Source organism: Streptopelia decaocto, assembly GCF_964273445.1.
Source record: "Streptopelia decaocto genome assembly, chromosome: 11".
Classification (NCBI taxonomy): domain Eukaryota; kingdom Metazoa; phylum Chordata; class Aves; order Columbiformes; family Columbidae; genus Streptopelia; species Streptopelia decaocto.
In genome coordinates, this window is record NC_138666.1 from 20,627,159 (window position 1) to 20,749,054 (window position 121,896).

General features: G+C 43.1%; 1 protein-coding gene and 1 long non-coding RNA gene across 3 annotated transcripts; both read right to left on the reverse strand.

The window, feature by feature from the left end:
- Window positions 1-1,720: 1,720 nt before the first annotated feature.
- Window positions 1,721-11,657, reverse strand: LOC309444744. 2 transcript variants are annotated; one of them, XR_014185149.1, is made up of 4 exons: window positions 11,535-11,657; window positions 10,930-11,194; window positions 9,969-10,062; window positions 1,721-1,774 (listed from the first exon to the last, which is right to left on the reverse strand). It is a non-coding gene; the product is annotated as an uncharacterized lncRNA (long non-coding RNA). The 2 variants fall into 2 exon arrangements; XR_014185150.1 differs by lacking the exon at window positions 1,721-1,774 and having other exon boundaries at window positions 9,502-10,062.
- Window positions 11,658-21,252: 9,595 nt separating this feature from the next.
- SMPD3 (sphingomyelin phosphodiesterase 3) lies at window positions 21,253-115,843 on the reverse strand. Its single transcript, XM_082062533.1, has 8 exons — window positions 115,677-115,843; window positions 46,441-48,064; window positions 39,093-39,168; window positions 33,589-33,744; window positions 31,642-31,731; window positions 30,238-30,301; window positions 24,718-24,880; window positions 21,253-23,228 (listed from the first exon to the last, which is right to left on the reverse strand). The coding sequence occupies exons 2-8, from the start codon at window positions 47,776-47,778 to the stop codon at window positions 23,127-23,129; spliced, it is 1,989 nt and encodes a 662-aa protein (XP_081918659.1). The 5' UTR covers window positions 47,779-48,064; window positions 115,677-115,843; the 3' UTR covers window positions 21,253-23,126.
- Between the last annotated feature and the right edge of the window lie 6,053 nt (window positions 115,844-121,896).

The following is a 121,896-nucleotide window of genomic DNA, read 5'->3' on the forward strand; positions in this document are numbered from 1 at the left end:
TGACCACACAACACTTCCTGCAAGACTTCTTTATCTATTAAAAAAAGGTTCTACTCTTACTTAGGTGAGGATAGGTAATGCACCTCCGCTCATTTCTCCTTGCATAAGCCTGTAAATAGTATTGTAGCTGAAGTCATCAATCCTTCCATACGATACGTGCCTTAAGTGTGGCGTTTTAACAGGCAAGAGGCAAAGCCCAGAGGTGAGCGCACGTCCATGTGCTGCAGCTGCACCACCATCTAGAGGATCTGAGCGAGAAATGCGGCACACAACGGGCAGGAAAAGGGAAACTGCGCCCAAATGTTGTGAAAAACAAATCTTTACACACACAAATATTTTGAGAAATTGTTCACTCTAACACTTATATACGGAATAACTGTAAAACTGTTTCACGCATGCCTACATAACAGCTTCTCTTAAATACTGTCTCAGTTTATGACATCTGGATTCGTGGAGGTAACAGAAGAACAAATGAAACGTTATCAGCAGTCAGATCGGGAAACATCTCAATCTCATCCACTCTAGGTCACGAGCTGGCTACAAGACCTTTGTCAGCAGGAGAAAGGCAGGACCTTCCCTACAGTTTTGTTCATAACCTCGCAAGCATGACTTGACTTTACTCTGTTCTCCTTAGTTTTCACATTTTTAAAGAGGTCTCTTAATAAAAGCAAAGTCAAAATTAACTCAGGGAGAGAGAAAAGGGTTTTAATTGAATAACAGCAATTATGTCTTTCTTTTTATACATCCCACATAGAAGGAGGTGCTGACAACTGATTGCTCACTGCAGGACTATGGAAAGCTGAGGAGATGGCCAGGTACAGCCCTGGAACCCAAGTGATTGCTTCTTCCACCCACAGACAGCCCAAACCTCACTTGTCAGTCGACACTCTCCCCCACAACCTCACTCTGCTGCTGCCACACAGAAACGCTTCTGGGCACAGAAAAGTCCAGCCCTTTCGGTACTTTTTTGAAACAAAGCCAGCTCCTCAGAGACCGAAAGACCAAGAATTAACTGAGAATATTCACAATGCAATTGCTCCGCTGAGTTTGCACGCAATAAATGCAAACTGCAGCTCCTGTTCATTGTTTGATATGTGACCGACCAGCAGCATGACTTGGAGCAACACATCTGCGTTAAAAATTCAAACTTCTATACACCTGAACACTACTTGTATTTCTCTTTCTTCAGTATTGCATAAAAATAATCATGTAATACCAATTAATCAGTTATTTATTTTAGATATTTTTAAGGGCTATGCACTAGGAACAGACTCGAATCTTTCAGATACTGTACCCCATTATCTGCTTCTACCAAATTCCCTTGGAGGTGGTTTGGTTAGAAATAAAACCACAGAGAAAAAATGAAAGAACTGACTGTACAGTCATCAACAGCATCACTACTGGTCATGCGTGAGTTCATTGCACTTTATAGGCCAACAAAACCAAAAACTTCTGAACATACCCTAACAACACGGGCAAGGGTGATCACAATAGCTCACAGACATTTACAGTCACTTGTAATCAACATTACTGGCTATAAAAAGCTAAGTTCCTCCAGAATTATGTTATCTCATAATGGCTGGCAGCAAATCAAGACTGTTTAGAGCACTTGGGCGTAGCTCGTGTCCTCAGCGTGTCCCAGCGTGCTGCACCCCCTCCCCGCCTCGGCCGGGGCTCCGGGTTCGAGCATGAAGGAAGGAATGAAATCCCCACGTACTCACCAGCAAAATCCTCTTCCTGGGTTCCCCGTGCACAACTCCATCTTCTGCCATCACTTGGGGAAGAGGAAAAAGAATCATTTTAAGTATTTGCCATCTTTCAGTTCATTTTTTCCCCCTCAATCTTAACTATAAATCCTGAAACTAGTTAAACCACCAGACTACAAGAGCAAGCTTTTCACTTCCTGCTTTCACCAGCAAATATTTTATATTTATATTTTAAACTTACTCACACAGATAAGCATTTGCGAGTTTCCAGTCCTAGATTGTGAGGAGCTTCTGGTTCTCAAGCACTATTATTCTGTTCCTAATACTAGATTCACTACTGTATACCAAGAGACTAATTATACTGTCTGGAATCTACACATTTTCATTTCAGAGCACCTACTAACTGTATTAAAGCAAAACTGCCCAGCAGATGATACAGTCAGATTCAATAATCACACACCAGTGCTTCCAATTATCAAAAAAGAAAAAAAAAAATTCCTTAAAAACAGCTCATTGCTAAAACTACAGGACACTGAACTTCTTACTGTGACAAAACCGCACAGGTGTCTCACTGCAATTCCAGCCCCAGCTAAAGGGCTCCCAGGTGACCCAATTCCCACGGCTGCTGCACTGAGCAGCATCAGCCACCGCTGTGTGCTCCTGAGGGCCTTCCACAGCACGGTGGGGCGACTTTCAGTAGAGCAGCTTTTGAAATGGATATACTGGTATTTCTGATGAGTTCTCCCTTCCTTCCTAAACCAGATTTTCCATTCAGTTATACACTTCTGAACACACAGCTACTTCAATGCTTTTGATTTATGCTGGCCCCTGCCACTCAAACTCAATAAATGCCTAGAACAATACTGTTGCAATAGACAGGACAATCCCACACACTGAAGTTACTCTCTCCAACACAGGGCCATAAAACTGCATTTAAATGGTGTGCTGATATGCTGTTGCAAGTTTCAAATACAACTAGATCCTTAAAGAGCTACAGATTCATAACAAATATAATTTGCTCTTCGAGCTCCTCTGTTTAAAAAAAAAAAAGGAAAGCTGCTGGTGTCCTAAAATACCAAATTCTGCAAACTTGCCAACTCTCCAGAGCAAGGCAGCTAACAGTAACTCTAATGAACGACCTCAGAACACTTCACAAACAAGACAGCAGCCAGTGAGCCCAGCCCCCTCCCCTTAACAGGACGTGTAAGGGTTTCTGAACATAGCAGTACAATTTAGCACATGCTTGGAGAAAAATGGCTCTTCAAAGGTCTTGCACATTAGATTTGTTTCCCTACTATTTTGATAAAGAAGAATAAAAACACATGGGCAAATTATTTACACTACAACATTGTGAAAGTGGTCTACACCAATCTGAAAAGTGAAGTAGGCTATAGCAGCACACAGTATTTCTTATACAGACAATGTTTCTATCTGCACACAGTGACCACAGCACAGCTGGACTGGAAAGGTGAAAAACAAGCCCTCCACACCCACTCAACATGTAACACTTAAGAGAAAACAGAGCAGACAAGGCAACGCTTACACAGAAATACAAACACTTATAACAACAGTAACCAAATTGATATCTCTGGCATGTGGCTGATAACACACTCAGCTTTAAAAGAAGCCAACAAAAAAATCCCTCCAGTACAAGAATTAACACAACTTGAGTTCACTGCACCTCACCTACCAGGCAGAGTCCATAGTCAGAGCCCAGCCCCAAGGGCAGCACTAATAAACCCTCCAACTGCTGACCAGCCCCACCTGGGGCCGCCCCTCACACATCTGGGCTCTATTTCAGCCCCGCCCCGGCACCCATTGCTCTGACGTCGTGCTGCAGGTGCCTCGGCCCCCTGGGGGCGTCTCTCCCAGCTGTCCCTTGGGTGTGAGCTGTGTATCCCACCATGAGGCTGGGACCTGCACTGGGGCTGCCAGCCCAGGTCACGGGTGCACCTGCAGCGACACGACGGCAGCGGCTCCTCGGGCTGCTTTTGGGACCTGCACTGGGGCTGCCAGCCCAGGTCACGGGTGCACCCGCAGGGACACGATGGCAGCAGCTCCTCGGGCTGCTTTTGGGACCTGCACTGGGGCTGCCAGCCCAGGTCACGGGTGCACCCGCAGCGACACGATGGCAGCAGCTCCTCGGGCTGCTTTTGGGACCTGCACTGGGGCTGCCAGCCCAGGTCACAGGTGCACCCGCAGCGACACGATGGCAGCAGCTCCTCAGGCTGCTTTTGGGCACAGTGACGTGTTTGCCTGTGGTACTTCCAAGGCACTGAGGAAAGCTCAGATCTGGCTGAGCAGAGTCAGGACAACAACACACTTTTTAAATGGCTGGTCTGAATTCCTTCTGTCTGAATTTTGATGTGCAAAGGAGGAGGAACATTCCACTTCCCTTTTTCACAGATTATTCATGTTCAGTCTTCCTCATCCTCACAAACCTGTAGATCGTGTGGCCAGACAGAAGCCAACAGACAAGACTAGTGCAGGAATTTTGATTTAGTTTATCATTTAGAAATGTTTTGACACCAGGCGCCAGATATGAATGCAAGAGAGTTCGTACTCTGTGAGGATGTATTCAAGGTTCCACAAACTAAACCTCAAAGCAGGTGTATAGTTGCAAGTTTTTGTAACATCTGCAAATATCCATAATTAGCATTGGTCAATCTAACTACTTCAAATCTTTCTGTAGAAATTAAATTTCTTTTTATCCTGAAACATGTAAAACAGGTGTACAGCTTAAATAATCACAGTAACAGTACTCCAACCAGTGGTGCAGTAGTGAGGCTCCTCAGGATGTTCAGGTTCCCTAAAAAGAGGAAACCCTCTGTCTTCACTAACATAAACAGTCGTCTTTTCCGAAGGTTTTTGTAATAGGTGTAGGTACACTCAGTGTAATAGTATGCAGATGAAACAGGAAATTAAAGATTCCTGATACAAACATTGTCTGTCATTTGTTTTAATGTTCTAAGTAGCTTCGTTCATTGAAATACTCTGCTATGTATACATTGTTTATTTGGAATATCTCATAAACTCTTGCTATCCTTCACAGTTGAGAAGGAACACACCACAGCATTTCTAATGAAGGATTTATTTGCCTTTCTCTAACTTGAGTGCTAGAGGCAAAGAGAATTTGTCCTAAAGTAAGCATAGCTCAGCTTTAATCCAAGTATGTCACCAGTGTCAACTCATTTTCGTGTTATTATTAGACCTTGGAGGACCATCTAACATTTACCATTTTCATTAGAAGGGCTGTATTTGCTGAAGCAATCATTTAGATACAAGGTCATACAAACTTGACGTTAATTCATTGCTGCTTTTAAGTGACTTACTATTTAATGCTGCGATTATATAGATATTCTGTTGCTGGGAATGTGTAATTTCTATCACTGCACATGCCCAACACTACAGTTAAGACGTGGGTTAGATTCTTGCAGCCGAGATATAAACTCAGTGTTTAAGCTGATGAAGCACCGTAACTGGTTAAGCGCTATAGAATGGAATTGGTATTCAAGAGCCTTGAACAGTGATCAGGCTCTTTCAAAAGTTTCATAAGGCAACCTATTGTTTAATTGCCACCGATTAATTTTGAAAGCATGTAGATACCTGACATCAACGTAACTCCTTTCTACTACAAAAAACTATTAAATCCTAATGCATTTTTAAAATCATGGGTTTTGCTCATTGATTTAAACCGATGCACTTGATTCTTATTTTGCATTTGCCCTTCACTTAGTTTTGAGGTGACTTTTTGACTAGTAACCATTAAAGCATGTTGACCTGAAAATAAATGATATAAAACGTGAAGCTCTTTTGCTGACATGGAGATCAGTTGTTCAAAGGTTTGATTGTATTTTTCTATAATGGAAGATGGCAAATGATCCACCGGTGCTTTATATTCGGTTGCTTTTGGATGAAAGTGGCAGTGCAGGAGTGTAGCTGCTTAACTCTCCAAAGTAGATATGACCCTACTAAATTCACTGGTACCTTCAAGAAGTCTTTCATTTAAAGTAGATAATGTTAAATAGCCATCCAACTGAATTGTTTCCAAAATTTTCCCAGGCTTTGAGAATGAGTAGCTGAAGACTGGCACACTTAGAATTTGTGCATAGTAGAATGGGGCTCTCAGTTTTGAAACCAGTTAGGGAACTGAAATAATTTCTCTGCAGATGTCCATAGTTTTTATTAGAACAAGTACTAGCTTCCACGTGCTTAGCTTGTGACTTTTCTTCATTGTGTTTAAACATTTTTACAGCTTCTTGAAAGCAAATCTCCTGCTTACTAAAATACTTCTAATATGGTATAGTTAAGCTTTATGACACAGTTTTTTTTATCTGTAATCTCTTACACTTTCTAAATGTTTTAAATGTAAATGCCATTACTTATGCTTGTATTTTGTAAACAAATAAAAAGTTGGAGAGGAATAGATGAATAAAGAATATGTATCAGGAAATAAGATAAAACATCTTAACTAAACATTTTTATATCTTTCTGCAAATAACAAGAATCTCCTGATCATTATTCAGAATCCATGTGAATAGTCCTACTATGGCAATATTTTTAGAGATGGTGATATAGTTCTACTTGTTAAACTACTATTACTTGTCGATATTTAATATCAAACGCACAGTGGAGTGACTAAACCAAAACTAAAACCAAACTAAACCAAAACATTTGATAACTATTTAAGCCGTCAGATCAACCACACAAGCTGTACACCTTAGTGACGTGGGACAGAGGGCAGGTTGGAGCTCAGAACGCTTCCCAAATCAGATCCATGTTTACACAGCAGTGCCAGAGCCAGGAGAATTCCAAGTTTGTTCCCTATGCCTGGCACCTGAACAAACGAAATCTGTTTGTAGAAAAATTAGGTCACAACAACAAGGCCCATTGTAGGATTTCACAGTAACCATGGGAGAAAGGAAGACGGACGCCTGGAGAGAAAGCCTAGAATATCCTAGGTTAACTAAGCGTAACAGCAGAGGTACATCCTGTATCTGGTCAGAGCATAGCATTGATTGGAAACTCTGAATTTCAGCACATCCACATTGGGGGACACAGTGCAACTAGAAACAGACCCCTGTAAAAAATGCAGTGTCTAGACACTGAACCTTGCACTAACATCATATTAAACTCATCTATTTCTAGGCTTTGCTCTTGTCACTGTAAAATGGGAAATAATCTTCAGAGTGCACAAAAAGAAATCTCAAGTCAAGCAACGTATGTATATAAGTACACTTAATAGGCAGAAGGAAACAGTTCAGCTGCTCGCAGACTTGTGTACGTTGTGGCAAGTGTTACACTGAAATGGCCAGTGAATTAAAGTACGATGGGCTGATGTTCTGCTGGAGTCTGAGGTGCTGCATTTCTGATGAAATGTTTGCCAGCTGGAAAAGTGTAACTGCTAATTAGGAAATGTACATATTCAGGTTATTTGGAAGTGATAAACTGACGGGAGCCTGATCAGAAACAAAACAAAAAGAGCCATAGTCTAAAAAACTTGCAAAGCTTTAGGAGATACGTAATGTGGATGACATGACATGATCAAAAATGTGGCTTATACTCATTTTATTGGAGGTCTAAATAATATCTGCCAGTTTAGCCAAGTTGTATGTCATTCTGGAACAGCACATGTCCACAACTGAGGTTTTCTTAGTTGCGTTCCAGATCATGTCGGCAGAAACTGTAGTGTGTGACCATGTGTGTGAAATTAATTCTGCTTTAGATGAACAATCAATTGTTGTATCTGGTTTGTATGTGTTAGCTATTAAGGGAAATAGAAAATCAATGCACTGCCTGTCCTAAATTATGTCAGCCAGCTGCAGGGGGAACTGCTGCCAAAGCTGCTCTCATCTCCTCAGAGCAGCAAGGGCAGCAAGAGGAAAGCAATGCCAAGAGCAGCCATAAGGGAGCAGAAGCCTACTCTACCTGGCTTTCCTGGTCACCATGATATATAATTCTCACGAGCAGGAATTTTTCCTCTTTGTAAGAGTGTGATCATATTTATAGATCTGGAAGACATCTGAAATATTCCTAAATTTTTCAGAGCTACTTTCCTGACTAAGGTCTTTACACTTAACGGGTGTAAGGAAGCAATGAAATACATGACTGATGTACTGCTCCTCCTGAGATCTGTGGATTTTGTGTTTCAAAACTGTGCTTTTAAAATGTTTAACTTCAAACTCTCGTTTCTTACAAACTTTGCTGTAATATACAGGTTACTGTCTGTCAAACAACTGTTTTTAATTTTAATACACTGTGCCTAGCCCACAGAAAGTACGGTGGCACAAATCTGTTATACATTAGGAATGTAAGCTGTACAACTGTAAAGTGAACAATAACATCACCAAGCCTTTTAAATGGTAAAATCTTGGCCCTTTATTTTTAAAATAGAAACAAACAAAAAACCCCACAAAGACAGTTGTGTAAGTCTGAGTGCATAAGTCTGGCATTGTACAGCTTTTCTTCTCCCGGAGGAGCTGTCACAGCAGAAAAGAACTTGGATGCTGCCTCGTGTGCTTGTGGCCCGACGCAGACCTGACACAGGAGCGTGAGCCGCTGTTCCTGTCCTGCACTAGGAACGGCTTCTCAAGGTGCTTTGCAGCTAACTGCATTTAACTAACAGAGGCCTACAGTGTTCCAAAGGGAACACAGAACAGGCAGCAATATATTAGAATTTATAGGTTTGAAAAATAAAAGATGGAACAAAACCACACTGAATTTACAGTATTTTAATGTATAGTGTTAACTTTGTCAAAGATAACTGTGTATGTATGTGCCTGGACCGTACTGGAATACTGAGCATATTTTAGTATCCATGAGTTCCTTTGAGGAACAAAATCTGTGGTTAAGAAATCTTGTGTATGTTTTAATTCACTGTGTGTGATCAACATTGCTAATGCTTGTTGGTTATGCTTTTGCATTCAGACAAGCACCGAAACTGCTTTGAGGATTTGGTTAACACATGCTGGAAGCTGTAATGTTGAAGCAAACCCTTACCACATGTACGGTTTGAGTGTTTTCACGTGTGCCACACCACTTACTAAACTGTGGTACATACAAAACATAGCTGTGTAGATACAAATCTGGGTGACTTGGGGAAGGATTTGTTCCTGTGTAATCAGGAGTATTTAGTGTATCAGTCTTCCTTGGCCTCTGTGAATTATTCAGGTTGGACTTAAAAACATAATATGATCTGTAAATTGTGTGGAAAACAGCTGCTTACAGGGGCTGCTGGCCATTCCTCATATATACATGCAAAACCAAAGCAAAACAGCACTTCTGCCTCTGTCATTTTCGACAGGGCATGTTATTGCAAGCACACACAAGGCGCTGGAAAGCCACTTCACCAGAAAAACACATCTACCCGGTCGCAGCATTCAGACTCCCATTTGTTCCCAGACCTGACAGAAACTTTACAATGATGTGCTGAGTTGAAAGAGCTTCTGGCTACTGGTGTCTTAATCAGGAGAGCAAGAATCCTATTTTCTCTTGGAAGGAACTTATTCTGTGTGGCCACCACAGGCGATTTTTTAACTAAATGGTAACAGCTTTGATATTGACTAGGCCTGCAGGCATAGATGCATGTTTTAATAGAAACCAGATCCCATGCCGCCACTGAACTAATATGAACTAACAGTTCATATATTGCATGAGAGCCAGTCTACAACTGGCAGATTTTTTTAATGTGGCACAGGGGGTGTTTGCACTAAAGACATAAGCTTTATCCAGGTATTAAAAATGATAATAATAAAACACTACAAACTTCTGCCATTCACATTTAACTTCCCTATTGTAGTTTTGCTGCCAAAATAAGAACTTTCTGTAGCTCTGAATTGTACTGAGTTTCACTGATACTTGGTGGTTATCACACCACAAATCCACAAGAGGGTGCTGAGAATCCACTGTGAAATTTCTAGCCTATTTTCAGATCTTGTTTATTTCTCATAAGGAGAAGTGCACAGACATGCAATGCAAGTGCTTCATGTGCAAATCAAAAGCTTGTGATGCTATGAGAGACACTGTACATACACGCACTGAAATAGAAAACTAGTACCAAAACTGACAACTGCTACCAAGACTACTACAGACTTGCACCTACCAGAAAAAGCTGTCAGGCAACAAACTGTCTCATTCTGAATACACCGAATAAATAATATGCGTAGGCCAGTGAAATTGCCATGGTCCTCATGAAGGACAAGTCTTGCATTTTAAAGGGTGTTTTATAAGTCGTGGCAGCTGCAAGATTTGCAGAACTGGTACCTTTTGTCTGCAGGCTGGGCAATTCAAGGCCTGAGCTCCCGGAGCTTGTGTTTCTCCTTCATTAGTCCCTTTGAAACTGCTCTGTGTAGGCTTCCTGCATTTAACAAGAGAGAGGAAGCAGTTCAGGATTAATTCATTTAGTCACTCATCTTTTGTATTCTATTTGTAGTTACAGCTGGTTGTTAGGCGGGGAAGAGAATATTATAGCTTCCTAGTGTTACATTTTCCAGTGACGACTCTTGAGCTGAATACAAGGAGTGTTTATTTTGTCATTCTAACTTATTGACTCTGATGGCACTGCAAAATCTTAATTTGGTTTGGTACTTAATCATTTTAAAACTTCACATTTCCAAGCATTTAGTGCAGGTTCATTAAGATGCTTCTTAGAGAGAGCTATGTGTTGTTATACCAATTTTTCAGATGAGGAAAAAACGTGTGCTTTGTGTGGGTCTTGAAGTGTTTCATCTGCCCCAGGCTCACTGTAAGATTAGGGCCTCAGAGCTAAAAATGACTTGCTCAAGGCCATGCAGAATAAACTAATCCCCTGACTCCCTTGCTCTGCTTTAATCATTTCTTAGTGCAGTGTGATTTCAAATGCAGCCTTATGAGGTTTGACCGAGGTACAGCAGATAAAGGCTCAGAGGCAGCAAATCCTTGGATACCTCAGTAATTAAAACCACGGGATTTTTATCACATATCTAAATATATATTTTTATATATTATATAAAAATCATATATATATATAAATATATAAAAATATTTTAATAGTCTATAAAAATTATCTTTTAATATATAGATAGTAAGTATCTTTACAAAGCCATGGGGCTTTTTGTTTTGAAAAGCTGTCAGAAGATGACCCACTTTTTTTCTGCTTTTCCCAGCAGGGCTCTGTGTAGGACTCAGCCCTAAAGACACCTCCTTTGTGGACTCGGGCACTACCGAAAACACGAGAGGTGATTACCTTCCCGTATGCAAAGTGAAGGCCCCTCAACTGCAAGTCGGCTGGTGCGTGGGCACAGTCGCAGGGTATCTCAGCTCTGGCGTTACGCGCTGGAGACGGGCCGCGTAACCCCCGCTCTTCCTCAGGGCCTTGCTGAAGTGCAGCTGCATCATGTTCTGCAGCGGCAGCCTGTGTTGCTGTGGGTTTGTCCCTCACTTCTGCCATCTTCCACAGCCTCTGCTCACTTCTGCCCTGCACACGCCTCTCCAGGTGAAGTGTTGCACATCTGCTTTGGAAGAGTGCGCGCTGTGGTTCTCTGTGCTCCTTCTCAAGGCTGACGGATCCTGCTGTATCTGCGCTCCCACAGTGACTGCTGCTTCATGGCAGAGTATCTAAGAAACCAATTATTCACAACCCTGACAGTCAGCAAGTAAAGCAAGCTGCAGTGATGCGGTGGCAGGGAGGGACAAACAGCCTTCACTGCAGCACTTGTACATCTCATGGTTGTTTCTCTCAACTGCAGTATTTCTAGGGGTGGCTGAAGGCACCGCACTGTAAGTCCCCATGTAATCTCACGCCAACCTCACCAGAACTGCAGTCACGGGGAAGGGCTGATGATCACGTACCTCGCTTTAGGTGGAACGGGCCCTGAACGCGTCCAGAATTAATGAGCAATTAACCGACTCCCTCGGAGCCTCCCAACGTGGAAGGTGAAGGAGAGGCACGAGGAGGCCGTTGGGCCAGGGGCGTCCCCGCGTCTGTCCCGTCAGCCGGGCCCGCCGCCCCCCAGCCGGGCCCGCCGCCCCCCAGCCGGGCCCGCCGCCGCCGCTCGAGACCCCCGCTCAGGGCGCCATTTTGGCCGCGTGCCGCCTCAGGGCAGGGGGCGGGCTCAGCCAGCGCGGTGCAGCCGGGGCGCGCCGGGCCGGCTCGGCCGCCTGGGCCGGTGTCGGTTCCCGCGTGTCTGCGCTGCGCCGGCTGCCCCTGAGGCGCGGGGGGCAGCAGCTCCGCCGAGCCCGGTTGCTGTTCCACGGAGGAGCCGCCTCAGCAGCGGCTGCAGCCCGCGGGGCTGCGTGAGGGAGCAAACCCCGGCTGGCCTGTGGCCTGCTGTGTTTAGAACAGTGGGACTGCAGAAACAGAAGTTAATGTGTTGAGGGTGTCTGTGTGACTTTCAGACTGAGGAAGACCACGCACACACTTGGGTAATGAGCTGGTACAAAAAGAATATTCGTACCATATAAACTTGTCTGCCGTTTTGCCCCGTGTGTGTCCCGGCGTGCTGGACGCTGGTCCCAGGAGTGAGCTGAGGACCGAGACAGTGGCTTTGTTACTGAATGTCGCAGAACAGGAGCATTTGGGGTGCGTCACCTTAGCGGACGTTTCAGAGCTCTCCTCACCGCTGTCCGTATCTGTTTCCTGTGAATGAAGCCCCTGTCCTGTGGCCTTTTAGTGGGAAGCTTAGGAAGAGGAAAAAATACTTCGATCATGCCTCTTTTAATGCCTCTTTCTGTAGAGGCATGAAACAAAAAGTTTTATTGGTTTGGTTTAGTATCAGTGAAATTTGGTTCCTTTTTGGTCTAATTTGCTGTAGAACTTTATTTTTTTTCTTTTATAATATGCCTTTACAAATAATAAATAAGTCTAAACAACATGCTGACTAACAAAAAGGTGATTTTTGTAAGGTCTGCTCCCTTTAAGGTAATTTTCTGTGTTATGGCTGGTATTTATTAGCTCCCCTTGCCCCAGGGGGAAGAAAGGAGAGGGCAATGGGAGATAAAAGGAAAATATTAGTTGCAGGGCCAAATTTTGGATTAAATTTAGTGTTATTCTGCTGTAACCTATGCATGCAAGGATGAAAACTTGGAAGGGTCCTTTATGTTAAAGTCCAGTCACCCTGGTTTGCTTTAAAACATTTTTCCCCTCGTTTTAAAAACAAACTGTTGTAGCAGCTTTCTCCTCTTCCTGTGTGAAGTGACATGGATTAGCCTCAGCTGCCTACCTGTACAGCTGTCTCCTATACAGCGCGTCTCTGGTAGTCAGTTCTCATCTGAGTGATTGAAACGGTAAATCTAGCAATTTCATTCTGTTGAGAGGGTTTAAATGATAGTACCTTAGTGTCCCTGTGGGCATTGTTCCTCACTGAGCCCCAGCCTCGTTTGAAATCGACGGCTGGCTGTTGTTTCCCCATCCTCCTTTGTGCGCAGTTGCTCCTGAGAGCAAAGCAGAGGTGGCGGGGCTGACAGCAAACAAGCCAGGAGGACTCCTGGAATGAGGGAAACACTCGCACTCCTCTTCAGCGAAAAGTGGTTCTGCCTACACAAATGCTTAATGTAAAGTTTATGCTTCTGAAACCAAGCTTTACCTGAAGGCACTGATGAAGCATGGGGAGGGTGCGCTCGGATTACAATGAAGTTGTGTTGTACAGCAGTGTGTCCCTGCAGAGTGCTGACCCCGAGTCTAGGCACAGCATGCCTAAGGACCAACATCTTGGTGGAGGCAGCATCTTATATCTTCTGGTCTTGTGCTGGAAACTGTGGAAACTGTTGCATTATTATGTGTTATGTGTTTCATATGAAACTGTTAGGGAAGTTGAATCTCTTCCCGTTCGTGCATTAAATATTTTTTTTTCTTATTTAGATTCCAGGAGTTTAGATTTTAACACCCTCCCCCCCGCCTCCTTTTTGGCTAATACTGACTAGTGCTCAGTGAAAACTAGCAGTTCTCTCTAAGTTGCACACCACAATAAATGAACTGTAATATCAACTTCCATGTTAAATGTTATGTTTTCACTCTCTCTTGCATTATCTTGGCACATCGTCTGCAATATGCATCACAAAAGTCTCCAAAAAGGAAAGGAGGCAGAGAAAAACCTAGAAAAGACTGTGTCTTCATGTCAGTACAAAACAGGCTTCATGTCTGTTGTAGCAGGGACACTCTACTCCACAGGTTTCCTGGGTGTATCCTGACAAAGCATTTAATTTCTGTTAGTTTTCTTTTGTGCTTGTCACAGATGGGAAGCTCTTCACAGGCAGTCCCTTACTGTATTTGTGTGCAATGCCCGCACTGCCAGGTTATGGTTTGTATTTGATTTTTACAGGTAATGTGGATGAAAGAGCAGGGTAGAGTTGCAAGTAGCATTTCCCTTCCAAAAGGGGCACCAGCACCTCGGATCATCCCAGCAGTTCTTCCTACATCAGGTTAGTGTGAGGATTGTGTTGTGGACAGTTGAACTCCTCTTACTGTCCGGTGCAGATATGACAATGTACAGATGTGGTTGGCAGCGTGTTCATTGCTCCGTGGTGGCGATCATCAGGTATCAACAGGCGTTTTGCAATGAGGCAACATGGCCCTTTTAGGTGCTGTTTAGCCTGTTGTGTTTCTTCGAAGCCTCCCTCAATGGCAGAACGTGTCCCCGTTAAGAATGCTGCCATTTTTGTATTTGTCACAGTGCCAGTCAGCTAAGCTGTGTAGTCTGCCTGAATAAATAAAGGTATTTTCTCACAGGAGATCATCTGTTCAGATCAATGCAGCGCCTTGTATCCACTGCCAGCTTCGTGCTGTTTTCTTGGATGCTGCTGCCCGTATTCCTTTGATTACAGGGAGAATATTCCACTTGTTTCTCTGCCTCTAGCTGGGAACTAGATACACTGCTCCATTGTTGACCTCCCTGTCAAAGCTGAGCGCTATGACTCTTTTTGGGGCAGCCTGTATTTGCATTTTCTGGGTTGGCTGGGCAACAGCTAATCAAATAATTACATTTAAAATAAGATTTAATAAAAAAGCATCTCTAAAATTAAAGGCAAGGTGTAGTCATGATTCTTAGCAACAAAACTAGTCAGCAATGTACATATTGTGTAATGTTTCCGAAATAACTAAGGACCATTTAATCTTCCTTAGTGTTCTTAACTTTCTTTTGTTGCTGTTTCTTTTTCCTTTCTAGATGCTCTTGTATCTTCATAGTGTGTCTGCAGATCAAGTATCTCCTCCTTCGATTCCTTTTTTCCCCGTTCTCCTCTGCCCTCCCCATGCTGTAGGTACAGTTGTCTTACCTGGAGCAATGACAAGGAGCTGCTCAGACTTGAAGAGCTTCTGCTAATAAAAGCCAGTCCTGTCCATGTTTTAAAATGTTATTTATTTAAAGAATAAACTGACGGGCCCAGACAGACAATTATGCTTGCACTTGTAAATGATCTTTACTCAGAAACAGAAGAAATTCTGTAGTTTTCCCCTGTCCTCAAACCAAACTTCTGGGTTACTCTTTATAACCCTTTCTGTAGCAGGGCTCATGTATATAATCACTCTTTAAAAATACATCAAACTCTGTTTTAAAAACTGTGGTTTGGAGAGGAATTTTTGTTTGGTTGGGTTTTTTTTGCGTTCCATTGTGGTCATTTGGAAGCTGGTTTTGAACTTGTCTGGTGTTGTGGTCAGAAACCTCCTTCTAATTGTCAGCCCCTGGGAATCCAGGCATGGACAAGGACCTCTTTACTGGGTACGGAGCCACTGGCCAGCATTCAACCGGACTCAGCATTCCTTTCTGCCAGTGTATAGCAAACACTACATTTACAGTCTCTAATTTGCTCTACATTGGAACGCGCAGCGGCAGGATGGGGAGGCTGAGGCTTTAGCAGTGAGGTGCGAGGACACACGAGGTCAGCTGTGGGCAGGAGGGATCTCACCAGGACAAGCACCGTTAGTTCGTGTACACCACAGAGTGCTAAGAACACCAGCCTAATAATTAATGAAGTAGCTACAGTATGAAGTCCTTTTTATGTGCTTATTGTGAGATACAAGACATGTTTTGTTAAAAGTTCGAGTTTGCTGTGGCTATAAATAGCTTTCCTGGCAAATGTGGGAAAGGGAAATGATATGTAACGAAGGAATAACAGCAAATAGAGTTTAAATACTTGTTTCATAACAGTCTTATTTTGGGGCTGAGATAATGGACCAGGCTGTGTACTGAGAATTAGTTTGTCTTGTGTGATACACCTTTCATTAGAAATATATTTAGCATAGTGCTTGGCACCATGCTAGGCCTAGAATTTCTTTTCAGGTGGTGTCTTGCAGGCTTTGCAACTGCCTTCTATTCCTTGATACTCTGCTGTTCCCTACTAAGCAATATACAACATTCGATGTCGGCTTTGCTGAAGCTGGTGACAGCATGGCAGTTGACTTCAGAAGTTTTTAATTGTAGAGAAAGATCTAGCTGGATTTTTCTGGGTATTCAAAAGTCTGAATTGGCATTTGAAAGGTATTTAAGAACCTGTTGCAGCCAAACACAAAGAAGGTAACAATATTACACCTAGTTGGACTAGAAAAGGTAGTGAGGATGTTACTTAAATTGTAGCAGGGCCTGGGTGTTCAAGCTAACAATCTTCAGCTAATTTAGAAGTTCATGAACCTCTTTAATGAGAGCAAAGGTACCTAATTACATTTGATGTGGAAAGACATCATCTTCCCCTCCTCACACTGATGACTTTCCATTCATTCAGAATATGCTGCCACTGTGTGATTGCAGGTTCTGAACTCCCGCATGGCGTCTTTCAAATACCGAAGTGTTCTTTGGAGGCTGCCCGTGCAGCGCTGTAGCATGCAATGCTGTGGCAGCACTGGAAATCACTTCAGTTGCTTTTACTGCGTCATCCAGAATCTTAAAATAACAGAAATACTGTTGTGGAATAGAGCAGCTCCTGCCATAGCTGCATCCTGAACTCTGTGTGAGTCATTCTGCCAGGCATTTGTGGAATTGCAGCTCACGTTAGATGTGTAGGGTGCATCCCCCCAATTTACAAACATATTACTATCCTTTCTACAGGCGGCTGTGCTTCTCTGGTGTAACACTGCAATGTCGTAGCCATCATCTTCCCATTTTGTATCCTTAAGGCAGAAGGATTTATATCAATTACTAGCTAATACAGTGTTTAATGTGTGTATCTGTGAGGCAAATTCCATTTTAGCAGGGTGGAAAGTGGTCAGAGATGTCAATATTCAGTATACTAATGACAGTACGGCATTCAGGATCGCATTAAGGTCTCTATTGAGCTCATCAGGCTGACGCATCTTGTTGCTGGGATTTGGAAGAGTCAAACGTTTACGAACAGGAGTGGGCCTTTTAAGGCCTCTGTCTGCTTTGGACACACACTGCCATGACTTGAGGAGCTTTAGCAGCGCTTTGCAAAAAAACTGTTGTGACAGATGTAGTGTAACGGTGAAAACTACTCGATCTGAGAAGCTTTAGGCTTTGTTGCAGTGTTTATACAGATAAAGGACACACCGGGCTTACCAGCTGTACTGCGGCACTTGAAGCAGTTTGGAGTCGTTCTGCCAGGTTTGGCTTTGCAGGCATCCAAGGTTTCCTTAGAGGGCAGAGAGGGCTGGGCAGTCGTGGAGACCGTGCGAGCGTGTGCTGCGAGTACGAGATGCTCACGTGGGGAGTAAGGGAAGGAAAAGCATCAGCTTCTGGACATTTCGAGGCGGACAGAGCAAGCAGGTGCTGTTTTCTAGGAATTACACAATTTACAGACAGGAAAGCTAGCTGAAAGCTGGTGTGTTAATAGAAACATGGGGAAAAGGTTCCTTTATTTTATGTGATTAGGTTTAATTATCCTTTAAAGCACACAGGAAGGCTGTAGCTTTCTTCTACTACAGTTAATCTCCTCTTTTGATTTCTATTTACTGTTTGGATGGTTCTTGATGCCTAGGCACCATTTCCCTTGGCAACAGAGCGCTGGTTGCTGTATGAAAGACAGGCCAGTGACACGGTCTCCTGCCCCAAGGAGTCTGTGAGCCAGACACGTGTTCTGCGTGTGGAAAAGGACTCGTTATTTGAGACGGGGCTCCCCACCAGCTTTTATAAAGGACTTTGAGGACCATTCAGAAAGACTGAACCAGCAAAATGGGTTCTTTTCCCTTGGCATAGTTTTGTTAAATCACTGGATTGTTTTAAAGGAAATAAGTACATGGAGTTCTTTTGTTTTTAACTGAACTTTGACTGGCTAGCCTATAGATAAAGACCCATTCTCAGTTAGTTCAGGGATTTGGTGACTGTTGAGATGTCAAGATGTACAACTGCATAAGAAGAAATTGTTCTAGTGGTCTTAAACTAAATGCAAGCACAACGCAATGTGGAGTGGATATGCTTGTCCACAAAGGTGGGCGTGAGAGTTGGGTTTGGGTGTGCAGCGTGGCAGGCGCTGGGAGTGCCCGTGGGAAGGCTGCACACCTTGGAGAGGCCAAGGCGGAAGGTGAGGTAAAAACACTCCTTCCTTTCACGCTTTAGTTTCTGCAAATTCACTAGAACAGGCGTAGCACAGTGAGACCACACTTGACCCACCCACAAGACTGCCCTTAGTCAGATCCCTGCTAGTGCCATAAGATTCCACATCACAAAACCAGAAAAAGTGGACTGCACAGAATCATTTGAGCCTTGAAATTTTATTATCTTGTTTGCATCAACCAGTTATTCCTTTCAGCACCAATAAAAGACAAAACCCCCTCCCTATTGTTCAAAATACCTTGTTTTTATCAGGTCTGAGATTGTGATTTTCTTGCAGGCAAGGAAACCAATGAAAATATTTAATTTTTTATTTTTTTAATACATTTATAACAAAATGTCAGCAGGTGTGTGCTTACCATATAAAAACATCAGGTTCCAGAAGGATACAATACCGAAAAATTATTGAAATAAAAAAAGGTTATTCTTATTACAGGATTTCTAAACCTTAGCAAGAATACAAGTCTTTAAAAGCATCAAGATCATATTTAAAACAAGATGGCATGGAAAAATGAGACCGGCAGTAACAATTTGACCCTCATTGTAACGGATGATAAAACTGGGAGTTTTTCAAAGTGCTTGAATTGTGTTTCTGTTCTCACCCTGCAGTGCGGGAGGAGGTACAAATGCTTCGTTTCCGAGCTGATGATATGTGCTGACATGATGTGCTGCTGTGTGATCCCAGGGCAGCTCAGAGACCAAACTGGGGACAGTCAGATCGGCTTAATCTGGACCACCAAACAAAGAGCATTTTAAAAAATATCATTATTGGAATTTTAAGTTCCTTAAATCTTATTGTCTTACCCAACAAGCAGGACTGAGTGTCTGGCCAGACTAGCCAGAGAAATTTCTGGGAGAAAATGTCATAATACTGTCCCTAGATAGGTAAACGCCATGTACCAGACAGCTTTCTCAAGGGTTTCTCTATAGCAGGCCGCAGGCTTCTCTTAGAGCCAGTCTGTGAGACAGTTTCTGTTTGGTTGCTTTGGGAGCTTCTGTTAATCATCCAGTTTGTGATGGAATACAACTAGCTGGCCACCACGTGAGCTGGTTACAGTAAACACTTCTTCCCTCACTATGAGGTGCATCACTGCCCTGGTTCTCAGGGCTGAGCTGCGGTGCAAAGCAGGTGGATGACGCACCCTCGGACAGACAGCGCACACCTTAACTGGATCTGTATGCGCCTGAGAGGCTGCGTTCTATAGGCTGTGGTTTTGAAGTGATCTAAAGGTACCAACTTTGTAAGGATCTGATGTCCTTGAAACTTCTGGAAGTTCCTAGTTTTCTGCTGCCCTCATTTTGTGTCTTTTGTTCACATATTCTAGAAGTGCTGTCGTAAAATGTAAATTGAATGTGAGAAACAGAAGATGTTATCTAGCTTTTACAAAAACAGATGACACTTCATCTACAGTATCCCTGTGGAGTGGCAGTTATTAAACCAAGAATAGCGTTATCGCCCACTTCGTGAAGATACCTGAAATTCCTGTACGAAGTGGGGTAAGCATAGCGAGTGAGCTTAACTCAGATTTCTTAAAGATAACATCCTGCTCATCAGTTGGGTCACGCTGTCCCTAAGCCAAGTGGGACTGACTGCCACCTGAACAGCTGTCCAGGGTTTGATTTCCTGGGCATGTTCTCCCTGGCCCTCCCACCTGCTGTGTTTGGGGGTTTTTGTGTGTGTGTTTGATTGTTTGGTTATGCAAATATTCTGTTACGTAGTATCTGTCTAAGGCTTGTAATGATGAACACCCTGCCAGCACAGGCTGGCCTGAACAGTTCTCTGTGAGACAGTGTATGGAACTGGAGTAGCAGTGGTGTAGCCAGAGCTGATTTTTCTCTTCTGGAAAGGGAAGCCTGCGCGTTACAGTTCACTGGTGCACATGCTCTCTGACTCCGGCAAGCACACCATGGCATCAGAAGGCACAGGATCAATGCAAAACCCGCCAGGAACACGTGTACAGCGGTGCCACAACGCTGTACTTCCCAGCGTCATTCTCCTGCAGTCAGATCCTTAAGACAGTAAATTAGTAAGAACTACCTAGACTGTTTAAATGTATGTGTATCATTTAAAGAGAACATTGTACAACCATCCATTTCCTGATCACTGAGAAACTAAGAACATCAACATCTAAAACAGTTTACTTTGGATTTGAAAAAATATTTCTCAACGTCTCTCAAAAAGTTGACAAGAGTGCCCAGTTTTAGTCAGCACAAAGCCACAGAACTAGTTTAAAAGTAATTTAGACCATGTTAGTTGTACTGTAAATGTAACATTGTTTGGCAGTAGTTTTATGATTATACCCCACACAGTGTCAAACTCAGCTCCTGCAACTGATACTTAGTGAAGCTGATATCAAATTGTGATTTACATTGTTAGGAAAGCTATTAAAAATACTGTACCTTGTATTTAATCTTACCACTGAGAAATAGCTGCTGGGCAGCACACAAATTGCTACTGATAATGTGTTTTTTAAAAAGGTTAATAAAATACAAGCAAGGTAGAAAAAAGGATTAAAAGCATTGTTTCAGGTACAAGTTTTTCTGAATTGGGGGGAGAGATAAGAAACCAGAAAAACACATTGCACATATGTGCACTCTCTGTATAAAGAGAATCATACAAAGGGGGAAACTGGTGATGCAGTGGGGTAGGACACTGAAGTCTCTGATGCTGTAAACTTGAATTCTTAATTTTACCAAAAAGGGGAATTGAGCCTGGTTCCACGTGGAGTCCCCGTGGGCTCCCGTGCAGACTCCCCGGTTGGCACGGCACACGTTTCAGAGGCAGTCTGTCTGTCTCTGCTGAGGGGACGCCGGGGCCCGGCACACGTTTCAGAGGCAGTCTGTCTGTCTCTGCTGCGGGGACGCCGGGGCCCGGCACACGTTTGAGGGGCAGTCTGTCTGTCTCTGCTGAGGGGACACCAGGGCCCGGCACACGTTTGAGGGGCAGTCTGTCTGTCTCTGCTGCGGGGACGCCGGGGCCCGGCACACGTTTGAGGGGCAGTCTGTCTGTCTCTGCTGCGGGGACGCCGGGGCTGGACGGGGCACCCAGCGTGTCCCAGCAGGTGCGGCGGGCGCGCTGCCTCGCTGTCTGCTCGGAATGAGCCAGTACTGTTGGTCCAGTACTTCTGTAACTATTCAGAGTTTCTCTACATGCAAAATCAGGCTGATCTCAGTAAAAGTTCCGTTGTTTACTGCAGCTAATTAAGCCAGTACCAGAGGCTGTGCGGACTGGGATCTCTAATTTAAATCTATTCTGATTTAGCTGAAGCTGATTCCTAGCAGGTGTAAACTAAACCAAAACAAAAGTATCTTCAGGAATTTGTGGCCAGCATAACTAAAACAGTTTACTTAATGCAGTAAATACAACTATTAAATTGACTCTTTATAACACAATTTGTAATGTAAGAGGAAATAATGCTAAAATCAATAAGGAAGTAGGCAGAAGAAACTAAGTACTGGTTAAAACTGAAGGGGTCTCATTGTTCTCCCAGCAAAACCCAACCCTTCTGAATTTAAATCCCTAAAAAAATGCCAAGTCTAGTTACGGACCTGATTCTCAGCTTTTCGTTATTTGTTAAGGTTACGGAGGCTGGGTCGGTCAGGTCCTGGGGATAAGATGGCAGAGAGGAGCCCCATATTTGAAGAGCTGCAGTGGAAAGAACACATGAATTAGATGGCAAGACCCCTACTAAAGTCTGTGAGTGAATGGAGAATTGTGTCTCAGATACAAACCAACCCTGTGCTCCGAGGAGGCAGTTACCTAGGGCTGAGAGTCACCCCTCTGTTCTCCAGTACCCAGCCGCACTACGCTTAGTGTACTGATTCCTTTGGAAAATTGTTATTCTGCCTTATCAGTCATACACTGTTCTACACTTTTTCTCCCAAAATGTCACTTACGTTTATTTTAACTCTATATCTAGCATGCATTTACAAGCTATTTCCCACTTACTCTTTCTAGTTAAGGCAGAATGTTGGCCCTGGTGTTACCAATTGTACTACAGGAATCTATTCACTCTACTGTAACACACATATCATCCCATACCATAATTCAGAACTGTCCCACATATGAGAAAGAAAGAAAGAAAGAAAGAAAATACATTACAGGAGAACTATATTTCTTCATAAGGGAATAAGTTGTGCTTAGAAAGCTAAAGGCCCAGTCTGGAGTCGTTGCTCAGACAAAACACTTCATCATTTCAGGGGGAACACAGCTGGTAGAAGGGTAGAACTTCAAGGTGCTCTTGAAGTCCTAATTCCAAATCTTTTAAGTATCCTTAAATAGGGCAGGAAGATACCGGTCTGCAAATTGACTGGAGTGTGTGTGTGTGTTTGAAGACCCATCTGTAATGACAGAAGGGTTTGCCAATCCCAGAGTGCCTTGCTTGGGCTGGTATCTGGTTTGTAAATTCCGTCCATTCTGCTGTTCCCCTGGTGTCTCACTGACCATTGTGTCTCAGAGTGGCATGCAGTGCTGGCGCATGCTACTGATGCAAGCACGCTACTACAACTTCAACAGGCTAAAAAAGAAAAAGCGTTAGCTTCTTAGTTATACAAAGAAATTATGCAAAAAACCATTGAGCAGCACTAACTCACAGACTAATTACAAACTAAATTGTGCTATATATTAGTATAAAAACATGTTTTAGTAAGAATGGCACTGGTTCAGAAGGAATTAGGACTTCCATCTTGGTTCCGTTCGGTCCACAGTGTAAGCATTGTAGTACAGGCCTGCCCTGCTGCCTGAGCAACTTGTGACAGTGGCTTTTGGCCACAACCCCTTCCGTTTCTTCCCTTTTTATATCCTCCATTGTTGGTACATTCTGGGAGTAGCCCAGGTCAGGTCTGGTCATCTTTCCTAACGTGGCACCAGAATAGTTCATTCTTATCCTCTGATATTTTCTTAATATCGTTAACGTTTCCCTCTTTAATCTCTCAAAGCTGGTCAGTTTTAAGGGTCGTCTTCTCCTGTAGACACCATCAGACGCATTGCTACTGGTAGGTGGTCTGTCAACCCTGCTAACTGGGTAATAAAGCTGAACTCTTCTACTTCCTGCAGAGGGAAAATGAAAGAAATAATTAATTTGAAACCTGATCTGTTACACCACACACCAGGACTCAGCCTCTTCAGTTTACTTCGAACTGCCTTACTGTATTAGTAGATGTATGGGACCGGTTGAGCTTGGCTGGGCTAATGGTAAAGTCTGCCACACAGAGCACGTCAATGTGGTGCAGTTGATGAGGTAAACCATTTATAAAATACACAGTTGAATATAGTCCGGATTAAGTCTATTGTACCTTTTCCTTCCATTTACAGTACCATCTGCACTGTTCCAGACAGGCCTCTCCGTAGTGCCGCAGTGGACAATGCGCACGCGTCAGGAGGCGCTCAGCCGGGAGGGGCTGGCTGTACCCTGCTAGATCTGCTGTGCAGCTAACGAGGAAGCCTGTCTGCATCAGATTGAGGAGTGGAACCCAAAGCGACAGGGACCCTGCTCCTTACACCTCTGAATTCTAGCCTTTTTGCTGGCAACGTTTTATAGGACTGAAAGTTCTGTAGGAAATACGGCTCGCTTCCCAGCTTCTGAAAGCTGGGCAGAGCAACCTCAGTGCTTGACAGTGTGGCTGTCCCTCCTACCAGCCAGGTACTCACTTGGCCGGTACTTTGGGCATGGCTTGCCAGAAGCACAGGTACTTCAGCTCTTCAGGAGCCTTTTGGCTAGCATTAACTGGCATGCCACAAGAAGAAACAGTCTCGTATCTTCCTAGCCACTCATTTATCTTTATTCTCCCAGCATGAGCCTTATAAAAGACTTAATCTGAGTCAAAACTATTCAAATATTGGTTTTGTTGCTGTTCGTGTGAAATATAAGATGGGTTTACCATACAGATGCGCCATGGGCATTCGTGTATCTGAAAGAGGAGGTCTGAAAACAATTTAGCTGCTAAGCTGCTGTGACAACAGCCCGAGGTGTGTGCTCAGTTATGCTGAAGTGCTCAATCACTTGCCCCTCTGCAGCAACCACAATGGGGTGTAGTAAGTGTGAACTGGTTTCTCATTTTCAGCATGGAATTCTGCATAAGCTGAGCTCCTACGCCAGGAAGCAGACAGTGCACTACAAGTTCTCATTTTAGTGAGCCCATGGCAGCTTCTGCCTGTGTAAATTTCTGCTTGTAACTTAGGTTGGTTTTCTTAGGTATAATAAAAGCACATGCAGACACTTTAAAAGGCTAAAATCTATTCAGACTGACGGCATGGAAAGCATCAGCCAAAACACTTAGTCTGGCAAAAGTTTAAGGAATGGAAACAAGGTTTTTTGTTTGTTTTTGAAAAGCAGCATATCTACCAGTATCCCTAAACTAATCTTCAATTTGCTTATATAATAGGTTTACAAACTTGGTACTTGCATGCAAAAGTAGAAAATAGTAAAGCAGTATGTTCTCCGTGAAGTAGGAGTTTGAAGCCAAGCGTAAACGCTGCAGCGCTGTCCTGACTGGTTTGTTTGCAAGTTCTGCTTCTCTGTGTCAGCTCTGGAACTCACCACTTTCCATTCCAGGTAAAGACCTTCTTCTGTATAGAGCATATAGTCAATCCTCCTCCCGTTTCCTTTCAGTGATGCCTTCCTCCCCTTTTGACTGGAACTGTGGTTCTTGCTGGTGGGATAGACTAAGTATCCTTTCCTTCCTTCTTCACTTTCCAGCACCCTATTAAAAAACCAAAATAAGTGCTTTAAATGTTTGCTCATTCGGTCCCTTTGTGCATGACTCTAGGTGCTCTCCAAATCACTTGTCCAAAAGGACTGTTAAACTTGTAAAGCACAATCTTCTGCCAAACATGTTTTCCAATATGAGGCTGTACTAACTCCTGACAATGCTCTTAAACCCTCCTGGTGGCTTTGGCATCCCTGGTGCCATACGGAGGGCCTGTCACTATTACGGCCTTGAGCAACTTGATCTAACTTTGAAGTCAGCCCTGCTCTGAACGTGATTTGGACTAGATAACCCACAAAGGTCTCTGCCACTCTTTTTCTACAGTAACTCCACGTTGCTGCCTGTTTTGTGTTTTTTTTCAGTTGTATTGGATTTAAAAGGAAACTTGGTTTACCTTCTTGTATTTGATTTAAAAGATCTACCAAAGTAGCGCTAAAGGCAACAGACACAACTGTGCATTCAAAGGAGGTGCTGCATGTGGTAACTGCATGTGTAGGGTATTATGCAGCAGATATCAAGTAGAATCACAGCTGCTTTGCTCCATAACTGTGCGTGCAGAGCGGGTCAGATTAGGTCGCGGTTTTGCTATCTGGCTCAAAACACAGAAGCAAAGTACTTTCAAAACCACCTCCTTGAAAATCACTTTCCTTGACTTACCTGCCAAAACCTGAGCTCAAGGTTCTGTGGTTCCCTGGTAAGAGTTGATTACGCCATTAAGCTACATCATCAACTGTCGCAGGAGAAACACTGAGCCATGAACTTGGGTCCTAGCAGGTACAAAGCCTTTAACTTCACCTTGGAAAAAAATAAGATATTTTTGATCACCCTGTTTTTAAGATTTGACTTTGGATGGGTTTTATGGGGTTGGGTTTAGGAGTTGGTTTTTATGCATGCACGTGAGAGTACAGAATGAAGGAGAAACAAAAGACAAACACCAGACTCTCTTGATGTGCTTTAATGTTTGAGATTCAAATGCTTTGTCAATTTTTGTGTCTTTGGAAGGATCTGAATGGTGGCAGAGGGGACACAGCACTTGCTGCCATGGATGAGGTCTCAGTAGTATTGTAATCTATAAGTTTGGGTTAGTTGATACATCCAAGAAGTACTTTATGTGCCTTCAAAAGATAACAATGACAAAATGATGGTCATTCAGAACTCTTCTTAACCCCCTTTGAATTTAGTGAGGTATTGAAGGTTCTTAGAGTTTACTGTAACCAGTTTATAAAAGTAAGCTTCCTTTTCAATATTATTCAGTTTTAGACTGACATCTAATACCTCACATTAAATTCGCTTGCTGCCTGTACGCCATTTGCGAGCCGATTCCACAAAGAGCTAATGCAAATTATTCCCTTCCTGAAATTCTTTCTCTCGGCTCAAGAAAGGAAGCTCTTTGATGGAACTGACCTCTTTCAAAAGCAGTATTTATATTTGGCAAAGCTAATTAAGTAACAAAGTAGAAGAAACTGCTGATTAGCGCTGCAGTGCTCCTGAAAAAAAAAAAATCTTTTTTGCATTAATTTAAAAGATGAATTTGTTTTAGCTTCAATTATGTCCTTTTAAAAGTCTGTGAATGCTGGGTATTCACTTAACCCGCACAACTTCTCCAGACAAATGTTAATTTCCAATTCATGAGGAAAACAAACTGTAAATGTGCCCTGTCTGCTTTGTCCAAACTGGCGCCCCTTGGCGTGCGCCATTGTGCCGCTCGTCTGCGCCAGCGACCCCGGTGCTGACCCCGGTGCTGGCCCTGGTGCTGACCCCGGTGCTGACCCCGGTGCTGACCCCGGTGCTGGCCCCGGTGCTGACCCCGGTGCTGGCCCCGGTGCTGACCCCGGTGCTGGCCCCGGTGCTGGCCCCGGTGCTGACCCCGGTGCCGGCCCCGGTGCTGGCCCCGGTGCTGGCCCCGGTGCTGGCCCCGGTGCTGGCCCCGGTGCTGGTGCGGCCGTGCCCGCGGGTCAGGGCTGACAGCTGAACTGAACACAACGCATGATGACCGAGTTGCACAACTAAACCTCAGTTTTGTCAGAATAATTGTCTAAGTTCATAGGAAAAAAGAAAGGAAGGATAAAAAGTAATCAGAACTTCATTTTTTCCTTGAAAGATTTTCAGTCCCAAATAAGTCCAAAGTTTAAGTATAAAAACTCTGTCAAGCAGCAATCTGGCCAGTCGTTTCTTTGCAGCGCTGACCACAGCTGCAGCGACCAGAGGAGGATGCAGAGCAGGATGTGCAAGGGAGCCATAAAGCAAAACTTACTCCCACATCATAAAGCTCGAGGGACCATCTCTCCCATTCAGATGGGAAGCACACAAGCTCAGGAACACCTTTCTTGCTGCTGTTGCAGCCTGTCACCGGAATCCTGCTCCATCATCCAGCAGTGGAAACTGGGAAAATCTGCATGTAAACCTTGTTGCTTAGCTGTGCTGTAACGTGCTCTCCCGTGCCAGGCTCTGTTCAGGGATTAGAGCAGCAACTGCTCCTACATTTAACAGGCCTAAAATGACATTTGGCCCTTTGAAGGCAACCGCGAGGCTGGTGTGGCCCGGTGACCATGAGTCTGGCGCGCTGGTTGAGAGGCTGATTGCGGTGTTTGGTGGAAGGTCACAACCATCTTTGTGAGATGAGATTATTTGTGTGCATTCCAGGAAGCCTTTCTGAGCAGAAGCTTGTGTGGCAGGGCCCAGATTGTTACATCTAGCTTATTAATTGTTCTATAATTATAAATGACTGGCTCATTATTTGTACCAAGTATGTTCTTCGAGACCGACGTTTTACATATGCTGTACTTAACATGAAAGAGATATTTAAAAACTAGTTGTTCTGCTGCTTTGATGGCCTAATTAGTTTAGTAATGTGAGCTACTTAATTTTATTTATAAACTAGAGAAGAGTGCCGATGAAGGAATGCTGCTCTGCATAGCTTACATTGCCAATTTAAACGGGTGTTTTCAATGTCTGTAAAGCCTGATCAAGGTCTATTGAAAAATTTGCGAATGGATCCATTTTAGGCTGTCCCCTGTTTTGCTGTGTATATGAATGATACGTGTTGGCTCGACAGTGTTCTCTGCTCTTGAACATTTCAATGTCTTTAGAGCCCGGATTCGATTAATGGCTTTCCATTTTACTGAACTTCTCAGCAAGTTTTGTGTTTCCCGTCCCTTCCGAGATGGGAGGAGGCTCCCCCGGCCCCTTGTGCAGTGATGCCTTCTCTCATCTATAAGCACCTCCACATAACATACACATGTAGATCCCCGTTTCCCCACAGATCTCCATAAAGCACCAGTGGAAATTCCTGTCTAATAGAGGGGGGTTTTCATCAGTTTAAGAGAATGATAATGTATTGCAGAAAACTGAAAGCCACATTGAGTAGGCAAAAAGTATTATGTATATTCTGTTACCAACACTCAAGAGTATTTCCCAGTTCTCCCGAGGCGCTGTATATACACATAGGTAGCGCAAGTAATACTCTTAAATCTTCACTGATCATTTGATGGCTCTGTATCTGTCCATCATGTATCTGTCAGTTGAACCTGACTGCTGGATAGAAGGAACTCTTCAGAGAATAAACCAAAACACCCCAAGAAATTTGGTGACAGATTGTCTAAAAAGGCGCCTTGAAAACACAGGTGGTTTTTTTTGGTTTTGGAGTTTTTATTCTATTTCTTTCTTATCAGCTCCAAGGCTGCTCTTGGAACCATGAAATAGAATGTTCCACCCACATACAGATCTGCATTTGCAAACCTGACTGTAGGGCCAAATCACCTTCCCTTTGCTTTCCAGTAAGGCCTTTCGCATTCACCAAGTTCATGTTTCCAACACGTGAGCAGGAATCCCTGGACACTTTGCAGGCTGATGAACGTGCAAAGCGTGACTTGTGGTAACAAGTCCTTATTTTGAACATAAACTAAACCCAGACCTTATGTCTACAATTCTGTTTCTTTTTTCAAAGCTGATACAAAGGAGACTTCAAGGGGTAGCTTCACCTCATACATTCAGCTGTCTCCCATCTATACCATGCAGCGTACCGTACTTTGTAAAAATGCCAATGTGAACCATGCCTATCTAATGTACCCCCTTTCCATTATGTGTGTTGTCTGAAGCATCTGCACAGACTCGTTAGTTCAAATAACTTTAACTCTTTAGTATATTTTCATAATAAACATCATTTACAGTTACTCATGATAATAACATATTTAGTCCATTAAAACAGCCTTCAAGTCAGAGAAGCTGTAAAAAGGATTATCACATTCATTAAATGCTTTAAAATGTACAAAGCTTATAAATTTCTTGAATACCTGTACTGTTAAATAACATGCCAGTGGAGAGAAATTAATCCTAAGACTTCTGCAAGTTAAGGTGTGGGGTTTTTATTTCTCATAAATCCACTAGCTTAAACCAGAGATACCCGTTTCAATAGCAAACACTCCTTAGCAGTAATGCCGCGCTAGGATCACGGATAGATATTAAGCCATATTCCTGGTTATGTCTGACGCTCTGTTTGATTCCTCTCTACACTTCTGAGCTTGCTCTTTAAGGTGTATCACATTCTGCAAGCATAGGTTGTTAACTGTTGGGTTGGGAGTGGTGTTTTCAACTTTCTGGGTGTTTTCTTTGAGGGCAACTCCAGTTGTGTTACTGCTGTCGTTCAGCGCTGCAGCACAGAGCTGCCCGTCCGCAGAAAGGGTCAGCCGCGCTGTGTTACACAGAGCTGCCCGCCCGCAGAAAGGGTCAGCCGCGCTGTGTTACACAGAGCTGCCCGCCCGCAGAAAGGGTCAGCCGCGCTGTGTTACACAGAGCTGCCCGTCCGCAGAAAGGGTCAGCCGCGCTGTGTTACACAGAGCTGCCCGTCCGCAGAAAGGGTCAGCCGCGCTGTGTTACACAGAGCTGCCCGTCCGCAGAAAGGGTCAGCCGCGCTGTGTTACACAGAGCTGCCCGTCCGCAGAAAGGGTCAGCCGCGCTGTGTTACACAGAGCTGCCCACCCGCAGAAAGGGTCAGCCGCGCTGCCCGCCCGGCTCAGCAGCGCCTGGAGCTCCACGGCCTGTGGGCCCCTGCAGGACCAGCTCCAGAGACAAAACAACACTCACTGCAGTTGCTCTCATCTTTACACCCATTTAGGCCAATTCTTTTAGACTTCGAGAAGCAGCCACTTTTCCTTCCCTTTGATTCCTTTTCCCCAAATACTCCTGAGTGAAAAAAAACCATGGCTGGTTGGGGTTTTGTTTGCTTTGGTTTTGTTTCTTTTCCTTTAATGTGCATGAAACAGCCCTCAACTTGTGAAATGTTAAAGAGCAAGCGATGAATTGGCTTTTGAAGGAATTGTCTAAAGCATGTGAGAGGATTAGGAATTGCATACTTCTGTAGGTTATCTGGAGTGCACACTTCTTCATCATACAGTCCTTCGGGATCCAGCAGGGTGCCTGTGAACAGAAAGGGAGAGGTGACTGTCCGGGCGCAGCTCCCGCCGGGCGCCTCGGAAGTTTGTGGGGCGCGGGGTGTGCAGACCCTGCCCGTGCTGGGGAGGGGAGGGGCGGGGGCACCTCCCTGCCGAGCACGCGGTGTCCGGCTCGGAACACGAGCCACCGCCGCGCACGGCAGTTCTGCTTCACAGTGATGACATCTCACGCCTGACCGAAGACATTTTCAGTCTGATTCTGTATTTTCAGAATAAATACAGGAAAATAATTTAACAGAGAGGATGAGGATACTTGGCTTTAGTACCTCAGCTTTGCTTTTGCTGTCTCCCTCCATACATCTTCTATTCCATTTTAACTACAGCATAGTCCCTGCCTAAGCCTCTTATGTTTTCCTGGCAAACATTCCAATCTGAACTTGACCTTCACTGTTTTCTGTTGCTTCTCCTTTCTGTGCTCTGTACACTCAGTCTCTTGTTCCTTAACAATTCTTGCTCTAACTGTTCTTTCTTGCATTCCATTTTCAATCTGTATGCACAGGAGATCAGCAGAAGTTCCAGGTTCCAGTGGCAGGAACTGGCCTGTCTGCTGCCTGCAGTCTAGATGAGCAGCCTTTGCCAAGCCCTCCCAAGCAGCTCCTCTGTCCCGACCTTGCTACTGCCTGCCACCTTTCCAAACGGCGTCTCCACCCTCCCACCTTGTCAGCCCCCATCTCCAACTGTTTTCTTTTTCTGCTACAATAAAGTCACATTATTAAACAGTTCCACATTCCTACCTTCAGCATCTTCAGTTCTATTTGCTTCTCTAGAGAAAGTCTAATTCCTGATCTAAAACTTCACCAACTTCAACAGAGGTTCACCAGGTATTAGTATCTCAGAGTTCTACAAAATCTTTTATTAGATGAACCCTCCAGGTACATAGCGTTGAATTGCTTTGTTACATCCTCACATACAGTATTTATAGAACACCAACTGGAACATTCTGATCAGAAGCTGCAGGCTTGCACTGTACACAGAACATAGAGAAACAATAATTTGGCTTCCCTTCCCAAGCAACCTAGAGATTATTTTAAAAGTAGACTTGGTGTGGGAAGGCATTCAAGTCCTCGATGCATAAGTTCTGGAGTGTGGACTGAAGTTTGAGATCTCTGTTTGGTTCTAAATTATAATTCAACATCACACTGTTAACGTTTATAAAACATATGTTACAGAAATACCCCTTGTAAATATTTGGTCTCCACCTCATTCTTACTGCCCCTTAGCTGAACTACCTGCTGCTTATAGATGTGGTGGGAGCGACAGAGCAGTAAATGTTCATGCACTGATACCATCTAGAGAAGGCCTTACCGATCGCCCACGGTTTATCCTCGCCAGGACCAAGCCGACACGGGTCTTTGTAGTGTGTAAACAGAGAATGCTGTTGCTCCAGCTTGTCCTCTGCAGGGGAAGAGCAAGTCCAAGAAAAGGCACATCAGCTACGTATTGTGGACAACTGTGTTCTGCCACAACAGATGCTAAAAGCTTTAAAAACCAGAATAGATTTTTACACAAGTCAGTCCAAAGCAACCTGACAGTAACTTTCTAATGATGTTCCCACGAAGTGTGAGTTCACCGTATGAATGTTGTTGTAACGTTCTGTAGAGCTGGAGGCGAAAACGGAGCTGCAGAAAATTTGTCATAAGCATAAGGTCGCTCATGGACCTGGAGATGTCTGAGAACTGTACTGTCAATACAGCTAAGAATAGAAGCTTGATATTTACTGAAACATTAATTACTTGCCACATCTATCTGTGGAGTGGGGAAGATTACAGAAAAATCATGTATAAAATTACAGGAAACTGATCATTGTTAAAAAAAATCATGTTCAATTCCCTGCAATGCTAACAAGTGTCCCTAAAACAGTGAGTAATGCAGAAATGGAGGAGAAAACTTCAGAAGATTGCGTTAGTCTTGCTTAGTGCAGAAGGAAAGAAAACAATCCAAAAATAAACAATTAAATAGGCAGCTTAATTTCAGTTCCAGGCTGAATGAACTTTAAAGGGGAGGAAGATGTAAATAATCTGCAGAGAGAGCAAAAATAAAATGGATTTTTATACCCTGCTTTGTAGTCCTCTTTCATAGTCGTTACAACGGTTACAACTGTTATTTGCAAAATCAAATAGTTGTTTTTACTTTTGCTTTAAAAACAGATCAGACAACACTTGCTTTTGTTTCTTGCAATCATTTTTGGCACAGTGTAGCTCTCAGGCCCGGTTCCCCAGGCTTCTGGTGAAGAGGACAGAATTCACATCACACGCTGTTCGCAAATTCACCTGTCAATGCACAGACTCTGGTCTGAGTCGCTGAACCCCAGTGTGAATGGGCAGCCTGCGCTCACCGGTGCACCGCACATCTCCCTGAGACAGCGCAGACGCACCCCTGCCGTGACCCCTCATTGCAACGGTGCTTCAGCTTTGGCCCCGCCACGCAAAAGGCCCTTTAGCCACCGGCCTTGCCGGAGGTTGGGTGCTGGGCACCGCGGATCCGCCTGCAGCCGCGAGGCAGCAGAGCCCATTGCCCGCGGTACCGGCAGCGGGGAGCGGTGCTGCAGCCGAGCAGAGGGGATACAGACAGTGCTCTGCGCTCTCTGTTGGCACTTTAACTGGTAACAGCTCATCATGTTTATGTTTGGAAAGGCTATCATCTCTATGAACTCAACACCGTTCATTATGGTTTTGTGGAGTTCTTTTTCTAGTAACTCCCAGCATCACAAGATTAATTAAAAAAAAAAAAAAAAAAGAAGAAAGAAAAAAGAAACCAGAAGTACACAACATGAGTTAATTGTTTCCAAGACCAATTCAGGAATGGTTAGTTCTCTCTGCAGCATTAATCCCCTATGTCTATGTGTATGCACTACCAAATTATTAACTGCAGGAGTTTACTACTTTGCCTCCACAAAAATCCTGTAACATACATGTCTTTCATTGGTAAGTAAAATTCTAGAACAATAGATGTCTACCTAATTCAAGTAAAGCTAAGCCATTGGCCATTATTGCTGCTGCAAGTCACAACTTATTGCCCTTTGTACCTTAAAAACCATCATGGTTATTAACTCAGCAGAGCTCGTAGGTGTGAGCTACTCTTCTTGGCTCAACTCAAGACTAGTACCTGTTGTAGAAGTATCTGTAGCAATTCAGACTTTCCTTGCAAAAGCCAGTCACAACTTAGTGTACTGTGATAACCCACAGGAATCGAGAACTTTCCTATTCCTTTTTGGAATCAGTGGGCACCAGGAGAAGGAAAAGCTTGTCTTACCGGAGGAGCAGTTATCGAAGTTGAGATCTCCACAGATGACGTCGAAAGCCACCAGCTCCTCGGGATTGGCTGTACTGGAGGAGGAGGTAGATTTTCTGAATTCAGACAGCCAATCTTGAAGCATATCCAGTTGCTCACATCGAACAGTAGTGTCTCCTGTAACAAACAACCAGACGAGAAGTACGTCACTCAGCCACAGCTTAGTTGCTCAGCTCTAGCCAGATGAAAAATAGCATGGCTAATATTGTACCCAGTGCTTATTAGCCCATTATCAGGTTCATTAGGAACCACACTTTTTGATGATTTAAGTATCTCCTCTGGAATCATATTAGGCACATCCGAAGAAATAAGAAGACAAGGCATCTGTGCTGCCGACAACCAGCCAAAATGGTGATGTTTCTGGCCACAGAAGGAGGAGGGTGTGATGCACTACATTATAATCAGGAGTTCAGAGTTAACATCCTGCTTCAGACAAAACTGGACAGTGTGTTCTGGCATAAATCACTTGATCTTGCCAATAGCCAATAATAGCCAATCACACGGCCTGACACAAATCCAGACCAAGGTACTCCTGGGAAAGGCCCTTGCTCCACCAGCACAAGAAAGCCCTGCCCTGAACACGGAGCTAGACAAAAGCACAAGAAATAGGTCACGTGGAATAAATACAGCCTGGAGCAGGTGACCCTAACCACAAAAGGTGTGCGTGACTAACGTATGCATTCTGCCTAACTATAGATACAGATGAAATCAGATTCACAGAAAGCATGGGCTCGAGGAGGACGGCCGGAGATGACCTGGTCCAGCCCTCTGCTCAAGCGGGGTCACCTCCAGCAGGCTGCTCAAGACTCTGTCCAGTCAGGCTTTGCGTATCTTCACGGCTGGAGACTCCATAACCTCTGGGTAGCCTGTTCCAGAGCTTCGTCACCCTTTGCGATAAAATATGTTTTCCTTTGTTTAAATGGAATTGCTTACATTTCGGTTTGTGCTCCCTGCCGCTCATCCTGTCTCGGGGCAGCGCTGAGGAGCATCCGCGTCCGTCCGCCTTACCGCCTCCCATCAGCTTTCACACTGAGCCGCCTCCGATGCTGAACAGCTCCACCTTTCTCCTTCCCGCTGAAACGCTCGAATTCCCTCTGCAGCATCGGAAGTTCTCTACGCTGTGTTGTCTCCCTGGCCAGTACTCCCTTTGGCCTGCCTTTGTTTCCTCATCACTTTTAAGCACAGTGCTTGTTGACAAGAATACCATAACCTGCCTTGCTCCCCACAAAGTCCTGATTATATAAACTGCTCAACTGTCTAAGACGAACTGTTACATTCCTGAACTGCCACAGGTTTTTTTCATTTTCTGTGAATTATCCATCTAGCGTGGCTGCACGAGGATGAGAGAGAAAATCCCGCAGCCGTTGCCATGCAGGCACAGAAGTGGGGCAGCAGCGGGTCAGAGCAGCGCAGGGAGCGCGCCAGCCCGCCCAGCTGAAACGCACACGTGTAGACTTCTCCAGGCCAGAAAGCGCTTGAGAAGAACAAAAGACGGGCAAAAACATTTTAGGAGGATATTGTGAAAGGTGTGTGGTAACATGCGTTGCTGTTATTCAAAACATCCTCAATTACATAGCGACATACATCTCCCTCAGCAATCATGCTGAGCCTCTGTAGCAGCACTGTGCGCCGGGTAATCTCAGGACTCTACAGAATAACAGTAGCCTTGGAACTCTAGAACCAGGTGACTTTCATTGGTTATAAAATAAAGTGTAGGACTTGAGCGAGTCTGGCACCCCTGATTATCCCCACTAGGGGTCAGAGAAGTGACTGCACTTCAGTGCACTCCATGGAGCGTGTGCAATGAAGTGAGCTACGTTTCCGGGACAATAAAAGGGATCCTTTAATGTGGCTTGAACATAACAGTTTTCCGCTATTAGTATTAAACTAACGGTATCCAGCTTACTTCAGCTACACAGCAGCTACCACATGTATCTGTGCAGAAGTTACTAGTGAGAGTCAGGCTGACCAGCTGCCAACGAGCAAGAGCTTTGGAGCTGACGATACCTGCACTGATCAGGCACCTAAGTAGAGGAGAAGCCAAACCTGAATCCAGAACCATCAGTGGAGCAGACATTCCAGAAACTGCTGCTGAAATGAAACAGCATCAGTAAATATTAACAGAAGAGAACTAGGCAGTAACTCCCAACACTGTAACTTCTTCCAGCCTTCAGCTCTAATTAAACGTTCAGATAGAATCCCTGATCCCAATGACTGCCACTAGTGATTAACCAGAGAATACAGGTTTGTGCTAACTGCTCTGCAGTCTTTTCCTCAGTAACTGGCCTGGAAAATGCAAATAATTGTGTTGTGACTGGTTCCTGCAGTCAGCATTTCTGAACTCTTTGCAGGTCCCTTCAGCTTCGAATTTTGCGGAAGGGTGAAAGGGAAGTGTGGGAAACGTGAGCCCCCATAAATACGTACTTCACCTTTGTTCATTTAGTGGAGTAAGTTGCCCTTTCCATTCACTTTGGAAATGTTTAAGTGAAATCCTGGCTTCAGTTACCACTGCAGCAGGTACTGGAGGAAGCGTGTTGGGTCAAGAGGGGCTGTCAGGAGGCGCTGTGGTGGCAGCACAGCACAGCTGACAGGCCTGCTCAGAGGAAACTGAAAGCTCCAGTGGAGGCTTTTAAAACCAGAGTTCTCAGCACTGATAAGCGCTATGGGATATATTGGCCAGGAAGATGAGCAAAAAAAGCCTGGAAAGTGTCAGATGTAAAGCTCAGTCACAAGGAAAAATTGTTTCCAAGTCACGACCTAGGGCTTCAGTTTAGCCAGGAGACAGACTGTGTCACACCTGCCTGTGTGACAGGTTGAGCAGACCCCTACACTTGTGACACACGTCATCCAGGATAGGCTGGGAAAACAAACTAAAACCCCCACACCAACGAAAACTCCTTTTACTTGGCTGGGTTGCTTTGCAGGTAGGCCAGGCCCGGTCAAGCGCAGCACGGCCTACAAGAGCCAAGGCGCAGGGGCCGCTGCGGACAGCTCTGCTGCCTCAGAAAGGTACGCGGAGCCGTGTCCAAGGATGCTCAGCACTGGAGTCACTCCTGATGGCACAGTCAGAACTTCAGACATGGAGGGACCCCTCTCAGCCCTGAGCCGAATTCTGCTTAAGCTGTGTGTAGGCTTGTGGAAACCAAAACTGGTGCTAGAGGGGCAAGAGCCGGCAGGACCTGTACTGCTGACACTAAATGCAGAGCAGGGGCACGAACAAGGTTATGAGGTGGCATTCAGCGCGCTGTGTCATCTGAGCCCGGGCTGGAGGAGCTTGAGGCTTATCCTGTGTGGCTGGCTTGGTGGGGTGTCCCAGAGAGACTCAAAGAGACTCAGGAGGTGTGTGGATTCTAGACCGCAAAACCTGTCCACAACATTAATCACTGACTAATTGAAAGACATAAAAGAACCATGTAAACTTAACAGCCCCTTGGAAAATAATTACGTTCAAATCTCATTAAAGGATCCCTTCATTTGTCACTGAAGTGCAGCTATTTCCACAATGGAAACGAAGAGCTGCTTCATGGCACCATTCAGTAATAGGTAGAGAACTGGGAGGATAAGCCACATCTAATTCTGAAGTTTGATTGAAAAACATGAATGTCAGGTCTGAACAAACAGTAATTGCTCAGCAGAGAGTTGAGCCAGCACACCTCTTGAAAAAAGCATTAGCAGTTTGTCAGTGACCGTAAGCAGTTGGATCCCTTCATTTTATACTCATGTAACTATCGGGACTGTCAAGCGTAAGTTTATGTATCCGAGGAGGGAAGCCAAATTGCACTCAGCCATGCGTGACAAGATGATTTAAATGGCTAACCTTTTAAACAGCGCTTGTTTTTATAGATACCACATCTTTACATCGTCAAACTGGTTTTTGGACAATTTTTTAAATATGTGAAATGTTATGAATCAGATGATACATATCAGAAAGCGCAGCTCTGCCAAACTTATGAACTTTAGTTTTCCATTACATAAACTAATATGATATATCAAAGGACAATTAGACTCTTAAATCATTGTCTCCTCTATTTGACTGTAGTTTGAACCAGATAACCCTAAAAATACCAAGCGAGAACATAAGTAGGAAAAGGAAAGGTTGTGTTTTACCCTTGGAGAAGCTTTAGGCTGACTTTGAAAACAGAACATTACTTTCCCATTTTTCTTCCCTCTTCTTCTTCAATATTTCATGGATTTCACAATGTGGTTATCAAAGACTAACTGAGAATGCATGACTAGGGAGTAAAAAGGAACAGGACTAGAAATGGAGGTTTATAACCTGAACTAGAACAGCAACACATCTGAGCTCCACAGAGCAATCTCACAGTACATTACCATAATGCCAGAGTTAAAAATAGAAAACCAGAGAAGGATGTTACATTGTTAAAATAGAGCTGAAAAATTCATGAATCTTCTTTAGACCTATCCAGCCTCTCTAATGTGCTTCAGGGGCCGGTGGTTTTGTTCCCGAGTCCTTCTCTGTGCAACGGGAGCCCTGGCGGAGCAGAGGAGCGCGGGCTGCCCGGCGGGCTGACCCGACGCGCCGCAGCGCCCGGGTTCCGAGTTCCCCATTGACAAGACGCGCCGGCCTGGCCTCGGGCTGCAGCGCACGAGCTGCCGTCAGCGGCCCCGGCGCTGCGCCCACGCTCCAGCTCTCGGCAGCACGACCATCGCAGTCACACCGACTGAAACTAAGGACATCCACCCCTCTGGCTACACTGAGTTCTGACCTTACACAAAGTAAGCGTTTGTAGCTTTGGCTTTTAGTTTATTACTACACCTACTCTAAGTATAGAACTGACAGTTCTGATGCAAAACATAGGAAGATATTTTAGTTATCTCTAACAACCTTAGAAAATATTGCTTCATGAAACAAAGGACAGCCAGCCAGCGGTGTCGTGCTGTGTCGTGCTGCAGTCAGTGTAATGGTGGAACTGCTTTTAAAAACTGGACCAAGAGAATTTTTCAATGAGTGTATTAACTTGCTAGCTACTTATGTTTGAAATTTGCTGGTCAAAACCCAGAGAATTTGGGCTTATTCCAGCCACTGACTTCTGATGGAAAAACCTTCCCAACTTCTATCTTCTGATCATCCCCTAGTTATGTACAAAGAGATTTTAGTTTATATGCTGATATTCACAGCATGAGTTGACAGGTGCTGTTGACTAATGATGATAGTAATGTGTTGGCTAACATAACAGTATTTGGTTAAGAGTGAGCAAAGAGAACAAAAGCTCTTTAGGGACATTTTTTGTTTCTGTCCTGTAATACTGAATTGCTCTGAGAATGAAAATGTGAGGGTTTGGGGATGTACTTGTGTATCCTTCTTCCTTCGCTATTTCACTGCCATTTGCAACGCACACTGAACTCTGTCAGAAACCCTGGAGGAGCAGCACTCGGTCCTTTTCACAGGAACACCAGCACAGGCCCGGGCACGGTGACAACAAACACGCGAATTGTGACAGTACCTGCAATAGCTTGCAAGTGAGTGCAGGAAATGTATCCCACGATTCTTTGGTCCTGAGGTGTACTTCCCACTTGCACCTGCAACGAAGGAAGAAATATCAAGGTGATTAATGCAGGAGCTCATGTAAGTCCATTTGCAGCCCTCGCTGAGCAGCCCTTGTACACAGCACTGTGTACTTCACCGCTCTGTCCATCCGGCTCGTTTGAAAACAGCACAGCTAAACCAGCCGAGGGACGCGCTGCAGCCTTAACGGAGTGCCTGACTATGTCTCGTACTCATAACCAACGTCTGGGTAGGATCACAGTCTTTTCTATTAATCACAAGTGAATCTTTATCGCAGCGTGCCCTGCGTGCGCAGATCTGCACTGGAATGCCGGCGGCCGCTGTGCCGCAGTGGGGAGCACGCAGATGCCCGGGGTCGCCCCGGGGCGCAGTCGCCGGGCAGGGCCCAGGGGGCAGCACGGGGCTCCGTCAGCACGCCGCTCGTTTACGGAACCGTGAAAGAGCTGCCAAGCAAGGGCTGAAGGCATTAACAGATCCGAATTTCCTTGGAAAGTGCCAGCATGGAAGTGCATGCAGAGCCACTCATCTCCCAGATTCCACATTTCCTCCTGCTCTTTTGACTTCTGAGTTTGGGGCGTTTTTGAGCGGCAGTATTGATGTAGATCGCCAAGCAGAGTCATTTGGAGGATAATCATGATGGAGGCAAATATTTATGACAACTACTAGGAGAGAAAATAAACACCCTTGCAGCCTCCTAGTCAATTCCCAGCTACTTTGGCAGCTCTGCCTTTTGCCTTTGGGGATCTGTAGCAGCTTCTAAAGAAGATGCATTAGTTAAATTACTAATTTATTATTTTAAATACATTATTTAAGCATATTAAATAAATTAAAGAAGTTTAAAATGTTACGGGGTCAGCTCAAAATCCTGTTTGGTGCTCTGCAATTCTTTCTGGCCACAGTTGCACTCGATTATTTCAGAATGCTGTTTTTCCCCACCTACCATTACTGTTCCGTGAACCCAGATAATGAGTTATTTGGCAAAGCTACATTAAGCTTATATGTGGCTGTAAATTGGTGCCACAAATGAAGGGCTCTTCCTCTTCTGAAGAGGATAAAGCCCACAGCTCACATTCTCTCAAACCTGTATTTCATTCTACACAACAGTTTTCATTTGTCCCCATTAATGAAGGAGAAAAAGACCACGATTAATAGCGTTAATTATATCAAAGTGAAGGAACATGGTGCAGTGCCACGGTGGGGTCTTTTTTTCCTTTTTAAAAAAGTCTCCGGCAGTTATTGGACTCTGTCCAACTCCTGCATTAACACTTTCCAGCAGAAACTCAACATGTGGAAGATGTTTAGGTTACCGTCCTGACTCAAATGGCAGAGCTTTAGAGTTCTTTAAACAAATGCATGAACAGCACTAGACATTTCTTTTATACATCTTGGGATAACTGCAGGTACAGGACAACAGGTCAAGGACAAGAAAATGTAACCACTGAGATGTGCAGAGGCCGTCGTGCCGGGTCAGAACACAGCCGCCCCCCTGTCCTGCGCATCCTCAGGTACAACAGCTTCCCCCCGTGTCTCCTGCAGCCGCGCAGCAGAACCTGCCCCTTCACGCTCAGCCGCAACACACGCAAGTCGGGCTGGACAGTGAAGGCAGCTTGAGCTGCCGAGCAAAACGCACCTGCCTCTGTAACTGCAACCGGCAGCACCGCCGAGGTTAGCTCGGGGAACCCTGATTTTATCACACACAGCAAGAGCCTTGGCGTAGCAAATACTAAAAACTGTGCTTGAAAGCGGTTCTGCAGTCAGTGCTGCTCCGTCTGCCATCTGTCAGCGCCATTCCAGCTCCTTGGAAAACAACTTCAGCTCTGCACAGAAAGCAAAGGTTGCTAGGTTTCCTTTAAGCAATGAATAATAACATGTTCTCCACACAATTACTGTACTTCCTGGGAACAGCAGTAATTTTCAGAGAATTTGAAAAGTAAATCTGTTAATAAGCTTAGGAATTAATATTAATTAAACCTAAGTTATTTCAGAAATTTAGCAAAAACTACAAGACGTTTTTCCTTCTGATTTAGTTAGAATACTATTAGCTGTTCAAACTGCTCACGTCAGGCTGCAGTTTTGCTCTGTGTTCACATACTGTGTTTCAAGCAAGAATTCTTATTTTTGCTAAAGTTCTCTCTCGTGGCGGATGCCAAAAAACAGAATAATTTCCACCCAGGATGGTGGAAGAGCAGCGCCCTGCGAGCAGCAGAATGATGTCCTCCCCAGGATGGTGGAAGAGCAGCGCCCTGCGTGCAGCAGAATGATGTCCTCCCCAGGATGGCAGGAGAGCAGCGCCCTGCGTGCAGCAGAATGATGTCCTCCCCAGGATGGCGGAAGAGCAGCGCCCTGCGAGCAGCAGAATGATGTCCTCCCCAGGATGGCAGGAGAGCAGCGCCCTGCGAGCAGCAGAATGATGTCCTCCCCAGGATGGCAGGAGAGCAGCGCCCTGCGAGCAGCAGAATGATGTCCTCCCCAGGATGGCAGGAGAGCAGCGCCCTGCGAGCAGCAGAATGATGTCCTCCCCAGGATGGTGGAAGAGCAGCGCCCTGCGAGCAGCAGAGTGATGTCCTCCCCAGGATGGCGGAAGAGCAGCGCCCTGCGTGCAGCAGAATGATGTCCTCCCCAGGATGGTGGAAGAGCAGCGCCCTGTGAGCAGCAGAATGATGTCCTCCCCAGGATGGCAGGAGAGCAGCGCCCTGCGAGCAGCAGAATGATGTCCTCCCCAGGATGGTGGAAGAGCAGCGCCCTGCGAGCAGCAGAATGATGTCCTCCCCAGGATGGTGGAAGAGCAGCGCCCTGCGAGCAGTGCACCTGCGCGGCGGAGCAGCTCCGCTCAGCCACCAGCCCTGAGGACGCGTCTGCCGCTCCCCCCCAGCCCTGAGGACGAGCTTACACGTCTGGGGTGCCCTGGACCCACCTTACAGGTACAGCTCTTACCATTCACGGTTAAGAGAGAGGCAAAATTTGTCAGCAGAAGGGACAGTTTTTATTAGATTAACACATCTGGAAAACTGTGGACAAGCTCTCCAGTAATTCATCAGGTCAAGTTAAGGATCTTTTCTAGTTTTATTACACTCCTATCCAAAACTTACCCAGCATCCCTGAAAGACAGCGTCAGTAAGGCCATGTACTCATCTCCCTGTCTAAAGATGAATGCTGACATTCGGAAACCTCCTGTCAATTGCGAACAAGTGATGCATTACACAATTTCTGCTCAGCACTCATTGATACCTTTTAAATTCGATTTGACTGCAAAGTCATCATCCAGTTTCTGAAAGGGGTATGTATTTTAAAACTCCCTTTAAATTAATCAAACCCACTGTCAATGAAGAGTACAGAGGTGACAAGCCAACAGGAGCAGAGCACGCGGGAGCCCTGCAGCGCGCATCGCGCTCTGTGCAGACGCGGGAGCTGCGTTTCAGTGGAACGGCCGCGCAGGCAGCAGCCGGCTCAGTCACTTCTCTCCGCAGCACAGCAGCAACAGACAACTGCAGTTAGAACATCTACAAAGCAAACTCAGGGGTTCTTTTCTCAGGCATTTTAAATTAATGTGAAATGCTATGCTAGAACAGAGAGTCACGGCAGAGTCTCCCAAGGGTCCAGACTGTCAAAGTACAACAATGGATTGGCTGATATATATATTTGCTAACTTCTCCTCCGAGTCTTTAGCAGCAACTAGGAAGAGTGGATTAACACTTCAGACACGAAACTGTCACTTAGATGCAAGTGACATTTCCCCCCTACTTACATGACATTTTTCCTGTGACTACGTCCCTCTTACGCCCCAATGAGACCCTCAGATCGGACACAGAACGCTGCTGGAGTTTGAAGAGATCAAAGTGCTGATTGTAAATGAGTCCTCCAGTTACACAGAAAATGGGCTTCACACAATAGCTACTCACAACTGTGTCATCCTCGTGCTTCATCCTGACCTGGAAAGCACCAGCCTGCACAGACAGAAAAGCCGCCCGTGATGTGTCAGGAAAACGCTGGCAGCAGCATCTTCAGCGCAGAGCACGGCCCAAGGCCCGCGGACTCCTGCGCACGGGTCTCCAGGCAGCCCTTGGATGGCACGAAGTCAGTGGCATGAAACGGTGTTAAAAGCTTCTGTAATTTACTTCCAACTCCTTTCCGTGGTTGTGACACCACAGGTGTTAAGCCACAGTGAATCACTTTACCTTCCTGTGCTTTAATTTCTCCTTCTATTAAGCAGATATTGACCTTTCTTTATTATGCACTCCGAGACATGGGAATGCAAAGCGGTACATAAGAGGTGATTGTTATTATAGCTACTAATAATAACCCTTGAGCTATGTAAGTGTCTCAGGTCAAATAATTCTGTATGACTAAGCAATCTCTCAAATCCTTCCAAATCTCCACCTGAACTTTTCAATCTAGATGCTGAAGGCAAGGCAGGGAAGAGGGGCAATGGGAAATCACTTCTTCCTCACTGGAAAAAGAACCTATTCCAAACGGGAAAATGTGTGAAACGCTTGTACCCGGGCAGTCAGGATCTGTTCTGTAACACAACTCCCCTAAAACAGTTTTGCCTTTTTGTTCAAATAATTCAACTTTTATTACATGATTACTTCTGAGACCTTTGGTTTACGTCCTTAGCAGATATATTGGTAATACAGAGACAAACCATACTGATTAAACGAGAACCAGTTTGTTTCTCTGAACATTCTTCTGAATTTGGATGTTGGGTCTTTCTTAAGATTCAGAAAGATTTGAATAAAGGCTTCATCCTCCTGATGAAGTGATTTTATGCATATTTTCAAAATAATGCAAGTCTTCTCCCCTCACTCAGTCCTCACAACTTCAAAAGAAGAGAGCAATCGCTCCTTTGCTCAGAGATGGAGGCCACGCGAGGGGAACGGCCCTCCTGAGTGTAGTTCAAACCAAAACGTGGTGCCTTTCTGCCTCCGAAGTGAGAGCACTGAGCCTTCCACAGGAGCCAGACACCAACCACAGCACGGGCACAGGACCGACGCGTCACTCACACCGCCGCCGAACACAAAGCTGGGAGACTCGTGTTCTGCTGGGCTCTCTTACTGCCTTTTGAGACCACACTGAGATAAACTCTAATGCAGGGTTGGGCTGCATTATATACATGCAAAACATTGTAAGAGCCAGTAACACATGTATGTAAAAGCAGTGCTATAAGCTGCTTACAGTTGGACTCAATGATCTTGAGGGCTTATCACAACCAGAATAATGCTATGATTCTATGATCCTAAGGGTCTTTCCCAACCTAAATGGTTCTGTGTTCCGCGGGCTGCCCATTCTGGATGGCGCGTTCTGGCTGGAGCGGCACCGTCCAGGCGCCGGCTCCGCGCCCTGAGCTCGAGCGGGCGCCCTCGCCCCTCCGGGCTCCTGGAGTCAGCGCACTGGGTCTCACTGCTGAACGAGCCAGACCTACACTTACTGCCCCTTCTGTCTCCAGAGTCCACACACGCTCAGTTGCTCATTAAACACTCTATCGAGAAAAAAATCTTCAAACCTACTTTGCTTCAAAGCTAAAATTAAATAGATCATTCATACTTTTTTTTGGTCAAAGAAAATGACCAGTGAACACTTAACGTACAATTCAGACAGAAAGTCATTTCCTATCAGGACAGACAACTCAGAACGAAAATGATTTCAGGTGCGAAGTCCAGTATGTCAGAACGACACAGACAGGGCTTGATGACCTTCGAAGGCTCCTTCCAACCCACACTGCTCTGTGGGGAAAAAGGGTCTTTTAGCTGGGCCAGAATTCTGTCATATTCAAAGAATGCTGTCGTCTTCGTATCTTCATAATAATTGGTCCCTATTCCCTGCTCAACTGTAACATTACTTAACAACTCAAATTTGTAATTAAGTTCCTCATTCCCATGGAGTTTTCTGCAAGAGCAGCGGGCGCTGCAGCGGGGCCGCAGTGACGCAGCAGCGGCCGCGGAGCCAGACCGGCTTTAGGCTCTCAATCCTAACGCATGCGTATGGTGAAGGGTCGTCTTTGTGGCCCTGGCAGTATTTACACTGTACAACATGGATGTGCATTTTCTGCGTGCAGCACTTCATGATGACAAGAACAACTTCAGCTAGTTATGAACACATGAGAGTACAGGACAGAAATCTCGCACCAAAGGTTTGGAAACCTCTATCCAGATATGGATAGGCTTTTGTTTATGTCCAATGTATATGAAATACTGAATTATTATCAGACTGCAGATTCTAATATTTGCTTCTTCTATGCAAAACACAATAACAAAGGGCTTTGCTTTGTTTACAAATTATGAAAGAGGATACAAAACCCCACACTGATCCTAATTAGCAATCAATAAACTTCATGCTTATTAATGGATTTTGTCGAGGACTCATGAACATTTGCACTAATTTGAGCACCTGATGTATTTTGCTTGCATTAAGAAAAAGTTCAGGTTTTAGTTAGTGAAACCCATTCTGAACCGTGACAAAACCCACCCAATCTGAAACTCAGTACTTTAGGAGATTTGGGTTTCTGTCCAGGTTTGGATCTACAGGTTTGCATCTCTGCACAAAGTTTTGGTATTTGATTAATCACTAATTAGGAGACCCCACTTCCTGGTTTATGAAGAGCACAACCAGATCGCCCAAGAATTAAGCCTTGGCAAAACAAATAATTGCATGCAGACTTCTATTTCTGCTTTGCACGATTTACAGAAGTAAAACCCCGGGCTTTCTGTTCTCACTCCAACCAGTTAATATAAGTAAACTGTGCCAATAAAACCCCTCTGTGCTCCCCAGTGTCGCAGGCATTTTTATGTTGTTGTTCACTCTTCTTCGTATCTCTCCTTAACAATTCTTTTGCAACCGAGAGAGGGATCGCCATATATTTCACTGCAATTCTTTCGGTTTTATGCTACTGCCATTTAGACTTGTGATTGTCTTCTGTTTCCCACATAAACACACAACATGTACAAGCTGGTTTCCAAGAGTAATGCCCACTGTATTATACTTGTGTTATGAAGCTTAGAATTTGTGCATTTTATTGAAGATATTTATGTAAAAAAGAAGCTAAAATTACACAAAACTACTTCAAATTTTGACACTTGAAATTATAGTCAAGTTGTGCCTCTAGAAGTCCCTCATTATTTCATGCACATCCATCACTTTAACACAGTATCTAGGCCACAAAAACCTGTATCTAGGTTACATCAGCTAGTGTGGATCTGAACATTGCCTCTTTGAATAGCTGAGACAAACTAACAATTTCTAATTTGTCACATACATAGAGTCAAGATTTGTGGCTTCAAAAAGGCTCTTACCTTGAGAAACAAGGCTCCCTTGGAAGCCAAGGAGTCCGTTCCTCTTCCATTGGGGTAACAGTGATAGGCAGCATCCATAACAGGATAGCGGCTGGCAAAAAGTAGACCACTGTTCACAAACTTGAAGCTACAGCAGCCATGGCAACTGTAGACCCCAACATCATAGACAATGTATTCAAAATAGTGATGAAGCTGCTCTTTCAATTTCTCCGCAGCTCTTTTGTCAAACACTTCCTGCAAACACAGAAAGTCCAGGTTGGCAGGGAAGAAAGCAGAGATCTCATGATCAAAGGTCTCATCTGTGTGTTTCTTTTTCCGCACTGAAGTCTTCTTCATGATCGAAGCTTTGTAGAGGAGCTTGTTGTTGACAGTGCTTTGGTCCACCGTACCATCTCCCACGCGAACTTTAACTAAGGACTCTCGAGAGGCAGAATAGCTGTCTAAGCTCCCAGAATCTCCGTCCTTCTGTTTGTCATTGGGTGGTTTTGAGATCTCTGTGTCGCCTTCCAGTGAGGCCTCTGCTGGGCCACTGGCGTGCGCCTGGCCATTGATGGTACCTGTTTCTGTGTCTGACATGTGGCCATTATCCTCTCCATTTATGCGAACAATGCAAGAGTTTTCTTCTCCCTCATTTGGCTCTCCAGCTCCACTTTTATCTTCTCTACTATCTTCACCGTTGTTTGAGCCAGAATTGTCTCCTTTATATTCCATGGAAGTTGTCCTCTTGATGCCAGCATTAACAGTACGATTAGTGCTATCTCCACCCTGGGGGGAGACCAAGCTGCTAAAGCTTGCTGCACTGATGGATGTGTTGGTAGGAGAATCTATATATATTTTGATTTGTGGCCTGCTTGCCCCATTTCGGATTCTCCGTCCAATCTCTTTAGCCCTAGCCTGTGTATTGAAAACATTATTAAATCTCGCCAGAGAATCCGGCAGCAGGCAAACATTGGCGCTGCCAAAGCAGAAGCTCTTCCCGTTGCCTGCGGCCTTCCATTCGGTGAGCAGCGCGGCTCCGCTGCCATGGCTCTTGTCTTGGAGCCTGGAGTAGATGTACGGCCTCCTGGCTGACTGCAGGGGGGACCACAGCAAGAAGCCGATCAGAGCGAAAGGAAGAGAGGCCACCAACAGTGCCAGGTAGATGGGAGTGGTGATGATGATGCAGAGCGCATGAAAATAGCATGGATCATCTGCTCGCTGACGTTTTTCATAGGTGGTGGGAACGAAAGAGGCCACAAGCCTATCTGCTAACCAGTAACATGGGAAAATCAGGCCCCAGGAGAAAGAATGCAGAACTGACAGAAAGCTGTTGGGAAATGGGGAGGTGTATAAAACCATTGCAACTTACTTATGACAACACCTCAGGGCTACTACATGATGTCACTGTGTCAAGCAGCCATAGGAACACTGGGAGAGCGCTGAGGAGAAAAGGTCCAGTCAGAGCTTGGTGTTTTTCCAGTGAGAGTCAATAACAAAACGTTAAGAGCACCATTTCACTGTGTTGGAGTACAAACGAAACAAGGCCACTGTTTTCGTCTGGCTTTTTGGCATCTATACTTGTCAAAGGGTGTCATTGTTCACGGGAGGCTGCCATAACGAAACGCTCCAGAGGCAGAAAGGAAATCTGCGAAAACAAAAGACACAAAACATACATGACAGTTATTAAAAGTTGAAAGCAGATTTTCTCACATCAATTTTGCCTCGCAGTCTAAATTATTTCCCTTTTTTCCCATTTAATTTAGGATTTTTGATACTCTGTTACAGACTATGAATCCAGGGCAATTCCAACAACAAGGGACTGGTATTTCCACAAATGAAATCAATACCTTGACCATTTAATTGTCATAAAACTGTATCTGAGAGGTCTTATGTAGATTGTTGAAGACAGCAAACACCGTTTAATGAATATGCATGTGCTGATATCAGGCAAAGATCGCCAAAAGCTGATAAAGTAAAAGAAAAGGGAAGGGAAGGGAAGGGAAGGGAAGGGAAGGGAAGGGAAGGGAAGGGAAGGGAAGGGAAGGGAAGGGAAGGGAAGGGAAGGGAAGGGAAGGGAAGGGAAGGGAAGGGAAGGGAAGGGAAGGGAAGGGAAGGGAAGGGAAGGGAAGGGAGCTGTGTCACCGCAGCTCCGAGCGCGGGGAAGAGCCTGCGTGGCCACAGCCGCCCACACTGACCGGGCGCCCACCCGTGTCCCATGGAACAGCCAGTCCCGTGTTTTGCCCTCGCGGTGCAGTTCAGATGGAAACCGAACGGTTGGGTCACGGGAGGGTTGCGGGGCTTTTTAATTTTTAATTATCAGCTTAGCATAACCTTCACAATCTTATGCAACATGTTTGAGTTTAAATAAATGAGTGACTAGTCAAGTGCCAAATAACAAATGCTTGGCATTTACTCATTGCCAAAGGCATTTTAGGATGTTGATAATGGGGGGAAGCCTAGCAGATTTGTTTTCCTGAATGATTTTTAGGACCTGTAGCAAGAATGCTCAAAAGAAACTGTAGCATTTACCTCTCAGGTAGAAAAAACTAACTTAAAACCTGGCAAATTATATCATTACCATTAGATGAGAAAAAACTGTAAAGAACCTATTCTCTTCTACCGAATGCTTCAACTGCCTTGTAAAAGCCTGGTGAAAGCTGCAGCCATGTTGCCAACTACAAGGTCAATTTGACTTGCACTATTTTAAAATAACACACCAGAAAAAATGCAGAACCACAATGGAGACATAATGATTTATCTAATTAGGTCTTGTACAGATAAGTATTTTCTCAAGTGTATGATGACAGTGTGTTAACAGCTGCCAGGGAAACACGCCATGCAGTGCAGATGTTGTAAGCAGAGCAGGCAGCGCCTGCTCCGCCGTGGCGAAGGAAGAACCCAACCCCGTCACTCGGGCAGCTCTGCCATGGGCTGCAGCTGCCAGGCAACCACACAGCGCTCAGCCAAACCGGCCTCAAAAGCAGTTATCCAGGTTTTGTGGACACGCTAAACCTAAAGAATTCATGCTTGCTGTAGATACAACACAGTTCCATGTGTATTAGTAAAAAGGGAAGAAAAATGAATGCAATCAGAAATCCTTTCATGGGGTAAGATTACCCAGCAAGTGTCATAAAGCAAACTGGTTCAGACTGAGGTCTGTTTTAACAACATTTAGCAAGAACGTAATTCTTTGTAAACACTAGGGACCCAATGATGATGGGTCAAGGCCACCCTGGTGACTTCTACACTTCTTCAACACAGACAGGCCCTGTGAAAATCAAGGGTTCGCTGGACAGTTTTTGCTGCACTCCTCCCTGTTCGCCAGCTGAAACGGGGGCAACAGGGACTGGAGTACGGGGCACATCCTATCCAACTTATTCTATCGATTCTAATAGAATTCTCACAGCCAATGACACAGAAGTACAAAAACCCTTGTAGCACGGTAGTTTTAAAACACAATGGCTGGAGAAAAGGGAGCAAGGAATCATGAGCTGGATGTCCTTTAAATTTCTGCATATGACAGATAAACATTGGCACATCAAGTAAACTATTATTCTAATTTATTGATCTGATAGATGAAGGAAATCACACAATTTGCCAAAGCTCTGCCCTCACCTCTTGGCTCCAAAGCCACATGCATTAGTGCCCAAAGCCACCCAAAGAGAGGGAATGCAGAGCCATGAGACCCGCGGGAGCAGGCCCGGAGGGCGGGGGCGGCACGCGTGGCCTGCGGCACGGCCTGCAGCACAGCCTGCAGCGCGGCCTGCAGCACGGCCTGCAGCGCGGCCTGCAGCACGGCCTGCAGCACGGCCTGCAGCGCGGCCTGCGGCACGGCCTGCCCCGCGGCCTGCAGCACGGCCTGCAGCACGGCCTGCCCCGCGGCCTGCAGCACGGCCTGCAGCACGGCCTGCAGCACGACCTGCAGCACGGCCTGCAGCATGACCTGCAGCATGACCTGCAGCACGGCCTGCAGCGCGGCCTGCCCCGCGGCCTGCAGCACGGCCTGCAGCACGGCCTGCAGCATGACCTGCAGCACGGCCTGCAGCATGACCTGCAGCATGACCTGCAGCACAGCCTGCAGCACGGCCTGCAGCACGGCCTGCAGCACGGCCTGCCACGCGGCCTGCAGCACGGCCTGCAGCGCGGCCTTGCAGCGCGGCCTGCAGCGCGGCCTGCAGAGCGGCCTGCAGAGCGGCCTGCAGAGCGGCCTGCAGCACGGCCTGCAGCACGGCCTGCGGCATGACCTGCAGCGCGGCCTGCAGCGTGGCCTGCCGCGCAGCCTGCAGCACGGCCGGCGCGACGTCAGCCGCATCGCTCCCCACGCAACGGTTTAGATGGGGCCTGAGGCTGAAGTGCCTAATTCCTTGTGATGAAAGGTTTTACTTGGTAATCCAATGCTTTATTCATAGGGCTTTGAGAGATTAAGGGAGAATTTAAGATATTGCAATGAAACAGATATTTTTGTATGCTACAAAGACATAAACTGCAGTCTTATTTAGTTGTTTTTATTATCTTCTAAGCGTTTGAAGGCTAAAAAAAGACTTTATTTAATTTTTTTTATTGTGCCAGTATAGAACATCTAAACTTTAGTGATAAGAACACATCAGGTGGAAAGGCTCCAAAGATTTTTATGATGATAATTATGCCCAGAAGTATGCTAGAGACATCAGAGATCAAAAGAGATGTTCCTGGCTCCAACGGAGCTTGCGAACTAAATAAAGGACAGTACAAGTCAACAAATAATAGAGATACAGAAGAAAAACAACAAATGTGGTAATAATAAAGTTATGTGGATAGTCTGGAAACAGTCAGAAAAGTTTTAACTTGCTTTTTCTTAGAAAACTAAAATACACTTGCAAATTCAGGCAACTCGGATTTCTTCAAATTTGCTATTAACAGCTCAACTGTATTTTTAAAACGTATGTAAATCACTGCGAGAAGAGCTATTTTTAAAAACAGAATAAGACTGCTGAAGGAAGTAGTTTGGAGCGTTATTCTATGAGTAACTTCACATTGTACTTCATCTAAATTCATTAGAACTAGTTTTCCTTGAATCACGACAATTGCTCGATCTTCAGTGAAAGTCACAGCCACACAGATCTCAAATTCCTGCTCAGGCTCTGGCTGCTCCTTATCAGCCAGAGCAGAACTTCATCTCTGCTTTCCCCCATGGTTTCATCTGCTTCTGCTCCCACACACACTTGATAAATTCTCCCTTTCTTAGTTCAGTCTCTTTCCCCTGGTTATTCATATACATGCTTTTAATTAGAGTCTAGTTCAACAACTAACTACCCTTCCGAAAAAACCTACTCCAAAAGGCAGAATCCACGTGAGCTGTTCTCCATGCTTGGTCACAGAACAGTGACTACAGAGCTGTAGCCATCTCGAGGTGTCAGTCGCTCTAACGGAGATGCGTCCTTGCTCCCTTGTGGTCACTTTCAGCCTCATGTTTCAACTGAAATCCCGTCATCCCGTATGCGACTCATTCCATCAAGCAGCTCAAGATGTAGGGTAAGAGAATTTAAGCAGCACCTATTGGCTCGCCTTAAATTCCACTGAAGTCAGTAACAATTTACACCTTATGAAAATCTTAGTAAAAACTTACGAAAAATGTGGATCCATTATGATATGAGAAGTTGAATGAGGTGTATTAGTGATGCTGATGAAAAAGCAGTATCCATTCAAACTAAGGGTTTGTCAGAAGGAGAAGGGAAACAGGAAAGTGTTTGTGCAGACTTGCCAATGTTCATTTACCGGTTTCTCCCTAACCTTTCTTCTTTCCTTCTAAAGAAAGTAATCAGACATTGCCCAGCTACTCTGCAGCTTGTCTCTCATGTCCACAGGCTGCCACCACGCAGGAAGCCATTATAAACAGGATGTCCAGCTTAATGTGTGAGTTCACAGGTCTCGCTGGATACCAGTGATGTCAGCAGTTAAGTACCTGTCTGCACAAAAAAAGCCCAAACAAAACCAACACACACAGCCCCCCTCACAATTTCGCAGAGCCTGCTCAAGGCTTGGCATATTTCAGAAGGAGCAGAGTTATGGTGATGCAACCTCTGTTCAAAATAAAGAGGTACTGAGCACTCGAGCTACGTTTTCAAAGAGAGCCCTTGGAACCTCAGTGCTGTCACTCTCTGATTTCTGCCAGCGCTGCACGTGTAGCAGAGACGGCGCCGTTACCAACCGCGGCCGCGGCAGCTCAGGGGCCTGGACCGAGGTCCATCCGTGCTCGGAGCAGGCAGCCCTTCAGCACCCGCCTGGATGGGGCCACCAGGGACAAAGGCAGCTCTGGTCACCTCAGCCGCCCACAGGAGTGGCAGGTAGTGATCCTGCTCGTGTGACAGCAGATTGGCTGTAGCTGCTCTGCTTACTCACTTGAGCAGAGAAACGGAGCTTCGTGCTGGCATGGTGTCCTGTGTGCCCACTCACCCCACATGGGGGCTTTTGTCACAGAGCTGACGATTTTCTGACGATCAGCCTGTAAACCTTGGTCTGTGCTACACAGTTACGTGTGGCATGGCAACAGACTCTGATTTCCAAAAGCAAATCATCTCAATTTGGTAGTCCCAGATCGTATTCCTAGGCCAAAATCCATACCCACACACCTTCTGCTACCTAAATCAAATTGGATTAAATGTTAAACGTATTATTGAAATATAAATTCAATTATGTTAATGTATGGAAGCACACCTTAAAAATATATCTAAACAAATAGAACCAATTGAAAAACATGATGGTTTTGTCCCTTTTTTCTTTCAAAATGGATGGAAAATTGAAGCTGGATTAATTACTGAAGAACACAAGCAGCTTTTATATTCCTGCAAGCACCCTTGAATCCACCCTGACACAACAGCTATTACTTGCTTAAAACTAACTCCTGGAATCACAAATGCAGAAGGGACACATGATGTCTTTCAAGCCTCGAAGAGGTTTATTGTTTCCTTACACATCTGAACTGCAGTGTCACCAGTGACCGGACAAGTCTGTCGCTACCACTCGGCACCAGCGGCACCGACGGCCCCAGCAGGGGCCCAGGCCAGAGAACATCACCAACGGCTCCCGGTTCTGAAACGCAGCCCCTGCGCGCTGCTCGCGTGGACCGCGCCAGCGAGTGCGGGGAGGCAGTACGAGCCAACCTTTAACAGGGCTTTTAGCTGCTTCACCGAGGGCACAGAGACCCAGCTGAAAATCTGGAGCCCAGAAACTGTCAGCAATTAGTTTTACATCAGTGGAAACAGAAGCAGACTGACAGTTTCTGTTGTATTTTAGAAGGACCAATGCCACAAATGCCTCTAAAAATATAATGGTTATGCAAACTAAGTAATGCAAGAAGCAATGCCACTTATGATCATTACGGACATTACTTTAAAACATAAATTCAAGTGCATCAAGTTCTTTGGGAGTTCATACAAAAAATCGTAATTGGCAAAACTGTCTCTTCTTGTACAGGAGACACAATCACAGATTTCCAAACTATCAATTCATATTTACAGCCCTAGGAACTGGTAAGAAATGGAATCAACAGCATGTCCTCTAATGGCTGAAAATAACAGCAAATCCTTCACGCAGTTTTAAGTTCTGAGAAAAGCTTTGCTATCAGGCAAGACTGAGACCAAAAAAACTCATCTGACCACTTGGTGATCTCACTCGGTAACGGGAAAGCTAAACACTCTCTGTCTGAGCCCTTATTTGGTGCACTCAGCGGGAGACAACTGCAGCACGCAGACGCGTGAAGCGCTGACACTAAGCTCTGTTTATACAATAGAAATGGAACGGGCTCTATTTACAAAACCACCTTTTAGTGTGCCTTAGCCTCGTCTGTTACAGGAGTTGGAGTAATTCAATAATAGATAAATAACTCTGATCTTTGTGGATGGTTTGTTTAACGAATCTCGGTGAGATGGAACAATGTCAGACAGAAGTGGAGATGACGTTTTTCCTGCTGATGGTTCACCCCCTGAGCCCAGGCCGAGCGCGCCCAGGCCGAGCGTGCCCAGGCCGAGCGTGCCCAGGCCGAGTGTGCCCAGGCCCGAGTGTGCCCAGGCCCGAGTGTGCCCAGGCTGAGTGCGCCCAGGCCGAGTGTGCCCAGGCCGAATGTGCCCAGGCCCGAGTGTGCCCAGGCCGAGTGTGCCCAGGCTGAGTGTGCCCAGGCCGAGTGTGCCCAGGCCGAATGTGCCCAGGCCCGAGTGTGCCCAGGCCGAGTGTGCCCAGGCTGAGTGCACCCAGGCCGAGTGTGCCCAGGCCGAGTGTGCCCAGGCTGAGTGCACCCAGGCCGAGTGTGCCCAGGCTGAGTGCACCCAGGCCGAGTGTGCCCAGGCCGCGTGTGCCCAGGCCCAGGCCGAGTGCGCCCAGGCCGAGCGCGCCCAGGCCGGCCCGGCCGCGGGCAGTGGCACCAGCTCCCCGCACAGAGAAAGGCTGAACTTTCTCACACAGTATTTCAGGCTTTGGGTCAGTCCAGGGTGCTCAACAGACAATTCGAAAGTAACCCATGTTCCCCAGAGTGGGTATTTTTATACTGTTGAAGTTGTTCTTAACAGCTGGCAAAGAAAAGTTATCTTAGCCTACAGTAAATCCAGAGCAAATCCCTGCCCATAAAAACCTGTTCTTCCGTAAAAACCTTCACCTACAATTCTCAAAATACTTTACAAAAGAAATTAAAATACAACTCAACTGAATTTAAACACATCTATGCCTATAAAGAAAATTAAAGTCTATTTATTCACGTTCTACATATGGAATATTGGAAAAACAGAGCATTTGTGACTTCAGTAAGTTTTCATGGGAGATCTGACTATCTGCTGGACAATCATATAGGAATCAGCATTATTCAAAACTCGACACATAAATACCCGTTACCATATCAGCCTCTCTGATAAATGTACAAGAATTGAAACTCAAGATTGTTTTTTAAGATTAAATTGTTCTGATATATGCAACAAAACTACTCAGCCTTTTCAAACGTGCAGTCCATTGTTTTCAAAGAGCACCCTTAGACGTGTCCATTGCCTGTGCACACCATCAGTGTCACAGGAGCACCAAGTACAGCATTCGCACAGCAGAACCGTTGTTAACAGGAATGCCTAAAGCTGGAAAGACTCCTGCTACATCTTCCAAACCAACCTCATGGTGTCCTGCCACTAAATAAACTCAGCTGGCACTGTCATTCACTGGAGAATTCCACTTTTAAGGGTCATTTTGGAGAGCAGAAACACATTCCTAAAAACATCAGTTCTCTACTAGAAAAGCAGGCCTTCCTGTGTTGACGCTGTGATCTTGGAACTGAGGCTCTGCAGCACTGAAACCAAATTTGTGTTCCCGTGTAAGTCTGCATTATCTCCTGCATGTAACACGATGGCTGTAAAATTAATAAATAAAGAAAGATGTAAGTCGTGGAAGGCTACATTTCTGGTACTTTTAATCTCCTTGGTATTGGGTTATCTCATCCTCACTCCAAATCTGAAGTCGTCACGTACCAACATCTGCGAGTCTGTGTTATGAATAGTCCAGCCTCAGTGATCAAAGAGCAATGGTGATTTTTTTTTAAAGGGCAAAACACTCTTTATTAGCTATTAGCTGCATTTCTACCTCTGCCACCATCCTCTCGCCTAAGCTACAGTCTGCAGGACAGACATCTGCTCGAGTATTGCAGGTAGAGATGCCATTTGTTTGTTGGCCATGGCTTGTACTCATATATTGCCTTTAGTAGGTAAATGTGCATTAGAAAGCAAATGCATACTGGGAAAGTATCAGAGCGCTGTTAGAATAACATTATTTATAGAATTCTGATTATTATGCATCCCAAATTTTGTAAGATTTGAGGTGATGTGGAGGGAACATACTGTTAGTATCTTACATAATTCATCCTGATCACTTAAATAGTTTCTTAAAACAGCATCCCCTGGATGCCTGCTTTTGAAGTGTTTAATGAGGTATACATAAAGAGGGTAATAATTATAATGGGGGTGTAATGAGCTTCACTATCAACAGGAGTCAAAGTACAGTAGATTTTTATCTCAAATAATTATTGCTATGCGCAGTAAACGCACCAGCAAAACTAAGGCAATGAAGCCTTTGGATTACCTCTAGCCAAGGGAACTCACAAAAGAGAACTTTAACTTCTATTCTGCATTTGTTGTATGAATGTGACAGGTGTTAAGATGGGAAATGAAGAGAGCAGAAGCTCTACAGTACAGCACGGGAAGCAGAAGTTGAAACTGCAGAAACTATGTGTCTATGGCAATAAATATCAAACTTTCCGCACCAAAAGGCAGCTTGCAATATGAAGCCACGTTCCTTCACTGCTGAGCCCTACAGCCAAAGTACCTAAGTACCAAAGCACCTAAGCCTAAGTACCACTGATGCATTTCATAGTCAGTGTTGACAAACTAGTCGGGGCTCGGGCCGAGCTCCCTGAGCTCCCCCGGGACACTGAAGGCAGGTGCCGCCAGCTGTTACACGCTCGTTCCGCTTAGCAGGAGTGTTGGCCTGTTTGGATGGGAAATGCTGAAGAGCCATAAGGCCGGGACATGCACGACTAAGCCACTTCATCCTTGCAAACACAAAAGCCCCTCATACTAAAAGACAAAAGTCTGTCTTGTGGCTTTTCTTCTGAATTCCATTTTTCCTAATGAGTAGTTTTCCATTGTATGTCAGACTGTCTTATGCATTTAAAGTAGTTGTTTTGTAGCTGAGACCAAAATGACCCTCTGAAGTTATTATCCTGAAGCTGATCAGAATGCTGGCCGTCTCCACGGAGGCGAAGCAGCCCACGGGGTAGCAGAGAAGGCGCAGGACGGCTGCTCGCGCCGCCGGTAACGCCGCTGCCTTCCCAGCACTGTGGGAGAGCAGGTGAGCAACGCACAGAGCTCACTGAAAGCTCCGGCCTGACCCAGTAACGCTGGCTTTGGCAAACCACAAACCTGCCGAGGGTTCTTCGGCATGTTACTCATGTCATTGTTACACTATGTTTTTAAATATCCTGTTGATACATATGTCAATGAAATTAGAAGGAACTGACAGAAGAAAGGAAGGTATGAATACAAGCTAAGTAAATTCAAAGCAAATTCACGTAATTTTCAAAAACACTCCTCCAGTTTAAGAGACATTCTTTGAAGTCAACTGTTATTTAAATGCAGGTTTACTGATTATTCTTTTCTACATCCCAGGATTTCTGTGCTGCAACATTATCTGCAAATAAACAAAGCAGAACAACAACAAATAAAAGGCCCAATTCTATGTTTGTGAACAGTTCTCAAAAGCCCAATAGCTGCTTTGTTTTACCACATTCATCTCTCTTTTCAACTGCAGGAACTCTAACAAACGAGTTTGGAGGAAACAACTGCTGTTGCAATCAACATTGATCTCTACAGGCAAATGTATGTTGGCTGTTCACTGTCTTAGGCCTCTAGTAAGCTATTTACATTCAGCAGCTACGTTACAGCTACTGGTTGTAGTTATATAACACGTATTTATACGTTACATTTACATAACAAGTATGCATGGCAAACCGTGATGTATTTCAGTTAGGACCCACACAACTGCTCTGCAACAAGTAATTCAGCCAGGTCAGCATTTTTGGACTATAGCTGTGACCCGCGTCAGGGTCCGTCTCTGAACACTCGTCCGCTCCCTGTCGCAACTGCCATGGAAAAGGAAAAAAGTACTTTAAGGCAAAACTTGACTTGGAAGAGGAAGAAGATGAGGGACCGAAAACGTTGTATTGCTCTAACAGCACAGACGTTAATTCTCTTATAGGACAGAGTTCAACCCAAAACATTCCTCTGCTGTGGTGCATTCAGTAGAATATTTGGAAAGCCAAAATCACAGAATGGTTTACAAGCTGAGAGAAAGCGTCTATATATATTTTTTTCCTGACCTGCTACCCACATATGCAGCTCGTAAGCAAATCTCCCACTGGGGCTGAGAACAAGACCTTTTGTAATCTTGGGATATGCTTGAAACAATATGTTTGAAAACACAGATTCATACTCTTCAGTCCCAGTATTATTGTTTGAACATAAATGTCAGAGTGAAGGATTTGAATAGCACTGCATGCAAAATGCTCACTTTCCTGACTACACGCAAACGGTGCTGCTGCCCGCAGGCGACGCGAGGGCCGCAGCTGGACCGCAGCGCCTGTCACCAGCACCACGCGGGACCTGGACACGGGTGTCAGGTGCCACAAACCGCCCCAAGGGAGAGCTCCTATTACTGACCTTTTCTTCCTTAAATTGATTGCATTTCAAAAGAAAAAAAGGCATGTTAAAAATATTATTAGAAAAGCTAATGGAGTAACACGCAGAGAAGTCAAATAGAATTGAATTACAACAGCTTGTACACATCACCTGCAAGCCCGAACACAACAGAGCACTGAGGTGAACAACTCAGTCCTTACTCCACTGGGGTTTTGAAGTCAAAGTGGATAGGGATGATTCATATGAATCTGAATTAAGAACTCACCTCTAAAATCCCAGGCTTTTGTATGTAGTACGACAAACAGAAATTAAAAGTTGCCCTCAACCAAGCATATGGAAGGCTTTTCAGAAATGAATGTAGGGATTACATTCCACTGCATAGAGTGACCCTTTCTCACATCCCGTCACTGCAGGATCCCCCTCGCGGACCCTTGTGGGCACTATCAGATCTCAGTGTCACATTTTACAGCACACGGATCCAGAGCCTGCACCTTGCGGTGACCATTCCAGCCACAATCCTGACCGGGAACGGGACATCTGAGAACGATCACATTGTCTTACAAGCTAACTCAGAGACTGCTGCACGTTTCCCAGACAGGCACTGAGTAGTCAAACCCTGCCATGTCAAACTCTCTCTGTTGCCAGCGTACGCACCCATTCTGGAAAACAAAACCCATTTGTATTCTGAATACCCTCAGCCTGAGCTCTGCACTCACTATAAAAGAGCCGCTCTGTGTGAAGCAACACTCTTGAGACTTCTCGAGAAGCACAACCCGAGCAGCCGGCAGCTGCTCCTCCAGCAACGGCAAGGGAGCAGCCGGGCAGGATCCGACCCCGTGCCTCATCCGAGCAGGATCCGACCCCGTGCCTCATCCGAGCAGGATCCGACCCCGTGCCTCATCTGAGGAGGATCTGACCCTGTGCCTCATCTGAGGAGGATCTGACCCCGTGCCTCATCCGAGCAGGATCCGACCCCGTGCCTCATCCCAGCAGGATCCGACCCCGTGCCTCATCCCAGCAGGATCCGACCCCGTGCCTCATCCGAGGAGGCTGCAGGCTGACGAGGTTCGACTGCTGCTGTTTCAGGTTTGCATGGTGAGGACAGGACAGACTTTATGGTTTAATTCAGTGAAAAAAAAATCTCTTATTTATAAATGGATAACCTAGGCAATGTTCCCATCACATACTCAAAGTAACTTTCTGGTTTGCTTTATGGTACAAAGCTGTTAGCCTCAGCTTTTAGTGATTTACTAGCTGTTGGACGTATTTATCCCATTTCTTTTTCTCTATGATCTGTGACCACATCTTTCATTACCTAGAAAAATCCTTTGCATCACTTCTATTTCTTCTTATTTGATGGAGTATAACTATATTATTATCATTATTATTATTATTATTACTACTACTACATGGAAATTCCCAAAATAGGAGCAGCTTAAGTACACCTAAACAAACAACAAGACTTTGCCATCCACACAGTGGGAAACCTGAGTCTTACAATGTCCTTTGTTTTTTCCTCTGCCTAATATTTTCTATCTTGGTGTCTTTGATGGACAAATTATTATTCAGAGTATAAGATTTCCCATTATATATAAAAATATACGTATTTCATCTTCATCGCATTAGAAACTGATGCATTTTCATCCACGTAATTAATGTTTGTTGTGTTATCACTCAATTGAGTACAGACCGTTGTCGTTTGAGAACAGCCCTCGGCTCTACGATCACACTCTGCAGATCAGCGCACACGCAGCCGGTCACTCAGCCTGTGCGAGCGGGTCACCGCAGGACCGGCGCGTTCCCTCCCGCCCGGAGCGGCACTCGGAGCCGTTCTGTCCAAGGTTCGGGGCGTGGCCCAACATGTACTTCAGCAGGGATTATTTCCAATAAACTGGTTGAAGGCAAATGGCCCTCACTTGAATTTTAATTCAAATTATAATTTTAATCTGAACAGTTAACATAGGTGTAGCCTGATTGCTATGAATATATGTCTGCTTCTGATTCTGTTGTAACTGGCTTAGATTTGTTCAAATTAATTGCGTTACTGATTAAATTCCCTGGAAAAGGGCACAACACTCACATATAATGACTAATTCTCTCAGCTTATTGATTCTAAGTTCAGAATCATTACATCAGTACAAATGCAAAACACATGAAAGATAAATGCTACGCTTGGTTCACAGAGAAAGCTCAAACCAAGTGTAGCTCATAGTAGCCAGAACTATTTAACATCGAAGTTGTACCCTGTCATCTATTGAATTTTACATCGATTTGGCCAACCACCAAAATAATTTTCTGACAAAGCAAATAAATAAATACATACACCCCAAGCATCCATTTGGAAGTGTGCAGCATATTAGTATATTATTCACCGTAAAGACCCACCTCGGAGTCCTGCAACAGATTTCCATGGCCATCCATTACGAAGCGATGAAAAGCATCACTCCCAGAGACCTCCAGACTAAGGGCAAGAGCAGGTTCATCGGGCAGCCCACCTGCTGCTACACAGAAGCTGCGATTATCCTTCATACGTCTTTATGATGTCCTTTGGAGGGCAATCTTCACCTTTGCACCTGAGATCTTTGAGGGCTTCTTAGAAATGCATCCCCAGAGCAGACCCTTGGGGTGGAATCGCATCATTACGGCCCAGGCAACTGAGCCCTCGCTCAGTGGTTTCTCAACAAAGACAACCAGCAACCAGAGCTGAGACCAGCGTGTAAATGCAGACACCCAGCATTACTTTACAATTAATACTGTCTAATTGTGGTTGCTGTATTCCCATGTACAGGAGAGAATTAAAAGAAAGGAATTCTTCCAAATTCTTCCTATACCTAATCGAGGGGAAACATAAATGTTAGAGCCAACTCATCCCGTCTCGTTATCCGCTAAGGAGAAGGGTTCTCTCTGCTGAAGGCTGCCTCTCACTGTTTTCTGCGGAGTTTATTTTTAACCAAAGAATGTTTCTTCAATCTAAGTCTGCTGAAACTCCAACTCATATCTGATATCACACCCCGAGATACTGGAGATAAAATTCAAAGCACTGTTAGCACTCGGCACAGTCTATTAAATGTTGTCCAAGGGATTATTTAAACCTGCTCCTTGTCTCCTGCAGACATAAGACATGAATTGAGCAAGAGATAAACCCTTGAATGCAAGTAGCAAAGTAACATGAAACAATAAAAAACAACGATAGACAAGCAATATTATATTCATAAAAATAACAAAAGAAGCTCCCAACAAAGCAATAATGCTGTTTGCTTAACCAGCGTGGTTGCTTTTTAAAGTGTTGGGCAGCGAGCGTTGTTTGTCAGATTTGTTGCTTTATGTGCTTGCAGAATTTTTTCCCCACCAGTACAGTTTTTGGAACAGGTGTAAACAGGAGCAGGGAAAGCCCTCCCAGTGTGAGGTGACACCGCGCACAGGGAGGAATCGGCATCTGCTGCTGGAGCTGAGGTGGCAGATTTCTCTGCAGGGATTAGAAGGAACTGCCTTGACTAAAATGTTCTGCATAAAGAAGGAAAAGACAGAGCTCCACAATCGTCGGAGAAATAGACAGGGATTTTTGGGGGCATTTTTGCTATTTATTCTGCTTTGGTTTTAAGCTGCCACCTGTTTTAACATTCTGCAATTTATTATCTGTCTGAAGGGATAAAGTGCTGGGGAAAAGGGAATTCCTTCATGTGTGAATCTTCTCTGGAGACAAATCAATAGGAGTTCGCACCCATGTCAATTAAGGAACTCCAAGTACACAGAGTACACATTCACCTGACAGGAGTTCACACCCATGTCAGTTAAGAAACTGCAAATACACAGACATACATTCACCTGTGCATTCTCTCCCAAACACGGACAAAAGAGACACTAAGACAGAGCAAGAATCTCACTCTCTTGCAGTCTTTAGGAACTAAGAGCTGCCTGCCCCGGTGACGGCTCTGGAGCCCTCCGACTAAAATCAACTTCACGCTACTGTGACGAGTGCTGATAACGTGATGGTAACACACACGGCTTCTTTTCTCTGAACAAACTAAGCTGGTTTGCCCTCATTAACTTGAAATCAACCCACTGAAAGTTGCTTACAATGAATAGTTGCATTACTAGACTATCTTTTCATAATTGTTAGTTCCTATTTGTCCAGAAGACAAAGAATCCATGCTATGAAATGAAAAGCTCTGTATGGCAGAGTTATGCTCTGGATGGCCATTGGTCAATGGCTCGACGTCCCTTCCACACTGCTGACACACCATCTCTTGCCAAGAGCAGCTCAGCTTTACTCTCAGAAGTGCACTTGGCAGTAAGTGAACTGCAACAACTCTCAAGTCTTCCGAGCCTTGTTCTCAGTTAACTGGAAGTGCTTTGTTTTTTCTTGCAATTTGTATGCAGCAATTCATTACAGCAGCTTTTCTTCTTGGCCATGATAAAACCTGGAACAGTGGTTCACTTTTATTTTGATAACAATATTTTTTACTTTGTTTCAAGGTTTTGGAAAATGCTTTGTCTTTATTGTCTTTGGCAAGGAAGGGTACATGAAAAAAACTACTACGTGGGCCTTTTTGCACCAGCTCTGTGTCTGTCTCTGCTGCCTGCGACTGTGAGGGCTTTGTATTTGATAACCCAGATGGTGCCTTCCAGTCTTACATTCCTTAAAAAGGACACTAAGTACTGTAAACTGATGCCACATGGTATACAAAAATCACAACGTTCTGGAAAATGTCATGCAGCTACTGAGCAGCTTTAGCCCCATGGAGGCAATTTCACTAAATGAAAGAGACGATTTTGCAAGGCAGTTTGCATTAACAAGCTCTGAAATCAGAAAAATAAGCTAGCTCTGGCTATTAAACAACAAAGGCATAAATGCAGCATATTTCTCTCCCAGATCTGCAGCAGAAGTAATATGATTATTGAAAATATATGCAATTCTGACAATACAAAAAAGCAACATGTTTTGGTTGTGATGATCCTATAAAGAGCGATCAAGATGTGCTTTGGTGTGGAGATGCATATTTGACAACCATCCATCACTGTTATGATGATCTACTTTGGTTTTTTCCAATTTTTTAAATGAAAGCCGCCATGAGAAAACCAAATATTAGTGAAAAAAATCCCTGTGAAAAATAAGTCTAAGATATTCCCAAGCATTTCACAACCTTCAAGAGATTTTTAATAGAATCACTGATTTGCAAGAGCACATTCAGTTTTAAGGTGAGTGCTCCTAAGCGGTGGGACAAGCAATGAAATGCAAGCCTTAGCACCTTTGTACCGGAGAAGTGGGGCTGTGCAGACATCACAGCTCACTTCACTAGACAGCCACTCTGCAGCCAGGGAAAAACAATTATACAAAGGGAAATTTGACATAAATGTTCTAGAGCAAACACTAGGTCAGTCCATCATCCTCTTCACATGTATAAATAAAAGTTATACGCTTCTACTTCTGACGTGGAATAGATATAAAAAATACATAACTATGTATAGTTATGAAATACATTTATATAGTGCATATACGTACACGTACTTGCCCTGTCTTTTCATTTGCAGACCCCCCAGAACAGTTCAAAGGACTGATCCAGGAAGATGGCTTTCCCTTTCTCTTTCCTCTTACTCCACGCCCGGCACAGGAAGCCTCGGGCATTGCTCGGGTTGTTCTACAGACGCATCTCCGGCCAGAGGAGGGCGACGATTTTCCCAGTAGGGCCCTTAGACAACAGCTCGACCTTGCCCAGCTGTGCGGGCAGAGCCTCCGGGGACTCTGGAGAGAGCTCTGTCTTCAAACCAGCATTTGATTCACCGTAAGAGTACACATTCCAGATACAAGCACTGTTTTTAAAATGGGTATTCCAGTTGCCTCAAAGATCAGCTTTCATTTAACTGAAAGTGTGAACTATTCCTCAAATTTATGCTTCATTAAAATGAAGTTTGTACAGAATAATAATCACAAAAGAAGTACAAAAGCTTGGGTGAAACTGTGTTTTTAAAACTACATGAAAAGAAAAAGGTAATGTGTTTGACAGCACCTTTTTGAGACATTAACCTGCTGTACAGTGGCAGTTCTTGCAGCACATCTGAGTCATGAAGAAGCCGAGTACAAGATCATTATCATACTGCTGCCACATCTGTCATTAACAACAAAACACAAACACTCAAGAAAGAATGTTTCACCCTGATTTCCGTGTTCTGAGCCACAGTGTGAGTGTGCTCTCTTTTACCTCGTTATTGGAATGCAATGAGTTGCAATTCATTTTCATATCTGAAGTCTCAGAAGGGTACGCAATCTCAAGTGCTTCAAAGCTGTGTTATTCTATCCCCTAAGGCATTGCATGGGGAGGAGAGCGTGAGGGCAGAAAGATAGACGAGAGGTTGTTTCCTAAGGATATCCTGGACAGGTAGAGCAACTGTCTGTGATCTAACAGAAAACTGTTCTTACGGACAACCGAAAGCCATTTCATCCCTTAGCTTCTAGGCACCCGGACTTGGGAGGGGAACCCTCCGAGCTGGACACTCAGCTTTGCCAGGCAGTTCACACTGAAAGTTAGCTTTAGGGTTTAGAATTCAAAATAAGTGATAACATGAGCAAGAAACTAGCTGGAATTAGCTGTTTAAAGATATTCTGTGACTTGGTTTAAACTCGGATTATCACCTCATAAGGCAGCAGCAAACTGTGCCCCCCCGCTGGGCTCCTCTGGGTGCCACCACGGCAGCCGGGCCCCAGGGACCCGCGGAGCTGAGCTCCCAGCAGAGCGCTCACCGTCCCTCGGCCGTCAGCCCGTACAGCGCAGTGACCAACACGTCACTCAGTGGGGGTGTTCTCCCCGCTGTCCTCTCCGGTGTACAGCACTGCGTATAGGCAATATTAGCCCAGACTTCACCAATACACAGCAGAAGACAGTACGAATGAATCAGAAATATGCAAAGTGAAAGCAAACTCCTCGATTTTGGACAAAGATGTTACTAAAGCAGCAGCACTCACATACACAGGGAGATGGGAGGTTTCAGTTCCCTATCACTGAACAATAGGACAACAGGAACAAAGGTTCAACAAAAGGAACAACAGGGTTCTCCAAAATACCCCCACATCACAACTTCCATCTCTTGTATGTGGGGGATTCTCACGTAAGGCTGCTAGCAAGGGTTTGCTGTCATTTACCCAGGCGCACTTACCCAATAAGCTGGGATATAAAGGCCAGAGGGCCAGCAAACACACGGGTCACCTTAAAAGGATTACAAAATAATGACTTCAACTGCAAAGGGTCTTTCCTAATGCATATAGAAACCAAATAACATTTGAATTGGTAGGGTATGTGTTACTGCAGTCAAAGCTTTGCTCTGCCAGACATCCCCATAAGCACCAGCTGCTAAGTTTGGAACTATCACAGTGCAGCTCTAGATTTGAACTTGGGTCTAAGACTCTTTACTACCAGCCTTTCACATTCTTAGTTGCAACTTTCAAAAACTAACCATCTTTTCCTATCATATTTGTTCTCCTTTTTAGTATTTTATATTAAATTGGTGCTATAAACAGAATTAGGCAAGTGGTTATACAACCAGAAAACTGTGCTCTTATAAACATCTTTTAATACCAACTATTAAAACAGAAAAGAATAAAAAGGTGCTTTGTGTAGCACAAGCCTGCCATCCGCACGCACACGCAGAAAGAAAGAGGATGTGTTTGTGGAGGGACGAGGACGGAGTGTTAGAAAAAAGACCAACTATAAGACTGTTTCTCCTAACAAACAGCAGACACTTCGCACGTGGTTACCTGCTGACCACACCGCCCTGTCTGTTATACACTGTTGGTGCTTCCTCCTTTGACCATTCCCAAGGAATCGCTACAATCCCAGATGAAAATACGTCCCAGCTGGGGATGTTAGGATGGCAGGTCTTTATATGCAAGCCTTTCACAGAAGACAGTTACAAATCTCCCTCAGTTATCTCCCATAACTTGTGAATTTAAAGAGATGCCCTGCAGGTGCCTCCGTTCCTTCTGATGTGGGTTCCAGCCACCAGTCTTTATATACTTTTATTTACGGATCAAAACTCGTCTGCTATTTTATGCAATTAGATTCAGAGTGCCTTGATACATAACCACACCAAGTATAACACCAGCTGATCGCTCCCAGATTTGTGTCATCTGGTGTTACCAAGAGAACCCTGAACCCCAATCCTATCACACTGCAATACTGTAATCAGCTCTTTTACAGTGCCGCTCATCTTTCCAGCCACGTTCACATAATCCTTATTCAAATAGCAGTAGTCCTGTTATTTTCCCGAGTTATTCTCATCTTAACTCAATATATTGTGTTGATTTTAAAATCCTCATTTAGAAATTTTCAAGATTCATCATTTACATATTTTATGTTTGAAGTAACTTTTATTTTCTTAGTGAGAGGCAAGAGAGAAAAGAAAGAGGGAAAGAGACCATTCTGCTTTATCCAGTGACCATGATCTTCCCTGTCTCGCCATGGGCTAACCATCACTGAGCTCCTTACTCCCTTATACACTCTGCCAGTCTGCAGCTCCCCACGTCACCAATGCCCTCAGACAGTCTCAAGCACATCTTGGGTTTACAGAAAATATGCTGCTTTCCTTAGCACAAGAGCTCTCCCAAAAAATACACCATTTGCACCCATTTGAAACTGCAATGAATCAATCACAGGCGCGCAAATCATGGCTGGCAGAGGTTTATCCCCTTTCCGCACCGGGAGGGCAGGTCTGGCTGCCCACCTGTGCGTGCGAACACTTGCACAACACCAGCCTCGGGAAGAACAAAACTACAAGAGCACATGCACAAGCAAAAACCTGTAGCATCAACAAATAAATGAGAAAAATCCCACAGCATAAGCTCTCCTTGGTACTCTACAATATAACAGGCAATGAACTAAACCCCTGGGATAGAGTTCTCAGCTCCAATGTTGTCTGTTCTTTAAAAGGTCACCAGCATAACTTCCACTTTCTACACATTCACGTTCAAGTATTTTAGAGCAGGGGATCCCTAAACGAACCAGAGAATTCCTAGTAACGCCTCTTACGTATCCCTCGACGTGTCTTTTGATGATGAAGAGAGCACATGTGATGGCACCCGAGCTGCTCAGCTCCCCACGCTGACCACGCTCTACTCTGTACCCTTTGATCTCATCAGCTCTCTCACCCAAATCTAATAGTACTTTTGCTGCCACTATTTTTAAGTTATTTATATATTTCCTTCTCTTTTTCTCCATTATAATATTTATCTATTGTTATATATTTTGATGGACTTTTATTTAAAGCTCCAGTTTAATAAGTTTATTATATAAACATACTGTGAATAAAACACACTGAAATTACACATCTCCCAGGACAAACCCTACAAAATATGTCAATGGATTACGTTAACACTATTGTATATCAATTTGTTCCAGATAAGCTTCATTAACACCATTTTGATTCTTGAATACTGCGAGACACTCTTCATAGCTGAACACCCTCAGCAGCATGACTGTAAAGCAGCATTCCAGAGCGACAAGACAATAAAGATTCCAAGTCCCGTGACAACTAACATTACTAAAATGAAATTTTAAGTACATCTCTCAAAAAGAAACAAACAATTAATGTGAAGAATGTGGTGCTTCGTTAAGTACCGCTACCCCATGACGAGTGCCAACACCACCAGAGGACACTCAGGCAGTTTCGGGCTATTCTGTCAGCGGCACCCACCGGCAGCGCTGGAGCAGCCGGCGCTGTGCCAGCGAGAGCCAGGAGCCCAGCAGCGCTCGGGCCTGTCCAGCGGTGCCACAGGTGAGCTCAGAACCACGCACCCCGATAGCAGAAACTACAAGCACATCATCGAGGTCTTAATTATTTTCTCAGACGTATCGTTCGACTCCAGCTTTTTTACTTGGGCAGTAATTAAGTGAGGTAGATTTTATTCTTAGATTTTAGAATTGCATGGGGATACTCGACAGACTTTACTGTCCCTCTTGGGAAGCTGTAGTCACACAACCCTGCTGCACAGGCTTTACATATTCAGAGAGACTCCCAGGAGAGCAACCCATTGCCAGCCCAATACGACTGGCAACGTTCTTACTGTAATCCCCACCGCCAGGACTGGGTTATGATCAACCGTGTGCAGCTTCTTTTTAGCCCCTTCTTTGACTGCAATTTTCTCCTTCACCCTTCCTTTGCAAATCAAGGCTTATTTAGTAACATACAATCTCCATTTTAAGTACATCTTTCAGGATTTAAGTTTGAAAGCAGCTCAGCACATGAAAATTGGCACACAAGCACACACCAGGATCAAGCTGCAAACTCCAAGGTTCTGGTCTTTATTTGAGAAACGAATCCGCTACGGGAGAAGTGACAATCTTCTCACAACACTCCTGAAGAAAATGGATAAAGAGGAAAACGTGTCGAAGAGAAGGCACCTGTTTATTAACTAGATATTGTAATATGCTTTCTATTTTTACAACGCAGTTAGAGTTAATATTTATGAGGCACATTTCCAATCAGGTGGTTAATTTCCGCATTCAGACAATCTGATGCGTTTTAATTCAGAGACGTCTTCACTTATGCATCAGAATACGAAGCTCATTTCCTGCACGGGGAAGGCAGACAGCCCTGGTGCATCGTTACCACTTCAATCATGTTTCCAGGTGTTCTGCCCGACGATGCACCATGTAAATATTAAAGTGGCCTCTGTGAGCTGATTTCCTGTGAATCACCATTGAGAGCTTTGCATTAACCACTAGAGTCGGGGCTGAAAATGTCAGATGAATTTCAGGTACGCACGGCTCACCTTGCTGTCATGTCCTGCTGTCGCATGGCTTCTTCCCATTAAAGTAGCTGTAAAAGTTGCATTACTCTCTACAAAAATTAGATTTATAAATACTGTTTTGCAAAGTTATTACATTTGAGGCCTGCTCAGTTCATTAGCTAATACAACCTCCAAGCTGGGTGACAAACGCAATAGCAGAGCTCTTTCTGCTAGAGTAGCAGTAGGCATTCAAGAATCCCGTCAGGCGGTCACTCCACCGAGTAACAGAAGGTCCATTTGAGTTCCAGCTGCAGAATCTGGCCTTACACAATTCAGTTGTTAAAGACCAACAGAAGCCCAAAGCTGATGTTGTAAGATCAGAGCCAAAGGCTTCTCTGCTTACAGTAAAAGCTCTGCACAGTTGGAATGTACTTACGGATGTTTTCATCAAGTGAAAAGCTCATTACATTTGGAAAGTTGATCAGTACACAATCCCTACAAGCTGCAACCTAAAAAACCATAATCTGCTCAAGGGAATTCTATAAAAGTACAAAAAAGGCAAGTTTTAGTAACTTACATCTCCAGATCCTTCCCTTCAGCTTAATTCCTACTTTTTACAAGAAAGGACTGGGGCTATGCAAACCTTCGTTAAGTCAGAATTACAACTCCCGTGCTTTTACAGTCAAGTCTGATGGATAAGGAGCCGGCCTCAAGGGCCCAAGGAGCTGATCCACCACGGGGAATCACAGAGACAGCGACCGTGCCCGTGAGCGGACCAGGACGGGCCGCCAGCACAGACCCAGGACAGGCAGTCATGAGCATCACACATCAATATACACATACCATACAGAACTAGAGCCCATCATCTGGGTATTGTTTCTGTGTCTGTACTGTGTTGATATAACAGCTGTTGGGCAGCAGCTCCTCACTAGCTTTTCTGCACTCAGCCCCTTTTCTACAGTTGAGGCCTCATTAATAGGGTGCTTGCAGGTGTCAAGAACAACTTCATTGAGCCTGGTGCAACATAAAGGCTTAAATATATAAAGCTCTGGCTGCTGTCTCAGAAAAACACTCTGAGAAGAAACCACTGGTTGACAGGAAAGACTCTGATGCAGTAGTGTCTTTGTTAACTCAACTTCAGTTCGTAAGTCTCCGGTACACACGGCTGCATGCGGTAGATCTGAATCACAATCCACAGGTTCTGCTCTGATAAGCTCCTATCTACCAGCAGACCAGCTTTTTAAACTTTGTTGCAATATATATTAATCTCTTCTATAGTTGGCCATAACTAACAGTAATAGATTTAGTAACCCTCTTGGCTGAGACTGTATGTTTTAGATGTGCTTGCAATGTTTGATAATAAACACTGACAAGGTGCACTTGCTGTTGTCCTGAACAATTCTGCATGTAACTGTGCTCTGGAGGGAAGGAAATCTCATTGGAACATGATTTAAGTGCAGCTACTAGTCATTTCACTCGGTTGCTTTATGCCTGTAGCAAAAATCAGTATGCAAAAACATTGCCATTTAGATATTTTTAACTAGCTGCTATGGAGCTAAAGATTGTTTTCCTTAATATGACCTGAGAAAAATCTAAACAGACCACCGAAGTTTGGAGCTGCATGAGCTTTATGATCCTTTCAGTCTAAATCTGAGCCTGGCATTTCTAGTGCACCAAGTAACCTCTCAGAGATCTGGAAAAGAGTTAGTGAAATAGCCCACAGAATTTCCACTTACAGAACCAGTTCTTCCAAGGAAGTTCAAGTAAACCGGGCAGGCTCACCATGTTGCAAACAGCTTTGCTGGTGCTTTGCAGGTATTTGCGGGTGGGGCAGCAGAAGATAACAACAGAGCTGTGAACTCACAGAGGGGCTTCAAGACCTGAGCCTGTACTAACAGGTGCTTTCCAGAGCAGTCTCCAAAGGGAAACATTCCAGTAGGCCAGCACCCTAAACTGTAACATACAAGTCTAATAAAGGTCTGTGAAGGCCTTAGACAGATCTGACCTGCTTAAAAACTTACTGAGAATGACAGTCCCTCATCTTTTGTCATCTCCCCCAAGGCAGAAGCACAAGCACAGGATGGGAGAGAGGAGACCACGAAGAGTGCCCTGTTGTGGAACCCAGGGAAGGAGCGCTCGTGCACTGAGACGTGAGCTGACTCCAGAGGAGGATGCGGCATTACGTACATACATCCAGAAGATTCAGAAAAAGGATGTTTGTCTATGATGTTTGACAAATACATAAAGATCAGCTGTATGCAAATGCAGAAAAAACAAGTGTAAGCACAGAGACACGCTTGGATAAAGTCTTGTCGTGCACCACTGTCTCATGTGTTAGTTTTGCTAGTGGTTCTCCTGTGAAACATTGTTCCTCCCCATATAGCCGCAACAAATAAGAGTGTGCATGGCCAAAGTAAATGACAGCAGAGTGCAACTCCAGCTCTCCAGAGACAACCAGCTGGCAGGCAGAGTCCGAGGCAGCAGCCACTCTTTCTTCAGCAAATCACAGCCCTTTTAGAATCCATTTTTCATGGAACTTGTGATTTACTGTACGTTTTGAAATGCCAAGTTCTGTCATGCTCCTCAACAACAGGAAACTGATGTGCGCACACAGAGGGAGAAGGGAACAACATAAAGACCAGATTAAAGCGTAACATTAAACATACAAAACACATAAAGATCAAAAAACCCATCCAAGCAACCAACACCACCAAACCACAACCAAACGAAAGCCCAACTAAACAGAAACACAGCACAAAAGGAAAAGTTATATGTGGCTTTACTCCCCAAACGGTGTCAAGAAAGAATATGTATTAAAAACTTCGTCAATCTCACCAGATTCACGTTAAGGACAGAATGGGCTAAATTCCACTTTTATTCTGGCGACTTCATTATCAATTTCAGGAGAAAAGCAGAAGAGTTCTCAGAACTAGAGAAACTCTTTACGTGATAGTTCAGTTAGTTTTAAAATTATTTTTGTAAATCAGGATGTTTTTCAAATAACTTTGACTACCCTGTTTGTAGATCAATTTTATACACAGAAAAAATGTATGTGAGTCAGTTTTAACATTTTTAAAACAAAGACGAGAGTGCCTCATACCATGCTTCCATGGTTTTATCACAAAATAATAACGTGCAGACTAATGAAATGTTACATATTAGAGGGCTGGAAAAAGGGAAAAAGGTCTGGAAATCACAACGCATGCAGTTTTTTATCTGTAGCAGCATCTCAAGGATCCCTCAGTGGCTGAGTGAACTATTTCCTATTAGCGTTGCCATTTTCCACGCTCCATCCGCACAATCCACACTAACCCGACCCAAAGTCACACGGTGCATCATAAATGATAAAGAACTCCGTAGCTAGTGCTCGCATGGACATGCTGTGGAGATGGCAATGACACGCACTGAGCGAATTAAATCATCTTGTATTTCTAAAGGTTTAGGTAACTTTCTCTTACTACAAGTGAGGGTTTACAGAGTAGTTGGAAAATGTGCTGAATAAAATGATACTGTGGGCATTCCAGGCACACATAACATGTGAGGCCTTTTTGCACCGCCAGGCAGTAATACCGCCACCTCTTCTTACGCAACAGAGCTAGAGAACGTGATTCTGGCAGCTTCTGGCAATCTCTGCTCCTGTGGATTACACGTGCTGGGATCTCAACCACGTCTTGTTCTTCCAGCGCCTATCTCATCTGCCAGATGATGATGTAAGAAAGACAGAGCAATGACAGATTCGCTTTCTCTTTTAAAAGTCAATTATTTCAAAGCATTTTATCAAATTCCTTCACACTGCAGTCTAGGCCACCACTAATCAAATCTCAACTTCATTCTTTCTCAGTTCCTTACAGCTTTCAAGAAAAAAGCAATATAATTAACAGAAGTGTCCTGGCTGCTTATAAGATCTCTCCCATGTCTCCTCTTCTTGCCTCTCCCATTCTCCAAAACATTAGACTGTTAAAACCACTGTCTCTTCTTGCTACCCACCAACAGAACCAACCTTCCTCAGAAGCATTCAGAGTGCTCTGGCCACAGTAAGTGGGGACGAGTGGCTGTGGAAGCACTGCGTTCGTGTTCGCATGATCTAAGGATTGCTGTCTGACCAAGAGAAGCCGTAACGCCTGGTCACTCACAGCGCTGGGTGCCCAAAGCTTGCAGAAACAGCATCTGTAATGACTGCGGCTGTGCGACAGGGCTACACGCTATACTGGTACTGGTACTTTACTCTTCGATGTTGTAGAACTCAAGGAAAGTACAGCCAATTGCAAGCCGAAGCTAGAGCAGTCAGAATTTGTTTGATCAGTACCTACAATCCCCGCTTTTCTGGAGAGCCCAGTTCTCACTAGTAAAGGTTATTGGCAACATACAGATCAAGGAGGTATGGCCAAAAGTCAACCAAGAACTCAAACAAGTATTTAAGAGCTTTTCTTCTTGATGGAACAATAGGGTCCTTCACCTCCACTCGAGCTCAGTTCAGCTTCACAAGCCTCACTCTGCAGGGCTCTGTTGTTTCCTGTGATACGAGAGTCCAGGCTTGTTCGGTGTGGGGTAACTCGTACTTCTGAGTCACTGAGTTCTCTACAGTAGCTGCACAGCAGCTTTGGGATGTGCCTTCTAAACAGCTGATTACTTACACGGTCAGTGAGCGTGGAAAAAAAACACCTTCAAAAACCCTGGTGGTGAAAGTGTTCTTTTGCAAATCACAAGTTTAGAACTTGAAGCAATACTGGGTGCAAATATATGCCTTTTTCTATGAGCAATTTCTTTTTAATAAAGGTTAAAATTGTAGGCGATAGTGTTCACTTGCTTCCATAGCTACTGTAGTTCCACATGTAGAATAGTGTGCTACATTTAAAAATCGATGTATTTCAGAGTGAATAAAAGGATACAGTGGCAAGTGAATGTGAATCATAAATAAGACACAATTTCTTCAAATTCATTTCGGAACAGTCTGTGGAACATCTGAATTACAGAAGGCCAAGCACAATATCCACATTTCAATGCAAGATGATCCGTAAGCCTCTAGAAACTATTACAAAGAAGCTCGAACCCAGCTCAGGCACATTCATCGGTTGTATTTTCCACGCTAATGCTCTGGCTGGAGGCTCAGACCATGGCTGCTGCTTAGCCAGGAAGGCTGGGAACAGGCGAGTAATGAAGCTTGTATTATACAACCACATCCTTTTAGGATTCAGAACAAAGATTCCTGTTCTGCCTGTCACCAGGTTCTGTGCTCTGGATTGCTTTTGGTTTGTGGTTTTTGGGGGTGTTTTTTTCCTAAATCATTAGGAAATCCAGATGTGTTTGTCACACTGGAGTTATACATGCTTTCTTAGTCGTGAACTGAGCAGCATGTTCTTATCTTCCTCATACAAAACCATTTTTCTGCAACTAAGAAAAACAACAGCAACAACAGTACCTTTACCTCATTTAAGATGAAACACCTTGTACAGTTTTAAGACCGAATGCTAGAACAGTTAATATTTAAGGAGCACTCAAATTACATAAAATGAGTTATACAGAAAATACTGAGAAGAAGGCCTAGTTATCTCTAGAAGTTTCTTATCCAAATTACTGTTAGACCAGAGTGACTCTGTCACTGAAATATGACTGCAGACGGCTGGCCATAATGATTTCATACCAAAAGCTATTTGTAAGTATTTCTGGGGCTTACATGTGAAGATTTCTTTTCATATACATGCCAGTCTTCACTGCCTAAATTATTATGACCAAAGTCATTTAATAGAACCCCTTACAACATGTTACTTCATAGCATGGCCTAATCACACGCTATATCAAAATAAGATTTGGTAAAGGCAGTACAGGAAATAAAGGAAATAAAATTATACTAATTCAAACACTGAATAAAGAATGGAATGACTGTCTTAATTCAGGCAATTTGAATTATTAATGAACTGTTTGCATCTGTAGAGGTTTACTCTATTAGAAAGATTTCCTCAACCATCTGGATCAGGAAATTGGAAGCTCAGCCTCTGCCAGGTCAGACACAACAAGCTGCAAAGGGCTGCTCTTTCCAGAACTCACTGCTGCGACTCAAACAGAATCACCATGAAGTCCAAAGGCGGTAACAAAGTGCCACAGTAAAACAACAGGATACTGAGACACCAAGCTAAATACATGGTTTCAAAACCGCTCTCAAATGCCAAAGGGAGATGGCATTTCTGCCACGGAAACACCGCAGCAGCAGAGCCACAGTGCGGTGTCAGTTTTGCACCTGAGTTCCGTACACGTCTGTCCCCGTTCGTTACTGACCTCTCTGCATGCCATTCCTATGGAAATGTGCCAATCTTCTTCACAGTCAGTTACTCCCACTTCAAGAAATGCCCTCCTTCCTTCTAGTGCTGCTCCTCCCTTCGAAACGGAAACAAATATTCAAATCTTGCTTTATTTGGGAATCGCAATGAGAGAGACAACTCCATTTACAAAGCAAATAAGTACTAGAGACTCAGGTAAAGAAACAGAGGTGAGCTCGTAGGGATTCAAACTGTTTTCGCAGCCCTGAGGTCAAGATTTGCACTCGGGACCAGAGCCTGTCTCTTCATGGTAGTACATCAGATGCCATTAGAAAACCCACAGCTAACTGCCACACACACAGAACGTTCTGCAAATGAGAATAGGCAATGATTCCAGCATAACATTTAAAAGAAATCTAGTAGGAAGCTTCAGAATTTTACATACAAAAGTTAATAAATATCCCCTGCATATCTGTCTCACCAGTTCTTCAAACATCCCATGCCTTGTAATCACACAACCTTCGGAAGGGATGCATATAATCAGAAAATGCTGTCATTGACTTAGGCATACCAGTTGGTAAATATACATCAAATGTACCATAAGAGAGTTTTACTACCATCTGCACTGGAAAAAAATAATAATCACTTTTTATGATGCTTTAAAGTCAGCTGGTTAATGGTACATGGCTAATTTTCCCATCCATTTTGTAAAAACCTATTATAGCTACAGGATCCTGCGCACTAAAGCATTGCAGTTCTAAAACTATGTCAACAGGAATCTTGCGAGTCCAACAATGCTGAGACGCAGGCAGAGATGGTACCAGCAGCACCGGGGCCTAGGGCGAGCACTTCCCCAACAGGGTCCCACGTCTCATCCCACCCCCTGCATCTTTGAAGCATCTATTAAATGACACAGCAATTCTTGTCATGCTCTTGGCAAATCTTTTCCACCAAATCAACTACAGTATTCCCAATAGCAATCAAAAGTTATGTTTCCAAGCCCGGATTCACCAGCACATTTGTGATACATAAGAGATGCCCTAGATCCTCCTGATGCGTGTGAGTCTCCATAGCCAACTAAATTGCATTAACATTCTTTTTTACCTGCAGCTGCAACTTTGCCATTTGTTTGTGCCACGGCTCAGACATTCCTCACTTAAACTCCAGTTATAACATTCTTAAAACAAACAAAACCACAAAACAAATAACCCTAAACCAAATCAAAAAATAAACTTTAACCACCGATATGCTTGCTTTGCTATTGTTCAGAAAAAGACATGTTTACTATTCCTTCACTAATTTCAGCAATGCCTGTTGAAGAGGAAAGTTGCAAAGAAACACAGCAGATTTCTCCTGGAAAAGAATGATGCAGCAAACAATGGCATTTCCACAGTGGTAGCGATTCGCCTTTGCTAAGCAAAGCGTGAGGAAGGTCTGCGGCAAAGCGCAGTCATTAAAGCAGTTTTCAGTAACCAGGTAATCAAAGGTTTTACTTTGTACTAGTGTATCATTGACATTCAGCTGTATGGTTTTGTTCTACCGTGAAGTTCCACGAGTCCTGGGTGGAATTACCTCATGCACAGCCGACAGCAATCAGGGCTTTGTAATTAATATTTCTGAAACAAAATGTGCCCTAATTACTTTAGAAACTTCTTGTAAAAAAAGTGGCATAAGTGAAATTGAATGTACAACTGAGTTCCACAGTTCCCACAAACGCCTGTCAGAACCCCTTCACACAGGTCCACAACATCCTCTGCAGAAGGCTGGACAGTCTTGTGCAGTCGCCGTTTGAATTGTGGACACGACTATATGGCACGAACGTGATAAGACAAAACGATGCTGCTTCCCTGGTGCCTCTGAACCACTTTGTTCTGAAGCGGCCAGCCAGAAAGACACACATACTCTTATCAGTTTTCAGAGGCAGTGATTTAATATTTTACATAAGAACACAGAGAAGAGTTCACTGCAGATGCACCTCAAATCTGCAGGTACCAGTAGAATGCATTAACTTCCAAAGGGCTTCCGAAAATTCATCTACTTACAATTCTAATAGCTTAACTATGTTTCCAAAGTTTCTTCAACGTGACTATTCCCCAACAATGTTTGATATTCTACAATACATCAGAGGTTTCAGGCTTTTTTTCTTTAAGAATATGTGTTTCTTCCCTGCATTCAGCAGCCAGCTGCGGGTGTTTCTACCAACGCGCTCAGCACCCTCCTCTGCCAGCAGCAGCGTGCAGCACATCACACCGCACAGATCCCGACTGCGACCTGCGCCTGCTGCGCCCATGGACAGCACGCGTAGCTCCACGCACGCTGCCCGCACCGGGACACGCAGCCTCCCGGGGGCTCTCAGGAACACGCACCCTGCTCCCCGCACTGAACGTCTGGCTCCTAAAGAACTTTGCTATGATATTCTATTCACACCGACAGGAATCATACACGTGAATATTCACATCAGGTCCTGCAAACATACCTTTCTGATTTTAACTACTAATGCCGGCATAGGGGAAGGAAAAATCATACATAAATTATATTGAGTATGTAAAAATAATTTGGCTATTCAATTAAGGCTTTAAGGAAGAAAAAGTTTCTGCATTTCTACAAATACAGATTTTTATTGTATGAACACCCATCTCTGCTTCCGCCGGGCCATTTACAGGCCCCAATCTTCGTAAACTCAAGAGCTACAAACAGCTTTCTTGCAAACAAATGAGAGCCCTCCCAGTAGCCTACTCTCATAGAGATTTCACAGCTCCGTGCATGGGTGAACATTCCAGAACACATTCCATTATCAAATTAATGAGGAGATTTGAAAACCCAAACAAAACCCAATGACATTCCCAACCCTAGTAGTTTGGTGTTTCCTCACAAACCATCACTATGCTGTTGGTCCCTGAAAATAATAATTTGACTCTAAAGAATACTGCAGCAGAGACAGCCCAATGCCCCACAAACTATTTCTAACCTAAAACCTGCAACTTTAATACCAGATAACAAGAACTTTGTGTATTTCCCAATAACCATACCGCTTTCTAATTTTAAAACCTATTTGGAAATAATTCTGCAGCAACCTTTCCTCCACAGTGGGATTCGCCCACAGATTAGCAGCAGTTAAACACCTGGGACTTGTTCCCTGTGGCTGAGCAAAGGAAAAGCCATGCTGGTTGCTAACATTTTGGTCAAATCTGACTTGAAAGAAAATAAGAAGCCTGGGACTACTGACTGTGATTTAAGTACTGTTCTACATGGGCCAAGCTCAACCTTTGCAATAAAAGGACAAATATTGACGGGAGGTTCTAGAACCATTCTCAGAGTTTCTGCAGGGGAGCAGCTGGCCATACGGAGTCACGCTGCTGATCACTGAAGTGCTTGTGAACTTGGTTCACGTACAAGTGAATCCGATTTCCTGCTGCCTTCTCTAGCAATTACATTTGGCCTTACACAAGCAACACCTGCAAGTACCATTTTACAGTCTGGCTGTGAGTCTGTTCCCTAACACTATGGCTGAGCTGATATTTTAACCTGAGCCACAATGTCTGTGAATTCTTGTGAGATTAAAAAAACCCAAACAACCTTCTATACACAAATCTTACAGTTTCCAAACACAAAAATCCCTTAAAAATCATGAGCCTACTGTAAAGATCTCTGGAAAACTTCAACAGAAAAAAGAAAGCAACCTAGTAGTAATGTCCCCAAACAACATAAAAGAAATAAACAAGCTAAGTGGATTATGTTGTTTACAAAAATATCTAGAAATGGTTTTCATCTTTCTTTATATGTTCAGGAAACAGGCTTCAAACTTCTGTCCCTTTCAGACCTGTAAAGGAAGCAGCAGCAGCAATATCTTACTGGAGCCCTTATAGCATTATCAAAGCCCTCCATATAGAGAAGGACAGGTTTCCTTTCCAGGTTTTATTTCAGCAGAGATCAGACTTGTCCAGAGCGCGATCCCCATTGCGCAACCTTTTGTCTCCGGGCAAGCAGCCTCTGGGCCACCCTGAGTCCCTGTTCAGCCCCAGCTGTGCCCCCATCCCCTGCCTCCCTGCGCCTGGCGGTGCAGCTGCTGGGCTCCACACCGACGCACCAGCAGCTCTTGGCCTCCAAGTTTCCTACCTGGACCACTCCGATCTCTTTCCCTTGGAAAGCCCCTACTCGAACTGGGACATCTTTGGGACACGCACCTTTGTACATCCTTATAAAAGTTATCAGGAATTATTCTGGCCCAGCAGCAGTTAGAAATTATGGGAAAAAGAGATGGGGACGGGAAGGAAAAAGAAAAAAAAAGTACCTGATACAAAATGAAGTAAACTGTAAGAGAAATCAAATGAAAAAAAAGCAATTAGAAGTTTGTGAAAAGACAACATTTCCCAAAGCAAGCAAGCACATATATGCTTCCTCCCAAAAAACCCAGCACACTATGGGATCTGAAAGATAGTCTGCACTAAAAAAAGCACAAAGAAAGTGGTGCAAGAAAGAGGAGAGAATTCTGCACGTCAGCGACAGGAGAGCTAAAACACGCAGCGTCAAGCCTGTGGCAAAGAGCAGGTCTGCCTCCCTCTCCCCGCTCAAAGTATTGCGTTTACTCCGCCAGAACCGCCCGGTTCCATCCCCAGGCTCAGGTGCAGATGCTGGTTCTGCCTGTGGCTCTTGCTCACAGCCTCGCTGAGATTTCATCACATCATTTTCCCCTGTCCGCCCCCTGCCTTGCCACGTGCTCCTGCCAACCTCAATGGGCAACACAGAGTCCTCCGGAGCACACGCTGCCCGTTGTGGCTTTGGACAAACCGGCCAAAGTGCCCGGTCTCTAAACACCGAACTGCTCGTAGAGCATCCAGGAGCGAGATCCCAGCCTGGCTCGGTGCTGCAGCAGACACTGATCTCATCTTACCATGGCTACGCACTCAGCTGAAAACACCTTTAGGTTAAGGTTTTAAAAGAAATCTAAACCATGCAAAATTCTACCTGCTGTGAACTCCTCTGAAAAGCTCTGTACACAATTATTTTCTCAGGCCAGTAAAATGTCTAAAACACTGAAATATTTCCTCAAAAGTGGAAAATTTTCAACTGTCTGCTCTCTCCAGCTTAAATTTGGTTCAAAGTCAGTAGCTTAATTTTAAATAATTGTATTTTGATTTTTGGACTTCTTCACAAAATAACGGAAAAAAAACCAGATTTTTAATTAAAACTCTAAATATTTCATTTTGAAAATACAAAAATGTAAAGTTCCATTAATTTTTGTTCAAATTTGTTTTTTCTTAAGGTGGAAGATCAATGAAAAACAATCCTATTTGGCAAATGAACTTGTTTTCAGCTAATCCCTATTTTAACATACATGGGTTATGTAGAAAAAAATCATCAGGAAGGTCTGTTTCCTTTGTCTACAATATCCTTCAGTAGGAACTGACGATGATTCAGAGTTTGCATAATCAGATTTTTGATTTACAGAGGTTTCAGCCTCGGGCGGGGGTGGGAACCCCCACCCCGCAGCGGTTATTCGCCTGCAATACAGAGGGGATACAAAGTCCCTAACGCTGCGCATCCTCTGGTACTTGCCTTGACATGGCAGCGTGGGAAGGTCACTGGAAAAAGATCCTACTGGAGTTTTGAATGCAGAATAGAATTTGTGTAGAGGAAACATGCAGGGCCCCTAGCGCAGAGCTAACAGCCTGAAGCCCTTCTCTGCCATCAGGTAGCACCTGGCTTTTGGGTACAACTGGGGCCCCAGCCAACGTCCCACCTTCCCTCAAACCAACAGAATTATATCGTCATTTCCAACATTTCCAAACACAGAAGTACAGCCTGGCAGATTGTGGGGCTTTGAGTTTTTGTAAGCACTAAGGAGAGAACATCCCGTGCTCTTTCGAAGCAGAGTCTTAAGTATGAAGAGTGTCAGAGGTACCCAGGTAAGGACCTGCATCTAGACAGGAACGGTAACTGCTGCTGTTCTGAACTGTGCAAATGCTGGGAAGACACAGCTATCAAGTACCCGGTCAGCAGCAGCAGGTGAGTAGTCAAATATTTGGACCAACAGACTTAGTTTAGATTTATACTTCACATTCATAATTAGCCATACAATTCAATTTTTATACTACATGGATATTAATGACATAGCTGCAGCTGAAATAATACAGTTTGTTTTACTGCATACAAGTTCTCTGCATATTAGATTTAACTTACTAAGCAATAATAAATTTCATTTATTCAATGACGTATACGCTATGCAGTCTTATTAGCTGATGTTATTACAGCTGCCAGCCACTTGGCCTCGCAGTAAACAGTTATCACATCATCATTCTAACGGATGGGAACTCAGGTTTTACTGTACACATCTCAAACTACTACCATAAACAATGACGGTAGCATACTAACGAGCCACCTTACTGCGGGCTGTTCTCAGCATTTAACTATTCACAATCACTTACCTCTACTTAGGCTGAGCATCAGGATTGTTTAGTACCAACTCTGTTCAGAAGACACTGTACCTGCCTGAATCAAGTAACCTTTTTACGTTGCATAACTCATCTAAGAATTATTCGTTTAAAAACGCTTAGCTCATTTTCACATTAATGAAGGAATTGTCCCCAAACAGGTTTACCACACACTGCAATGTCAAAGTCCTTAGTCGCTTCTCCATACCCACAGGAACTTCAGCTTGGAAGGGACCTCAGGAGGTCTGCAGTCCAACCTCTGGCTCAATGTAGGGTCAGCTCTGAGGTCAGGCCAGTTATTCAGGGTTTTATTGAGACTCAAGTCCTTCCAGTAATGAGAACAAGGATACAGATGAGTGTATTTAGCCCCTGCTTACAAACGCTCTTTGAGCTAGCAGGGTGGAAGCAAACCCCAGTACCAGGAGCAGCGTGCAGGGAAATGTGAGCTGGGTCCACGTGAGCCAGGTCGATTCAGAAAACCCTCTACAGGCTGAGCTGATTAGTGTCAGCACAGTTCACAATGAAATGACCACAATATTTCTGGTCCCCAAGCACGGAAGCATGAATAGAACTTGGGAATCTGCTCCTCCTCCTCTCAACTGGTAGCTAGGGCCATCAAGAAAAGTGCTTATCTGTTTTTTTCAAATTTATGAATGAAACTAAAGGACAATTTCTTCAGGAAAAATACTCAGTTAACTCAGCCTGCTTCCCAAGCCTAATTCTTCATGCACTGTTAAATGAAAAGACCATGGAACGGAGCAGAAAACCCCATGTGTAAACAAGATGTAAGGTTAGTGCTTGATGTTTCAAGCTTTCTTTCTGTCTTCCCTTGTTTCTGCATAAATAAAACTATTGTTTCTTAGCCAGAAATGAGTAAATATCCTTTTCATCAAATAGAAGTCAATGGAACAATCAGAACAATATAATATTTGAAACATTTCTAGAACAGTAAAACATGTAAGTATATAACGTTTTTCTCTCTACAGGTCAAAATAAATTAGATTCCCTAAAACAGACACAAATAAATGTTGATGTGTATAGTACCCAAACAATAACGATGCTGTTAGCGAATCAGTAGCATGTACAGGATTTTGATAGTACGGAATAAATTCAAGGGCTGAAGATGCAGAAGAGGGAGAGGGGAGAGATCTTCACATTTCTTGCTGCGGCTCACAAGATTAACATCGAGGCAACTCCGAGTGAGAACGAGCAAACGTTACATTCAAGTATTTCTGGCTGTTCAATTTAGGCTCCTGTTAAGCCCTATTAAGAACCTTTCAGAGGCAAACAATGAGCTTTTCAAAAATAAGACAGCAAATCTCTGATAAAAAGAGCCAATGTTGAGTCAGACAAGTGAAGATTATTAAACATTTTTTAATAACTGAAAGCATGGAAGAATTTTTTCACCTTAAAAATGTAAGAATTCACACATAACTATCAGTCAGTAAATATCAATAGATTTAAGGGAAAGCATTTATTAGTTTTCTATTTTAAATTGGTTTGTATGTGTCTGAAATAATCTAACTGTAAATTACATAGTTAAAATAACAAAGTTCCTTTGTGTAATTTTTCTTAGGTGACTGCCAATTTTGAGAAGTGATTGCATTTCACATGGATAGAAAAGAGTTATAAAAGCTACATAATGAAAAGACCTTTGCTATATAGGTAAAGTCCTTCTGGCTTATACTAAATCTGAACAACCAACTTCCACCGAACGCAGTAAAACAAGAGAAACCAGCAGCCCGGGGCCAGGGGCTCAGCACTGACAGGTACAGAGCTGCTCCAGCGCAGTTCCTGCGCCGGCTCGCTGGCTGGAGAACGGCCCGGCCCTGAGCCTTCCCTGCGGCTTCACGACCAGGGCAGAGGAGAGGAGAACAGCAGAGAAATGGAGCATCAGCCGCCCGACGGGCTGAGCCTCCTCCGCTCTCTTCCACTGCAATTTCTGATTCATTTTTAGACTAAATATCTACACACATCCTGTCACTATAAGCTAAAGAGTTATTACCACAAGTTATTAGGCACAATCTCTTCCCCACTGAAGGGAGCAGCAAACAAGTTCCATCAAAGTTAATGGATGCAAGAATAACAGTTGCTGCTATTGTTACATCTTCAGGGCTCAGTTCTTGGCCCAGGCCTTAGAAGAAACCATAGAAGAAAACGATGTAGTTTCTGCTCAAGTTTACTACTGCATTGGCTTCTAACCAATTACCAGCCAGACAAACACGAGTTAGAGATTGGAGGCCTATGGACAGCGTTGCCTTGTTGTGACCCATTTGCTAGCTGCAATGGGACCAGGATGTGGTCTGCCAACGGATCACAAAACTTGACTGAAACACACCCCCTTCCCTGCGACGTATACATTAATAAACACGATAAAATGGGAGGGAGGAATGAAGATGTAACAAATATTCAAGCATTAGACCTATTTTTCAGTACACTAAAGCCTTTGTGATTAGATTGCAAAACAGCACATATGGATTCTTTCTTCAATACATAACATGACTCGTGGCTTTTTTTTTCCACTTTCTGTGATCAGTAAGATCACTTCAGATTACAGAAGTTGCAGGAACACTACAATAAACCATGATGTCTGCAGATACACAGCATACACAAAAACGCCTGTACAGCACGTGCTGCATGATCCCTCATACAAACAAAGCAAGAAACAGAAAAAATTCAGCCTGAGAAACCAAACTTATGACACTTCCCAGGTCCTTGAGCAGGATGTGAGCCAGACAATAATACTACGCTTTGTATACTCTAGGAGAAATTGTTGCACTCCTGAGATCTTCAAGCAAGACTGTATATTATACACATTAAGCTAAGTAGTGGAAGATGTACTATATTTTCCATTAACAAAACCTTAAATATCTTCTTTACTTGCAACTTCAAATGTAGTTTTCTATATGCAGTTCATCTTGGACTGTAGATCTTACACACAATAATACTAATGTCACTGCCCTTAGCATACAAAAATGTCCTAAATTTCCCCACTCAGTCTCTTTGAATTCTAATATATATCAAAAATTCATGCAAAGAAAAACATGTCTAGAATACAAATTATGGAATTAGATAGTTATGAAAACACCTGTATTTAACTGCGCTATCTCAGGCCTAAGTCTACCAGCCGCAAGTGGCATATAACCAGCGAGAAGCAGACTGAAAGCAGCCTGGAATTACAGATTCCATCCTCTCCCAGAGCATTTACTGATGGCTGCTCACAAAAGGGCTGAGCCCGACGCGCGAGCGGCGCGCAGAGGCAGCACAGCTCCGTGCTGCAGGCCTCCCTTCCCTGCCCTTGGTTCCTGTGCCGCAGGCCTCCTTTCCCTGCCCTTGGTTCCTGTGCCGCAGGCCTCCCTTCCCTGCCCTTGGTTCCTGTGCCGCAGGCCTCCCTTCCCTGCCCTTGGTTTCTGTGCCGCAGGCCTCCCTTCCCTGCCCTTGGTTTCCGTGCTGCCGTTCTGTGGCTCTGCCCCTCCCATAGTAAAGCAATGGAAGCGCATTAGTTGAGGTATCAACTGAACATACAGCTACGAGGCACAGGATATTCCTCAAAAGAATTCCCTTTGGTTTAGAGAGACCGAGTTGTGCACCAGGTTGCATAATATTATCGTTATTACTACTTATATTATAGCATTACATTATATATATGCACTTCTTACATTGTTCAGACACCAAGTATACGAGTTAATTCAGAGAGACTGTACAGAAATCAAATTTACCACAGGCAGTTATTACTGTGCTGTGCCTAAAAGATCCGAAGTGCTTTCGAGCTTATAGAAAATGGTCAAAAGCACTCAACTCGTCCCACAAACAAAAAGGAGCACAGATTTTCTGGAAGACGGCAGTAATTGTGCAAGATTTTTGCATTTTACTTGTAGTAATGGGAAGTAAAGAAGGAGCAATCTGGGTAACTAACACTCTCACGGTTTCTATGGATGCAATTAGTATCTCGAGGCAGCTACAACATTCGCACAACCCAGAACGAGCCTGTAAACTCTTAAAACCTAACTGTTATTTTCTGCATTTAGGATTTTATCCTCCTGAAAAGGCTATACCAACACGAACTGGGACCAGAGCCTAAATTAACAAGCACCATAAACTTGAAGAGACCTGCCTTAGCAATAAACCAGGTATGCTTTTGCTAAGTAACTCATTGAACTAAAGTTAAAAAAACTTACAGCACTGAAAAGAGGACTTCTGACCTCACAACGGACGTTGGAAGGGCCTCCTCTTGCTGTGTCGCTTACTAGTGTTGAGGAAAGCCCACACCACAGTATGAAACCCTTCCAAGGCCATGCACTTCAAACCCATGAAAAGCCATCTGGCCAAATTCAGTTCTCTGTTTACTGCCATCTCAGTTCCAAACTGACAGTTTATATCTGAAAGCTGTAACTTAGGCCTTAAAACGTATTTATAGGAAAATAAATACGCCTTCAATTCCTGAGTGAATTTCTAATGCGGAGACAGTGATTTTTTTAAATCGACTCCAAACTTGACTATTCATACTCTAAACACTTGCACTACAGTAGCAGAACACAAACCAGGCACTACTAGATCCATACAACACGCAGACTAGATTTCAATTAAAAAAAAGAAGTACTGTAAAATCCAACCGAAGGCTTTAAGAAAGCTCATGTGCCATAGGCCAGTGACAGGAACAAAATGGTGTTACAGCCTTTTAAACAGACAGAATACAAAAAACTCCTTCTCTATGGCTTTTTTGTCTGCAAATAGTTCTTAAGATGCCAGACAAAATATTCCCACAAACGCAGCCAGTTCTACAAAGATACAAAAAGCATCATAAAGCACGAATACAAACTTAAGGAATTACTGCAGGAAAGCACTTTTTTCTTACATAGAATCACGCTGGAAATCAGCAGGAGCGAGAGAGGCAAGAATCTGAGCAGCAGGAGGTTCTTCTAGTGATGGAAGGGACTGAAAGCATTTTTTTCCTGTTTTCTACTTCCCAGTTTACTACAAACACGCAGGACAAACAGATGTCACTTCCACACTGTTCTTTGTGCATCGTGTTAGTGAACGTTGTTCCATATCAAACATCCTCAGGGTATCCTGAAGACAAGAAAAACCCACCAAACCAGGCAGTGTGCGCAATCACCTTTTAAAGGAAATGGCTGGAACCTCAAACAGCACATGGATACCTCAGAAAAAAGTTAATTAATGGACAAAAGTCTTTGCCATAGAAGATACAACCATAAGCAAGGTTGCAACCATAAGGCTTCATAAGCAAGGAAAATACAGATGTTTGTGTGTGTCCAGTAGTACTTATAAAAAATATTATATGAAAGAAATTGTCTTTGCCATAGTGCTGCCTGGCATTGCGCCTCATTAACGTGGTAAACAAGAAAAATGGATTAAAAATGATCCTGCACAGCTTAACTCTCTGTAAGCTCTTTCTAACCTGAAAAGTATATTTGTTCTCAACAAATGTTAATTTCTCTGCTAAAAAATAGCTAGGATTGCTGAGAGGTTAATGAGATGTATTTTAAGTAATATTTTATTATAGCAAGACAGTAATTGCTTTTTATTAATAGAAAGCAGTAAATCCAAAGTCACACTTTTTATGGACCTATTCCCCCACACATCTCCAGTCATTTTACAATAATTACCTCAAAGTCTCTACCAAATAAAATTCTCAGTGGAGTATGTTTCATATCCAGTCCCACAGTGTTTGGTTCTGACTCTAGAAAACTGATTTAATGGTAAGACTAACCTGAGCTGGTTTAATTTTCAGCTCTGTTTTTTCTGGGGTGTTTTGTTTCTGTTTGAATACAAGAGAGACTCTCAAAAGACTCTGAGCCCCCTACACTGCACTTCCTTCTTCTTTGCCTGAACATGCTGCTATGTCTATTCGAAAGATTATCTGCTGGTTTGAGCATCCAGTCAGTTCTATAATTTAACATCAAGCCTATTTATCAGATGGCTCAAACAAGGCTTCTAAGTGTTTTACCCGTCATCACAGACCAAAGCAGCAAATGAACGAAAATGACACTAGAAATCCTGCAAGTACATCCACAGAACTGAACACACCTTGGCAGCTCCCGGTGAACAGCAGGCAGGCAGCCGAGTAAGCAAGTCTCTGAACTGAAACAGGCGACTTGGACATCAGTCTAGCAACTCTGACTTCAAACTCTTTTTTCCTTAAAGTGAGAGAATAGTTCACAAAAGCTACATACATATCTATTAGAACTACTGATATAAACTTGAGATATAACTAACAAATTGACAGATTTACTTAAAGGAATTCACCTTGAGGGTTGTTGCAGGATATCAAGTTATACTTGCCTCTTCCATTGCTGGAGAAGAGTGATGCGTAACAGCGGTTCTGAAATTATGCTTGTTCTGTATCCTGTCAGCATTCTATTTTATTAATTCTGCCAATGAGAAACAGACACTTTGTTTTGTTTTCTCCTGACAACAGTTCAATGGGGGAAGGCAACAAGCTTGGAGACAGCTCCACAGTGTTTAATTGCTTTACAAACAGCATGCTACAGGACTCGCCCGGAGGGCGAGGGAGCAGATGGACAAAATACCCACCAACCTGACTGCGACGTGCCCGCGTTTGCAAGTACCATTCATAATGAATCCACAGCTAGGTGGATTTCTCCTTCCTCCCAGGTTTCAGGAGCATGGCTTTTCCCTCATTGTTACTTGCCAGCTATAATGGATTTATATGGATTAGCTGCATCAGTGTTGTGTCCCTGATAAGCTGTGACACTATGTAGCTAATCATCTTCTCCTCCTTCCCATCACTCTTCCTCAATACAAGTTGTTCTTGTCTTTCGTTAACTACTCCATTCCTTGAACTTACAGATCTATTGATCTTTTACCGTTTCAGGAGACAGCTGTAGAAGGTGTAGCAGGCTATTTGTTGTCTTACTGCATCTTCATAACTGATGATATTGTTACTATCTAAACCAAACATAATCAGATACATAATTCCATCTTGTAGCTTTAAGTAACCATTACCACATTGTAAAGGCTACACAGTTAAATCAGTGGCTCTGTTTCTGAATCACATCAGGAACTGGTGTTGGGTTGGAAGTTGAAAACAGAATGACTCTGGTCACTATGGGTAGATTTTCTTACCATACTGCTCCCCAATTTTCAGGCCAAACCTGCCTTTACTCTGATCAATTTGAGGGAATGAACAGATGATAATACAACTTCCCCACCATTCCTAACTGCAAATTACTACGGAAAACACTGTTGACCTGTGCAGTAATCTTCTATACCAGACCATGCTTGTGAATCTGTACCTTTCTCAAAATGAATTTTGGAAAGAGCAAGAGCAAGATAGAAAGAAGAATCAAGTAGACCAAGTGCTATTCTTCCTATCTTGCAAGTGATTTCTCAGGAGCAGAATACAAAGAACCAGCCTAACAGCTATTTAAAGGAGCTGTCTCACTACTGCGAACCATGGTGTAAGCTACGTAAATTTCACCGCAGAAATAAAAGCGTTCTGTATGGTTGTTGGTAGGGTTAAGTATCATCTAGGAGAAAATATGCACTCTCTGTTCTTGCTGAATATCATTTAGTACAAAATAGCAATGGACAGGATTTTCCTCATTAACGAATCATGACGGGGGCAAGAATGAAACTTAAGACAGCTAATTTTTCCAGGATAATAGTGTTCTTCATTTCTAGGTCATTTGAGTTCCATATTAATTATAGAAAGATGGAGGCTTTACAATCCCTCGGCTCCCTCTCTCATTACATATGTAATTGTAAAAGCTACCTTGCTGTAATAAAACATTAATCTCTACACTTCTTTTTATGGGATCACAGACTCGTAGTGATGGATGACCACGTATCAGAGCAAATTTCCACAGTACGCTGTAATATCACCAAGTCATCAGTCGGAATGTGAAAGCACAAATCCAGACTCTCAGCTAGACTACACTTTTTTGGTTGGTCGTTTTAGACCAACTTGCTGAAGTAATTTCTGAGTCACATTGTATACAGGGAGACCTGACATGTTCTTTAGGCACAGTCAACCTCATTGAATAGTTCTGCATATGTACTAATAGACAGAACAGTAACTATCCTCGGAAACAGGCCTTCTGGCAGCGCTGAAGGCAGAATTCATTACACCCAGGAACAGCAGGGCAGGCCATCGGCATGAATGTTATGCAGATTTAAACAAAAAAGATTGAAGAGACACTGCTTCATTGCACTTGGTATGACAATGCTTGCTTTGTAATACAGTAATGGCAGAAATTTGAATACTTGTTAACTTATCTGAAGATACATCAATGCAGTTTATTTCATCTGCAGAAAAAAACACTTGGCATGGATCTTCAGCTAGTATTCAAATATTATGCTAATTATATTGGCTTTTTACGCTTTTTTATGTGTTGCATGATTCAGGACAGCCACAATCTTCAAATACATCGGGAAGATACATTTACCTACTTACAATAGCTACTTACAGCTGCTTCGAGATTAAAAATACACCAACATACCAGACTGAAAAAGCATATCAGTCCGCAGCTTTCACTAAAAAGTAGCAGATAAAAACAAGGAAACACTTGATTCCCAAGTTCTCAGAAGCCTGAACTGGAAGCTATAGAAAAGTCCAAGATCACAATGACTGCATTCTCTCAACCTCAGGTTCCTAAACCTTCAATTAAGAACAGTCTTCACACAGGAGGTTAAGTTCATTTCTTTCACACGTCCCACCTCTCAAAGCTCATCGCCCTCTGACTGGAAATGACAGTGTGCAGGTCAGCCAACTTCAAAGCCTTAAAATAAGAACTTGTATTAATCTTTTGAGAAAGACAAAAGAAACACTGGTTCCTTAGTCCTTTCACCTGAAAGCAGAATGGCATCTAACTCTAGTGCTACTGACTACAATTTTTATATGACGAATACACATAAGTAGCCAAATAAATATCATACAATATAACTAATGCACTGGTAGATATATAGATATATAGATATACACACACACAGGTACACATATTCTCAGCAAATTCTATGCAACTTATATAAACAGGTCTTGGGAAAAGAGGAGGGAAAAACAATACAACCTCAACAATTTAATCTGTTATGTATCTAATTGCATATCCATAATCCATATAAGTATGCATAAATCAGTCTCTCTCACACGCTAATACAGCATGTGGAAACCTCCCATACCTCTGAAAAGAGATACTAAATTGCAAAACCAAACCATCCTACTTGCTGATTCTTAGCAAAAGGAAGGTTGGCAGCAGGAAATCCCGGTCTTTGGACCAAAACAGTCAAAACCAGCATCACATTAGTATCAATGGGATGGTGTTGCTTTGCCAATCTATGTATTTCTGTGTAACTCAAATTATGAACCTATACCCTTTACAGAGTATTTTCCCTCCATCCTATCCAACACAAAATGTTGTGTTTCAACTTACTTTTCAGTGTGTCTTCTTTTGTAGGGCTACACTAATGTTAGTCAAATTAAAAGTGTTTCAAGTTCTAACTAAGCATTTAACAGTTTCAGTGCTTATCCAAACTAAAGTTATATATGCAGATATTTTGTTTTCTCCATAATTATCAAGCTGAAAATAGAGAGCAGTAAGTATTTCTTTTTAGAGAAGGCTCTTAACATCATGCAAACTGAATAATAAGGTATGAAATTCAAGTTTCACTATCGCCGGACATTATTCACTTAACAGGCTTAACAACTACTGTAACAAATGACAGGTGCCCATGGTCATTTATCTTCTGAAAAGCAAATGTGCTTTGCTGGGGGACCACAGCCATCTGAGAGACTTACGCAGAGCTTTTGGATTAAGGCTGAAGAAATCCACGCTACGACGTTTACTGTAGACACATAAGCAGGACACGGCAATGTCAAACTGATTATTTCTTACCATCGTTCCACACAATTTCAGTATTCATAACCTCACAGGTACCAGCCTTTATGGATTCAAAAACCACTGATTTCTTTAGCACGTTATACTTCTTATCATGGTTCACCTGAGCAAGCAAGACAAGAGTAAATACCTTTGGAAACTGCAAGTTTTCTTGTAATTTATATCAAAAATTGTGTGTGCTTTAGTTTTTCAGTAATGCTACAATGCTCTCCCTAGACACTTTGTTTCTCCATATTTCCTTTTAGTTATGTTTTACTTTAATTAATTGTTGCCTCTAGCACAAGCATTAGAATTAACCATACAATACACCAACATCCACGTGACGACAAAAAGAAGGGGTAAATACCGACAGTCAATAACCAAATGCTTCACTTTTCAAAATGAAAGAATTATGTTATGCACTTTACTAGAACAAGCACATCTTGGTGGCGCTGCATCTCCTTGTGAAGAGGTGAGTGTTGTTCAGCTGTGCTATGTGTTAGTAACTGCAACCTCTTACAAGTGGTGTGTTTGACTACAAAACCTATTCCAAACACATCTGTCCTATTTTAAGCATACTCAGGACAGACAGCTGTAGTTTAAAGATCATCTGAAGTGATATAAGACACAACCAGATGTGTTGTGTTCTTCTCCTACAAATACAGCTTTATGGGCCCAGCAGGGCAGACCGCTCCGCTCTCCGAGAAGCAGCTGCTTTCACTCCATTTACAAAGCTGGAATGAACCGCACACTGAAGTGCTTTTATGTCTCCGCTGACAAGGAGGGCTGTGCAGGGGACAGCTCAGGTGCTGCGCGGCCCCTGTGTTCATGCTGTAGCTGCACAAGCCAGACAAGGGGATACCCTCACAGAAGTGGAACCTGGCTGTTCGCCTTGGCCTTTGAAACTACTTCCAACTATTCTATTTTGAACTTCTTGCCAGAATACCTGTTTCTTTGTCCTTGCTCTCTCCAAGATACTACCAGAAAAGGTCACTTTACTGATAAATCCACACCAGTTTTAAAATTCTAACCGTAATTAAACTGTAGAAAAAGAGCATCATGAACAGACAAACACTGGAGTATTTAAAGCATGGCTTTATATTTACAGAACGTACTGGTAGTTAAAAATATTTGAAGTTAACAGTTTTCACATCAGAGGACAGCACAATGCCTCATACAACCCAAACACTTAAAAATAAAGCTAAACAATGTGTATGCTTTCTATTACCTACAAAGTGGTACATTTTCCACAGATAATTCTTCTGCATTTCTAAAAGGATTTGCTATGGAAAACAAAGTATACTACGCAGAATGCCATTGCAAATAGGGATTAGCTATAGCTCTCGTGAATTGTACTTTATTCTGTGGAGACAGATCAAACGATAACTAAAAATCTGCCAGTGCCATGAGACGTCACCATTAAAGTAAGAAAAGGTATAATATCTCTTAGGGAAAAGTACTCCTCTGGTGATCTGACACTTGAAATACTTGAATTTCTGATTCTAAACCAGTACACTGGAGACATTAGAACCAATAACAAAAGTTTAAATGCTGGCTCACTTGTTTCTCTTTCAGTGTCCAACAATAAAGAATTAAGGATATAATGGTGATTATTAGCGGCCAAAAATTGAGGAATATGAAATATTGGTAATGTTTGAGACAAAGCCATAACTCCTAATACTCAGGAAAAAAAAAAAATCTCTCCAAACACTTTTAGAAGTATTCCTGACCTTTACTCTTTTGTGAACTGTTCAGATGCTGAAAGCCAGAGTGCAACGCCAGCTCATATGCTGTTTTTTATTGGCTACTTCTGTCTATGAAACCAGTAGGAATTGTTCTCTGATGATCATGGTTTACATATGCCATCCATTAACAACTTAAGCTTTTGAAGTTATCAACAATATTTCTGTGCAGTCTTAAAGGCCTAATAATACTTTCTGATGCCAAAGGATTATTTAATATTTTATAAGGAACATAATAGAAATTAAAATAAATAACACCTTTCACATCTTGAATCACTAAAAGCACAGGGATTCACATTTCAAGGTAACAGAGCACAAGACTGATGCTCACAGCTCCATTAGAAACATTTATATGCAAAACTCTGCTTTTTCCAATCGTGAGTTTCTTTTGAGATTCATTATTGCCCTACAGTACTTTTGTCTGAAGAGAGTCTGGGGAGATGACGCTCCCCCTGGTTAGCATTGTTGGAGCTGACAGAACGCATAAAAGGCAAACTGCTTCTTCCCCAGCTTTCAGCCTAAGCCAATCAAACGTAGCATTCTCAGCCTCCTCTAATCTTGAATTCTGGATTTTGAAGTTACAGCATAATTGTAGCTTTCGAGCACAGAATCATGTTGTCACATAGCCCATTCTAGCTCACATAAATGCTGCTGCTGCCCTAAATACCAGTAATATAAAAAAAATGTTCTTCACATTGTAGACATGTCAGCCTGATTAGAAATGATTGCGTATTGTTAGCATTAATGCACATTTCATTATGAAGAAATGATCCCTGAAGGCACCTTGCACTTACCTTCCTATCAAAAAATAATTGATACCCGGAAACCTTTTTCATTTCTTTCTCAAGCCCCTGCCTCGATATCCGGGCCCTGCTGTGTTAAACACTCATACAGAAAGACAATCTCTGCAGTGAAGAGCTTACAGGATCTTTCATTTTATTTTTAGACAACACAGTGACTGGAAAACACAAGTAACAAGATGATTTTGAACATCACGATAAGCGCCGTTTAATCACTGTAAAGGCTTTATAGATATCACAGCAAATGAGAGTTTCAAAAGGATGGACTTGAAAGGAAGATGGTGACCTCAAGGGATATTTAGAGGCAGCTTCTTCTAAACATAAGGGAAGGTGAAACAAAAGAGGCTTGTTAGAAAGCTTAACAAATAAACAACTAAGACACTTTTGACTGCTCGTTTGTAGTTCCAAATAAAAACAAACAGCAAGTGAGGCAAGAGATAAGGCAGAACAGACCACAACTAAGCAGCTTTATTCAGAAATCGCTGGAAAAATCCTGTCACAAGTGTACTTAAGAGGCACGTAGGGAAACCATGCAGGGTGGATAACTCAAGAACCAAGTAAATGACCTTAGCAGCAGAGTTCTGCATTGATGTTAACTGCAGCAAATCGAATCCAAGCTTCTCAGAGGAAGGGGCTTTTCTCAGAGTGAGGGAGAAGTCTGAGATTTGGAAAGCTTTTCTGGGGGTTCTGTTTCTGTTTTTTGCTACAGTTCAGTTCAACATACTGTGACAAGTTATTGACGGCAACAGCATTTAATGTCAGCCAAGAGTTCAATGCTAAAGAAAAAACAAGCAGTTATTTAATTAACAGTGGCACTTCCAGCTACACCTATACCCTCTCCACCCCTGGCTCCTCAGTTCTTTGAGAAGCCCCAGGAGTTGAGAAGCCACCTAGAAAATAAAGGTCTATAAATGTCAAGACAACCCAAGTATCCGAAAGATACTTCATAATACACCGGTACAGAATAAAAGCCAGAGTTGAACAGGCAATGTAATCTGGCCCAAGTCAGTGACTAATATAGGCACCTGAGCCGGCACCAATTCAAGCTAACGCAGCCATATGGTGCAGCTCCGGCCTGCGTGGACACAATGGGACATAAAGAAACTGAGTTTCATTAGCATAGTACAGGGGTAAGCCCACCTCTGCCTCTCCACAAGCTCTGCTGCCTCCCCAACAGTTTCCCATGTCCACTGCCAGCTCAGCAACTCTGTACTGTGCTCCACTGCTCTGTTATGCACCAACAACCAACCATGTTCCACAGTAACTGCAGCCATCTGTTCCCCTTTTCCAGGCTCCCACTGAAAACATTTCTGACATCAGCACTGTCTCCATAGCACCTAGAACACTTAAATGAATTTTTCCAGTTTTAAAGCAAACCAGAGCAGAAAACTGGACAGATTTAAATGCAAGATGACATTTAATAATTCAATCAACTATTTCAAATGGCAAGGAGTAACTAAACTATGTGCAAGTCCATTTTCATATGTTCACAGAAATTTTGACTCAGCTACTGTGAACCTGTTCAGCCACCAGAAATTATTCTTTTGCATGTCTTACCTCCTATTATATGCACTTTCACCACATCCTTCACACTGACACTAGCACCTCCAGCAGCCCTGCACAGTCAACTAACCCAAGGAACTGATGCAGCTAAAAACTGGGTGTAGCAGCACTGACTTGCATCATCTTCAAAGCAAGCGTGGTTCTGCATCCCCAAACACTAAAGCAGAAAATATGCTTCCACATCAGATTTTTTTTGAAGTGTAGCTTAGACATGATTCTCACAACTTAAATAAACATTATGATACCAAACTTCTTGACCTTGTTACCGTACAAGTGCTATGCATTACACAGAACTACAGAAATTGTAGATATCTGCATCTGAGACAAACTGCAGTCTGTAGCCTGGATGAACAGGCGATGACATCATGATGTTTAGCACTAAAACTTCTTGGGGACTCTTTCAAAATAGCCACTTATGAAAAAATGGCCTCTTGATATGTATCAGTGGAGTACCTTTTTTTTTCCTTTTGCCTCATTTAAAATTCTTGCCACAGTGCTCTGGATGGGTACCCTTCACTACTAGGCCACTTCTTACCTTCTTGCCTGTAATTGGAGAGTAATAACGCCATAACAGGCTCACAATGTCAGTGAGGTGCGAGCTCAATCACATTCAGTATATTAGCCTCACCAAATTAAATCTTCATTTACAGAAGGACATTCAAGGGGTACAGATGTAAACGAGAGCTAAGTTATCTCCCGAAAAGAATGACAAAAGCACACAAGTTTCATCATAAATACACCAAATATTCTTTGTCCAAAATTATGCTTGCGACTGACGTGAGATTTCTCTAGCTTTCAAGATTTATAAAACATACTCCTTCCTATCCTTAGGTATTCACCACTGTGACAACTGTGTACATAGATACAAGATAAGAGAGAAAGTGCAGCAACCCAATGATATGTCTGGGAAAATAACTTTCACTGATCAACAGAGTATGTACAGGCTAAGCATTGCAGTTTTAGTGTTCAAGCCCTACATTAGGAAAAAAAAAAAAAAGGAAAAGGAAGAAAAAGATGAAATGAGATTAAACATTAGCAACTGCTACATGAAACTGATATGAATAATTTCAGAATCTATGTCACTCTGGCTTCAGAGCACATATTACATGTTTTTACTAGCATGCACATATGCAACACTAGAAGGGTAACTGAAACTCCAGAACTTTGTGTCCACACTAACAGTGAACACAAGAATATTTCTTAAGGTGCAATCAAAATCTTTTATATGAAACTTGCTGGCACTTGACGCCAACAAAACAGAATAATGTCATATAATCACAGCGACATTGCAAGTCAAATACAGTCTCCGTTCAACCACACAGCCAGGCTCTGAAGCAGAATGGAGGACCTGTACCTGAAGCGCAGAGAGGTGACAGTGTTTGTGGGCAGTTCTCTTCATGCAAGTCTTTTCAAGCTATACAATCACCACACTATTCAAACTTCTAAAGTCTTTTTAAAAGCTTAGAATTTGTTCGAGCTAACACTGGCAGGCTAGAAACAGCATGATGTCTTAAGCCTCCAGTTTGATTTTATGAAAGAGCTGTAAAGCAATTATCTTAACAACAATTCCTGTCTTTTCCCTTATCATCTTTATTTTAATGTTTCTGAATCTTACTGCTCTGACAGTTACTAATTTAAATGTAACCATTTTGAGTTTATTTTCATTCCTTTATCTGAGGTTCACTCAGCTATTCTGTAGGTGCAATGCTACCAAATAGACAGATATCCACCTCGTGCTTCCTACATAAGAATTACAGTATTATAGTCTGCATAATCTGGATTATTTAAAGTCCATATTTAAACTGTGCAAGCACAGTACAAAGTACAATGGATGCAAAAATACAGCTCTGTTTTGATTTGCTTTGTCTCCTTCCCTCAAAAGTCCACAGAAAATTATTGGTTTATTTCTTCACTTGCAACAATTAATAATTCATTTTCCCTGGGTTTATGTCGGCACCAAGTGATGGAGATTGTGCATTTTAAACAGAGCATTTTGTCCATGGCAAATTATTTTCTGACACATAAAGTTGATCAATATTTCTCTTTGCGCTTTTAAGGAAGCAGTATTAGGAAATTTTACAAGGAATCTTGCACTATATTCTCACTTGGCAAAACGGGCACATAATGCACAGCTTCTGTTCACTAATAAGGCAGTGCAAATTGAAAACTAAATAAGAAAACATACACCTAAGCTTAAGGAAAGTATCTTTCTGTGGCTTGACTTGGCACAGAAATTACTTCCAAATCCATTTGCAAAAACCTAGCAAATTCACCACTATTATTTGAGTCCTGATAATAAAAGTAAAATATTAAATCCTTATACAGAATTCACATAACTACACTAAGTACTTCTCATAAAAACAAACTCATCTCCAACCATATAAAATTTGTTTAACTATTCAATATCTAACAGACATAATGCTTTTTAAGCACCAAAGACAACGCCAAAACATTTAACAAATGGAAAACTACATTAATTTCTAATTAAAAGAACTATTCAAAAACAGAACTAAAAAATCTTCTACAGTGCCTGAATCTGCAATAAGTCGTCACATAACTAGCCAGGAAAAGCACAAGAATCAATATTACTGCCCTGTAATAGCTCTGCCAGTAAAAAGATGGCCGACTGAAATATGTTTTTTCCAACACAAAAGATTAATTTTGTTTGTACTGCACCTATTTTAACACAGGACTCAGCACTGCCAAATCAAACTCAGAAGGAATTGCACCAGTAACTACAGTGAAAGGGAAACAAATGTTAAGCCCAGCCTCTAGGCCGGAAGGCAGCACAACTCCAGAAGCAGTGGTGTTATCTCAGAACTCACAACATTACTAATGGTTACTTAAGTAAATTTTAATTAAAGCATTTCACTCCCGTACTTTCCCAAACACATATGACATTTTGCACTTGGATAACTAGCAGCCTCCCTTTCACAAAAGCTTATACTTTAAATAAACACACAGCCAGAACAGATGTAGCAAAACAATAGTTACTGTTAAGTTTGGTCTCAACATAGACTATTATCTGTCTGCACGAACCAGAGAGCTCAACCTCCTCTTACTCTCTGCTGGATGGCAGCTTTGGGTACTAAACTGCGAGGGGGCTGCTGTATAGCTGGGTTTTTTTGTGAGGGTTTTTTTGTTGTTATTGGGTTTTGGTGGTTTCTTTTGGTGTGTGCATGTGTTTGGGTTCTTTCAGGGGGTTGGGTTGGTTTGCTTTGGTGTTGGTTTTGTTTGTTTGTTTCTTTTAACATGTTATCACTGACCCCATGGCATTCTGAGAAAGTCATGCTTGGCCATAGGGACCAGATTTTCAACTGATCAGTTCAGTTAGGCACAAAACCTAAATGGACAAATCTTAACAAGAGCTCAGAACAGTCAGTGCTAAACTCTTTTGAAAATCCACCCCCAATTATAGATGCCAAGTACTTGAAAACCCGGCTCCAAACTCTTAAAAATCTGTTTTCCTATGCTCAAAGCCAACACTGCAGCCATTAAAGGTTTTGGGACTGCTGATAGTATGTATTTCTACCAGGGCAGGGACAACACAAGAGGCAACCTAGAACAGACTGAATAAATCTACTGGATAAATCTATTAAGTTGGTGAAAAAGTAATTGCAGTTTGGACCATGAATTTTAAATCATTATAAATAGGCTCAAACACACCTTTATAAATCAAAATACAAACCACTACAATCAACACATTTTTGCCGACGAGAAATAAGTTTGTTTATTCCTGTAGCATAAAAATCTGTGCTTCAGGATTCAGTGAACTCTTGGAAAGCATTTTCTGCATCCTACTGATTGTGGAAGCATTTTCCCTGCAAAAAGTTGTCGAGATGCTTGAAGAAGTGGTCATCGGTTGGTGACAGGTCAGGTGAGTATGGTGGATGAGGCAAAAATTCGCAGCCCAATTAGTTCAACTTTTGAAGCATTGGTTATGTGACATGTGGTCAGGTATTGTCATGGAGAAGAATCAGGCCCTTTCTGTTGACCTATGTTGGCTGCAGGCATTGCAGTTTTTGGTGCATCTCATCAATTTTCTGAGCATACTTCTCAGATTGAATGGCTTCACCAGGATTCAGAAAGCTGCAGTGGATCAGACTGCAGCAGACCACCAAATAGTGACCATGACCTTTTTTTGGTGCAATTTTAACTTTTGGAAGTGCTTTGGAGGTTCTTCTCAGTCCAACCACTGAGCTGGTCGTTGCCAGTTGTCATATAAAATCCACTTTTTGTCACATGCCACAATCCAATCGAGAAATGGTTCCCTGTTGTTGCACAGGATAAGAGAAGATGACACTTCAACGATCTTTTTGATTTTCGGTCAGCTCATGAGGTGCCCACTTCTCGAGCTTTTTCACCTTTCCAATTTGCTTCAAATGCTGAATGACTGTAGTATGGTCGATGCTGAGTTCTTCGGCAACTTCTCATGTAGTCGTAAGAGGACCAGCTTCGATGATTGGAAGTTGACAAGGACCAGCTGAAAGCAATGGCCGGGCACTACGCTCCTCATCTTCAAGGCTCTCATCTCCTTTGCAAAACTCCTTGAACCACCCCTGCATCGTACACTTGAATAAGAAAATTGCTCAAATTTGCTTTTTGTCTAACAGCATCTCCATAGTCCAAAATAAATATCAAGGAAACAGCAGGTAGTAAGTCAGTAGCAGAAAAACATAAAGCCAGAAAAGCACATTAAAATGGTGTATAATATAAACACATTTATTTAAGAATGTATTCCAATATCAAATGGCAAATTTCAACAATGCAAAAACCACAATTACTTTTGCACCAACCTAATACTCTACATGGCAAAGCTTGCTATTACTACTACATTTACTGGCCCTGTCCATGCACCAGTTTGAGTTTAGCCCCTCTTATGTGAGCCAGAACTGAGCACCTCTTCCTTTTGCCAGTTCCTCACTGACGCCAGCCTCAGTGCTGCTAGTGACAGCAGATGGGAGCCAGAACAGTGAGCTGGCCTGAAAGAAAATGCAGCAATCCCTCACACCTTTCTTCCCTGTAACCAAATAGGGTTGAATCTATGGCAAAAAAGGGCAAAAAATCTATGGGCAAAAAAGCCAACAGAATATTCATCCAACTGATAATTTATCCAATTGCCAAAGAGAACATAGCCATTTGTTATTAAGTGCACTAGGATGGTATCACGTAGCTTTAACGCACACTCCAGGAATCACTTCCTAAAAGCAACTGCTGTGCAAAATGAGACTGAATTACATTTTGAAGCTTTTACAACTGCGAACTTTCATATAAATCATGCAATAACAAGGCCAAAATCCTGCCTTCAGCACAATTCTTTGTCCCAAAGACATGAATAGAACTTGGTTTTGGTTTTGAAGTTTCTTTGTGGATATTTGAATTTAGTGGCACAGCGGTTGCTTACACTTTTATGTTCGACTGTAAAACCGAAATGACAGCTTTGGCCAGTTCATCCAGTTATTACATTAGAAAGTCAGTTTCCATTAGTTCCCTGAACTGCCATACAGAAAAACTGGAATCATCAGACCTTTTTCCATGCTGTGACCAGGACTATAACAACAAGCCTCTGAGCATCTGTTAAGGATATCTTGCCTTTAAAAGATGTGCATGACATCTAATGTGGGAGTGTTTGGCTTTTCCCTGCTACAACCTGCCCTGAAAATTTAAACATGTTATTCTCTTAACACAAACTATCTTTACCCCAGTTACAAATATAGACTTTTTAAAGAGATCATGTTAATTCTAGCTTATCTAAACACAGGTGATTCTTATGAGACAGCAAAACCATCAGGGACTTCAGGTACCATCAGGGACTTCTAATACCCTAGCATATAATTAAGACATTCGTTAGCAAGTAACTTTAAGTGGGTGTAATTTAATGTTTCCCTCCTGTCCCTTGAGCAAGCACAACACAGAACCATTTGATCACAAGCTCCTAAAATGCACTGTCTCGATAAAATCTGACACAGAGACTCATAGCAGAGGTCCAGCCCAGCCCCCCCCCCTCAAGGATCAACTTCCAGGTTCACCCACTTAAGGGAGGAGGATGGCAGCCAGACTGTGCTGCCTCCATTTTTCAGTAAATTCAGCAGAAAGAAAGTGCCCTGTAGGACTCATTTATCACCCGTTCTTCCTTTGAGTAACTCCACGTTTTGTGAGGTGGGCTGGTCACTCATGAGGTGCACTGAAAATGGGCACGTCTACCCCCACTGTCACCTCAGACTGCCCCTTTCAGCAAAAACAGTCACCACCCTCCTTTGATCTCAGCCTGGTACAGCCTGAGGGATCTGCACACCAACAAAAAAAACACAAAGACTTAGCATTTTACATAATCTCCCTACTAAAACATTGCTTAGCTAGTAGCAAATTACTCAGTAAATCATTTAATCATTTAATAAATCTACTGCCATTGAAATACCTTTGCTCCATGCTGCCTAGCAGGGTTAATTTCGAAGGACGACACTGGAGAAACAAAACCAAGCGAGCACTAGGAACTGAAATAAACCGTCTGAGGAGCAGGGAGCCCAGGACACCCCACAGGCCCTTCCGCTCAGCACCTCTCCTCACACCGCCCAGTGCTCCTCAGCCGCTCCCTCCACTGCCTGCAGCTCATCCAGGCTTTTTTTTTTTAACCTTCTTCTGCAAGGCTGGCGTGACAGGGCCGAGGAAGAGGCGAACAAAGGCGGCTGCGTTTGGCCACGCGCACGGACTTCCCGCCCTGCAGCAGGCGACACGCGCACCCAGCCCGCCCGCCCTCGCTGCTCCGAGGGCGCTGCAATGGCGGCCGCAGAGAACCCGCTTTCCCACCGCCCTCGCTCTGATTGGCTGCTCGGCAGCAGGGGCGGAGACACGGCTGGAAAGCACCAATCAGAGGGGCGGGTGGGTCTGAGGGGATCTGGAGGTGGCGGCTGTCGGCGCCGTGGGGCGGTTCGGTGACGGAAAGATTCTCCTGTTCCTGGCAGCCAGGTGTCTGGCCCTGGTGAAGAGCGACGCATCAGCTGGTGTCCTCCAGATGAAGTATAGTCCGTATGTTATTCTTCTCAATATTATATTTGTTTGGAGGTATCTAACGTTAGCTTCAGAAGTAAAGTGTCAGTGCCCTCTTGAGGAATAGCCTTGCTTTACCTTACCTAGATCCTCATAATACTATGTGACAAACTTCTAATACCACAGCCAATTTTTAAACCAGTAAAAAGGTGCCTTAATGTCTTAACAGGTTGTGGTGCGTAAGCCGTGCCATCTTTGTTATTGCCAAACTGGCTGGCTTGCTGACTGTTGGCGCAACTCTAGCAGTTCCTGATCTGGGCAGTGACTGGGGTGCAGAACGAGGTGTGAGTGTGAGGCTGGCAGAGTTACCTGCACTGAGTGGGCGCTGTGGGGAGAGATAGTACTGCTCTCTGGGATGCAGAAGAGGGGCTGATGCTGCCTGCTGGGCCCTGTGGCAGTCTGTCACCGAGGCCCCCTGGCACCCGTTGCAGCAGTGATGGCTCTGCTGCCCCTCACCGGGGCTGGTGCTGCTGCCTCCAGCAGAACTGGAGTGCAAACGAGAGCTAGGGAAGGGAAAGGAAATGTGAGGTGGCCTGAAGAAGAAGGAAAATACCAAAAAAGTGTGGTTTAATTTCTGATATATCTGTAGATAGGTAGTGGGGTGTGGGGTTTTTGGCAGGGGGGTTGAGCTCTCTGTGAGCCACTTTCCACTTAATAGAAGAGACCCCCAATTAATATACAAGTTCTCTATAGTTTTCAGAGAGAACAGTTTCATCTAAGACTTGTACTACATGCCTCTTTAAAGTAGCTTGATTAGTAGCAGTTTTAGATGGTCTTGCTGATGATGACTCAAACTTTTTATTTTCTCTGAACCTTAAGCATATTAATTAGTTTTTGTCAGTCACACTGACTTATTTTTGTCATTCTGATGATCATTTTTGTACTCATTATTACATCAGTGATTTGTTTAAATCTATTTTATGTACCCAAAAGTCCGGGATGGGTACGTCATAATTATGTTGGCTTTTTGCATTAATGTGTGATCTATAATGTTTTGGAGCCATCCCATGCTGTTTATTTAATTAGGTTGCCTGGCCTGTGTATTAAAAATCTTTCTGCATCTTGGAAAGTAATCTAATTTTCCAAATACCAGAAAGATAATCTTATTCTGTAAGAAATTTGACAGGATTTTTAATATTCCGCTTGTCCATGCCACAGCCTTTTTTCTTCTGTAGCAGTGGTAAAAGTCACAGCACAGTTTAAAGAGTTTTGGAAGAGCTGTCTTCAACAGTGAGCTTTTTCTCTAGAACGATAGAGCGTAAACACTCTTAATAGTATACAGTACATGTTTCATGAAAACAGCATGTACTGAAGTGTATATCTGTGTAGTAATGTAACCATAAATACATAAACACTGTCACAGAACTCAAAAGAAGGATCCAGTTTTCCTCTTGTTCACAATGAATGGCAGCAGTAATGAGCTGGAACGGTTGTAAATTGGCTAATAAGTAGTTAATGTAGAAACTTTTTTTTAAGTGCCCATTTTGGGTATTATTATATATATCTTTTTTTTTTTTTTTTTTGTGTGTGTCAGAACTATTGCTTCTTACAGCGGTATGCAGTACTAATAAAACGTGAAATCAATTTTCATGAGATCTCAGGACACCTCCCTGCACATGCAAAACTGTTCATTTGTCAAACTTGTTCTTCCTGCAGCCCCCAACCCTTGTACATTTAAGTCACTCTGTTTCCAAGAATATGTTATGGCCAAATTTTCCAGGTTTGGGTTTTTTTGCAAATGTGAAGAGAAGTGGGTTGTACTAAAAGTACTTGAAATCATGTGGAAACTTGATTGCAGATATTAAGTGTGTCTCAAGATACAGGTATTGCAGTTGACTGTTATGAATGTCTGTAATCCTGCTGATAGTAAACCTGTAGCTATGAGAAATGCAAGCTTTGTGGAAACTATTTTCGTCTTACTAGGCAGACTTTAAATCAGGGAGGAGGATGTCACAGGTCTTAGCTTCTCAAGAGCTAGCTTTTTGCAAATTACTTTGAAGTGGTAGATTTATCTTTTCAGTCCTTACATCTATTGAGCATTTTCTGTACTCACTTGTGAAATCACTTTTACATCGCTGAACTATTTGCTGCTGTTTTTTTCCCGTAATGATTGACCTTTTAATTATTCCATTATCCCTTTGCTCCTGCACCAATGCTGAACTGTTGGGCTTGGGGCCTTATACATTGCCTGCAGTTCAGCACATGCTCCACATTTTTATAGGAACTGTTGAAATTACATGATTCCTCTCAATTCAGTTATGTGCTTGGCAGCAGTTCCTTCATGGGTATAGCTGTTGTTTTCCCTCTCTACTGAATGTTCTAGCTCTTGCAGTGTCAGTTCCTTCACCAGCCATCTGTTTTGCTGGCTCACTGTCTTAACAGCTCTCCTGCTCAGACTAGATGCAAGTCCTACAGAGTACACTAGCAGCTGTTAATTTTTTATTCAGAAGCTTTTAAAACAGTTGTTGCTGTACGCATATATCGTATATTTCATCCTCTCTATTAAGTCCTTGACACTTAAGTTGCTTTCTTCAGCTTCCTTCTTTTTCCAGGTTCTTTCAAAACTCGTCTATCACTTCATTTCTTTTCCTGATTTTTTTTTTTAGAGTAATTTTATTCAATTTCACAACCTAGCTTGCTCCTGATTTTTTTTGTCTGGAAGGTGCATATCTGAATGCATGGAAAGTCTAATCCAGTTTTGTGTGTTGCTTACCAGTAACTCTGTTCTTTAAAATCCCTGAAGGAGGCATCTAAATACTTTCAGATATTATGTAAGTCAGGTAATAGTTCCTGAGAAACATAAGATTGATATCTTTTGTCAAGAAGTTTGAGAACAACTTCTTTTTAGCAGTATCAGTGTTACAGATAAGATAGATTGTCTTGTAGCTCAAGGGCTGGCATATTGCTAACCTAGCAATCTTTTTGATGAAAAGTTCTGCTTGCTTGTAAGCTGGTCAAGACTGAATACAGAATTGCTTTATGAATCCCCAAGTGTATACTGTCCCTTATTATAATAGCGGTTTGTTTTATTTTTGTACACTGTACCTGCTTTATAATCTGCCCATATCTGAGCTTCATTTAGGTAGTGTCTAGAGCATTCTAAACCACTGCTTTGTGTTAGTGCAGTTTTCAGGGATAGAAATGAATCACACAGATAATAATTTCAACAAAGATATATATATATTTTTTAACGTATGTTGCTAAGCCTTTCTCAGACACTCTGCTCCTTTCCTGGACAAATTCAAATATTGTTTATCGCTAGTGCCAATTAGTCAGCCAAGCATCTGTAGCTGGCAGCTGTCCTCATGAAGAAGGCCCCAGGAGATTAAAACTCCTGGGACGCTGATTTGCATGTTAGATGTTACTGTTTGTCATCTTCTAAGGGTCTTTTCTACTTGTTATTTCTTAATGATAAAGAAAACTGAGTGTGCTTACAGCAGTAACTAATAATCAGTAAGCTGGATTTTATTTCCCCACTGTACTTATGACCTCCTGGGTAAATTTAGACCTGTCATTTAGTACCTCTAGTGAGGGACTGTCTATCCAAGGAAGGTTTGTTTCCAAACTAAACCCTTGCAGCTGAAATGGGTCTTCTCCCATTGTGGTGTTGTTATGCTGGTAAAGGTATGTTGATAACACATGAGCCTGTTCTGGCTAGGAAGTTGAAGTTGTATTATTATATTGGTGGAATTTATGCTAGTATAATAATTCCAGTGGTATAGTCTCCAAAACTAAATGAGGTTCTCATGTGTGGTCATGACAAGCCTTATGAATGACTATGAGAGGCAGATGAATTTGAAAATGTCCAGAAGTCTGCAACTGAACTGGTAACTAATAAACTTTTCCTCTCATTAAGTGAAGCTGCAGATATCTTATGCTAAAAAAGAACAAGTAGTCAACCCCAAGAAAGCTGCAGACAGAAGCTGGTGAACTACAGCTTATCTTCCCTCCTTGCTACCAGATGGACTCCGTAGCCCAGGTTCAGACTAAGCATTATCCCATTAATATTATGGAATGTCATCATTGTTAGGTGAACACACTGCCTATGTTAATTTACTGTGCTGGAAATAACAAGTAAACTTGCAGCAGAAGACTAAAACTATTCACCAGAATGTGATCAGAAGAGTATTTTAAGAGCACTTTAAAATCCACTTACATGCTAGGCTAGAAGGAGCTAGTGGCTACTTAGCATCCTATTAGCTAAAAGGAATCTCTCAAATAATTCCCTCTGGGGGAAAAAAAAATCATTAGGCCTCACAATATTTCAAATTGTTGTGCTTTAAATAATCTCAGTTAACAAAAAGAATTCCTGCTAACAAACCAGTCAAAATTTGAACCAATATAGTTAAGGAAGTGGAAAATACAGAAGCTTTAGCTTCATTGCAATTGTTACATTGTATTCTCATTAGTTTTACATTAAAACTATTTGAATCAGTCACACTTCCAGTTGCCAAGAAATGCTCATCTGCTACATCCTAAAGTAATAGAAACATCACTGTGTAGAGCTTATTAATCCTTTTCATACTGTGTTTAACAAGGCAGGCCGTTCCATTTACTTACAATGGGTTCAATAAGAAGTTAGATTAAGTAACTTTCTATATTCTATAAAAATGAATGATATGATATAATAGAAGTTGTGTTGTGGCACAGACATAAAGACTGCATAAGTTCTGAATGGAGAAATCTGGAGCTGGGCCCTGTAGCATGGTCAGAAGTAGCTCTTCATAGGCAGATTATGAAATTAGAGCTGTAATCTCTGCTTGACATAGAGTTAATATGCAGCCTTCCCAGGGCCGAAGCTGTTTACTAGTTCTTCCATCTGTCAGGATTTTCCTAGCTTCTATGGGAAAGAAATACCTACATTTGAAACTAAGATTGCATAGAAGAAAGCGGTTTTTGTGGATAGGTTGTGGAACCCTTTCTAACAATTGTAGGTAGCTGCTGGCAGACCACCAGGTGAAGGAATGAATGGGTGTAATGGAGCAGTTATTTACAATAACTAGAGAAATTAAAAATCCCTTTTCCCCTCTTTGGTGTGACATTTGAAACTTGTTTGTGTGAGAGAAAATAGTGGGGAAAAATAGTAGTCAAAAGCATTAAGACCTGAGGAGAATGATTGACCTGAATGGAAGCCTACATGGGTGTTTTGTTTCATTCTTTCTTTTAGGACTGGGGTTAGCTTTTTCTTTCTGAGAAAGTTTAGCATACGAAATCTGCAAGGTTAATGTAAAAACTAAACTTGAAGGACCTTACCATTGTGAAATAACAAAATCAAGCATCATATCAGCTGGCAGAGATGAACTCTTCGTATTTGCTGTAAGTTACTTGAGCAGACTGTCTTTGAAAGTCAAAACAGCAAACATGTAGGAATACTTATTTTGTGCTGACCTAGTGTTCTTGTAAGGTAGTGTTCTGCGCCTATAGACTGACTCTTGTGTTCCAGAGCCTTTTCTTCTAGGACCAAAAAGCAGACTAATGTAATTAGGTGTTAGCTGTGTGCATCAGCAGCCTGTGTGCCAGAGAAACTTTCAGTAAAGGTTTCTATGTACTTCTGTTCAATAAAGATTCAGCTGTGCCTGTACCTTTTCACTTTGTGTACCTTGGATTCATTACTGTTTTTCTTTGGAAGACATAAACAGGACAATACTGGGCTAAAGCTGGAGGTTCTGAGAAGTGGTCAGAAGGCTGGCTTTTAAAATGTGCCAATTATCTATTTCTGTCACTCATGTTGTTTGAAAATTAATAGTTTTACATGGAAGCTGAAATGACAAATTCAGGGCCTTCCCTCAGTGAATAAAAATTGTTTTATACCCAAATATGCATTTACAGCAGTATGGAATTAGGTCTGCCAGTTTGTGGTAGCCTACTTATCATGCTTCATTTCCACTGTATATAGTTCTTTCAAAGGAATGTTTATCATATAGCTGGTACTCTGGTAGCAACGGGAGTCATCTGCATAATTGCACTTCATCAGGACAGGCTTTTTTCAGTAATTTTTCCACCTTTGGTGTGGGAGTAAGAAAAGTTTCCCCAGGACTAGAAACAATTAAGTGTTGTTTTTAGATTATGCAGTCATCTTTACTTCTGCATTGTCTTGCCATGCTTGAAAGGCACATGCAGTTTCAAGTTAAAGCTTTGGAGAGCTTTAAGTTTCATCGTGAAATTGATGGCATGTGTATCCTCTAGGACTAGCAATAGTCTTCATCTCCAGTGTGTGTCAGCAAAATATGCACTCCTGCTTGGGAATTAATTATGGGCACTGTCAGGGTCTCGTCTTCCCTCTTGTTCTCTCTCAAAGAGGCATGAAGGGATTCCAACATTGTTTTTACCCTTCTTTCCTCTCATGGGGACAAGAGAACGCAAACGTCTCTCTACTCTCTGACTAGATTTGCCCACACAGAAATAATAAATTAACAAGATTCTTGTCTTTCTTCATTTGTCTGTGTGAGTTCTTTAGCTTGGATAAGAGACTCCTGTCTATGTTGTGTTCAGTTCTAGAGTCTCTCTGTCTTTTCCTTTTACTGGTAGGATCATCAGTGAAGTTCAGCTTTGAGCTTGGTGAAGCACTTTGATAGAAAAAGCTACGAAACTCTGATCCCTCATCTGCATGGCAGTCCTGCTTTCACAGAAGTAATTGTGCCAAGAAGTCAGGAACTGGAGAGTTTTTCTTCCAGTCTGTGATATTTGAAGTGTTTCAGGGAACACTCACTGTTTTAACAAATCTTCGCTTGTCATCTCTCACTGAGACAGGACTTCTCATTGTTTTCAGTATCTGTGACAGACAGTTCTGCTTAGCAGTATGGGAAGGGTGCAGCAGCCTGTATAGAAAGCTACAGCCCTCAACCGATAGCTAGTAATTTATTTGAAATAATATTATCTCTTCCCAGGCAGCATTAAACTCTGCCTTTTCTCCATCCAGTAACTGCTTAGTAAATAAAACAAAGTTGCACAACTTCCTGAGGCGAGTGATCATGGATCTTTCTGTTACCCTCTTTGCAGCTACCCTAAAGGAGTCTGTGAATTTTTACCTCTTTTTCCAACACGGCTTTGTCAGTGTTTGAGTAGGGTGACTACTAAACTCCTCTTTTGGCAGAGAGGAGATTAAAGCAAGACATCTTGTTTAAAAGTGAATAGCTTCTACTGTGCTTGAAGCACAATATGCATGGGAAAGAACAAAACACACACACACAAAAAAACCCTGCATTGAAGCAAAACTGTTAATCAAATGTTAACTCATTTAGAAACAGTCAAGAGGAACAGATGGAATCTCTTCTCCTGGAGTCAGTTTTTTAAATATATTAAAAGCTTGTGTACTTTTGAGTGGCAGATATGGCTTGTCACTTTAGGGGTTATTTTTGCTGTTGTTAATACTGAAATAGATTGTGCTTGAGTTATAGTAGTTGACAGAAGTCTTAAGTACTGCAGAGAAAAGACTTGCCTTGCACTTGTTGTCTCAGCTTTCGAATTTAAGGAGCTGTATGTAGTTTAACTTTGAAATTATGTAACAATAATAGAATCCTGCTCAAGTTGATGCTTTGTAGCAAGTCAGGGAGTGTGAGGTGGTGTGACTGTACCGTGAACACATGTTAAACTTCTTCCTGAAGTGTGTTCTTTAGAACAGCATTCAGCTATCCAGAGCAGTGCCTAAGACACGCTCTCTGCAGTTTGTACTCAACTCCTGGTACGTCTTGTGGTATTTTTCACATGACACAGTGATACAAGTCTAAACCTTGATGCACTTCATATTCAAATCAGAACCTCTCATCTTACGCTGTCAAATTTTAATCCATTCTCTGGTAACATACTTCTGGAGTAAACATACTCTTGATTATCTGAAGAAAATGCTTTTCAGATTATCTCAATACTGAACAGAACTGTTAAATCTTGTTCTAAATCTGTAGTTGCTCTGTGTCATAGGTCAGATGCAGGTTTCCAAAGCACAAGGTTCAACAGATGCTGTGGGAATATTAACAAAGGGTACCTTTAAGAATTGTGTCCATATTTTTAGGATGCCAATTTAAAGTTTATGCACTCTGTATACATTTTCAATGCTGAAATTTTAAAGCACTTCCAAAGCAAAGATACTAAACAAATTCACAAGAGCTGCTCTCTGATTGGAAACATAACTGAGAATAGTTCCTATCTACAGGCATAAAGCTAAGTGGACAGACAGAGGTTAAGCTTCTTATGAGTGGAATGTTGTATGGTTGTGCATAGATGTCTCTTCTGTTGTGATGTCTGAGACATCTTGGGTCCAAATCTAAAGATTGTATAGCCATTTTAAATGGAAGCTAATGGAAATTCTGGCTATTTCAGAAATTTTAAAGACTTTGGTCCTGTGTGCATTTCATGGAATACCTAAGATGGCTGTATTTCTAAATTTTGTCAAGTTGCATTTTTTGAAGACAAGAAGCAAGAGATTAAGAAAAACAAAAACTAAACAAAAAAAACCCCAATTTTTTTATAGCGGCCTCAGACAAGTCTCAAAAAAGAAACATGAAGAAGGCCAGAATAAGTTATTTTTTGATGGTCTTATAAACAGATCCTAGTTCAGGCACCTCATCTATGCCATCTGTAGAACAGCATGTGAGTGTAGAATACAAACTACAATGTAGCGTTTCACCTGAAGGCCAGTAGGCCAGCAGCCAGCAGGAATAATGACAGAGAGCAGCAGGCATGCTGCCCAGGCGTCCTTTCCCATTGAGGAGACTGGGGTCACCTCACACACAGAGGACTTTCTTCATGTTCTTTAAATATACTTGTTAAACCTCAAACTTGTAGCACAAGTTTCAAGACAGAGAATTCTCAGTCTCCCTCACCTGCTCTGAGATTTTCTATAATCATGGAGTTACTTGTTCCTGTTTTGACTTAAGAGGATGTTTGCTGGTCACTTCATTAAGGTATGGCAGCATTCTGCCTGCTTTTAGAGCAAAAGCTGAGTGACCCTGACAGCATAGCCATCAAAGGGCAGTATTTGCCTAAGTCAGGAATCGCCAAAAGCTGGTGACTTCCCAATGGATAAATACAACTGTATGTGCAGGGCTTGCCCTCTATGCCATCTTCTTCCATTTCTTACCCCTCTGCCAAGCACTAGAAACAAAGTTGAGTAGAACTTAATCAAGAAGGAAAATCTGCATTCATTCTGCATACCATCCCCAAACTATCCATTTCTCAGAAACTAGCTGTTCAAGACAAAATAGAATGGATTGAATGTTTCTGCACGAATCTTTGTCAGCATTGTATTGTCAGCTCAAATTATGGACTGTTCCTTTTTACAGCAACGGCACAATTCAAACGTAGTCTAACATTTTCTGAGATTTTACAGTGAGCTTGACCTGCGATACATAAAAGTATATGATTATAGCAATCATGCTTGGAGAGTGGCTACAATTTTCTTCTGTTTACTCCTGAGTGTCATGGAGAACTTACTACAAAGGCTTAAAATCTATATTTAAATATTTGCAAGTTAGGAGCTATACTTTCAAAAATTACCGAGAATCTTACTTGCTACTTGAAGCAGGTCACTGGGATTACTCCTTTTAAGTTAGCAGGCCCTGTCTTGTAAGAGGAAGCAGTTCAATAACTGCTTATTGTGTTGTGCATTTAAATATCTTCTTTGGAGTGTAGACTTGGGAGTATCATGCTAACAATTTAAAGGCAATTATGAGCATAAGTAAAATCTAGTTACATTTAATACCAAGCATTGCTAGAATTCAAACCGAAAATTGGCACTATACAATGTATAAAATTATTTTTTCTCTTTTTAGAATTGTAGAATATATATATAGGCTGTCTCAGCCACAATCCAGGGACTAGAACCGCATATTAAAAGATTTTCTTTTTTGGGAATACAGGGTACTTTGGTTCTCTTTCATAAAGGGATGTGTCTTGTCTCCCTCATACAGTTAGCAGTAAAGAAGCACTGGTCTCTGCTTTTCAATAGCACATATTGATTTTTAACTATTGCATTTTTGTAAAGATTGTGCTTTTAAGGATTATTCAGTGTTTAAAGAAAAAAAAAAGACTCAAACTGTTACTGCATTGCTGTACAATGTGATCATAACAGTGGCTCTAATGTAAAATATTTCCAGGTCAGTTTTTTGTGCATGTCTTTTTGAAAAATAGGCTTTTACTTAAGTGTAATGGAAACATTTCCATTACTTCAGCAGTCTACTGTAGAAGTTAAAATAAACATTTCCACAAAGAGATTGCAACTTGAGATTTATTGTACTGTGCTGAATGCATAATAACTGCACAGAGAAAGTTGCAGTGGATCCTACATCAGAAAAACATGGATTGTTTATTGCCCAAGCTGACATGTAAGCAATTAGTATAAATGTTCAATTTGCAATAGCCTTTAGCATAAACAATGACGAGGTAACAGGAGTGTCCTTTAAAAATATTTTGGGAAGACCAGATCGTTAGCTCTATTAAAAGCATGCTGTGCTAGCTTCATTAGCACAAAGCAGCTTTGTCTTTGTCCTGACTGACCAGGTAAAAATCCGAACGTGGCAGCAAGCACAGGGTCTGGGTTGATGAATGATGGCAATGCAGGGGTGTGGTCAGAGCACGCTGCTCAGCTCTTCTGCTGTTTTACTGGCTTCTCAAGGGCTGTTGCAGGCAGCAGCAACTGAAATGTCTACAGTGTCCTTCTGGTATTAAGCCTCTTTCATTCCTACCCAAAAATGAGAACCTATTTTAAGGCTTAACAGCGTCCTTTTAAATTAGAAGCAAACTGCCACAGTGAGATATTCAGACTGAGTTAAGCAGTGTATGCTATAGTTACCATCGCTAAACACAGCTAGATCTGTTAAGATCAAAATGGTTGACTTGTCAGTCTATAGTAATTGTTCCCTGTGGAAAAAATTCAATAGCATAGCTTAAAATCACACATAGCTGGTCACATGCTCTGAGGCTCCTATGGTGCTGAGACTAAAAGACAGAGGCAGGGAGGAGCTATGTCAGGAAATCTTTTAATTCTAGCGGTGAGAGGGGAAGCTTGCCTTATATACAATTGTATGCACAAATGGGTTTTTAATTTTACAGTAACGTGCTATTATATATTAACTTGAACCTTAAAAGGCTACTTTCAAGGGCCTGACGTTAAGCCCCTGCATGTCCAAGGTGCCTATTGGAAGGAGAGCTTTTGGATATGTGATGACTGTGAGATGGTACCCAAACTGTTCTATTTATTTTTATTAAAGTAAAGCACAAAAACTGCTGAACTGCAGCCTATATAAGACAAATTGAATGCATGGTTTCCTGGAAATGCATTACATACATGAACCTTAAAATCGTTAGTACAAAAAAAAGTCAAGTCAATTAAATAGAAGTCATAAGTTTCTGTCCAGACTGAAGAATCTTTAATAACATGGGAACTGATGGGAGTCCCATCAACTTGCTTTTAAACACCTGCCTTAACTGATTCCAGCAATTGTCTTTGTGGCTCTCTCTGGTTTAATACCTGACATAGCAACGTGGGGAGTGGAGAATGCCTTATACACAAATAAATTCTTTCTCAATACAGGACACAAGTGTTAAGAGTATGCTAATTAAATGGCATTTGGTTTTCTAAAGGAAGCAGTTTTTTAATCTTAGTTTGGTTCTTCAGTTTCTTGTCAGAATCAGCATAGAAACGGTGCAAGTTCCTGGTCTGGCTGCATACAGTGTCCCAGGTTAAACTTTTTGCACTGTCTACACCTGAGAAAAGTGATGAGTTTTGCCAGCCTACCCCTTCCTATGCCAATCTGAGAAATTGTAAGTCCACCTGTATTACCAACATTAAAAAAAAAACCCAAAGCTACAGCTGCAGCCTACTCTATCTAGGTTAAAACATACAGTCTATCGATAGGTAAGGAATACTCACCAATCCTTAGACAACAGAAGCTACTACACATAGAGGCAGTTAAGAACACTTGCTGCTTGATTACGCATGTTTAATATGCTTGCTCAATTCCCTATTCATCATCCAGCAATAAGAGGAAGCCTGAAGCATCAGGCATAGCAACACAATGCTTGGCTGTAAATGACTTCATGTAGGCTGTAACTTGTCATTTGGCCTTAAATACAGTGTAATTTTTTCCTCCCTTTTCTGACACCTTTTCACAGAAGCACTGTGCATGCTGGTTTGCCTCTAGCCTTTTGCTGCTTGTCCTGGCTCTTTGCTGGGGCTAGTAATCACACAGAAATAAGTAAGAAATTACTGCTGTGCAAAATCTATACAAGCAGTACAGCTAAGGAAGGTATTCAAGGAAACCATTTTGCAGTCTTCACTGTAGCACTACCTGTATGACAAACACTGCCTTTATCTTTTCCATTGCTGAACCATGAGAATAGGAACATGATTCCAAGAGGAGGGGGTTTTTCCTACATATAACTAGGCTCAGATATTTGCAGTTAACCAGCCATCCTCTCTTTTTTTCCCTTCCTCAGCCCCCGGAAATCAAAATAATGAAACTACTTAAAAAGCATATGCACTGCGCCGCTTTGTTCCCCGCGGTCCCCTCGCGGTGCTCGCTCCCCGCCAGCCAACCCGCCTTTCCGCCAGCGTCCGGCTCTCGGCTCGGCAGCAGCCCCTCGAGCCGGGCCCCGCGGAGCAGAAGGGCGGCTGGGGATACGATGCGGATGGGCGGAGAGGAAGAGACTTTACCTGCCGCGTTCCCCGCGGAGCCAGGGGCGCCTGAAGCTGCTGCATCCACGCCGGGGCGCGGCGGGCGGGCGGGTGCTCAGAGTGCCTGGCGGAGGCGGCTGAGCGCCGGAGCCATGGCCGCGCCGCGGAGCGTCGGGAAGGGAGCGCCGCCGGAGCGTCCGTAAGCCGGCGGGAGACTCAGCACCTGGGCGCTGAACAGCTCCACGGAGCGCCACGGGCGGGGCCGGCGCCGCGCTCCCCGCCCCTGGGCGCGGGAGGGCCGCCCGCCTCCCGCCTCGCTGCGCGGCGCCGCGGCCGCTCCGCCCCGCTCCGCCCCGCCCCGCTCCGCTCCCGCCGCAGGCGGGGACGCGGCCCGCGGGCGGCGGCCGAGCAAAGGGCGGGGATGACCACGCTTCCCAGCCGCCCCCGCGGCGGGAGATGGCTTTGCTCCGGCTGCGGCCGGGAGTTGTAGTCCTGCCGGTGCGCAGCGCTGAGAGCCCCGGTGCCAGCGGCCCGGCTGGGCGGTGCCTCCCGCTGGGTGCCGGAGCGGACTGACTGCCGGCCTGCCCGGGAGCTGGCGGCCCTGCGGCCTCTCCCGGCGTGGGCCTGCGGGAGGGGAGAGAGGCGAACCGGCGGGTTCCGCTCGCTCTGCTCGGAGGGCAGAGCTCCTCCCGCCCGGCGGGTCGCGGTGCGAGCCTGCCCCTCGCTGGTATGTTGTTACTTCTTTTTGAGGTGATTTTCTTAAGTGGTTCAGCAAAATCTCCATTAAAAACCGTCATGAAGGGTTACTCACTTTCAAGAAATTAGTGGCAAGGAATGATTTAATTAAAATTTCTTTTATGTTTTTCTGAAGTCTGCCCAGATGTTTTACTTAAGATGACATCACAGAAATACCACGTCAAAAATTTCTGCAAGTTCAATACAGTTCTTGTCCTGTAACATGAGTAACTAGATGAGAAGCTTTTCGGTTATACTGGATGAATGACCCGTTTTATAAAAGCTTTCCAATAGTGCCCATATCTGAGAACAGTATGAAAGATGTTTGGACTCCAAAAGATGTTTGGCTTTTGCTCAGAGAAATGAAAAATGTGACTTGTCATTGAAACCGTTCCAGCTGAGTGGCCCTGCCTGCAAACGGAGGTTCTGGGATAACGTCTGTGTCACTGCGCGTCTTTGCAGAAACTGTAGCCCTTTACTTTTTTTACATTTTGGGGGCTGGGGTTTTGTTTGTTTGTTTGTTTTAGCAGATATTTTTGTGCAGCAGTGCTGCTTTTCAGAGAAACAGAGCAGAGGACGGCAGCAGACAGGCTGATGGGAAAGACAAGCAGTTCTGCATTTGACACACAGGGCTGTCCATGCTGGATAGACATAAGTTATGGTTTGGAACACAAAAGAGGAAAAACATTATTTAAACAACATAAATGTGTGTACCTTTTAGCAGATGTAATTGTTTATTGGAATTCCACTTTCTAACACAACCAGATTATTTCCTGCCTCGCAGACAAAATGACTCTGCGTTCTTCTGGGCCCAAAACGTGTCTAATAGCACAAAGACTGATAAGCTGAACTTACCCTCTGTGTTGTGACAAACACTTCACAGAAATCATAAATTCCAAAATGTTTTAGAGCTTTTTGTCCAAGTTCAAATTGTGTTAATAGGGTCCTGTCAGTCAAACAAAGCTTTAGGAGATTTGAACAGCATCCTTCACAAGGAGAAGTCAGTAAGCTAAATGGGGGATGCTGGGAAATGTTTGTCTTGCCTTCTCCTTTAAAAAAAAAGGCAAGCAGAAGCCCTAAATGAATTTAATTTCGGGCTGTCTGCTTTTGGCAGCGTCTCCTGTACCTCCCAGCAAGCTTCTAGGAGGATTATTGATTGTGTATGGCAGCAGCTCCCCGTTTCCACATTAGCCCTCGGAGGAAACGAGATGATCTATAAGTAAATATTGTAGGCGTAAAAGCTGTGCTGAAGCCTTTCATTATTCATTTCAATTGGATGTTTTGGTTTTTAGAAGATAACTTCATTGATGTTATGGGTGGTTTTACTGTTTTGTTTAATGTTTTATTTATGCTGGAGTATAAAACCACTTATTATGTTAGTTTTTAATACAAGAACATTAAAGTATAATTCTTTTTGTTAGCTATTTGGGAAATGAAAACCAAGGATTTTCCACTTTTATAGCCCTTCAAAATCATAAGTTTGTGCAAGATTTAATTAACTAAGCCTTATAAGTCAGTAAAATCACTTAGCATATTTGAAAAGCAAACCCATTGATTTAAGATACCCAAGCACAGATGAAGCAGCCTACATTTGGACATCAGAGCTGGGGAATTGCAGAATCCTTTGTAACTCAGGTTAGTTTAGTGTTGAATAATTGCCATCAACAGTTTGCCTTATTAGGTTCTAATAAAAAAAAAACCCCTTTGATTCTCAGATTAATTTTGGATAACAGATTATTCCAAGAAAATTTGATGGGAGCATAGCTTGTTAACTAGTACAGCGAGGGGGAAAAGGATTAGGCTAATTAAGGCAGGATTCATTAAGTCCATACTGAAGCCATATGCTGCCTATCTAGTGAAAAATTTCATGTCGTAAAAGTCAAGAAAAAGTTTAACAAGATTGATGAAACAGACTTTATTATCTGCTAAAGCAGAAACCTCAGAGGAGCTAATGTTGTAGAGATACGACGGAATGAACACATTGTATAATGAAGCAAATCAGAAGAGCAGACCCAAGTCTAGAATTGAGCAGCTTCTCTATTGCCTTATCATTTTCTTGCTGAAAAGCGATACGTTTGCAGATAGTTGTGGCTACTTTGGTTTGGTTTGGGTGCTCCTGCTCATTGGCTTTCTTAGTACATTTGTTTGTTTATTGAAGATCAAAAAATAAAAATATGAGCTGTGCTCTACCATCCAAATGCTCTCTATTAGACGATCCCTGTATGGTTTTGGAAGGAAGATTTCACCATTTAAAACTGTATGTTCTACAGGTTTTTGATTTAAGATGTTCCCAGTAGGTGTTTAGTTTTAAAAACTTCCTGATGATTTAAATCGTTATTTCCTGTAAGGGCGTAATTCAACAAGGTAATCAGGAGGTACGGTGAATGTGAACATGTGAACTGGGCAGGAATCTCCGTGACTTGCTGACTCAGAATTACAGAGAGGTTACTTTTTTACTGATCTGACACGTTCTCTTCCAGTGAGACATTATGAGTTTGTGCTACCAGAGAGCTTTGGGTTTGCAGTGATAAACGGACACCTTCCTTGCTTTTATCTTCTGCAGGCACAAGTGCCTTTTCTGAAACCTTCAGCTGTGGTAGATGCAAAACTAGCTCAACCTGTGCAATAGGTGTAGACCATCTCAGCACAGGAGATTGTTCAGGTTAAATGCTAAGTGAAGACTAAACAATTGTTCCAGACTGAGTTTCTGGACTAAGTACTTCCTTTCCGCAATACTAACTAAAAGAATATGAAGATGATATTGGACACCCAATATATCCAAATATAGGATGCTGCAATGTAACATGAAATCTAGTGTAGTTCTTACTATAAGTAAAAGTAGAAAGATCGGGAACATGTACTTTCACATGTACTAAACCTGAAGTGTTGAAAAGATTAAGTGATCCTACCAGAGAATCTGTGGGATTCAATAATGCATTTTAAAAACACGAGAAGCACTACAGAGAAATGAGTTTTGGTTTTACTGAGTACAAGTGGACTACAAAATACACAAACCAATAAGAACTTGGGCAGTACTTTCTAGGAGGCTGGGACGAAACCCAGCCGTGTGTGATCAGGAGTTTCTGGCCTGCTGCTGCTCCGCCCCTGATGCGTGTGCAATGCTGGGCTTGTGCTTTGCAGAAAACTGGTCTTGGTTGGTGAAGATTTAGTTTTCCACTCCTACATTAGTTAACTGAACATGTGTGTGCTGGTGGAAGGGGCTGAAATAAGTATCCTCACGAAGGAGAGATAGCAGGAATGCAGAAGCCTGTGTTTAGCTCCCGTGGAGGGTACATTTCCATGTCACTTTAGGGATTATGCCGTTGTGTTTGACTTGCCGTAAGAAGGGCTTTCCTTGGGTACAAGTACTAGGTCTGTTCTGGCTGCCTTGGGTACTGACAACTGTTGAGCTGCATGAGCATAGCATTCTCCTTCAGCTAACACGTCCCTAACTTGAGGTAACTGAGGTAGATAAGACATTTTGGTATGATACTACATTGGTTTATGTAGATACCATTTTCTTTAAATCCTAGGAGATATTAGAAATCAATTAAGTGGCGGGATAGCCTTGGTAGAGTTACACTTTTGTGCTGAGCTGGTCTGTTCAGCTGAACAGATTTCTTTAGATCTTTTGAAGAAGTTTCTTATGTTCTTGTTCACTGTGACAGTATCATGGGACCAGCTGCTATGGTTTGCCAACCTGGCACAGGATTTTGCTGGTGGTTCTGGTAACAGCTGGGATATGATGACATCTTTCTTCTCGTGATATATAGTCCAGTAGTGATTAAAGTAGAAGGGCCAAAGTTCCACCTAGGTTGTGACATTCGGTAGTTCCAGCTTTAAAAATCGTTTTTACGATGAAATTAGGAGGAGTTTGAGTAGTAACTGCAGTGGCTGTGTTGCACTCAAGGCACCAAAATTGAGCTTGAAACAAGCTGACCTGTGATTAACTACTGCTGAGGAAAACATTTCTAGACTACTTTCTAAATTTGTACTTTACTATGCAGAAGTAGTTTTACTGCTCTGCCTTCCTGTGCTCATGATAATTGTCATCAGCTTTGTAATTATGTTGAGTGTTGTCGCATAGAAACAAGTTTAAAAGGTTTCTGAAACCATGGAAATTAAAGACTAGTGACCATAATGTGCTAGTTGAAGCCAGTCGTACTTTTTGGTTTTGTGGCATCGTGCAGTCAGCACCGACAGTGTTTTAAATCTGTAATTTCTTGCTGTTGCTTAAGCCTTTCTTTTCTAATTCTGAATGTTCTACGTGTCTGTGTAGTAGCAGCTAGCACTGCTCGCAGGAGAACACTAGCAGTGCTGGTTTGGGGTTTGTGGGGTGCGTTGGTTGGTTGGTTTGGGTTTTGTTGTTGTTTTGTTTGTTTGTTTAAAGCAAAAAAGTTTACTCTTAATTTGTCAAGTTAGAAGAGCAATTTCAGAGACAAATGTGGTCCAAAACATCTTTGCTAACGAGTGTATTCCAATCCTCTAATTTAAGCAATAAAAAGTGAAACTGAGAGCATGGAGCCTGCCACTAGTTTGAGGAGAAGCACGCCTTGCAATCAAGCTGTCTGCTATAGATAGACCTGTCATTCAGATCAATTACGAGATCTTTAATTTGGACTCTGCAGTGACTTTTATATGATTATGTTTTCTTGGAACTGCATTGATGTGGGTCACTAGCAAGCATTAAAAAACAAAGCTGAAATCTGAGATGATGTGGTTACAGAGAAAACATCGAGAGCTGCGGTCATTTCTGTCTCCCTTGGCCTCCTGGGAAATCCTAACGAATGAACAGAGCTTTCGGCTTCTGAAGCAAGAAGAAAGAATAATCATCATCCTTCGGGAGCAATGAGAAATGAGGCAACTGCACTCTGTTTAACACCATTAAGCTTTCAGTTAATACTGTTTTAGAAACAGTTACAGCAGAAGACTGTCAATATTGAGACAAACAGAAGAAAGCTTACAAATATGACTCTTGTTCTAATGCTGCAGAGCCATAATACTCCTCAAATTTATGTGTGTGTCTTCTGTCTTTCCAATGGTATTCATTAATTGGTGAGCTTCCAGTTGGTGTCTTTTTCAGAAGAGTCTCAAGAAGGTGCTTATTTATTGTCATTGCAGTTATCTTTCCAGAAAATACAGGTCTTAGGTCAGTTCCTTTGATGTGATAATTTCAGATTTGGCCCCAGGTGAATGAATTATTTCCTTTTTAGTTGAAACTGTTAGAAAGTTGTGTGAAGACACAAATGTGATTGTATTTGAGGTCTTACGCTTTGCTTTTGTAACAACCAAAGATCCATTATCAAAACTCAAGTGTTCCCCTGCTGAGGCTGCTTCACCAGTACATGGTAATGTAGGACACAGCACAAGTCTTTTTGTGGAAAGCTATTTATTTATTTATGTTTATAACATCAAAATGCCTCCCTCGGTCTGTCTTCCAGAAGCAATACAGAAGGGTTGTGGGGATGTGATGCTCTAACATTCCCTGGAAAAGAGGTGGCTCCTTCATTGTTCCGTGGTCAGT

Excerpts from the sequence above, each read along its gene's own strand:
- SMPD3 (XM_082062533.1), bottom strand. The coding sequence starts at position 47,778 with ATGGTTTTATACACCTCCCCATTTCCCAACAGCTTTCTGTCAGTTCTG. Across the intron at positions 39,169-46,440 it reads AGGGAGCCTTGTTTCTCAAG|GTGCAAGTGGGAAGTACACC; the intron begins GTAAGAGCCTTT and ends CCTTCGTTGCAG. Across the intron at positions 24,881-30,237 it reads ACTCCAGATAACCTACAGAA|GGTGCTGGAAAGTGAAGAAG; the intron begins GTATGCAATTCC and ends GTTTTTTAATAG.